Source organism: Camelus bactrianus, chromosome 29 (assembly GCF_048773025.1).
Source record: "Camelus bactrianus isolate YW-2024 breed Bactrian camel chromosome 29, ASM4877302v1, whole genome shotgun sequence".
Lineage (NCBI taxonomy): Eukaryota > Metazoa > Chordata > Mammalia > Artiodactyla > Camelidae > Camelus > Camelus bactrianus.
In genome coordinates this window covers 4,533,742-4,677,599 of record NC_133567.1, presented here as the reverse complement: position 1 = coordinate 4,677,599, position 143,858 = coordinate 4,533,742, and the positions used below count along the sequence as shown (strand labels likewise).

General features: G+C 43.5%; 4 protein-coding genes, 1 long non-coding RNA gene and 1 other non-coding gene across 13 annotated transcripts; 4 read left to right on the top strand and 2 right to left on the bottom strand.

The window, feature by feature from the left end:
• Positions 1-28,851: 28,851 nt before the first annotated feature.
• On the bottom strand, positions 28,852-34,220 carry CHCHD7 (coiled-coil-helix-coiled-coil-helix domain containing 7). The gene is made up of 4 exons (XM_074354865.1): positions 34,075-34,220; positions 31,216-31,285; positions 29,701-29,799; positions 28,852-28,990 (listed from the first exon to the last, which is right to left on the bottom strand). Exons 2-4 carry the CDS (start codon positions 31,267-31,269, stop codon positions 28,886-28,888), a joined length of 258 nt encoding a protein of 85 aa, XP_074210966.1. The 5' UTR covers positions 31,270-31,285; positions 34,075-34,220; the 3' UTR covers positions 28,852-28,885.
• Positions 34,221-34,558: 338 nt separating this feature from the next.
• On the top strand, positions 34,559-82,287 carry PLAG1 (PLAG1 zinc finger). Of its 8 annotated transcripts, XM_074355123.1 has the most exons (7): positions 34,559-34,790; positions 62,417-62,540; positions 63,537-63,734; positions 64,416-64,520; positions 71,980-72,078; positions 74,578-74,936; positions 75,451-82,287. In XM_074355123.1, the coding sequence occupies exons 6-7, from the start codon at positions 74,695-74,697 to the stop codon at positions 76,706-76,708; spliced, it is 1,500 nt and encodes a 499-aa protein (XP_074211224.1). In that variant the 5' UTR covers positions 34,559-34,790; positions 62,417-62,540; positions 63,537-63,734; positions 64,416-64,520; positions 71,980-72,078; positions 74,578-74,694; the 3' UTR covers positions 76,709-82,287. The 8 variants fall into 8 exon arrangements, with proteins under 8 accessions (XP_074211224.1, XP_074211225.1, XP_074211223.1 ...); XM_074355124.1 differs by lacking the exon at positions 62,417-62,540; XM_074355122.1 differs by lacking the exons at positions 62,417-62,540; positions 63,537-63,734.
• Positions 82,288-85,654: 3,367 nt separating this feature from the next.
• Positions 85,655-126,181, bottom strand: LOC141575579 (uncharacterized). Its single transcript, XR_012503261.1, has 2 exons — positions 126,136-126,181; positions 85,655-86,022 (listed from the first exon to the last, which is right to left on the bottom strand). It is a non-coding gene; the product is annotated as an uncharacterized LOC141575579 (long non-coding RNA).
• On the top strand, positions 111,211-112,763 carry MOS (MOS proto-oncogene, serine/threonine kinase). The gene has a single exon (XM_010970686.3). It carries the CDS (start codon positions 111,720-111,722, stop codon positions 112,761-112,763), a length of 1,044 nt encoding a protein of 347 aa, XP_010968988.1. The 5' UTR covers positions 111,211-111,719.
• A 925-nt stretch (positions 126,182-127,106) lies between the features above and the next one.
• On the top strand, positions 127,107-128,459 carry RPS20 (ribosomal protein S20). The gene is made up of 4 exons (XM_074354901.1): positions 127,107-127,266; positions 127,436-127,535; positions 127,826-127,899; positions 128,243-128,459. Exons 1-4 carry the CDS (start codon positions 127,264-127,266, stop codon positions 128,423-128,425), a joined length of 360 nt encoding a protein of 119 aa, XP_074211002.1. The 5' UTR covers positions 127,107-127,263; the 3' UTR covers positions 128,426-128,459.
• On the top strand, positions 127,694-127,758 carry LOC123613055 (small nucleolar RNA U54). The gene has a single exon (XR_006720395.1). It is a non-coding gene; the product is annotated as a small nucleolar RNA U54 (small nucleolar RNA).
• Positions 128,460-143,858: the final 15,399 nt, after the last annotated feature.

Here is a 143,858-nt window from a genome sequence, read left to right as displayed (position 1 = left end):
GTGAGGACAAGCCATCAAGACCTGCATGGTGCCCAGGGAAGAAGGAGGTAACTGACAGGTCTCGGGGCAGAAGAGCCCCAGAGATCCGGCAGGGAGCTTGCCAAAGGGCGTGGGGCCAGCCTGACAGCCGAGGCAGGAACAGGTGAGTACAATGACCCCATCACCGCCCTAACAATCCTACCAGCTGGCCCACCAGGGCTTCCTTCCAGGACAGGTACAACTACTGGGAGAAATTTCCAGGAGTGGAAGCAAAATTGCACAAGATAAGAAAAAAAGAAGGACACAGAAGGCAAAGGGGGGCGGGGGGCATGTGGTCAAGAAGAAAGAGTCCGTCCTGAATGAGAAAAGCTACCCTGAACGACACCACCTTCTAATTTAAGAAAACTAATTTCTAATTTAAAACACAACAGCAAACTGTCAAGTTCATATCTCATGCAAAGTTACTTCAAGAAAAAAAAAAAAAAAAAAGAAACGGGAGAAAAAGAACATCCTTTAAGACAAGAAAGGAGAACATGCCAAAAGGGATGCCCACAGAGCAGCTTAAAACGGCAACTTTCTATTTTAAAATGAGCCAAACACACAAAGAAAGCAGTAGAATACAAGAAGAAACAAAAAAACTCAGAACTAGAAAAACTCAGAAGGCCACACAGCTGGGGAAATAATTAGAAATAAAAGGAGAGTTTATTTCAGAAGTGAAGACTAACCTAGAAGGAACACAATAAACACAAAAGATAATATCTTTTTTAAACAAAGTTTAAAAAGGAAATGATAAAAAAATCAAAGCTAAATGGAAGATTTTACATGAATGTTTAGAGCAGCGTATTCATCATAGCCAAAAAGCAGAAACAACTCAAATGTTCATCAATTGATGAATGGTTAAAATATATATATTTATGTCCATAAAATGGAATATTATTCAACAATAAAAATGTGGCTTTCTAAAAAATATTCTCAGTAAAAGTCTGAGGCACGACTGTCCAGGGAGAATTGTTTTTCTTCCCAAGTGAAGGCAAAAAGGTACTGGCTAGCTTTGCCAAGTGGAATACTAACGAAAGCACTGCATAGATCAATTTCCGTCAAGAACTGACTTCCGGTGGGAGTGGGCGTCAGGACAGCGCGAGGGCTGGGACAGCAGAGTGTTGAGGGGTAGCAAGGCGGTTCCTTGCTCAGAGGTCCTCAGCCCGCAGGTCTCCTCACTGGCAGTGCAGCAGGGTCACAGGGGCGAGCACAAGGGACAATGCGGCCTCCAGACTTTCAATTTTTTATTATGGGCTGCATGCCTTGAAGGGTTTCTTTATTATAACAGTATTGATGAATTCGGGGAAGAGGTTTTGAGGGGCCTGCTTGAACCTTGATGGGATGTGTGCTGTGAATTTTGCCAGTATCCGTTGGCGCTTTTGCCCATAAAGAGGATGGTAGCTGATTCAATGTGGACAAATGATCGGTGTTTCCAGAATCAGTACTAGGACCGTAAGAGATGGGACAAGTAAAAGACGTCAAAGGGTCACTTAATTCACCCAGTTGGCTGCTTTGATGACTACGGTCAAATTCTGGCATGAAGCTTCTCTAAGCAGCCTCAGCACAAGGGAATGCGTTCAGAGACAGGAGCCTCTAAAGACGCACTAGGCACTCCCGTCAGCAATTATTAGTAAGGGCCCCCTTTACCGTTACTTGGGCTATTCCAGTGCTCTTGAGACCGGGGCTGCTTTGCGCAGTGGGGCTGAGCACAGACAGGCTCTCGTATCAGTTAGGACTGGAAGTGACTCTTCCCCAATCTGGGGAAAGGTTTCCCCAAGCCAGTTAGGAGGGAGAACTGGGAAGAGCCCTGTAGACCCTCAGAACCTCATCACTGAGAATCAGGAGGCTGCTGGAAAGGCCGGATAGAAGGCGGAAGGTGCCCGAAACTCTAAAATTTCTAACAATCTCTTTTCCAGTATCCTGGATATTTGCAATAATAACAGAAACTGGGAGAGTCTGGCTTTGTTTTAGACTTTATTTGCTGGAGTTGAAGATTAAAAATGGTGGCGGTCTTCCTTTTAGGTGAGTCCTCTGGAGTGTGAGAGCGCTGGTTTACCAGGTGAACTAAATTTGGAGTGGATAAAGCTTCCCGTTCGCTTTACTAGAAGGGAAAGTGTTGGCTCATCCCATCAACTAGACTTAAAAGGTACGCAGGTGGAAGCAACATCGGGGGAGACTGGTGATAGCCACAAACAAATTCATCAGATTTCTGTGTGCACACCTGAATTTTGTTCCAATCCACAGGCTTTGGGAAAGCCCTCGGGAATTGCCCAATGAAGTCAGTTAGCAATTGCCTGAGCCTGATCACAGAATGACCAGCAGCTGGTTTCCAGTTGTAATTCTGGGTTTTCCCAATTAGCGGTTCTCACCCAATGCTGGGCCTGACCTGCACTGGCAGACATACGATGTAAGGCAGAGAAGCCAGGTTGCTAAATTTGAATGACTCTACTAAATTCCTTGGCCAATCTGTGAGGGTCTTGAATGATTCCCCAGGGGAAATCTTTGCCGATGGCGCGAAGTTCAGCTTTAGCCCTGGGAGTGTAAGAAATGCGAGGTTCAGCCTCTGGAGCCTGAGAAGTCTTCATTGTGAAGGGACAGGTTCTGATTAGTGAAGAGGAAGAAGGAAGTGTAGTGAGGGAATTAGTACAGAACTGAGGGTTTAGATGGGGTGCAGGTGGCAGGAAAGGAGAAAAGAAGACGGGGACAGAGGGGGAGCCTGACCTTGAGGAGCCAAGGGAGGGAGGGAAGTGGGGGAGTCTGAGGAGGGAAGCCATTCTGTCTTTGTTTGCCCCAGTTCACCTTCAAGCCTCCTTACTTTGCAGGGAGGCAAACTCCTGGAAAGGTCTGGAAGCTGCAAAACCCCAACTGAAACAGGCATTCCATTCACTTCTGGAAATTTTACAGCTATAGTGGTCCACTTTGGTATTAAGAAAATTAGGTTTGGGGATTTCAAAAGTTCCCCACAATGGTCAGTGGTGTGCTAACTGCCTTTGTTCAGGTGGGGGCCATTTCGTTAGAAACAGACACGAGGTAGGATCACGGTTCTTAAGCATAAACTTGGCCCGAATCCCTGTGGTGGGGGATGGGGGGGACACTCAAAATGTTTAGATAAGTAAGACCCCATTTATCAGGTTTCTTTTTTTTCTTTTCTAGAGTAAAAGAATAATTTTCACACGGCCTGAACAGCCCAAACAGTTGACAGCTCAAACAGCTTAAACAAACTGAACACCTGAAACAGCCTGCAGGCCTACTCCCAGCCAGCGCTGAGGGAACCGGAGCCGCTTCCAGGGGACGAACCGAGCTCCAGGCCAGACCGGAGCACCGAATGAGGACGCGCACACAGAGCGGGCCTCAGCCCGAAACACACCCCGACCTGGAAACAGACCTTGAACAACGCCCAGCGCGCATCAGACACAGAGAGCGCGGAGGCTCCGGTTCAGGAGAACGGCCTACCTTCAAACGCCAGGTCCGGGGAGAAAAGCCGTGCGCTCCCGGGGGCTCCCCTCTGCGCCCCACACTCGCCTGCTTCCCAGGCCGGAGCCGCGGGAGGTCCTCCCAGGCCCCAAGCCGGGCCGCCCAGACGTGGGCCTGAAGCAAATAAGCCGCCAGACATTCCTCCAGCAAAGGCGGGCTGACTTGGGCTCGGCCGTGACCTGCCCCTCGAGGTCGGCCACCGCAGCTGCCACAGCGCATCCCTGCCGCGCAAGGGACGCCTTTATAGAGGGGAGCAGGAAGCGCGGACAGCAGCAGGAAGCTAGGCGGCCGCGGCTCCTCATTGGCTGCGTCCTCTCCGGGAAAGAGGAGGAGCCTGCGTGCTTCCTGGCGGGCGCAGGGAATGAGAGCGCCCCCTGCTGGTCTCCCGAAGCTATTTAACGCAGGTTTCTGTTGATTAGCTTTGCGCAACGTTATCCGTAACACGTAGATGATGGTAGTATTCACCCTATAAAGTTGCTGTGACAATTCAGTAAGTCGATGGATGTAGAACAGCTTCAAATAGCCCCTAGCATATAGGAAGCACTCAACAAATACTGGTTTACAAGGTTTTAGGCTATTACTCCATCTTTGAGTGAAAATGTTTCCCCACAAGTTATGTCTTCGATTTGAGACACTTTCCATCACTCTGATACCCAACAATTCCCCTAAGTTTTCCCTCATTCGTAGAATTTGAACTTGGTTCCCTGGTTCTTGGCTCCACCACCCCCGCTTTTGCGGAGCTGTCAATACACCCCATGACTAGTCCAATATGTCAGCATCCCCATTACTTGGGGGCCCCCCTTGTCTGCCAGTTTTCCTATAGCTTATTGTTATGGACTGTTTGTGTCCCTCCAAAATCCATATGTTGAGATCCTAACCCCGCAATGTAATGGGATTCAGAGTTAGGGCTTTGGGAGATAATTAAGATGTGAAGGTGGAGCCAGTGTGATCGGATTTTTGTCCCTATAAGAAGAGGAAGAGAGCCAGCTCCTCTCTCACCCCCCTCTCCCCTTCTCCCCCTGTCTCCTCCTCCCTCCACCTCTGCCCCCTCTCCCAACAGGGAAGTGGACCCTCACCACACACAGGGTCTGCCAGTGCCTTGATCTTGGACTTCCCAGCCTGCAGAACTATGAGAAATTAACTTCTGTAGTTGAAGCCACTCCATCTATGGTATATTTTTAATAGCAGCCCAAGCTGACTAAGACATTTTCCTGCCAGGTTGCCTCTTCCCTGACATGTTAAGTTTCAGTGTCCCATTCTGACTCATCTCCTGTTCCTCTAATTCTCTCAGTCTTACACCCTTCTCCCCTACTTCCGCGAGTTCCTTCCATTCCAACAGCATCAGCCTATATTCCTTTATAGCACCATCACCGACGCACATTGTTTTCAGTCTGTTCCTTAATAAAACTGTCTTCTTTATCACCTAAATTGACACCTGGCCTCCTGTTATAACCTTCCTTCCACCTCATTGGCCTTTCTCTTTCTTCTTCTTCACATCTGCCTTCACCACCTCTGAAGTGTGGGTGATCCCGGGGTTTCTTCTGAGTCAGAGCAGTTTCCACTCTCGGGACCTTCCATGGTTAGACAGGCAATTGAGTCTATTTCACAAAACAAAAATAATCACACCCCTCTTATTTTTTTTAGCAACCACAAATATGCCCATGGCTCCCATGTCAGCCTCTAAGGTCCAGCCCTTGTCCCTAAACTTGGATTTCTGAAAACCTGCTGGACATCTGCACAAATCCCTTCCTGCAAAAAAAAAAAAAAAAAAAAAAAAAAAGCAAACAAAAACAAAAAGACCAGGACCACCATCCCCACCCGCACCTTGTGATCTCTGTGTGGGTGGGTGGAACCACTCTCCCCCCAGACACTCTGGAATGAATTCTTTATTCCTCCTCTTGGTATTGAATTTCCCAGTGGTCGGGTCTAGTATGTATTCCAGGTGCCAGCAACAAGAGACGCGAGGAAAACAATTTAGAAATCATTCAGTATTTGAAAATGCACACACACAGCTTACTACAGGAAAAAATTAAAAACAGAACTTTGCTGAATTTTCTCATACTCATTATATGGTCCATTATAGCTTTAAAAAAAAAACTATGTACTATGAGGCAACAGATTCATTTTTAATATTTAGGGTCCCTAAAGATTCTAATCAAGTCCTGTCCTTCTCTTTTAGCCACTATTAATCACCAAGTCCTAGCAATTTGGCATCGCAAATATCTCCAGCATCCCCACCGTCCCCTCCTCGACCTCTGTCCTTAACAGCCACCACCCTCGGTCAGGCAGGCGCTCATCTTCCTTTCTGGAGTTCTACAAGAGCTTTCTCTATTACCTCCCTGCCTCCTCTCACACCATCCTTCCCTCAGGACCACTCTGGTGGCTCCTCTCAAAAGCAATTCCAAAACCATCTCAGTCCCTTGCAAAAAAAAAAAAAAAAAAAAAAACCAACAAAACAAACACAACAAAATAAAACCTGTTTAACAGTTCCACACTGATAACAGGACAAAGTCCACTCAACTTAGCCCCACTCTCAAGGTTTCCCTGAGGGATTCTGATGTTTCTCAAATGTAACTTTCTGACTGCTGTTAGGATGTTCATTTGGAAACTGTTCAATTTCCTGGGAGGGGAACCAGGGCCTACCTATTTAACACGCCTCCCACGGGTAAAATGAGAAGACTTCTGTCTACCTTTCCAGGTCGTCTGCCATCACTCTCTCAGCAACAAACACAGGGCTTCCCAACCCTGGAGGCTGATTGAAATCACCTAGGGAATTTTTCTTTAAAACACCAGTGCTGAGGCATTTCCAGATGAATTAAAGTCTAGCTGGGGATGGAGTCTAGGCTTTGGTATTTTTTAGAAAGTCCCCAAGTGAATCTAGTATGCTGCCAGGATTGAGAACTGTTGGTAGTGTTTAAGGTTGAGCTGCTCTGAAAATACCCACACTTCTATGATGTATCCACCTCCACTCCTTTGTCCAGAATACTCCTCACCTGGAACGTGTCTCTGACCTGATATCTGCTGAACTAATTCCTTTTCATCCTTTAAGATTCGGCTTAGGTATATTAATAATCCCAGGGAGCTCTCCCACGCTGCCTCCCACAGGCTGGGTTTGGTCCACTTTCTCTGGGCCTCCATAACATCAGATGTATATTTCTAACATTGTAATATGTAATATAATGTGTATGTAACATAACTGTGTTTGTGTCTCCTCCAAATAAGTTTTGAGCTAAAAGCAAAGACCATGACTCACACATCTTTGCAACCTTTGAACTCAGCAGTATCTGGTGTAGAGCAGGCACTAAATGAAGGATTGCAGATTGAATAAGTGAACGAATAAAAACATGAATGGACCGATCTTCCTGATAAAAGCATAAATGAGTCACCTGTCTAGAGTAAGAGGCTTAGGGTGAAGTTAGACTATTGGAAAGAGGAGACTACAGGGACTATGGCTGTGAATCACCAAGAGATGAATGAGAGAATTGAATTTTGCAAATATATCCAAGGGAAACTCAGGAATAAATTTCTTTACTGTAGTTAAAATATTGGCTTAACCATCAATCCATTCCATGTACAAGGCATTGTAGGTATAATGGGGCTGTGTATATGTATTTAGCTAAGACCCAAGGAGGATTTAGTTACTGTTGTAAAGACTGTCAGCCCTTTACATCTTAGTGTAAATAAAAGCTTTGACAGTAGGAAAAGGGTGCCATCTACTGAGAGAATGGAGCATAACAGAGAGGCAAACGCTTCAGAGATTAATTTTTAAATTCTTCCTAGGAACTGTCTTACAAAATTTCTTGCTCCGTCTGCTGCATATTTTATCAAGTATTCTTCCAGATTATTTTAAATGCATTCCTGCTTGGGAAAACTTTACCTCTCCTCAATAAGTAGTCCAGGCCCACTTTAAACACATCCCATTCTGTTCATATTTTCCTTAAAATGTGTAGTTTTTTTTTCCTAAATGTCTTTCATTAAAGTTTTCAATATAAAAATTTGTGGATAGGACAGCTGCAAAGTCCAAACTCTTATTTATTAACAGACAAACAAAAAGTAACACTTGTTACTAAATTCAGGGGGAAAAAGAATTTTTGACACAAGGGCCAGATACGTGCAACTCATTTAACACAAACGCAAACAATGTGCAGTTAAGTGCATCACTGGAGCCTCTGCAAGACGGCATCCTCGGCCTGGCACTGCAGTGCGCATGCCGGAGCAGGTGGGGTCACCTGGACAGGTGAGGAGAGGGCCGCCTGAAGCCCTCTCCTTAGGTCCTGTGGCTGCAGTGCAGATAATACTCCGTAAGTTGCGTAAGTTATTTTCTCAAGATCCTCCTCGTACACAGGAGATTTAGTGATTATTCAGAGATGAGGCTGCACCAAATGCAGAGTCGGTTCCGCGGCCTGCCCTTGAAAGTTCAAACATACGTAGAAATAGCCTTTCCTGAGCAGTTTCTATGTGCCAGTCCCTGAGCTTTTTACCTTAGAGACGGTGCATCACTCAATCAAGACATCCCTCTGATGCAGGTTTTATAGAGTTTAATGATGAAGAAACAGACACTTGGAATAAATAGAAGCAGCCTACCCAAGTTCTTTCGTCTAGTAAGTGGTAGAAATTCCAAAGCCAGGCTCTGAATCTCAAACCCATTGTCCCCTCCCGCCCAGGCTGTGTGGTAAGGGAAAAGCAGGCATTCCAGCCGAGACACATGGTGTGGGCAGCATCAACAGAGGAACCAGTCCTTAGATGGGGGATTCAGAGTTGAGTGAATGCCCATTAATTTGAATTATTTGCAATGTCTATAGGAAGCATTTCTCAAAAGGAACCGGCCCAGAGAATCTGCTCAACATCATTCAACTTCCGTGGAGAAAAATCCTGAAATAATTGTTATGGAGACAAATGAAGTTTGCTGTACAAATTAACAGTGCGTCACTATGAGATCTAGAGCAAAGGGCTGGCAAGCTATAGATCTCAGGTCAAACCCAGCCCACTGCCTGCTTTTGTAAATAAAGTTTTATTGGAACATAGCCATGCTCACTGCTTACACATTGCCAAAGGTCACCTTCGTGCAACAATGGTAGTACTGAGGAGCTGGGACGAGACTGAAGTATTTACTGTCTGCCCCTTTACAGAAAAGTCTGCCAAACTCTGATCCAGTGAACTGTTAAGCACATAGTAGATTCTTATAAAAAAAAAAAAAAGCAGCAGATTGATGCATTGAAATCCATGGATGTGAACACCAATAAATTTGCAACCCAAGATTTCTCAGGCTACACCACATCGTGGGTACAAAAGAATCACAACCAAGAAACCCATAGTGTAGCTCTTTTCAGCTTCCCACCCCACTTGCAAAAATTTAAGACCTCCATCCCCACCCCCACCAAAGTTCATGTACACATGGCATCCATCAACTCTCCCACCACCATTCCTAACATCGCCTCCAGCACCCCTGGCTCCCACTTCCCAAAGCGGGCTGGCCCAGGGCGCCACCAGCACCACCTCGGTGTTTAACAGCGCTAGTGCTTCTCAGAGCCTCGATCAGTTAGGAACGCGTCAGCAAAGACTAGAAATCCCCACTACACAGAGGTTTGTGGGTTTTTTTTTGTTTTTTTTTTTTTTAATGGGCATTTATTTGTTCGTTCAAAAGAACTCTAGCAGTAAGTGTGCAGGGCTGGACAGGTTAAAGCAAGCAGGATAAGGGGGAGGGAGGACACAGGCTGGAGAAGCACTGTCTCCTTCAAAACCTCTGCTGGGAGTGCAACCTCACGGCCTCCGCTTCCGTCTCATTGCCCAGAAGTAACTCACACAGCCCGCCTTCCTGCAGGGACTCTGGAAAGGTGAGCGGGCGCTCTCCAGCCTGCTGCAGGGGGAGCGGAGGCCGCTGGGAGGGGCCTCTGCGTCGGACGCAGAGCCTCTGCCTTGTTCCATTCTCCAGCCTGCCCTCGCCATTGTCTGTCTGGGTGAAGACAAGCATCTTGTCGGTGCCCCACACGGACGTGGCCCCCCTAGTCCTCGTGCTCGCGCTCAGCGTCTCAAGGAGACGTGGAGGCCGTGGCCTCGCGTGCGCGCCACAGCCTCCTCTCCTCGCAGCTCTGGGCCTGGGGCTGCCGTACCACGGAGCAGTGAGCAAGGCTGCCTCGCGGTGCCGGCCTTAACACCATCCCCCTCTCTTCTTATTCTAAAGCTTGGAAGAAACCTGTAAGTAAAACAGGCTTTTTTGTTCCTTAACATTTTTATTGATTTATAATCATTTTACAATGTTGTATCAAACTCCAGCGTAGAGCACAATTTTTCAGTTATACGTGAACATATATATATTCATTGTCACATTCCTTTCTCTGTGAGCTACCATAAGATCTTGTGTATATTTCCCTGTGCTATACAGTATACTCTTGTTTATCTATTCTACAATTTTGAAATCCCATCTATCCCTTCCCACCCCCCGCCCCTTTGGCAACCACAAGTGTGTATTCTATGTCTGTGAGTCTATTTCTGTTTTGTATTTATGCTTTGTTTGTGGTTTGTTTTTTTTTCGATTCCACATATGAGCGATCTCATATGGTATCTTTCTTTCTCTTTCTGGCTTACTTCACTTAGAATGACATTCTCCAGGAGCATCCATGTTGCTGCAAATGGCGTTATGTTGTTGGTTTTTATGGCTGAGTAGTATTCCATTGTATAAATATACCACATCTTCTTTATCCAGTCATCCGTTGATGGACATTTAGGCTGTTTCCATGTCTTGGCTATTGTAAATAGTGCTGCTATGAACACTGGGGTGCAGGTGTCATCCTGAAGCAGGGTTCCTTCTGGATATATAAACTCTTTCCAACGTCCTTCCTAGCATCCTATGATTGTTCTACTCTGGGGGGGCCTTCCTGGTATCTCCAGACATGGCTGAATCTACAGGCTGTTTATAGCTCGGGACCCCACCCTGGGGTCCTCACAGATCAAAAAGGTAGAGCCAGAGAAAATGGGTGGAAATAGAGTTTCAGGAACACCAGTGCTCAGGACGTAGGTGGGGCTCCAGAAGGGAGTATTTACGGAATGCCTACCATTTGCCACAAGCTTAAAGTCTATATTTTCATTATAAAATATGAAATACATTCCATATAATATAAAATATCAAAGTCTAGATTTTAATTTTAAATACTTTGTCTATTTAAAAACCAGACCAGAAAGAAATTCTTGGCAACATAGGGACTAGTACAGCATCATGTTCGTAGGTTTAATAAGAATTTGTACTTTTGATGGTTGGATGGACAGTTGACTGGTTGACTATTATTTTTGGTTAAAGTCTATGATAAAAAAATAACACGAAATACATAATCTCTATTAAGTATTCTAAAAAACAGTCTTGCATTAAAATCAATTAGAGTTTCTAGTCTCCAAATTAAAGAGGTTGTATTCAACTCAAATGCGTCACAAAGTGAATATTTACCCCTTTACTGAATACATTGCTTTGGTCTTGTGTGAACATTAACCAGGAGTCTATCCAACATCAGGCCACAGCAACCATTAATTTTGGTGCAGAATATCCAAATCTAGTTTGTGTGATTATCTTGTTTGACGTTCACATTTGTTAAGTCACTCCACCTTCTCCAGATGGGCTTGGCCACCCCAGAAACATGCCGCCTTCGTCATGGGCCGATCTAAGGGCTCCCTCTTAGTTAAGGGCTCCCTATATCCTCCCAATATTTTTGCAACCTGCTTGTGAATGCTTGACCTCCTTCACTCCACAGTTAGAAAAGAGACTAAGCAAGATGTCCATGGGATAGGTAATATTTTATTCAATTCACACACAGGCGTGCAGGCATGCAGAGACTAAGAGTTCAGGCTCTAGACAGATGGTGGTGAGGAGCACGGGTTCAGCCACTGCTCAGTAAGCTTTCTCATCTGTACAATGGGACAATAATTATGCATTATCTCTACCCCAGGTGGGTTTTTCCAGGTTTAATAAAACGATGTTTACAAAGCACTTAGTGAACCTGGGAGCCAGGAGGACTCAGTAAGGGTTAACTGTTCTAACTACTCTTCTTGGACTGATGGAAAAGGAGAGACAGTACAGAGGGCACCCCGTTACCTAAGGGCAGGAGAGACATAGTCCCCAGAAGGGGAAAGAACACCAGAAGAATCCAGACGTTCCTGTGGCACACAGACGACCAGCAGGCCAAGCCTGATTTTGCACATGAGCTGGAGGGCCAGCCAAGGGCCAGGGAGTGTGACTCACTGGGGAGGTAGTGCAGCAATCCGCCACCAGATGGCAGCATAGAGCCACTGCCATTTCCACCCTGGGGCTGCTTTGTGGCTTCATGATGCTGAACTATACACAGTGTTCCAAAGAAGAACTGGGTTCACAGCAGTGGAAACAGGAACCAGCCCAGCCAGACTCCCTGAGCGCTGATGTTCCTGAAACCCCATTTCCACCCACTTTGCCTCACCCCGCCTTTTCTTCTGGCTGTCCTTGGGAATGCAGACTAACCAGTAAATCTGATTTGCTGCAGGAGAGAATCGCTCTACACGCAAAGTGACAGATTGCAGGGTCCACTCTGCAGCAAGCACATGAGCTGCTCTTTCTAAACCCACAGTGGTTCGGCTACGGCTAAAACTCTTATTAAAACAAAGCACCACCTGTCATGCTTAACAGCAGCACCAGTAAGAGGCAAATCAACATTCTGACAAGAGACGTTCAAAAGCAAAGATGCCACAGAGATCCAAGCGCTTTCCTGAAGCAAAGTCAAGAATCACGCCATCAACATCTTTTAAGGTTAATTTTCAGATGCTGAATAGTGTCTAAATGGATTCATGCAAATAAAGTATATTGCATCCAAAACCCCAAAGTCTTTATGAACTTTCATTATTATCTAAGCAAACAGGTCATTTTCCTCCACAAACAGGAATAACAGTGACCTATCATAGACTGAAACACTGTGGGGCCATCATTCTGAATCCATTCATTTTTCACTGGGATCAAGTGAGTATTTTAAGGAGAATTTCACAAATATACATAATGTCGGGGGGAGGGTAGAGCTCAGTGGTAGAGTGCATGCTTAGCACGCACGAGGTCCTGGGTTCAATCCCCAGTACTTCCACTAAAATAAATACGTAAATAAATAAACCTAATTACCTCCCCCCAAAACAAAACAAAAAAACAACCAAAACCAAACAAAATAAAATATTTAAAATATATGTACATATAGATGTGTGTGTATGTGTGTATGTATACATACACACATACACATAATGTCCCCCAAATGATATAATTAACATTTGGAGCTTAGATTTTTGTCAACAGATGTGAGAAAGTATGTATCCTCATGATCCCCTAGAAACCATACATTATGCAGAAGCTGAAAACAACGTGTTACTCTTGTTTATGGCGATGTCTACCTATGCCTGAGGTTTCCCCCGACCTGCCTTCTTGCTGTGACGGAACCGGCCTGGTGGCGTGGCTAAGCTCACATTCCTTGTTTCCGTAGGTGCATCTAACTTTAATGTGGATTAAACGGGAGCCCATGTTAATTTTTTAAATATTTCCAAAACTTTTAATAATGACACTATATTGAGCTGAAGACAACAAAAACATCTACTATCTGAAATACACAGCCTTAACCTAAAGTTAGTATTGCCAGTAATCAATTTTATCAGCAATATTAACAAACCACATTCCATCTCTCCTAGCATGATGCACTGAAAAGATCAACAGTAGTTCTTCAACAGCACTCCTTCCCCAAGAAAAGCACAACCTGAATTAAATCATGAGGAAATTGCAGAGAAGCCCAAATTGAGGAACATGCAACAAATAAGTGGCTTGCGCTCTTCAAAAATGTCAGTCATGAAAGGCAAAAGGAGGAACTGATCCAGATTAAAGGAAACTAAAGAGACATGAAAACTAAATGCAACATGTGATCCTGGATTGGCTCTCAAACCAGGGGGGTGGGAAATGCCATCTAGCAAGCTACTGGGACAACTGGTGACATTTGCACGAGGTCTACAGATTAGGTGATAATGTATCAATGTAAAGTTTGCTGATTTTGATAATTCTGTATGGCTGTCCTTGTTCTTAGGAAATATACACAAAGTATTCAGGAATAAAGGACAAAGAACTCTCTAGTGATTCAGAAAGAATATATAATTTTTATGTGTAGCAGGAGAGAGAATGTGTAAACATAGCAAATGTTCAAATTGGTGGATCTGAGTTAAGAGTGTATCAAAGCCCTCTGGACTATTCTTGCTACTTTTCTATTTTGAAATTGTTTCAAAAGGCAGTTTTTTTTTTTTTAATGCTAGCCAGAAGGTCGTCCAGGTAAGAACCAGTAAAGTAGTTTTTACTTTATTCTTTGATTAATGAAACAACGTGTACCCAAGACAAAAAAAAAAAAAAAAAAAGATTATTTTAAAAGGAAAGTAAAATCACCCACAATCCACCTCCCTATCCCGCAGGTGTTCCCATGACTACAGGCCCCTCCCCATCCTTGAGCTCACCCATCTGTGGTACCCTCTCCGTGGTTACCATCATCTGCTCCAAGCCTCCATCAGCCCTTGACTGAAGATTGGACCCCTGCCTCCACCTGTCCTTTCTGCAGCTGTTCTCCCCAGAGAGGCTGAGGTGTGCCCTTTGTGCTGGGCACTTTCAATGAAGTTGTATACATTCAGGGAAAAAAAAAAGTAGAGATTTGGGCAAAATACATAGTGAAATGTCTGTCTGAATATTTTAGTATTTGAAGACATTCATACTTTGTTTAATCCCAGTAAAATCCCTTCTACTCCCTCTCATCCCAGAGTTCACGTTCTAACAAACTGAAAAGGAGACCAAATGCCCCCAACTCCACTCTTATTCTAACCCCCACCTCCACCCCGGTCTTTATCTCACACTGTGGCCCTCACCCTGGGCATTTCTGAGGCAGGCTGTGGTATCCAAATCTCTCCAATCAGATCAGATTGGGCCCTGCCCTCTGGGTGAGCCAGAGCTCCCGGGGTCTCACTGAAATCTGCAGGTCAAGGGCCAGGCGCCTGGTTCTCAGGCATAACCCTGCCACTGACCAGCTGCAGCCCTCGGCAAATTGTATAATTTCTCTCTTCAGCTTTCAATTAAGCAAAACAAAGGCAGCATTAAATAATTTCTAAAATCACTTTTAACTCTGGAAGACTGTGAGCTATGATTCTCTGGCCAGGAAAAGTGAGAAACCATCAGAAGGAAAGTCAGGAGCCGAAAGATTGTGCAACACAACAGGGTGAAAGGTGATTATGAACACCCCTCCCAGGTTTATTTCAGGGCTCAGATGCAGAGAGAACAAGGCTCTCCTCGCACGTACTGGTGGATTAGAAGCAGGTCATTAGAGACTGGTAGTGGTACAACTGGAATGATTAATGACTTAATGAAACAGTTGGTGTTGACTCTTACCAGCCATGGGTGAACGGCGCATCTCCAAATGCTGTCGTGAAATATCTCTGAAACCAAATTCTAGCCGTGCGTGAGCTTTTCTTCCTTCAAACTTCCAGTAGCTGAGGAGGTAAAGTATAGTTGGTTATTAGATCCATGGTTCTCCACGCATGGTCTACCAGCCTAGACTAGAGATCAGAGCATTTCAGAGTAAGAAGGGAAGGGCTGATGACAACAAGCCCAACTTTTTAGTTAGCACACGAGGAAAGTAAAGACCAGGCTGGCCGAGCGACCTGTCAGAGGGCCCACAGAATGGTGGCTCACTCCCAAAATGTCTGATGGGATGTCTCACTGCCATGCGTCCTTTTCCATGAAACACTTCTCACCGGTCAGTGTCCCGCTGGTTGCCGATGCTCTTAACTGAAGTCACGGCCACACTTCGCTCCTGGCATCAATTCACATGCTTCACACCTGAACATACTGCACCCCGGGATTGTCGGCTTAGGTAGGTCATGTACATGGAGAACTTCTGCAGCACTGGAGTCATTCCACCTCCCAGGGATGGGGTCCAAGATGCACACCTTCTGCCCCCCCGATGTGCGTCCCTCTGTAAAGCTGGCCTGGTGACTACAATCACAGGCAACTCTCAGAGGCAAGCATCCACGTGTTTTCTCTTTTGCAATGGCAGTAGGCGAGCAGGGCTCCACACTGCTCCAGGGACATATATCTCCATCCAGGTGTTCTCTAGAAATTTGGAAAGTTTGAAAGCCAGTACATGTTCTGAATTCAAACGAACATGTTAAAGAGAAGAGCCAGTCCGTTTTCATAACTTCATAATAGGAACATGCAGCAGCATGTCTCTTCTCCGGATGTGCCCAGAGAGCAAAGATAAGGGGGCGCCAAGAGAGAGGTGAAGTCCCTGCAGCACAGCTACCGGCAGCAATAAAGACAGCCTCGGCTACCTGCCCCGTGGTGAAACAAAGCATACGTGCATCGTGCCTTACGCCGGCTTTGCGGAGAGCCTTCGGCAGCACCTCTTGGGGTAAATCCCTAGACCCTATCAAGACGGGATGAGGGCTCTGCTTCTGCACTTCACCTTGCTCTGTGCAGGGACCACTCTCCCCAAAGCCTTGGGACCCAGAAAGAGGGAGCACCTGCTGTCACACATCCCCTTGCAATACTTCGTCATGGAAACAGACATAACCTTTGTTATCAGGTAGGAAACATCTTCAGAACAGACACGAATGTAACTCTTTGGATCTCAAGGTCTTGAGCCTCTATTCTGTCAATAAAGCCTTCCTAACCATCTGAAGCTTTCTTTCAATGTGACTCCACAGCTTTCCAGGTCTTCTGTAATCCTGAGTATTCCACAGGAATGGAAGTGAGTCTTCACCAATTCAAAAGTTTGAGAATTCTTAGCCTAGAAATTTGGATTTAGGACCAAGGTCTGAAGCCCTCACTGGGGAGAATTCACACCTACAATTTAATCTGTGAGAGCAGGCACAGGAAGGGGAGGTGGTGGGACTCTGGGATCCGGTTTCCCTTTGTTTGTAAATCAGACTGCCTGAATCTGAATCTCTACTGCTTAAATCACTGGCCGTGGGAACTCGGGCAAATCACTTCCCCTCATCAAGTCTCATTTGTAGAAACACATTCAACAAGTTTGATAATAAACAATCAACACATTTCAGATGTTATTATCATCATTATTACTGAGGATTAGTTGCTGGTAGGGCAGTGTCACCTAGCATTTAGGCTGGTGGGTCCTGAAACTACATTGCCCAAGTTACACTCCTGGCTCTGCCCCATGCCAGTCATGTGACTCCAGGCAAATTATTTAACCTCTCAAGTCGCAGGTTTTCCTTCTCTGAGGATGAAGGTTGTCGTGAAGAATGAATGACGGGGGGAGGAAAGCAACATATTCACAAAAGCCCATGGCACAGCGATTAATGACGAGGAAGCATTTAAAAACCATGAGTTATTGTTACAAAGGATGGAAATGCAGTGGCCACAAAGGCAGGAGGAGTGGTAATAACATTGCTTTATTTGGGAGACAACTTGTAATTATTAACAGTGGAATATCTCTGAAAAATGTTCTTGGCAGAATTAATGTTTCCATCTTTGACTGGAGCTCATTACAAATAGCCATCCTCTCCGCACGGCGCGAGAGCCTTTGAAAGAATGTTCTGCTGGAAGGACGGGGAGGGTGCGGCACCAGGAACGCGGGGACGGGGGAAGGCTGTTTTCCCTCCTGAACTGTTCCGTTTGATTTATTAAAATTCTGTTCTTGCGCTACCTTAATAGCTGGGATACTAATAAAAACAATTCCTGCCTGCATTTATAGTATAAAAGTTCTCACTGGTCTAATATGAGTATTTTCAGCAGTTACCTGAAATGAGTGTTCTCGAGAGGTACTAGTACGTAACAGGTGTGCGCTGGATTTAAAGTTGAAACAGAACCAGACATATTGCGTGTCAGACGCTCCTCTGCCCACTGCGCCCACAGTCTTGGGTAGACCGGTGCGGCCATCGCTGAGTATTTTTCATCTGTTTTCTCATCTACGGAAGTAGGAGCCTTCGGAGGTGCCCTGCCTGTCTTGCAAGGTTGTTACTGGAGATCAGATGGGGAAAAACTCGGATCCAGTGGTAACTGAAGTCGGGGTAAGAATTTAAGTTGTTCTTACTTCAAAATGTGAGCTCACTCCCCAACACAAACACTGGCTCTTGGATTTTGTTTGTACTAAAAGATGACTTATTTGGTTGGGGCAATTCCCCCATCACTGTGGCCTGAACCTGGCTCTCGGGAAGGAGGACAGGCCGTTTCAGAACTTGCTTGAAGGCATTCGGAACCAGGGAGGCCGTGGTCCCGCTGCAGGAGCCTTCCACAGACTCCTTTAAGGAATGTTACCAGGCCTTCTCGGAACTGTGCACAAGCCAAAATATATATTGACATGATAAACCACAATGGACTTAAGTGTTTAAAGTCAAAAATACACTTTTAAAAATAAGTACTTAACGTTGGCTGATTGGGCAATAATACACAGGCACCGAATTGACTTTGTTTAGAATAAACCCCCGAGTATACTTTTTTTCTTAACATTTCGCACCAAAGCAAGGAAAACCAAAGGGGAAGAACACGGCTCTGTGGGACATTTCCTCATTTTGACATCACGGAACAATGGCAGCTTCTTGTAGCAAAGCTGCACCGCCAAGCCAGCAAACTCGGACGGGCTCTGCAAAACTGTTTAGCTTCAAATGAAAATTAAATTTGCTTCTGTGCCCCCGGCTCTATCCCCGTCCATCTTACACGTGTCCCTCATACGTCCCCTTCCTGACACCCAGAAAATCTGCTACAAAGGAATCTCCTGAGCCTGGGGGGGAAATTGCAAAAAAGGTCGGGTGCCAATGTTTTGTGTGATGTGTCTAGGGGCACAGACTCTGACCTCTCCTCCTCTGGCTGCGGACAGCTCCTGTGACGCCCTCCCGTTGTCTCTGCTGTTTCAGTTTGGGTGGAATATTGTGAAATATTGGACTCGGGCAACCTGTGTGGCTGGGATGTTCTGAGGTGTAGAGGCAGTCTTGTCTCACTCATTCAGTCCTTTCGGGGAGATACCATTGCCTCCAGCAGATTCAAAGGCATGATTTTTATTTTATTATTTTGTGAGATGTCAGGCACCACCTTGAAGCAGCAGAGAAGAGACGCCCTGCTTAGCTAAATGGTGGTCAGAGCAGTCTTGGTCATGTCACGTCCTCTGCTAGGCAGACACTAAGGCCGTCACACCGGGAGTGGCCTTGGGAAGGTCTTGGGATTGGCCACAGGGCCCTCACTCCTCCCCTCCTCCTGAGCCAGTTCTCAGGTCCAAGGCGGGAAGTGGAGAGAGAGACCTACTCTGGCACAAACGTATAGCAGTGGCTCAGAGGTGGTCCAGTTCTCCCTCTGGCTTAGAGGGGCCCTTCACTTTAAGTCATGGACTCATTCAGTTGGCTTGCTTCTGTCAGAGATGAAGGTCCAAAAAACAATGTGTTTAGCAGAGCACGGCCCCTGGCAGCCAGGACAGTAGATGCCATGTTTCCTAACAGGAAAAAAAGTGTGCCTCCCCTTCACCTGAGACTGCATCACTCCAACCTCAAATTCGCATCCTGATCACTCTCCACTCGCCCCGACGACAGTGCCGGGCGTGACTGTGCGTCCACAGCCCAATGTCCTGGAGGAAAGCGAGACGCTGAGGCCGTCAGGTGGGTGCTTGGCGGTGTCAACGGGCAACTGGCTGAATTTCTCATTTAAGGTCTTAGAATCCCCTGTGGAAAGAGGCTTTCCTTCAGAGCTGTTTAGCACTCTATAGATCCAAAATTGAAAGTGTTTTTGAATCCCCAAACTCCGTGTACGGCCTTTATTTTACATGTGACCACAGCACTCGCTCGCTCCTTGCTGCACGTGATTTTAAAGTTCGTCGCACACACTCACTGTCCTGCTACCCCATTGTCCTTGGCTGCCGGGACCTTGGAAGCATTCATGCTACTTCTCACTGTGCACTTCCATTACCCCAATATATTTGATTTCCAGGCTGTTTAAATGTCTACTCCTGCTCACCTGCTATTGCAGAGACACTCATGTGACCTCTTTTACGTCCACATCCTAAAACCCAGATGTCAGAAACAAAGTCAGACGGACTAGCAAGTAGTTGCGTGGTGGCCCCAACTACTGCCAGGGAGGAATGAACACTGTTACCCCTGACCCTCACCATACCCAGTACATCCCCATGCCCTCCCCTCCCTCATATTGCATTAATCCTTGCCCTTCTTCTCTTGCCTTAATGGTCCTTTTGTTCAGAGCACTTATAAGTCTCTAATACACTATCTAGTTCATTTATTGGGTTTATTGCTAATTCATTCTGTCTCTGTCTCTGTCCAATCACATAAATCCTATGAGGGCACAGGTCTTTGCCTATCTTGTTCAGTAATGAATCTAAAGTTCCAAGGACAGGGCAGCACACATTAAGTGCACACTTAAGTATTTGCTGTATAAATGGAAGAATTCTGAAAGACAGGTACTTCTCCAATGCTCAGGTCACAAAACATACCCCACAGATTGCTAAATCTGTTCCTTGCTTACTTTCCTCGTCAGTATGTACAAAACTCTGGCAGTATTTTAAACTTTGTCCATGCCTTTCTTCTACTCTCTTCACCTCCTTCCACATCTGCTGTGGCCCAGAACTTTTATTTAATCTAAACACAACCATTTCTTTGGTCTGCTCTGACCCATATTCTTCAAAAAGCCCCATATAACACATCCTCTCTCAGCTGTTCACCTCTTCTAAGTAAATCCATCCCACCTGTTTGTTTTATTGTTTACAGGCATATTCAAAACTTCAGAGCCATAAACATTTCAGGAGAAAGGTCTCTATTCAAATTAACATAATTGACTATCCTTGTAAACATGCTACTGTCTTCTTGAAGATTACTGAGTGCCAAATCATACAATCTTACGCAGCTGGCCCTCTCCCTTAGATACCCAGATAGTAAAATTACTATAATTAGTTTTGCAATCACTCAGCACTAAAGAATTCTTACTCAAGACCAGGATGCTATTTTGAGAGTATGAGGAGTTCAACAACATGGAAGGAAGTAGTATTGACCTATTATTCTAGCGAAGGAAAAACAAAGCATAAGATCTCTGATTTTCAAAATTTAACCTCCTTGAATGGAGATTTCATGAGTATATTTTACTTTTCCTTCTCCTCAAAAGGTAGGGATACAGAATAAAAATAGCAGTGTTTCTTGGTGCTTCCTATGGTCCAGTTACTGTGCTGAGCTTTTTATAGACATCGTCTGACTCGATGCCCACTTTAACTGTAAAATGTTGGCATTTTATAGCTGCACAACTTGAGACTTCTGCATCTAAGTAATTTATCCAAAGCCCACAGTTTAGGCTAGCTTAGGACAGCTAGGCAGAAGTGGGTCTAAGAATTAAGCCTGTACAAAGCAGAGCCCTCACCTCCCACCACCAATGGCACACCTCCCGTCCCGCACCTTTATTTCTCTCCACCCCACACCACAATTATAAATAAATAAAGGGGTTTTTAAAGAGTTACGGTAACTGACCCAGACACGGCTCTAAACCCTCGTGTTTGTTGCACATCGGAGCTGGGAGGCTGGTGGGGGGGGTGCTGGAGCTGGGCGCCCGCCAGGGGACGGGACTCTGGAGAACCAGCCAAGCTGGGGTTGCCTTGTTCGTGTCGTCGTTTGATCTTGTTTTCCCAAGACGTAGAGAAACGCTGTCTACTGAGGTTGTGAAAGACAGCCTTCAAAAGTGGGAATTATGTCCCGAAGCTGTCAAGGCTTTGGAATGCTGCTCTACGAGATGACATGTACGTATAAAGGGAGAAGCAGGGAGACGGGCTGACAGCCCCAGCCGCCTGGTCCCGGAACCGTAAACTGAAACACCCCCCCACACATCTCCAGCCCCACCCCCGTCCACAGTCCCCCAAGTCTCTAAGGAGCGTACGTACGTGTCGGGAAGCGCTTCAGCACAACAAAATGACCAAACCCACCCTTCCTTTCATGAAAAAAATCTGCTCTGCCAATCCCCTAGGCCTGTGCCTTTCTCTCCCTCTTTCATGACAAAGAGCATGGACATTGCTCACTAATGTCACATCTATTACCTCAAGTTCAGAAGACTCAGGCACAGCTGACAGGGCACATGGGACGAAGCACCGTGAAAGGCTTCTCGGAGTCAATGAACAGGCTTGGTAAAGAATCAGCCTCACAGTCACGGACACTGATGAATTTGCAAGTTTCCTCCTAGAGTGTAAATTCTCGGTCACTTTTACATCCCCCCTACAGAAGCCTTTTATTTCTGCACAGACTCAGTAAGTACTAGATGGTGAAATGAATAGTAATCTGCACACTGGGCACAGCCAGGGGCCGCGGAGGAAATGAAAGAGGCCGAGGAGCCCGAGTCCCACACTGGGGAAGGGGGTGGGGGTGGAGGTGGAGGCCACAGGCACCCGCGCCCGATTGCAGGTACAAGCTGCCAGAGTGGCGATGGTGCCAGTCTCACAGCCGGACTGAGTGTTCAGGACGGCCGTGTTTCTGACACTCCCCATCAATGACAAGGCACTGCACAAATGCCGGGTATCCTGAAGGTCTCTGCCCCTGCAACCTAGTGCAGGACAAGAGAGGGCCACCCAGGTCTACGGCCAGCATCTGATCACGGACGGGGTGGACGAGGGCCGCAGGGAGTGCGGAGGCCCGGGCAGGGCACAGAGGGCAGGCGGTGTGTGGGGCTGGAGGACCAGCGTGAGGCAGGGCTAACACAGAGATTTCTGGGGGTGAGGAGAGGCTGGGGGAAGATTCCCTGAAGGGAACAGAGGGTAGCTTTGGAAGAGAAGAGGGAGGGGAGGGTTCTTGTTCGTGGGTAGAGGGGCCATCCAGCCAACAGTCCGTCCTCTCTCTGCGTGTCATACCCAAAACACACCCATGGATGTGCTTCCTCCGAGTGACTGGGTAGGTATTTCCTGTTCTTTTTATAATCTATCCCCGCTAAGATGAATTTTTTTTGTACTTGTTCTTGCTTTTTAGAGGGTTCACATATACATGAAGCACCTAGGATGGGGTGGAGAGTGAATGAGAAGAAAATTACATGGAAAAAGCATTCTGGGCCAAATAATATAGTAAAACTGTAAAAGTGAGGGGGTGAATAAAGCAATCAGGTTGGCCTTTGGCAATCCCGTCTAGGAGAGACAGAGCCTGGAGGGTGTTTCAGGGAGGGGCCAGCTAAGGAGACTGGAGAAGTCTCAGAGGAGACAGGAATTAGCTAGGCTTCCACTGCTTACAAACAAATCCACTGTTTTTAATCGATGCATCTCGTCGTAACAGCTACTCGCACAATACATGTGAAGCCCGCCTGCAGTTTCACTACCACCGGTGCAGTCGTCGCTGGGGCGCTGGGAGAAAGACACGTTCACAGCAGGAAAGGCGTGAGAAGAGTAAGCACTTTGCTCAGGACCGGACGGGCAGAGAGCGGCACGGCCCGAACGCAGACCCAGACCCTCCGACTCCAAATGCGATGCTGTTCACACGTCACGCTGTTTTACTTCCGGGTATTAGGCAGGTTTTTGGGGTTTAGGTTCTGGCATTAGAAGCTTTATTTTCATCGTGAGCCACCTCTTCCCTCTGAGCCCGCTGCCCTCAGCTGGCCACCCCTCCCTCAGGGTGTGGGTCCCCACCAAATCCTCCCTCCCCAGCCCAACTCCCTAAACCGGCCCCTCCCCCTCCCGCCCACTCTGAAGACAGCGCCCCTGAGATGCCGCTGCCTCTTCTTCCTCTGGGAGGACCATCAGGACTGCCGCCGGAATCTGAGTTGGTCCCAAGCCGACTTACGTGTGGTCTCTAAACACAGTGAGAAAAGGAAGAGCACAGACCAAAGGAACTTTTGTGACTGGGGACAGTTTTCTAGGCCAACAGGTTTCTAAATGTGAGTGAAGAGTTCTCCTGGGAAAAGCGGGGGTCCAGGAGCGGACTTTGCACCTGGTCATGCGACAGCTCTGCTCGGGGTCAGAGGAGGAGCCCAGGGTCGCTGAGAGAAGCCATGGGCCTGGGGACCCCACACGGTCTCGGCTGCCAAGCACCGACACCGCCAACCCCAGAGACCACTCCTGACATTGACACCTGCCAGCAGGGCCGTTTCTGCTGGGACGGGTTTGTGACTGCAAAGCAGAACCAGCTCACCTTTTCCAGTCTCCTTTTCAGAATAAAGCATTTCACACTTAAGTGACATGTCTCTTAGACTCTTCTGCAAGAACAAGAAACAAGAACAAAAGGTGAAAACGTAAAAGCACGTGTAGGTGACTTTATTTGGCTGACTTTACCGCACCTGATGAGGTACCGGCTACGTGGGGGACACAAGTGAAAGTCGCAGCAGAGATGGAATCGGGGACAAGGAGGTGAACCTGATTCCGACTGGGGACACTGGGGAGGCCTCAGAGATGACAGCTGAAGCACAGGAAGGATGTCCGCTGGGTTGAGAAGACAGCGTGAGTCCGAGTCCGGGGAACGAGGACTGCGGCAGAAGGATGCCCGGAAGGATGCTCAGATGGTGTCATGTCTGCCTCCCTCGCTGAAACCAAAGGCCCCTGAGGACACAGCCTGGGTCTTGTGTGTCCAAAGACACCCCCACCACCACCACCTTCCTCAAGTCTGCACCCTCTACAAATGTCACCAGATCTTAGAGGACCCTGTAAGCCCAGGGAAGGATTTCGGTGTCCATCTTGAGGTCATGGGTGGGTCTTTGGATTCTACTGTAAAAGCAGGGGCGTCCCTGCCTGGATCTGAATTTTCGAAATACTTGCCAGGCTGCAGTCTAAAGAAGGAATCGGAGTTGGGCAAGAATCTCCGGGAGAGACAGTTCAGACAGCTGCAGTGACCCAGGATCACTGTAATAACCTCTCTGTCTCAGCGCCTCCAGAGCTATCCTTCTAAATACAAACTGGACTTGACTCTCTCCACCTCAAAACCCTTCACAGCTTTCCTTTACGGACAGAATAAAGTTGAAGTCCCAGGGACGGCATTCAGGTCCTGCATAATGTGAAACCACTCCACCCGTCCACAGTCCCCAGCACCTCCCTCACATACTCCGGTCGTAGCAGACGACTGACTGGTCCCCAGGTGCAGCGCACGGACGCGCCTTGACCAAGGCCTCCGAGGCCGACGGCGCCTTGCTCGGCCGCGCTCCTCCACCACGGTTGGCTAGCGCTCGGCACCTTACAGGCACGTGGCTAATGTTTGTTGAGCAGAATTGAACTGTAAAGGCAGCACTTGGATTCATTTAATATTTCCTGACCACCAGGAACCATAAACAAAAAGACTGATCCATTTACTACATTCAAATGTAAAATACTGCACAGAAGTGGAAAAACAAAGTTAAAAGACGAACTGGGAAAGATATACAGACTACACGTGACAAAGAAGTAATTTCCTTTCTATCCCAAGGGTTCCCCGAATCATTCACACCAACAATCTAAAAAAAGGTTGGGCAAAGGAAATACATACACCCAGTCCATTATCCACTCATCAACTGTACAGATCAAAGAGCTTCCAGGTGCCCAGCGGGACTGAGGGCGTGAGGCGGGAGGACGCGCTCAGGGGCTTTGCTTCTGGGAGCGCACGCGGGCGGGGTCCCCTGGAAGGTGACCTGTCGGAATCTACAAAATCCAAACCATTGGAACGTTTAGCCTAGGAACTCCACTCTGAGAAATACATCACAGAGATAAAAACAGAACCAGCAAAGAGCCGCAGCTGAGACCTTGCTTCTCACAGCGAACCCGTCAGCAGGAGACCGGTTCGGTGACGGCCCGTCTGCACGAGGGAAACCCGCAGCCACTGAGGAACCGGGCGAGGCTGCACCCCTTGTGGGAGAATTATTCCAAACTGTATCCTAAGCGAAAGACGCGAAGTACCCCCACTCGTGGCCTGTGATGCTCCTTTTGTGCAAAGTGAACAAATAAACATGCAGACGTGCGTGCACAGGCAGGCAAACCCTTGATGTCGGCAGCTTCTGGGCAGATTTATTTACATGGCATATACCCTTTCGCATTGTTTGAACCTGCATTTTCTTCTGTGTTCAATTTTAAAAGCCTCCCCTCCCAAACGCATACGCAGCTGCTGATGGTTGATCGCGTACTAAAAGCTCGCCAAGCATCAGGGACACAACCTTGAATGACACTGCTCACATCCTCCGGGAGCTTTGGGACACAGTGATTCTCAAAAGGACTGCCTTTTACCACCACACGCGTGGAATCTGCGCTGAGGCTTCCAACAGTGAGACACACGTGAACACGGGGAAGCCGCCTCCTACACACTTGCTCAGTTGACAGCGGCTTTCAAAGGCTTGCCTGACTCCCAGCTTTCTCAAGGCACATCCTGACACGAGCAGTTCATCTGCTTCTCCTCTCCCGAGGGGGAGTCTTAGAAATACAGCAGCGGCAACTCGAACAGCGGTGACGAGGAAGAGCCCCGGGACTCTGCCTCTCCAAGTGGTGCAACAAGGTCTTCAACAACCTGGCAGGAGAAGGGCCTCCTGAGGTCGTCGGGGTGTGTGCAGAGACGCAAGCACGGAACCAGGAAATCAGTGAAGACAAATTTGGAACTGAAGAGCTTAGCCTGCATAGAGCCACATTATGATTACATGTGTTAAGAGTTTGCTGAACAAAAATGCCCAATTAGTCTGGCCTCTAAAGGACTTCATAGAAAATACACCTCTAGAAACCAGCTGTCAAAGGGCTATGGCATCACTACAAAACCACGGTAATCAAGGCAGTGCGGTGCTGGTGCGGGGGTGAACACGCAGATCAACGGCCAGGACGGAGGTCCAGAAACAGACCCTCTGTCAAACGCAATCAATTCACGTGCAACTAAAAGGCAGCAAGACAATTCAGCAGAAGTCAGTCTTTCCAACAAATGATGCAAGGACAGCTGGACAGCCACATGGAAGAGAATGAAGCTGGACTCCTACCTCACACCATATACAAAGAAGAACTCTAAATGGATGAAAGACTGAATTTATAAAAGCTAAAACCATAAAACTCTTAGAAGAAACACAGGTGTAAATCTTTGGACCTTTTCTTAGCTATGTCACCAAAACCTACTACAACAACAAAATAAATTGGACATCATCAAAATTAAAAGCTTTTGTGTTTCAAAGGACACCATGAAGTGAAAATACAACACACACAGAACGGGAGGTAAAATTTACAAATCATCTTATAAGGGACTCGTATCTAGTATATGTAAAGAACCCCAGCAACTCAGTAATAAAGATAAATAAGTAAAGACTCGATTTAAAAATGAGCAAAGGACCTGAATGAACACTTCTCCAAAGAAGATATACAAGTGGTCAACACACACAAGGTAAGATGCTTGACATCATTAGCCATCAGGGGAATGCAGATCAAGACTACACGAAGATACCAACTCACACCCACTAGGATGGTTGTAATCAAAGGCAGGTAGTATTAAAGAGGACGTGGAGAAATTAGAACTCTCATACGTTGTAAAATGGTGCTGCCACTTTGGAAAATAGTTTGTCAGTTCCTCAAAAGGCGAAACACAGTTACCATATGACCCAGCAATTCAACTGCTAAGGTATATATATCCAAGAAGAAATTAATGTCCACACAAAAACGTGTAAACAAAAGTTCAAGAAGCAACATGTCTTGTAACATAGCCAAAAGTGGAAACAACACAAATACCCATCAACTGATGAATGGATAAATAAAAGGTGGTCCATCCACAATGGAAGGTTACTCAGGAATAAGAAGGAATGAAGTACTGGTACATGCAACATGGACGAACCTTGAAAACATTAGGCTAAGTGGAAGAAGCTGGTCACAAAAGACCACATATTGTCTAATTCTGTTTCCAGAAATGTCCAGAACAGGCAATTCTAGAGACAGAAAGTAGATTAGTAGCTGCCGACGTGCTGGGGAACTGGGGAGGAAGGGGGTGTAGGAAAAAACAAAGAATGTGTGCTGACACGTACAGACTTTCTTTCCAGGGTGAAGTCTTATAAAATCAGCTGTGGGGATGGCTGCACAACTCTGTCAGTATAAAAACCACTGCCTTGTACACTTTAGATAGATGATTTATATGGTACACAAATTGCATCTCAATAAAATTGCTATTAAAAAAAAAAGAGCTAGGCCAGGACAAACAGCTACCTGAGGCATGCTGCTGTTGCTCTGTACATTTAGAAAGGTGACATTACAATTCCAGACCCTTAACCAAGCTTTAAAGTGCTGAAATGCTTCTTACACAGAAGGTATTAACCTCTTGTCTGGTCCTATTTTAATCCATCATTTTTGGAACAATCAATACCAATTAAAAAATTTCTGAAACAATTCACCTTTTATTTAAATAGAGTCACATTTGAAAATCAAGGTTATATAGTTTAAAAGCATCTGACCTGGGTTTTGGATTAGGACCAAGGAGACGGATAGTCTGTTGTCAGTAGAAACTTGCTCCAGGCCCAGATGAGAAAAAGGAACACAAACTAATTGTTTTCACCAACTTCCCAGTAAACATCAAATTTTACCAAATAATGTGTTTTGTAAAACGATTCTGTACATGAAACAAACCGGGTTTTATTTTAAAAGGCAGTGAGTCTGAGAGCTGCTCCACAATCCAGCCCAGCCACCAGGTGAAATACCCGTTTGTGTATCACACAGCGCAGGCCAGCAGCAGCCTCACCCCTGTGCTGCGGGCGCCGATGAACCCCGAGTCACTGTGTCCACCTCACCCTGCAAGTAGAAGTATCACTTCTAAGAGAAATCACCTTTTCTTCCCGTCACACCCTGCCTTCAGGGTGTCCAGTGTCCAGTGTTCAGAGACTTTAGTCACGGACTCCTTCAACTAAGCCTTTCCTCAGAGAAGGATGAAGAAAACAGGCTCCTCTGCCACCACCGAACAGTCCTGCTTCCTGAACCTTGTGTAAACCCCGGGGAGGGAGTGAGCCAGGTAGGGGTCCTGGTACCGCCCATCTACCCTGCGCGCCCCTCCCGGGGGGGGGGGGCTCCTCCCTGCCTCTCCCCCCACCTCGCCCTCCGGGGGACCATCTCCAGACGACCCTCCAGACGTGCCTCCAGCTTCCCTCCTCGTGGAGTCGCCCACCTCATCCCCCGTCCTGGGAGGCACTGCTTTCCTGTCACCTCCATCCAGTCCTTCCTTGCTTGAGTCTTACTCCTCCTCGCAGACCCAGCGGAGAAGCTCAACGCTCCACGCAGCCCTTCCTGACCTCCCCGACCTTCGGGAAGGCTTGTAAACTCGGCGACCCGGCAGAGCCAGCAGCAGTCCGCTCTCACCACGGCTCGGACAGCGAACACAGAGGACACAGGACTGCCCCTGCAAGAACTGAAGGTCTTTCTGGGCAAGGCCTGGAAGGTCTTAAGAGATTACAGCCATCACTTATTAAACATATTCATCTGCTTCTAAGTTAAATAAACAATTTTAATGCAAACATTCAATAGGGCATCTTTCCCATCGCTCCCAAGATTTCGGCTCTTTCTGCTGCTGTAGGCATGGGCGGCTTCACCCCACTCTGTCTTCGCTGGAGCATGATAGAATGCTGCGTGTGCACAGAAAAGAGAAGAAATCGCAGTCAGTGACGCACTAAATGCTACCCATCGGCCAGCAATCTGCTGTTGCTTCTTCAAAAACGGAATACAAGAACACCACGTTTAAGAAAAATTAAAAATGAATTCTAGGACTCCAGATAATGTCTTCAGACTATAAACCAATTAAATAGACGTGACTATTCCCGTAGGAAGGACCTGTTAACCGGGATGGGACAAATCGTTTAATTCCAAGAGCACAAAGTACAGCACACCGAGAGGAGCTACCAAGTAACCGCCAGACGAAGCCAGCAGGAAACACCACAGAGGGAGAGGAACAGACGTGGCATGCCAGTGTCCCGGAGAAAGGGACCACAGGCGGCAACGGGAGGGGTAGCCTGGGTCGTGCTGTACAGGGCAGGGCACCCATTCTGTTCACCTCCAGAAGCCTAAAATCAGAACAAGGGTATCGTTTTAGGGCTGCAGGTACTTGTACACGTCGGAAGACCCACGTCTGTCAGAGCTGCATCCTTACCCGCGGGAGTAGGGCAAGGCGGCTAACAAGCGCTCCCAAGGGTCCTTTAGGGCACGCTGAGGTTAAGTCAAAGAGCTCAAGGCTCCTCTGCCATCACTGAGAGAGCAGTGTGGGCACTGACGAGTTGCAGGCTCCAGCTTCGAGCCTCAGAGACGAGCCCTAACATCAGGGCACCTGGGCTGGGCTTACCCAGAACTTGCGGCAGCTTCTGTACTTCAGGAAGTAAGCGGAGCACCTCTCCTTGTCATAGTTATTCTCGTCCATACATCTGGTGGAAGCATCGGACTCCTTAAATATGTAAGACAGGTGTCATTTAAGAGGTGGAAAGGCATCTTAAAAAAAGGACAGACTTCTGAAGCTGCTTCCCCCCCACCAGAACAGGTAATTTCAATGAATAGAAATAGAATTATCTTTCCAACTATCCCAGCATTCATTCTGCTTGAAGCAGACATCTTCCTTTTCATAGTCTGGGTCAGTTTTCCGAACATCTGATCACAGGAATTTGAGCTGAAGCACTGACTGGCTCACCTAACCCAGTACCAGTTAACAAAGGCAAGGTGTGCTGAGCTCGACATCACCACCGCGCGGCGAGAGGCAGAACCTGGTCTCCCGACTCGCAGAGCAGCCCTCCGCCTCCTCCTCCTCCAAGTTCCCGCTTGGACTTGAATGTTTGATGTTAAGCTGGTTTCAAGATCCTAAGTTAAGTCACTAATGACTGGTCTACATCAAGGTAACTTAAATTAACGACATTCATCTCACTGTATTTTTGGCTGTCACTCACTCCACTACACAAGTTTATACACTATTATGCAAGCAATTTTAATAGCTATCATTAATATCACTTCAAAACCAGAGTGAGCAACACAGGGCTGTGAGTTCCGAGGAGGGCAGCTGCCATTTGCGAGTCACATGTAAGGTCTCTGAGCTGGAAGAAGACTGGATAATTAATTTCAAAGTGAGAGACATGATTCTCAGATGCCATCTACAGGGAAGCATTAAACAAATGGGTAGATAATTTGCTTCACAGATCTAAGAAACATGGTCTATCTAAAGAGACTTAATAAAGCTGTTAAAACAGATTTCACATACAGAACGAAACTAATGTTCTATGCCAAATATTTAATGAATGTGTGTCTCGGGAAAATGCACATAGGATCGGGGAATATGCTTTTCACAGAACCTGTCTGATAACTGCATTGTTCAAGGATGACAATGCCACAAAGTACTGTGAATCATATCAAATAAATGCCAATAAAAGCGTACTATTACAACCAAATATTTCATTTATAATTCCTTTCTGAAAACCTTTAGGATTTAAATAGGCTAATTCTGTTATCAGCCCCTTACTCTCCGACAGGTTGCCTCAAGGATGTGATGAAATTATTGCTATCAAAACAGAAATTTCAGTGACAGTTTAAAAATACCTACTTTCCCACTAAAGATTTTCCTCAGTGTTACATACACATGCCTAATGTTACAGTGAAAACTAAACACTTGTATATTACACAAATCAGGGGAACTTAAAAGAGATGCTAGCTGAATCATGAACATTTTAAAACGCTCTAGCGAAATAAGGATACACTGACCAGAAACATTTTTTGTACAGAAATAACTTTATTTAAGGACTGCAGAAAACAGATGCCCATGCAATCAGAAGCCTGTTCCAACTTAACACTCATGACAATTAAGAGCAAACCACCTTACCGACAAGCAAGGGTTTACGTCGGGATCTCTCAGCTTCTGTGTGACCATGGGCATCCTGACAGTCTTCTTACTGCAGGCAGATGTTGAGGAAAGAGTTACATGGTGGGGTGACAGAAAATGTGTCCGCAAATCTCATTAGCTCCGATAGTACTTGAGCACTTAATTTTGGCATAATGATTATCCAGTGAGGAACTTCACGTACCCTCTGTATTTTCAGAATAAAGACTTTATAAGTTTCTCCTTTGCATTGTCTTGTGTCTCAGCACAAAGGCCATATTTAAATTACTTACGTCCATTTACAGAAATTTGATTACAATGTCCAGAAGAAAGACAGTTCAGCTAAAATTCAGTTTTATTTTATTCCTATTTCTAAAGGTTAAGCAATTAAATGTATTAACAAAACCAAAGAATGTGGCATGCATTCTAATGATGACTTCCTTACTACAAGTGTGGAATAATTTAGTACAACCCACCTTTAGCAAAAACATTTGCTACCTTAAGTACCTGAATGTCTACTCCAAGGCCAGCCCTAGAGTGGCCAATATGCCAGAAAACCAAGTTATTGCTTGGCTGACATTTTGAAAAGTTAAAAAGAGAAATCTGAAACTTAACTTCCAGTGGTATCCGCTATTTAATTGATACTTCCCTGGGCTGAAAGAAGTCAGGGATTGCTACTGTGGTTCACTAATCTTCCAACGAAAGCCCTACACAGATGCAGCTTTTATACCAGAAGCTTTTAGACCACGGTTCTCTAAGAGCCAACTGGTGATTCCAAGTCAAGTCCCGTACTCACACAACAGGTATATATATACCCCAGGACAACGCTCTCTACAGCGGAGTTAACTGAAATTGGTATGACTATTATCTTCAAAGATATGGTATAGAGAGAAACTAAAAGAAAAAATTTAAAAAAAAGTCAACTGTTACTATTTTAAAAATAATTTTTTGTTTCAATATGTTAGTATACTCTCAGCGAGCAGCCCACAGATATTTTAAATCCTCTGCACTAAGCGTAAGGTGCTTCCTACTGAACTCTTCCGGCTTAGCTGCCTTTTACCTAAAGATCAAAGGAGAAGCCAGCAAACAACGCAGTATGACCTACCCAACACCACTGAATAAAAAACTGTCCCTGTGACCAGACAGAGGCCAGAATTTTTGTACGAAATGGTTTCTCCTTCCTTGCTCAAGGTCAGACCATCCCCAAATATCAGTCTTGTTAAAAGAAATAAAGTACATTCAGGAAAAACAATCAAACCCCACAAGCTCCTGAAAAGTGAGGAGATTCTGAGTCAAGAGTCATCTAGTTCAGCTTCTCTATCTAGGGAAAGATGAGGCTCAAGGAGATAACCTTTGCAAAGAAGGATGGAAAAGAGTCTAACCATTCTGGTGTCCTTTACTTTTAGTACCCACTAAATAACCCTTTGATGAGTTCCCTCGAGCAATACATGAGTACGCCTAGCTAACAGAAACCTCTTGGCAAAAAGGAAATTCCACATGTTCAACTACATCTGGGAGCTTCCTCCTCTCCTGAATTACAATTCTTTTGCAGGCTTGACTTCTTCTTAAGAGAGATGACAACGCTACGTAGTTCACAGCCTTCTTTTTTTACATCTGCCCTACGCTGTGAAAACACAGAATTCTGCTTAGCTGCTCATATTCCTTGGATATAATTTCAGCAAGGATCAGATGCAGAGAAAACTCAGGTGGTCTGCCTTACATCAAAGTATTGTACTTTGCATTTTATCATCATCAGTCAGGAATTCTTTAAAAATAACACCTAGGTAACATCACGTATGCCCAATCAGGTTTGCGATAGTTTATTCACATTTCATTTCCTTTCCCCTCTGGGTTCTAAACACAAGTCAGACTAACTTCCGAAGGTCACCCTGCGTGCATCCTCATGCAGTAACTGGAAATGGAGAGGAAAAGTCAATGCACAGGAGGAGCGGGGCCGGAGGGAAGCCCGAGGGTTCCGCTGGACAGACCTTACCTACCTGCGTTCTAAAGGTACTGAACAAACGTTACCAAGCTCTACTATCAGAGGACAATCAAAAAGAAATCAAAGGTTTGAGGGAAGGGCCGCAAAAGCACAGCACATTGGAGGAACAGCTTGAAAATCTTTCCTAAAAGGCAACCTGCTTAGAAAAGTATTTCTTGGTTCCCCTTTCAGTGGTTCACGTCCCCACTCTCCAGCAGCTTTGCAGGGGAAGGGGGAAGGGAGCGCTGAACATGTCCATGCCCCCGTGCGGGTCTCGGCAGAGACAAGGGGCTGCGGCTCTCCTCAAACCCAGAGGCAACTGTCGGGAAACTACAACGCGTCCTGCGAGGCCCGAGAGCCTTTAACGCATTGCTGGGTGCAGACAAGCAGGGTCAGGAAGTCGGGGTGGCACTGTGTGTGTGTGGGGGGGGTAGCGGCGCGGAGGTCGAGCGGAGACCCTGGAGAGATGCGAGCCCCAGGCCTCGCCGCCTTCCGCGGGGCTGCCGGTGTGCCAACGGTGGACAGCGGGCACAGGTGAGCACACCTTGCTTCGACCTTCGACGGTGCTGTGAAGGGCAGAGAGCGAGGAAGCCGCAGGAAACTGGGGGCAGGGGTAGCAATTACGCCCCAAAGGTTGAGAAGGAGGGTGAAGGAAGAACTGGGGATGCCCGGGCTCGGGGCACCTTCCTCGCCCCCGGCCCGAACAGACCCGGGTCGCGGGGAGGAGGTGCCACGAGAAAGGGCCTGCGCCGAGGCGAGGCCTGGTGGAAGCGGCTTCACGCGGAAGAGGCGGACTCGGGCCCCGCGGCGGCCCGCGCGCGCCCCTCGCTCCCCGCATCCCTGCAGCCGCCGCGGAGGGAAGGGCGGGGGAAACCACTCACCTCGGGCGGCCGCTCCGCCAGCACTCAGGCCGACTCCAGCTCCAAACACGTCAATGGCTCACGCAGCTGGACCTTAAGTAGCGCGCATCCCAACGTGCTGCCCCCGCTCCCCGGCGGCCGCCCGGCCAATCGACGCACGCTGCCTCCTGACTGACAGTAGAACCGGGCCTTGCGCGGCGGGGGCGGGCGGGCCTCGCCCCGCCCACAGCCGGCGGGAGGAGGGCCGAGGAGGGAGGAGTGGGCGGGGCGGGGCACGCGGCCCCCGCCCCCGGCCCCGCCCCGCCGCGCCCCCGGAGCCGCGGCCCGCCTCTTAACACTTCGGCTTGACGGGCGGCGACACAGGCCAATCGGCGGGCGCAGCCCCGGCGGCGGCGGCGCCCAGTGGCCGGCCCCAGGGCGGAGCGCGCGGGGGGCGGGCGCAGCGGCGGGCGGGGGCAGGGGGCGGGCCGGCGAGAGGCGGGGGCGGCGGCCGAGCAGCCGGGGGAGGCGGCGGTGGGCGCGACGTCGGCGGCGGCGGCGGCGGCGGCGGCGGCGGCAGTTGCAAGTTGGGCTGCAGGGGCAGCGCATACACTACAATGGCTGCTGGAAAGAGGCGTAAGGAAACAATTTCCAGGCCCGCCGCGTCCAGCCCGAAATATGAGAAAAAAATTATTAGAAATTCCGCGGGCGGTGTAAAGGCGGCGGACGGGCCGGAGGGAGGATGTTAAAGCCCCGCGGTGAGTTCTCCCGGGGTCCGGGGCGGCGGAGAGGCGTTTAGCGGGAGAAATATCAGGGTTATTTAAATTATGGGACTAGCCGAGGGGGCAGAGGAGCAGCGGCGGCGGCAGGAGGAGGAAAAGTTTGTGCTACTCTCAGCCCCTGCTCAGGACCCCAGAGGGGAAAATAATAATAAAAAATAAAATAAAATAATTCGGCGGGGGTGTGAGGACTCCCGAAGTCGCTCCTGACAGGGCAGGGGGCGATGCGGCTGGAGACCCGAAGGTGAGGTCGGTGGGAAAAAAAAAAAACCCTTTATTCAGGGTCTGGAAAGTTTGAAAAGTTTTCCTCCTCCTCCTCCTCCTCCTCTCTGGTGCTGTGAATATTGTGACAGCGGCAGCGGCAGCAGCGAGAGCGGAAGACATTAGAGACCCGAAAAATCAGGGAAAAATTAATATAAATTCGGTTTTGAGAGTAAACTCTCCGCATTTTCCACCAAAACATCCCGGGGGAAGGTCGCTCCCCAAAGGGCCTGGCGGAAACCCGCAGTCGGCAATATTTGGGGGGCACTTTGAGTGACTTGGGGTAACTTTGCCCCTTTTTCAAAAGAGGTTTTTCTTTTTGGGGGAAATGAATTTGTTTTTGCCCTTTCCTCAGGTGGGCGAGCCGGGGTCGGGGTGCGGGGTCTGCGGGGCGGTGTGAGCCCTGGGTGTGTGGCCGCGGGGGGAGGGGGTGCTAAATGAAAGCAGGAGATCTGCACAGAGCAGGGACAGCTTGTTGTCAGTATCATAAACAACCAAAATGGAGGGAGAACTCAGGCATATAACCAAATAAAAATTTTTTAAAAATCGCAAAAAATCCCTAAAAATCCGGGATGCTCCCCCTTTTCTCGCTAAAGGTAAAAGTATGAACCGCCTTTCCCCTGAAGTCCATTTTGACTTTGCAGGGACCAAGGAGTTAATATTTATTTATTTTTTAAAACTTTCGAAGGGCAAAAGCCTTTTATAACTCAACCGACAATGAGAAAACGTGAAAATCCGATGCTAGAGAAGGAGGGGGAGGGAGGGGGGAGGTGGTAGTGCAGAAACTGCTAAACTTATTGGTAATGTGGACTGATCTGAGATAAGATAAACACTGTATTTGCTATTTTATAACTCTCTTTTAATGATCGTTGCGGGGTTGTTTTTTTTTTTTGGTGGAAAAAAAAAGTGATGCCATTTTCTTAATAGAGTTAATATGTGTGATTGGAAGAATAAACCTTTCCGGCTTTAGATTGCATTTTCGTCGCATTTATGCTTCAGGTTTTGTTAGTGGCTCCCTCCTTTCTTTCAGCCAGGCTCTGCAGAGCAGGGGTAGAGAGGTGATGTTGCACAGAGAGGCTGGTGTGCAAGAATGGAGCACCTTTTGGGGTGGGGTGGGGAGTTGCTTGGTCTCTCCCTTCCTGACACGTTTGCTTCACCTGTTCATCCTCAGTAAAGAATGTTAAGCTGAGGTTTTCTGGTTTTACGTGTAGAAAAGGATGGTGCCTCTTGCATCACATTGAAGTTAATGGGAAAGTGCTGCTGATGTTGGTTCCACGTGGGATATGGGACAGAGCAGGGCATTTTAAAGGGACAGCTTCTCTTTTCTTATGATTTTCATCACCTACACAGACTTACTGCGTGAGGACCAGAAGCAGAGGAGCTGGGAGGGTGTGGTGATGGGAGAGCCTTCTCTTTCCATTACTCAAGTGTACCCACCTTAGCAGTGATGGAGGGGAGGGAGGGATAAGCAGGCTTAGCAGAAGATGGGTATTGTGGAGATCAGTTTGTATCCGAGCTGTTCTTTTGTGTAACCAGCCCTCCCAGGAACTTTTCATGTTACATTGCTTTGCTTTGGAAGCTGATTTTGGAAGGAATTGTGGAAAAATGGAAATAGCTTAAGGTGTGTGGTGTAATGGTATAGCATTATTGAACAGTTATGAATTCTGTGCAGTGAGATCAAAGAGCTGTGTATGCCCATAATGTAATTTTACAGCCATTTTGTAAAAGCTGTAAAATACCTAATATTCAGTTTGGCTTCAGGTACATTGAGGACTTCTAGTTGAAAACTGCAGACAGAGTGGTGGAGATTCTTTTACACTGTAAGCAGTAGGCATTTCTTTAAGGAAAAAAAAAGCACATACACCAACACCATGGAAAGGTTCAAGTATACCCATTTTAAAACCCCATCCTATACATGTGCTGTAACTCTGCGCCTTGGGAATCAAAAGATTTCAAAACCTTGTGACCTGTCAGTCTGCATCTTTTAAGTTGAATTTATTTGTGTTATTTCACAGGAAATGTTTACTGGTCATAAACTGCTATTGCCTCTAATGGTTTAGATTTTCACAATATTTTTCAGAATTTAAAATGTGTAAGTTGTTTGCTGTGCTCTATTGGAGATTAAGGTTAATCTTGAATAGAATTTACTTGTGTTCCGTTTTCCACAGGTATATGAAGTTTCTGGAATAAATGCCTATTTTCCTTTGTTTTTATGATTTATAGAAGTGGATTAAAATTAGGGCTGGGTTTTTAGACTTCTTATACAAAATATTTTTCTTGCCATACTGTACAAACAAATTATTATTTTGAAGTCTAGTGTATGTTAGCCTGTGTTCACATCTGAGCTCTCATCTGCACCTTTCTGTAAATCCCTTCATGATAGTGTTACATCGGTGTAGTGTTTGAGAACATCATCTTGTGGTTTCTAATTTTTGGAAGCAATTACAGCTTTCTAAGAACTCATTAAAAAATTAATGCCGTGAACTATTGCGAAATCAGATTTGATTGGAAAGTGACTGAACCGTCCATGGAGAAGAGAAACTCCTCCCCCTCCCCAAATAATCTTCCCAGAGAGTTCAGAATGCCATTAATACTTATAAAATCTTTGAAGTTTATCTGACATTTTCATTGTATTTTGGCTCGAGACAGTTACATTGGCTATAAGTAGTCAGAATTAGGCTGTGTGTTTAAAATAAGTGAGACTTTTAGATCTTGAATTGTTGCCACTTTGACAAACCAGATGCTAATATCAATAAATTCAGTTTCTGTAAAAGTGAAGGAAAAGTGTTTCTTCCAGTTATAGTAGATGACTGATAATTCAGGTCATTTGGACACTTTCAAGTTATGATTAGTTAGTTCCTTGTCAACCTAAATAAAAGTGCTGGTATTGTGATTTTTTTTTTCCTATCTCACCAAGGGTGGCAAAAAAAACTTTCTTCATGATTGGGTTTTACACAGCTAGCTACTTGTGTGAATCAGAAAATGCACTCACTCTGAGTGTACAAGTATAAAATCTGTAATTCCTTAGAGAGTCTTCTTTAGATGGGGCACAGCACAGTTACTAATTTGACCTGATTGTATTCAGCCTTTTTAATGCCTTAGAAATGCTACCTGTTGAACATCCCTTTTCTCAAGCTACTATTAAATAATACAAACTTAGAGGAGTAATCTTAAGCTTGTTGTGTACTCAAAATCCTTATTTCAGTTAGAATTAGAGAGCCCCCATAGATTGAGATTCTTGTTTGAAATTTATATGCCTAATTTTGCTTTTGGAAATTCTATAAGGAATGTAGCTGCTGAGAGAGATGATTTATAAATGTGGGCTAATTCTGATAAAATTCTCTGTCTATATATTCATGATAGCCTAAGTATTTTAATAAGCAGACATCTTACAGCCAAATAAATTAGTGACTATATTTTTATCAATATAGCTTCAAAATTTTAAGGATACTCTTTGTGTTTTAATGTCATACAAAGGTGTTTTTCCCCCTTCATTTTTACTATAATCCTGGTTGTCACTGTATGCATTTTGGTTTGATATTCGGGAAATTTTCCTTTCTGAGGATTAAATTGTTATTTGCTGAATGAAATATAATGCTCCTGGCTTTGAGATTTGAAAAGCCCAGGAACTGAAACATGTCTCTCTAGCTATCTTTGAAGTTTTGTTTTGATAATCATTTGCCTCTTGAGCTGTGTCAGCAAAATATCGGTCCCTTCCAAGAATGTTTTAATATTTTTTATTTAGCATCTTGTTCTTTGGAAAAAATAATATATATGAAAAATTACCTGTTACACACACATGCATGTACACACACACACACCCCCCCCCAAGAAAAAACAAAAAATTTTACTGAATAACTTTACTTCCACTGCCTGGAATATTTGTTCTTTTTGATGTGTTTCCAAGTGTATAGGAAATAAATACACATTTTTCCTCTTTATATTGATAACATCTTAGGTCCTTTAGTTATTTGAGTAAGGGAAGAGTTTCAGAAGAAGGAAAGAACAACTGAATCTGTTCAACAAAATCCAAGATAGTGAATATGTTAAAGGTAAAACTATAAATTGTCCCTTGAGTCATTTTTTAAATGTTTTAAGAACCTGATAAACACCTTATCTAGAACATCAGATACTTTGAAAATATATCAGTCACTGCAAAGAAGCAAAAATAGACCTTTAATTTCTTTAATTTTAACAAGAATTAATGTAGGCAGCATATTTAACCAATTAGTAAGTGTTTAGGTAGCTTTGGAAAAGTATTTACAAATAAGTTAAATGTGAGGGCAGGGTATATCAGATTGATGAACTGTAAAGTTAGCTATGATTCTAGAATTCATGCAAGGGAATTCTTTTCCATTTTACAGTAGGACCACTTTGGAGGCAACTAATTTTTACTTTTGTATGCATTTCAGTACCTGTTTTTTTTTTTTTTTTTTAAAAAAAGCCTGAACCTGACATCTACTGTGTTACTCCTTTTCATTTACAACAGGGCAGCTTTTATGTCTCATTAGCAAATTTAATTTTTAAATTTAACTTGAGAAATGAAATGCAAATTTTTAGACCATAGTGTTTTACAAAAGTATTGGTGTGTAGTTATTAACATTTGAAGTTGTGAGGAATATACATGTCTGAAAGCCTAGTAGACATTGTTGCAGGGGCATAATTTGGTTTTTACTTTTAAATCTCTTGGCCTGCTGCCCAGTGGTTTGCATTCTACTGTGTGTCCACCTGTCCCTGCCTCCTCCCTCCAGGGTGGTATTGACAACGGTATGGTGCTAAGGAACTACCAAGGGTGCTTTGGTATCTCTCTGTTCTGATTCTGTGTATGTATTGGTGTGTGTTGTTGTTAAGATGTTAAGATTTTTGCTCTTTTTTTTTTTAATGCTTATCAGAAAACAAAATCCCATTGTTATGGAACAGAAATAATATCTCATTTTTAAAAAGTGAAGTGGTGTGATACTGCATTAAAATTGTTAGTATTTAAAAGTCCCTGGATGTCTTGTAAACAGAGTTACTGCAGGATCAGGGTATTAAAAGTAACCACAGTGTGTGTGGGGAATTTGAGATGACGACCTAAGCAATGTGTGTGCCTGAGAAGAATGAATGAATTTAGGCAATTATGTCCTTGGTTAATAGGAGAAGCAATTTGCTTGAGATGTTTCCTTGCATTTTTTTTAAGTGAAAATTTTTCCTAATCTAAAAACATAGAAAACCTAGAAATATGATTGTGTTAGAAAGCAAAAATGTTCTTTTTGGATGCCTTTTTTAAAAAAGAATTTTAAATAATTAGAATGTGTAACAAGAATATAAGTATGGACTAAAATGTCCAAAATTGGTGGGAAAGAACTAGGTAGATGAGAATATCAGATTAAATAATAATCATAGTAAATTTAAAATTTGACTTACATGAATAAAGAATAACTAACTACAAAGTAAATAATAATAAATTTATCCCCCCAAAATGAGAGTGATAATTGAAGGAATCTATAAGAGAGTGTTTTTTAATGCAAATTGCTGGCTCTATGATAACCTTTTAAAAATAGATTCCCCTCAATTTTTCCTCCATATCTTTAGACCTGTATTAAACTAAATTAAATTCTAAGAATAATTTTAGTGGTTATTTGGAATTCTTTATTTTTAAATAAGGAAAAATGATTTTTTGTTATTTTTTTAAGAGGTTAAAGATTATTTTAAATGTGTACCTAAGTGAAGTGTTCTGAAAAATCTCAGAAACTACTGAAAATTATTTTCTTCATTCTTCATCTGAAAGTTTAAAACTTTCCATTAGGTTAATGAAATAAATTGTAAAACCTTAGTCTCAGAACAATGTACTTTGTGAACTTTTTAAGGACAATTTAAATCATTTCTTACAGGCTTCATAATATTTAAAAAGCTTTTCACAAGTAAAGATAAGAACATTCACAAAGTTCTTAGTTTCTGAGATGTTTTTAGGTGTATGCTGACAATTAAAGAATTTTCTTTCCCATTTATTAGTTAGCAATTGATTTTCTGAAGGAGAATCTGGACCTATTACAGCCTTAAGTTCGGGAATGGAATTTTCCTTTACTATTAGACAGTATTTTGAGGGTAGAGCATACAGCTTTCCTTCAAGGCTCTTCGTAGAGTGTGGTGATCTGCATTGCAGAGTCTGGAGGTCTGCCTTTTTTTGAGAGTGAGAAACTCATTTTAGGCTTTCAGATATTAAATATCTGAATTATTGTCTCAAACCAGTATTAGAATTGCACATGTGTTTGTTGATTATTTATGCTATCCTCTCTTTTAGTTTCTAAATATGGGAATGTTCATACTCAGGTTAAATGCTACAACTAAAGGGCTGCCATTTGACTTTTTAAAAAATATATGTATCTTTTAAATCTATGGTTAGACATTAGAGCCTTTAATTTTGAGTTACATTTCTGGTGACTGTTAAACTGGAAATCAGTTAGAGAATGAGGAACTTAGTCACTTTGGCTAATAGGCAAAATTAGAAAAAAATTCAATCAATTTTTTCACTTGAAGATACTTTAGTAAAAAGCTGATTGAACTGTTCTTGACTAGAATTTTGAGAAATTGAACCTGGAAGCTTGAGGTGGTTCAAATGTGCAGGTTCAAAATAGCACCAGTTGAATTTTAGTCTACTAGAGTTTCTCAGTAACTTGATTTTGTTTTCTTGTATTGTCTTAATGCTGGAATTACATAGAGCCTGCATCACTTTTCATCACTTGTCATCTAAAAGAGTTATAATAATAGGTTTTATTTTATCAACTTCAGGCAATGAACTGAAAATACAGTTTTATATAAGAGTACATTACCTTTTTTAAGCTACTTTGTGCATTTCCTGAGTATAATCTCTTTAACTGTTCCATTCCAAAGGAGGGAAATTAGCTCCATGACTTTAAAACTAAATTTGTTCTAAATTTGCAGTTTATGGGAGAGTTGTCACTTTATATATTTGGATAAGATCTATTATAACCTTAAAAATAAATATTAATATGACCATCATATCTGACTATAAGCTACAGCTCAAACATGAATTTACTTTCCTTGTATTTCTAAAATTGTTTTCTAAATAAAACTGAGAAATGTTTTTCATGTGTTTTTTCTAATTTGTTATTGTCTGAAGTGATTTAATTGGGTAAAATTTCCATTTCAATTATGTTTCTCTTCTAATATTAATGGAATTTTACTTGAAAATTACTATTCAAAGGTACAGTGTTTCAGCACTAAAATAGAATTAGATGTATAATTCTAATTATATAGGTATGTTAATTATACCAAGAGTGGTGGAAGCAGCCCTAGCAGTTCTTATTTGGAATAGTTTAAAATGTTTCAAAGAAAGTGCCTGTGAGTATAAGGCACACCTCTAACAGCAGTTTATAATACTTGATGCTTTTTTTTGTTTCTGCTTCATAAAATTTGAGCATCCTCAGAGCTACCGTCATGCAAACAAATCACTGATTTAACTATGCCCTGTGTAAAGGTGCCTGTACCAGGTTTAGCTTTTAATGTAGTTTTCTTTAGCTTCCTTATAAGGAAAAGGTGTAAGACAGATATTCCTTAGTAATAATTTGGTGCACATCACATTTTAAAAGATATTATAAGTAAAATATATTGTCATAATTGTTTACTCAAAATGAAAGTAAATTATCTAGTAATAGTTTTAATTAGACACAGAATGAGGTTTTAAATACTTAACTGGATAACTTGATGTACTGCTGAAATATAGAGAATTTTCATTGAAAATTGCTTTTGTACCTGAATCTTTTTTTCTGTGTCTACAAGTTTGTAAATAAAAGTGAGCAAATATAAAAGTCTGGCAGTTTGTAGAAGTTCCTAAACATGTATCCTTTAACAGTGAATTAAAATATATTTTTCAAATACATGGGCAAAATTACTTCAAAAAGCATAATATATTCAATCATTGTAGTTATTTTTCAAATAAAAGTGGTGGTGAATGGTTTAGTATTGTTTTTATCTACATCAGTTGACTATTGTAGTCGAAATTTTTAATCATTAAGCATTTAATACTCTGAAAGATACTTCAGGGTTTTTTTAAGTGGAATAACAGGGTTTTCCTTAAAACCTTTTCTTTTTGGACATTATAGCATAATTAAGATAGTTATTTTAGAACTCTAACTGCTTTTATTTAATAAGAGAATTCCTGTTCCCAAGATCATGTTGTTCTTAGGAGAAGTTCCTATCTTGAAGGACTCTTAGTCATAGCTCAGGGTATCTTTTTAAAGTATATACGAGAAACCTTTCTTCTTTCTAGAGTTAGGCGTTTATCACTATGAACTTCCCTCTTTGGACTGCTTTTGCTGCATCCCATCAATTTTGGTGTGTTCCATTTCCATTTTTATTTGTCTCAAGTCTTTTTTTTAATTTCTTCTGATTTCTTTTTTGATCTATTGGTTGTTCAGTATCATCTTGTTTAATTTCCACATAGTTGTGAATTTTCCAGTTTTCTTTATGTAATTACCTTCTAGTTTCGTACTACTATTGTCAGAAAAGATGCTTGGTATTATTTCAGTCCTCTTAAATTTATTGGGACTTGTTTTGTGGCCTAACATATGATCTGTCTTGAAAAATTTTCCATATGCACTTGAGAAGAATGTGTATTCTGTTGCTTTTGGATGGAATGTTCTCTAAATGTCTGTTAGGTCTGTCTGGTCTGATGTGTCATATAATGCCAATATTTCCTTATTGATTTTCTGTCTGGTTGATCTGTCCCTTTATGTAAATGAGGTATTTAAATTCCCTTCTATTATTGTATTGCTGTGTATCTCTCCCTTTAGGTCTGTTAATAGTTGCTTTATATATTTAGGTGCTCCTATGTTGGGTATATAAATATTAACAGATATTATAGCTTCTTGTTAAATAAACAACCTAACTTTTAGGGATATTTTAGGAAGTAGGAAAAGAACTTGGGGAGCTAGAAAAATAAGAACAAATGAAGCCAAAAGTTAGTAGAAGGAAGGAAATATCGAAGATTAGATAAAAAATGAGAAACCAAAAAAGATAATAGAAAAGATCAATGAAGTTAAGAGCTGTTTCTTTGGAAAGATAAATGAAATTCACAACCTTTAGCCAGACTCACCAAAAAACAAAAACAAAAAACAAGAAAGAGACTCAAATAAATAAAGTTAGAAGTGAAAGCTGGCACAGCAAATAGCGCAGAGAAATACAGGTGATCAGAGGAAACCGCTGTGAACAGCTCTACACTAACAAATTGGACGACCTAGAAATGGACAAATTCCTAGAAACGTACAAACTACCAAGACTGAATTATGATGAAACAGAAAATCTGAGCAGATGGATTACTGGTAAGACAATTGAATCAGTAATCAGAAACCTCCCAAGAATCAGAAGTCCACAGTCAACCAGATGGCTTTACTGGTGAATTCTACCAAACATTCAAAGAAGAATTACAGTCATGCCTCATTTTATTGTGTTTTGCAGATATTTATTACATTTGTGTTTTTTACAAATTGAAGGTTTACAGCAACCCTGTGTCAAGCAAGTATATCAGCGCCATTTTTCCAATAGCATTTGCTTACTTCTGCGTCATATTTTGGTAATTCTCACAATATTTTAAACTTTTCATTGTTGTTATATCTGTTATGGTGATCTGTCATCAGTGTGATCTTTGATATTACTATTGCAAAAGGATTATGACTCACTGAAGGCACAGATGATGATTAGTATTGTTTAGCAATAAAATATTTTTAATTACATTGTTTTTTCAGACATAATTCTATTGTACACTTAAAAGACTGCAGTACAGTGTAAATGTAACTTCTTTATGCACTGGGAACACAACAACAAAAATTCATGTGACTGGCTTTTTGCAATATTGGCTACATTGCAGTGGTCTGGAACTGACCCTGCAACACCTCCAAGATATGCCTGCACTTACAGTCCTTGTCAAACTCTTCTGAAAAATAGAAGAAGGAGGAACCCTTTCAAAATCATTTACAAGAACAACTGTTGCCCTGATACCAAAACCGGACAAGGATGCCACAAATAAGGAAAATTATAGACCAAGATCTTTGATGAACATAAGCAAAAATTTTCGACAAAATATTAGCAAACTGAATTCAATAGTACAGTGAACAGAGCATACACCATGATCAGCTGGGATTTATTCCAGGGATGCAAGGATGGTTGAACATCTGCAACTTGGTCACTATGATACATCACGTTAACAAAATGAAGGGTGAAATTATATGATTATCTCAATAGATGCAGAGAAGGCATTTGACAAAAATCAATGTCTATTTATGGTTAAAAACAACAACAACAACAACCTTTCAACAAATCAGGTACAGAGGGAATGTACCTGAACATGATAAAGGCCATGTATGACAAGCCCAGAGTTAGCATACTCAGTGGTGAAAACCTTTTTCTCTAAGATCAGGAAAGAACACGGATGCCCACTCTCACCACTTTTATTCCATGTAGTGTTGGAAGTCCCAGCCAGAACAGTTAGGCGACAAAAAAGTTAAAGGCATCCAAATTAGAAAGGAAGAAATAAAATTTTCACTATTTGCAGATGACATGATATCTTATATAGAAAATCCTAAAGACTCCTCCCCCAAAAACTGTTAGAACTAATAAATGCATTTAGTAAGGTTTCAGGATACAAAATCAGTACACAAAAATCTGTTGCATTTCTGTACACTGATAGTGAACTGTCAGAAAGAAAAATTAAGAAAACAATCCCACTTACAGTTGCATAAAAAAAACCCTAGGAATAAATTTAACTAAGGAGGTGAAAAAACCGTATACTGAAAACAGTAAGACATTGGTGAAGGAAATTGAAGAAAGCACAAATAGAAACATATTCCATGCTGTGAATTAGAGAAATTAATATTGTTAAAATGTCCATATTACCCAAAGCAATCTACAGATTCATTGCAATCCCTATCAAATTCCAGTGGCTCACAGATACAGAAAACAAACTTATGGTTACTGGGGGAGAAGGGGGTGGGAAGGGATAAATTGGGAGTTTGAGATTTGCAGATACTAACTACTATAGGTAAGATAAGATAAACAACAAGTTTATAGTACAGGGAACTATATTTAGTATCTTATAGTAACCTATAATGAAAAGGAATATATGTAGGTATATGTATGACTGAACTATTATGCTGTACACCAGAAATTGACACAACATTATAAACTGACTATGCTTCAATTAAAAAAAATTTCAGTGACATTTCTCAGAGAAATAGAAAAAACAATCTTAAAATGTATATGAAACAATAAAAGACCCATAATACCAAAGCAATCTTGAGAAAGAAGAACCAAGCCTCACGCTTCCTGATTTCAAACTATACAAAGTTATAGCAATAAAACTATAAGGTACTGGCATGAAAACAGACACATAGATCAATGGGACAGAATAGAGAGCCCAGAAATAAACCCACCCATATATGGTCAATTAATATATGACAAAGGAGCTATGAATATGCAGTGGGGAAAGGACAGTCTCTTCCAAAAATTGTGTTGGGAAAATTGGACAGCCACATACAAAAGAATGAAACCAGACCACTGTCTTACACTATACATTAAAATTAACTCAACATGGATTAAAGACTTGAACATAAGACCAGAAATCATAAAACTCTAGGAGAAAACACGGCAGTAAGCTCCTTGACACAGATGTCGGCAATGATTTTTTGAATCTGACACCAAAAGCAAAAACAATAAAAGCAAAAATCAACAAGTGGCATTACATCAAACTAAAAAGCTTCTGCACAGCAAGAAAACCATCAACAGAATTAAGAACCAGCCTACTGAATGGAAGAAAATATTCACAAACTGCATATCTGATAAGGGGATAATGTTCAGAATATGTAAAGGACTCATAGAACTCAATCACAAAAAAAAATTGATTAAAAATGGGCAGAAGATCTGAATAGACATTTTTCCAAGGAAGACATACAGACGGCCGACAGGTTCATGAAAGATGCTCTACATCACTAATCATCACAGAAATGCAAATCAAAACCACAGTGGAATGTTACCTCACAGCTGTTAAAATGGCTGTTATCAAAAAGACTAGAAATAACAAGCGTTGGTGAGGATATGGAAAAAAGGGAACCGCTGTGCACTGTTGGTGGTGTAAACTGGTGCAGTCACTATGGAAAACTGGATGGAAGTTCCTGAAAAAATTAAAAATAGAAATACCATATGACCCAGCAATTCTACTTCTGGGTATTTATCCAAAGAAAATGAAAACAGTAACTCAAAATAGGTATGTACCCCCTGTTCACTGCAGTATTATTTACAATAGCCAAGATACCGAAACAACTTAAGTGTCCATCAGTGGATGAATGGATAAAGAAGATGTGGCAGATATATAGTGGAATATTATTCAACCATAAAAAAGAATTAAATCTCACCATTTGTGACAACATGGACCTCAAGGGTATTATCTAAGTGAAATAAGTCAAACAGAGAAAGACATATAACATATGATCTCTCTTATATGTGAAATCTATTAATGAATGAATGAATGAGTTTCTAAAAACCCCAAGCTTATAGATACATAGATTGGTAGTTGCCAGAGGCAAAGAGTGAGGGGTGGGAGAAATGGATAAACTGGTTTTGGCTTAGGTTTAGTTTAACTAAATGGGAAATAGGAACAAAACAAAAATATATACTAGAGATACAGTTGTCCTACTTAAACATTGGGTCTGATGTAGTGCTTAGATTTCATCATGCCCAGTTCACCTTTTATCAACCAGTGCAGGAAGAGGAAGAGAAAGCAATTTGTTTTGAGAGAAGTGCAACTGATCACATTCAGAGGCTGACTCATAAGGGCTTTTCTAAAATGCATGATACCTCTGCCAGAATTAAAAGGAATTTCTTAATTAAAACCATAATGCCCGTGTGTCTAAGAAGTGTTTTCTCAATCAGATTTCAGGCACACTTGTCTGCCTGCACTGGCCACTCCAGCGTTCTGCTGTTTGCATGTGTTTTGTTCTCAGTGCTGCCACCCTGTGTATGGCTGTGCCTCTGTACTGTACGCACTGACTTTCTCTGCTTTTTTATCAAGTGATAACGTCCAAAACTACTTCTGGAAAGTAAGCATACGTATTACAGTAAATTTGAGAGATACTTTAGTGTACTCTGCTACGTGTTTAATGCTGTGCTGAATCTAGGTTTTTTAAAGGTTTCATAGTTCAGAAGTATGGCATTCAACTGCCAAAGATGAGATTTGGGAATTTTTTTTAAAGACAAATACCTTTATCTGTTTCATCGGTCACTTCACTAAAATAAGTTGGAACTGGACTAGTAACTTAAATACAGCTTGACATTAATCAAATGCAAAAGCAGAGGTTTTGATCCTTTAAAGATGAGAAATAGTTTAAGATTCCATTTTAGCCAAGTTTTAGTTAAAAGTTCTTCCTAGTAAAAGCAAAACCAAAATGAGCACAAAAGAGACTGTTTCTGTTTAAAAAGAAAAAGAAACTAAACTTGATTGGTTAAATTATCTCTGGAATCATTAGCCAACATGACTTTTAAATTATATCACCCAAAGTATTTTGAGTATTAATACTAGGCATCAACCATGAGACACATTGGCTGGATAGCAGTGTTTGTTTTCACCTGTATTATCTCATTTAATGTTTACAGCAATCTTTAACATAGGAAGTGCAAGCATAATACATGTGCAGGGGGCAATAATGAGCCCAGAAACTGGAATTCTGTTCCTTTTTATGAGTAAATCTATAGACTGGACAGGCCATAGAAGCTAATTATTATGCATTAATTCGCTAGTATAAACCTAAATTACATCCATGTTGAAGTTAAAATATTTACTTTAAACATCTATTTGTTGTAAAAATAAAATTTTCAGTCCTAAGGTTGGCACTGAGTTAGAAAGTGCTGTATATCTACTTATTTTTAAAAGCTATCCATAATGTATTGGGGGAAATTTTAAAAATTTATTAAGTTAAAGGAGTTTTTTTTAAAGATATAAACCTAAACTTTGTTTTTTTAATGATCTTAAATAGGTGTACTTTTACTGATTTTTGCTTTAAAACACATTTATAGCAAAGCCATCTGATTTCAGAATAATGAGCATCTCTTTTTGAATTTTTGAATAGTTTCTGTTCAATAAGTAATGTAATTCTATATCATGATAATTAAAAATATTTTTTGGTTGGATTAATTTTGGATGTTAAGTTTCCCAAATAGAAATATCACTGATGATCTTACCTTTAGGGGAAGTGAAAGAATTTACTGCAGCGTGTGGTATCATCTCAATTACTGCAAAATTCCAGCTGCAGCTCAGAATCCCCGTTTTGTTATCATGTACTCAGGAGTCTGTGTCAGGGCTGCTCCAGCCCCCAGCCGCCCATCCTCGTGTCTCCCCTGCTCAGTGCTCCCAGGCCTCCTTCCCTGGCAGAGACAAGTGTCACAGGAGCCCTTTGCCTTCTCCTCCCTTCTTGTGCCGTCCGGCCATCCGTCGCTGTTAGACCCCCTGGAAGAGTGGTCCCCGCTCTGTTGCCTTCACCTCCTTTCCCCGTTGGGCCGTCTCGCCCACCACTTCTGTGAGGCTGTTTGAAGGACACACCCGTTAGGAGCCCCCAGGGACCAAATCCAGTGGCATCTTCTCCTTTTTGCCCCCCTCGGCGTTTCTGCAGATGTGCCGCTTTCGTGCGCCCCCCTCTCCTCCTGTTCCTCCGGCAGCTTGGGTGCTGCCCCCATCCCCCTGACATTTCGGTGGCCCCCTCTCCTCCCTCAGGGTCTGCTGCTCAGCATGGGCATCCGCCCTCTCCCAGCAGCGTGGGGAGCACAGCCTGGGCCTCCCCCTTCCTGGGACGTCCAGGCGGGCATCACCACGTCTGCCGCCTGGACGCCTTTCCTCCGCCTCCTGTTCAGTCAGCACTGCCCAGAGGGCCCGCCGCAGGCCAGGTGGTGTGCCAGGCTTGGGCCAGGTGGGAGGAAGGAGACAGTACACAGCTTTGTCACCCGCGGCAGGTGGCCGGGAGGACGAGGACATGAGGAGCAGCATACGGATGAAGGGGCCTGCGGAGGGGGCCCTGACAGACAGGGATGGGAAAGGCCTTCTGGTCAAGGGAATTCTGTGTGGGGCCCTCGTGCTGGGAAGGAGCAACCTGGGGGCGAGGAGACTCTTCCAGACGGAGACCCTGTCGGAGGAGGAGCCCAGCCAGGCACGGGAGCCAGGTGAGCGTGGCAGGAACTCCTGAGCAGGCATGGTCGCCCTTCGCAGGCTGGCTGTTCCCTCCAGCCTCATCTTCCTCCAGGTTGGCCTCCTCATGTGGCTCAAGGACCTGGGTGCAGTGAAGTCATCCCTCCCCAGGCAGGCACCCCTGCCAGTGCAGCTCCTTGGGATTCAAGACACCCCTCTCCCCCAGCCTGCCGGGCTGTCCTGCTGGTTGTCACCTCTTCCCTGGGGCACTATCCTGGCTGGTGTGCATCCAGTCCTGAGCACCCCTCTCTCTCTTGAACCAGGCACAGGAGAAATGTCTGGAAGGGGTGCCTGTCCTCAGGGGCAGACTGGAGGGCAGCCTGTGGTGGAAGGAAGCTGGAGGAGGCCTGGGACAGCAGTCAGGGGCCGTGTGACACGGAGCATCCGAGAGGGTGTCCCGGGAGAGCGTCGGGGAAGAGTGGTGCGGCCCCAGCCCCGCAGTGTCGGCGGGAAGAGGCCTGAGTCTGGCCCCAGGGAGTCGCAGCCAGCCTCCGTGGATGGGAAGTACGAGACCACAAGCTCAGGGGGCAGGGAGGTGGCTTGTCCCGTCCCTGTGCCACCCCCTAGCCCGTGCCTGGGCCCTTCTGACACGTGCAGACCCCCGTCCACCACCCGCAGGCCGACCCCACCCCAGCAAGCCTCGCAGGGGCCCTCATGCTGGGAAGGAGCGTGAGACTGGTGCGGACACACCAGGCCAGGGGGACCCAGCATCCCGGGGAGACACTGTGTTCCCCTGTGTGTATGTGTACATTCACGTACTTCCAGAGAGAGAGGGCGCAGGGGAGAGAGGGAGGGCGGAGAGCACACCCAGCTCACACCCAGGGAGGGGAGAGACGCAGAGACTGCTCTGGGGACAGTCCCACGGCCATGAGATCCATGCTTCCGCAGGATGGGCTGGGGGTGGGTGGGTGGGCGGCAAACCCTGGGTGAGGGGCAGTGACACCCAGCTAGGAGGTGGAAGGTGCGGGGGACAGACTCCAGCATGAGAAGGTGGGGACACACACTCAGAAGCGGGGCAGTGGACATTCCAGGCTGGTGGGTCACTCACCGGGAGGGACAGGAGGGACACACACACGTACAAGATGGGGGAGTTACACTAACACCGGGATGTGAAGGGAGACGAGGCACACTGGGCTGAGGAGGGAGAGACACTCGCGGACCCAGAAGGCGCTGGACACCCGCACAGGTACCAGGAGTGTGGGAGACGCGCCGTGTACGCACTGCAGGGAGAGGCGGACTCCCCGAGGGGACGAGGACACACACACAACAGGAGGGGAGAGAGGTGGTCAGAAAGGAGACGGGGGCCCCCCATGCCTCCAGAGTCATGGAGACACACAGCTTGCCCACACTTCCGGTGTCTGTGCTTCAGGTTGGGGAGCGACGTGTTCCCCGGGGGCGTCTGTGGGTGGAAGTTACACTTGACCGCTGATGGTACTGTAGCCTCCAGTCCGCCCTTGGGTCACACAGCTCCCTGCAGAAGGCCAGACCTTATTCCTTCTGCCCTAATTAAAGGACTAAGCGTCACTGACATTCACAGACAGGTGGTGGTTCTCCGAGGCTCACAGATGTGTTCATCGCAGCCGCCTCCCGAGTCCCAAGAGCAGGAAGCCGGCTGCGCTGTGGGTGTTGCCTGGAGCACGACCTGGACCCGCGAGCCCGGGCCCCTGCCTGCTCCCAGCTTCTAACTCTGGGGGCACAACGCCTGGACTTGCAGTGGGGGCGTCTCGGGCTCCCTCTCGTGGAACTAGGTCTTCTAGGTCCTCGTTTTGGGGACCCACAGCATCAGGTGGCAGTGGGAAGCGCCTGCGCTGTGCCTCCGGCCGGTGCACTCACGCCCAGCGGCATGCTCGCTTGCGTTCACAGAGGAAGCAGAGGAGGCTCCACGAAGCTAAGTAACTGAGTGCTATTCGAGGTGACGCATGAAGATTACCTGCTTCATAGAAGTGCGCGAGTGGCTTTCCTTTCCTAGCAGCCCGTCCGCTCTGTTCTGTGCAAGTCCAGCTCACGGTGGCAGCAGTGACAACAGTTCTCTCCTGGAACTTGAACCTCTAAGAGTCTCACAGTCTGTTAATAGACTAATACCAGCTTATTAAGTAATCAATGTTTTTCTTTTATGTTCTACTTTAATATTTAATAGAATACGACTATCTGATATTTTACATACTAATAATTAATACTAATCTATTAATAACTAACAGTCCAATAGAGACTCTAGTTCGAATCTGTAATAGACATTAGGTAACTTGGCCCCAAGTTCACTGAGAAAATTGAGTATCAGATGTGCCTGTTGACCTCCAGTTCCCTGACCACCAACTGCCTCTGCCCCCCAGCTCCTCCTTGTCTCGCTGCTCTCCTGCCCAGGGCTCACCGACTCTGCTCCTGTCCCCTTGAATATGGGCATGTGTTCACGCCACTGGCTCTTTTGTCTCCAGCCAGTGGAGATGTTCAAGATCTCCAGGTGGAAACGTTTTGAAGCTTGACTCCACCTCCATCCATCCATCCGGCCATCCTTTCTCCTGCAGAACTGCATGTCTTCAACTCCTGTCCCAGACCTCGCCGATTCGGGCCTCCACGCGTGTGAGCATGTGTGTGCACACGCACCACACACCTCCCCCCCCACACCCCCTTGCCAAGCCCAGCGGGGGCTGCCCCCAGTGCCGAGTCTGTCTGCTCAGTGACTCCAGGCCCCTCCCCAGTACTGAGCCCGCTGCCTCCAGGCCACCATGTTCAGCCACCTCCCCGCTGGCACAGTGCCTCCATCCTGCTACCCTGACTCGGTCTCCACCCTTATGACAGTTAAAAGTGGTGGTCATTGTCCACTGAGTGATTGTTAGAAAGCCTGATTGTTGAAAACCCTCTCCCAGAGTATTTATTTCTAGAAAATAATTTATGTAATTGAAAGGCCGTGACTAACGAAGCGATTTTACATCCGCTCAGAGCAGTACTTCCTTGGCTTCAGCAGAGTGTGCCTGCAGCTGGACTGAGCGGCCGGGGACCTGTGGCGGTGACGGTCAGGGCTTCAGACACGCTCAGGCACACTCCTTCCTTCACAGGACTTGCAGGGGTCGTAAGCGGCATGTGAACAATTTCTGACTTTGCCGTCATCAGCCAAGTTTTATTGAGCACCCACACAGCGTGTAGTTCATCACTTACTCTGGAGGTTAAGTGTGGTGCTGCATTTAGAGATTTTCTTTGAAAAACTTCTTATTATAGAATATTTCAAAAATACACACAAGTGGCAAGAACAGTTGAATGCCTTGTTACCCCCCATAACCAGTTTCAACGGTTGTCACCTCCGTGACCAGTCTCGGTCCATCAGTACCCCACCCACCCCCATCCCTTCTCCTGCCGGCTGTTTTAATAGAAAACTATTTCATATCTTTTGTATGTTTTTGGTATGTGTTTCCAAAACGTATAGACTCTTTTGAGAGGTACAACTGTCACACCCCAAAAGAACAATAATGCCTTAATATCATCAAATGTTTACTGTTCACATCTCCACTGTCACCTCTTAACTTTTTAAAATGATTTTCATGATTCAAATCCAACAAGGCCTGTGTCTACTCTGAGTCAGCCTATCTCTTAAATCCATCCAGACCTTCCATTTTTCTCCCCTTAAAACTTACTTGTTGAAGAAGCTGGTCTTTGGTTTGGTTTGGTTTGCTTTGCTTTTGGCTGCGTCCTGTAGAGTTTCCCGTAAGTCTGCGTTTTCGCTCATCGCATCCCTGTTGGATGGTCTGACGTGCTTCCGTGGCCCCTCATTTTATGTAGGAATCAGGTTCTGCTTTTTGCCTCCAAACATGTTAAAGTTGCCTAGAAAGACAAGTTGGGAAGATTGAATGTGAAGGAAGTGAATTCTGAATGAAGTCCTATAAGCAATAAGAATGACATTGAGATATGTGTGTGTGTGTGTGTGTGTGTGTGTGTGTGTGTGTGTGTCTAAATATAAAATAAATCAAAATGGTCATCAAAAATGACGTTTGGTACTAACAGGGATTTCCTCCTGGTATTTTTTTTCTTTAAACCTGCGTAATGCTTTTGTAAACTGAATTGGGATCCTCTTGATTTCGTGTCCTGCTTTTTGTGTGAAGGTTATTTCCCGTGTACTTTTACGTTCTTTGTACACACTTCTGGGAAGCCGGGCTGCTCTGAGCGAGCACCGCGTTTACTGAGCCTTCCCCGTGGTTGGCCAGGCAGCATGTTTCCAGTCTTCACATAACACAGTGGTGGGTGGCCTTGTGTGTAAATCTTTGTGTGCATCTCGGGTTATTTTCTTCAGATAAATTCTTGTGAGAAGTAAGTGGAGAAGATGATAAAAAGCCTTCTTTTACTTGGCAGTTGCTCGGCCAGGGTGACTTCTGGAAGTCGCCGATGGTTCGTGGGCGCATTTCCTCTACCCTCCCCAGCGTGGCCAGGACCCCATCTCTGCTTTTTGACTTCTCTTGTTATGTATTTCTCTTTCCTGTGTTTTTCCCGCGCAGCCATCGCCTCCTGCTTGTCTTTGACACTGGAGGCTGCCTGTCGCCCCTGTGCCCAGAGTCTCAGTCAGCCACCTGTTACCGTTTGCCTGAGAGACCAGCACTGAATGAGCGAGGGCAGGGCACTCACCTCCGCGATAAAGTGTCTGATGTGCGTGGATTCGTAGCATCAGCTTTGGCTGTTCCCACCCTGTGTTCTCCTATCTGTTTCTCCCCCTTTGTTTTAGGTCGTGGACGTTGCAGTGTGAGAGAAGGATCACTGTTTTATTAATACTGCAAGTTCACGTTAAGGTGAAGGCGGAGAAACTCACCAGCCAAATTGTAAATTAGTTGGAAACTGCAAAACGGATAAATTAAGGGAGTGATTATTCACACAGCCTGTTAACTCAGCACATCAGTCCAGGTTCACAGGCCTTCCTCACGGTTGCCGGTCTTTTGTGCTGTCACGAAGGGACTGGTCAGTTCCAGACTGACATACACCCCGTGGGGCTCTTTCATGGTGAAGGATTTGATGAGCGCAGAGAGATCCTTAAACCCTGAAACAGAAGCAGATAGGGAAAGTGAGGGACGAAGTATAATCTTCAGAAACAACTCTTAAAACCCGGATGGGAATGTATTAGAAAGCCATTCTTCTGCTGGCATGCCGTCACCTCTGCACGGCTGGTGCCCGCTCGCCCTTGCACCTGTCCCCAGCGTCGCCTCCTCTGTGGCTCAGCATCAGTGGCTGCCCGTCGGTCCTCCGCCTGTGGCAGTGTGCTCCCTGGTTCGGCTCTGCCGGCGCCCCGTCCTCCTGGGTTTGTTCCCCTGCTCCAGGGGCCAGCCCTACTCGTCCCTTCTTGTTTGCCTCTCAGCCTTTCCTTCTCCACCTGGTCCTCCCCGTCCGCAGGGTACCCCGCCCAGCCTCTGCTGTTGGGGAGGGAGACAACACGTGGTGATGGAACGCTCTCCCTTCTGTACTTCGCCCTCCAGCAGCTGCTCCTTCCCCGTGGGGACGTGTCCCGGAGCCGCAGAGCCTCGGGTGGTGCTGACTCTTCACCCGCTGGTTCCAGCCCGGTTTCTCCACCCGGGATTACTGAAAGCCTCTGTGTCACTAAATCCAAAGCGAGGAGGGTTTGCCACTAATCTTGACCACAGCCCCCTGGAACGTCTCCTCCTGGCCGCGGGTGTTCCGCCTTCGCTGTCCTGCGCGTGGAAGGAAGAGATCCTCCTGTTGCATCTCCCCATGCTCCCTCCCCAGACCGTGCCTCCTGTGTCCCCCTCGGGCCGCCTGCCCGCTGTCCGCCCCTGCCCCTCAGATCTTCGGAGGTTCTCCCTGGTCTGTCAAATTAGCTGCCGTTTAGGGGCTTCCGGTTGTTGGCTGTTTCTTAACATTTATAGTGAAGCCCTTACCGAGTGCTGATCCCTGTGCTGCGTGCTTGACACGGGGCGCCATTTGTCCCTCCTAACAGCCCTGAGGGGTTGAAGCATCTCTCTTCAGCTGAGGGAACCCAAGCTGGAAAAGGCAGGCCACTCACCCAAGGCCTCACAGCCGGTGCCCTGGACCCGTAACCGCCAGACAGCACTGCTTCTGCACACCCGCTGCCCCCCCGCCTGCTCGGCCTCCCTTTCACAGCCTCCTCGTCAGCACCGGCCCTGCCTTCCTGCAGCCTCCTTGCCCGCTCCTCTGCCTGAGTCCAGGAAGCAGTGACGACCCCCACCCCCGCCATTGCCCCGCTCTCCCCAGGCTGGCCTGGCCACACTGCCCCGCCTCTGGGCTGCGTTCCCCTACTCCCCAGCCACGCCCAACAGGTCCACACCTTACTGTCTCCACTGCCAGTTGGGTTGGCTCTCCCTTCCCCAAATGCTCGTCTGCAAAGTTTGGAAGAACCTTCTCTTCCCGAGATTCCCACTGTTCTTCCTCTCTCCTTGTTTGACGGTATTTTCCACCTCCTGTTTTGTGTCATCAGTGATTATTCATCTTTGGGGGACCCCCCAGCTGCTGAGTGTACCGGCTTATCAGTGGTGGACCTCGTGCCTGATTCATCTTTGTATCTTCCGTGGAGCCTTGATAGTTAAATAATAGAGATGCATTTACCCAACAGCTTATTCACATGTCCCATCCCAGGGGCCTCTGTGCAGGTAGGGGACTGTCTCGGGTGTTGAGGAGGACGAACTTTCCAGGCATGACCACCAGATGGCACAGTGATGCAGCGTCCTGGTATCTGCTGAGGGTGGGCCAAGCCAAGAAAGAGGACAAGGTGTTCTTGATGGCTGGACACCGAGGGAAATCAAGGAGAGTTTTCCAGTGAAAGGTGTTCGGCCAGTTCCTAACCATTCACAGAGGTAACCAGGGAGGCCGGGCGGGCGTTTTTGTCCACAGATCCATTTGGCTGAGAGGAGGGAGAGCGTCCGTCCTTCCCTGCTTCTCTTCCTCCTTGTGTTCCTTCAGCGGGTATCTGAGCACCTCCTTTGCGCATCCACTGTCCTAGGTGTTAGGGGTATGGAACCGGACAACAAAGGGCAAGATCTTGGCTCTCACGGTGCTTCCTCTGCAGCCTTTGCTGGGACTCAGCTGAAGAGACAGGAGACAGACCCAGAGTGTCTTTGCTGTTTTTGTTACCCCTGAAGTCACTTCCCTCCACCCACCCCCAGTGCGGACTGACCCCTAGTTTTATTGTCGAAATAGGTTTCAGGGTAAAAAGCCAAAGGACCACCAGTCAGTGTATTGCAGTGACTAATTTGCCGTAACCGTGATGTTCTGTCTGTGACCTCACTTCCCAGTTATCCCACTTAATCAAGAATTGACTGTGTTCTCCTCAAGGTTAAAGATGCCGAGGTTCAGAAAGGCCGCGAAGCATGATAATGTTGCCCAGGCAGAGGTGTGGAGAAACGCACGCACGGGTCTCTGTCTCATCATTATGTTACGACCAAGATCCATGCCAGGAAGGTTTTTAAAAACGAAAGAAAACAAGCAAGTCCAGTACTGTAGCAGGAGCCTGTAGATAAATTCGGCAAACACCGCGTTGTTGCTGGAGGTCACTGTTTGACAGGGCGGACCTACCTAACAGAAACTCACTTAGTTACAGTCACATCTCCCCTGCAGGGGGGTGCGCAGGAGTGTGAGAATAACGCAAGTACAATCACTTGGAAACCTCAGAAGTCCCACGTGGCTTGTGGGATGTCCCTGTCGATGAGAACAGCCCCCTTCCTGGGGTAAGGCTCGGCTGAGGCGTGTTGGGCCGCCGTCTCCTCCCCGCTCCTCCCTCCACGCCTCATCCCCCCAGCAGCCTGGCTCTGCAAGACAGCATCTGGTTCCACGAAGCCCTGCCAACCCTGGTTCAGCTTCAGGAGGATGAGGGCAGGGCGTTAGTTTGAGATGCTGTGTGGCAGGGACACTCCCACGTGGTAGCGCTGAGTGTGGAGCTCTGCTTTACTGTGGACTTCGATAAAGTACGTTTTTTCCTAACATGTAGCTGTTTCCTCTGATTTTGAGTAATCTTAGTACTTTCACAGGCACATTGTAACCTGTGACCACACTTAAGCCACAAGCCGGGATCAGTCTGTCCCCAGCTTGTCAGCAGTCACGCGGTACCCACATTACCATTCATCTCAACACGCAAAGTGGCCGCTGGCTCCGCAGGGATGGGTTTTATCGTAGCTGTGATTTGGGGTCACCTGTGACCGTGACCACCACGAAGTGTCGGCTGCCGCTCACCTCTGTCGCAGAGAAGGTAGGATACTCCCTGCCCCGTGAACTGCTTTTATGTGAATCTCACTAGATGCGAGGAAATCGTCTTCTTCACGTGGAACACTGCCTTTGCCTGTCCTTCAGCGGCTCTGTTGACTGTGATTCCACTCAGGAGCCTGCGCCACAAAAGCGAAAAAAAAAAGCAAAAAAAAAAAAAAAAAAGAAGACTTATTTTTAAGTGCACGTCTGCCCATCTAGGGGCAGCGCGTATTTGGGTGACCCACTGACTAGAACAGTTCCGCACTGTGAGCTCTCGGAACCAGGTCGGGGCCTGGCACACATCCCCAGGCGAACTCTTGGTCTGCAGGGTGCATGTCCCCATCCTGCACAGGGAGGTGCAGGGACCATACTGCCCTGCGACGCATGGGGGCAAGGGTCGGGCAGGGCTCAGGCCCGGCTCTGGTTCCCAGCCGGCCAGCACCTCGCCCCGCGCCGCTGCTCCCCCCGCCATAGGCTCTGAGTCGCTGTAAGGATTGTGATTTGAGGCCCTCTGTCCGACTCAGCATTTTAAAGGAGCTGCGTGAAGATGATCGTCAGCCGGCTCCGGTTACAATTTTGGGACGAGCTTCTCTCTGTAACACATCTCCTTATCAAAGCAGGGTGGGGAGCAACCCCGGGGGTCGTGCCCTGCAGTGGAGAAGGGGCCGCCCAGGTCCTGGCTGAGGCCTCACGCTGATGGGTGTAAACCCTTTTTTGTTAATTTTCTGTCAGCAAATACTGCACAGACATAAGTGAATTTGTAATTGAGGAAGGTCAAGTTTCTTTAAAAAAAAAAAGAAAAGCCACCCTGAAAAAAAAAAGATTGGAAAACCACCACTAGGTTCTGTTTCAGAAAGTAGCAGAAGCACACAGAGGCTGGCTGTTTGCTGAATTATCTGACAACAGATGGGAGTCGGGGGAGCAAAGTGTACAGGCCCCTCCGCTGAGGATCATTTGCAAATTATCAGAATAATTCAAACTGTTCAGCCCTTGGTAGCGTGGGTCATACAGGACCCCCACCCACCTCCAGTCTGGTACCTCCATGCTGTTTCTCACTTTTGGCTCCAGAAACAAATTGCCTGAGGTTGCCAGACCCACCGTACAGTTTCTGACTCCGTATCTGGAGTACCTGCCTGTGCTCGGCCAATACTTACCCCTTCTTTTGTCATCTTGGCTCAGCCGTTATTTGGGGGTTTGGGGGGGGGGGTTGTGTGTTTGTTTTTTTTAACTAATCCAAGGCAGGCCTTCCAGTTAGCACGACACTTCTTTCTTTTTAAGGCCGCTGCTAGCTAAGGAGCATGCTGGAGAGATGTATACAGAGGCTGGATCGAAGCTCTTCAGTGAGCACGTCCTCTGGTATTTGATAGATGGAACTTGTCCCAGAACTGTTTGCTGTTGGTGGGTCTCAGCTCCAGCTCGGGTGTATTCCTGGAGCCTTTCAATCGTGCAGTCTGATGTGCCAGTGCGTGAGGCGGCAGGTGACCTGTGCCGGATTCCTCCAAGGGCAACAGCTGAGAATGTGGCTCTAAAAACTGCCTCGACCCTGTCCTGTCTAGTAAGGAGGGACTGTGACTCTTACATTTAAGCCAGTCTTCCTCTCATCTTTTTTTTCTCCCCTCCGAAAGGGAAGGAAAGACTTTAGTCATTCTGAGTCACAGCCCTTACAAAGGATTTAGTACACCAGTTTATCAGTTCCCAGAAAGTGGGTTTGGGGGCAAACTTCAGCAAATACATGCAAAGATTCGCTTCTCATCTTCTCATCCTCATTCGTTTTAAGTTTTTCCCAGTATGAAAACGTGGCTGTTCTTACAGCTGTGTTGAAGTATACCTGATAATTAAATAAAGTGCATGCATTTCAAGTGCTCAGTTTGCCAGGTTGTGACCGACGTCTCGCTCTCGGAAACCATCACCACAACCACAGTGGACATAATCCCCATTCCCAAAAGTTTGCTCGTGTCCTTCTGTGAGTGATGACCACCAAGCTGTTTCCTGTCACTGTAGGTTAGTTTGCATTTCCTACAGTGGTGAATAAATGGACTCATGTAATATGTCCTCTTTTTTCTGCCTGACTTCCTTCATTCAGCATGATTCTTTTGAGGCTCATTCATGTTACTGTGTGTATCAGTCGGACATCCCCTTTCACTGCTGGTTAGTACTGGTTAGTAGTCCGCTATGTGAACCTACTACAGCTTGTTTATCCATTCACACACTGGTTGGGTCATATCTGGTTTTTTACTATTGCAAATAAAGCTGCTATGAATATACACGTACCAGTCTTTGTATGTTTTCACGTTTCTTGGGTAAATACATAGGTGTGAAATGGTCAGGTGCTGGGCACATAGTTAACTTTTTAAGAAACTGCCAAACTCTTTTTTTTTTCAATTGAAGTGCAGTCAGTTAATTACAGTGTGTCAGTTTCCAGTGCACAGCACAATGTCCCAGTGTTGCATACACATACATACATTTGTTTTCATATTCCAGACTTTTAAAAAGTGATTGTACCGTTTTGACCTTCTTGCCAGTAGTATAAGCTCCATTTGTCTCACATCCTCACCAGCACCTGATGGTCAGATAGTCAGTTTTGGGTTGGTTTTTTTTTTTAACTTTAATCACTCTAGTGGGTGGACAGTGGTATCTGATTATGGTATTATTTGCATTTTCCTAATGATCAGGGATGGTGAGCATCTTTTAATGTGCTTACTTGTCATCAATGTATCTTTACTGGTGGAGTGTTGATTCAGATATTCTACCCTTTAATTGGGTTGTCTTACTATTGCTGCGTTCTGGAGGTTCTTATGGCAGATACATGCTTGGCAGAGGTTCTTCTTGCCTTCTTGTGGCTTGTCTTCCCATTCTCAGCATTGTCTTTGGAAGAGCAGTTTTAAAGTTGGATGAAAGCTAATTTATCAAGTTATCTTATGGGTCGCGCTTTTAGTGTTGTAGCCAAGGAATTTTTGACTGAATGTCACAAGATTTTTATCTGTGTTTCCTTCTAGAATTTTTATGGTTTGGGTTTTACATTGGTGTCCATGATCCGTTTAGGGTTAAGTTTGTATATAGTGTGAGGTATGGATCCAAGTTCTTTTTTTTTTTTCTTTTTTTCCCAGAACCATTAATTTGAAAAAACTTTTTTTTTTGGTAAAAAGATTTTTTTTCTAATTATAAAAGTAAGACATTTGTAAAATACAGGAAAGTATAAAGTCGGTATCTTGCTAATTTTTTTTAACTTACCAAGGTATGTTTAAGGATACTGTGGGGAATTGGGGAGGAGAAGTTCTGAGTGTGAACTTTACAAAACTGGAATCATAGTATATTTTGTGTCCTTTTAAAATTTTTCACGTGACATCAGTGTTTAATCATGTGATGTAATGTTCTTTAAATGCATGATTTTTAATGCCTGCATGGCTATTCTATCAGATAGACATATACTTTACCCCTCTTATTAGACGTTATCAACTTTTTTCTCAAAATTTGCTTTGTGCTTATCCTTAAATCTTTGTTCCTTGTTTTTTTTCCTACATTTTTAGAAATGAATTATCAAGTCACCACACACATACAAATAAAAGGCTTTGATTACCCATTTCCGCAGAGCGTTCCAGAAAAATTTCAACACTTTACAGTCCCAACAGCAGTGACTGAGAAATTCAGTTCTTTAATTAATTTTTTTATTTTCTGAAGTATAGTTGATCTGCAGTTTTATATTGGTTCACGTGTACAACACAGTGGTTCGGTATTTTTATAGATTATAATTGTTTCAAGTTATTATAAAATATTGGTTATATTCCCTGTGCTGTATGTTACATCTTTGTATCTTATTGAAGAAATTTAATTTTTTATGGCAAGTGTTGTTTGTCTTTGCAAAACTCTCAAGAGTGCCCCGGACACCCCTCTCTTGTCCTCGGGGGTGTCTCTAACCTTGGCCGTTGTCTCCCAGCTTCTCCCGCATCCTTAGCAGACATACCGCCCTCTGCTTGGCACCATCGGCACTGACGAAGTTAAGCAGACTCCTTGCCCCCTTTCACCAAAAACTTGCCAGGACGAGTATACCTCCCTCCCAGGTTGGTAATTGTCTAAGACAGAAACCTGCCCCTCTTCTCAGACATGGTCCCTCCTTGTCTCCCAGAGTGCTCTGTTTCTCCCCTGCTGTTTACCCTCAGCACCTCCGCTTTCTCCCCCACCAGGCGCCCCGACTCCCCCTTTCTCTTCTCTCTGGGCACAAGGTTCTTGGAAAGGAAGCCTTCCCTTGCTGGAAGCCATCTCCTCCTCACTCCTGCAGCAGTCACGTCGGTGTTTCTGCCTTCTGCTGGCTTGCCCCCGCCCCGCCCCGCCCCGCCCCGCCCCACTCTCTTTCTTGCTGAAGTTTGGTGTCTTCTTCATTCCTAAGTAGTGAATCCTGTGCGCGAATTGCAGGGTGGTTCTGGGACTCTGAGCAGCCTGTCTTTTGCCCCCTTTTCCTTCCTTCTCGCAGCTCAGCCTGTTCAGCTCGGCCTGTGCCACTCCCCCTCCAGGTGGCCTGGCTTCGTCCTGCACTGGCGTCCACTGGGCTCGGTCATGAGTCGCGCAGGGGCTCGGTTTGACTCTGTCTGGGTGAGGAGCTCCTCAGCCGGCTTCGTGCCCGTCCCCGCCCCTCCCTGCTCACAGGCCAGGCCCACGTTCTTGGGGAAGCGGTTGCGCTGGCTTGCAGGTCTCGCTGCTCCTCCAGCCCTGTCTCCAGCATCCCTCTGGACGGGCGCCCCCTTCTCCCCGGTCCACCTCTCCGCTGCCCGGCGCTCCGTGCTGCGGCCCTCCCTGTGCGTCGAGCTCGGCACCTGTCTGTCCTAGGGGTTCTCGTGGCCCGCGCGCCGGCTCCCCACATCCCTCTCCCCGTTCTTTATTGTACATTCTTCAAGGCGAAAGTCCAGTATTCTTGTCCTTTGCTGACCCTCTGTGTTACTTGTTTACGCCACAGAATATTGTTTCTACCACTGATTCGTCACTCTGATACCTCCTCGTGGCAGCTTTTACTTTATAATCAGTCACACTGCTCACCCTGACATAAGGCGTCTTTTCTGCAGCTGCAGCTCATGGGCGCCTAGACAACGGGGTCCCCATCTGCACCCCCAGCGACTCGGTTGGCGCCACGTGACAGGTGCTGGTAGTGTCTCTCACGTTGGCATCACTGTGGATCTGAATAGAGTGGCGGGCACGTGTGCCTGCGTGCAGGCGCTCCACAAGGGACCCCGGCTCCCCCTCTCTTGGTGGGGCCCCTGGAGGTAGGTGGCCGTCACCCGCACAACATAACCACGCCGACCACCCGCCACTCCCTAGGTTCTTCCCAGTCCCTTTTGGTTTTCCTCTGTGTGTTGTTGAAGATGGACTTGCCACCTGCAAATTCACTGTAAAACCTGCAGGTTCACTGTGAAATAGCCTCCTGCTGAAGACCAGCTCAGCAGCTGGGCCTCTCCTGGTTCTGCCTCCACTTTGGGGCATGCGGTTTGCATCATCTCAGCCTGTGAACACACGGCCTGAGGGAGACACTTCTGTTGTTCAGAACAAGACACACGTCGCAAAAGGTTTTTCCGAAACCTGTGTTAGAAAGAAAATCATGGGTGTGTTTAGAAAATAAATGAAGAAAATTAGCAGCAACTTTGAGAAATGGCAGTAAACTTGGGATGATATTTCACCTAATAAAAATACGGACAGTCTAGATGATTTCATTGTGATTCAGGGGAAGATGCATAAAGCGAGGCGTGCTGATTTGATTACTTTACATTCTTCAGTGTACTGTAAATATTTTCTTTGTTTGTTCCTAACAGAATTTGAGATGGATTTTCCAATAAAGTATAAAGAATATGAATAAGTGATAATGAATTTAAAAAAATTTGGTTCATATGCCATTAACCAAATTGAGTCTGACTTTTGGAATTCCAAACTAACTCTTCTTTTCTTTTTAGGTCGCCTCTTGGTGCTGCCTTGGCCGTATTTGGCACCCAGAATGCTTCATTCTGTGATGGTCTATTAATAAGGTTACCTTGCTAGAGTTTGGAGCAGGGCCTCAGGTAGGTGGCTTTTATCATTATATGGCATGGCTTTCAAAGTGATCGCTTATTCCTGTTTCTAAATAATATAAAATACGATGTTAAAAGCTTTGAAAAGCCTGCCACATAATAAGCATGCCACTTACTATTTTAAGTCTATCAAAATGTATTGTGTCCAGCAGGACTTCATTAGTAGTTTTGGTCTAATGGAAGGATTGGAATCCTGGCCACAAGCAATTTCTCCTCACTTTGTGCACAAAACGCGTAACAGCTGTAAAAGCTATTTGTCCCTGCTCCCCAAACAGCCCGCACGCGAGCTCTTAGGCTCTTCCCACAGTAATGGGCTCCCTCGTGTCACCACTGTATCTCTCTCTGCCTACTGGGCAGGATCTGGCTCACCTCGGGCAGTGGAGAGGGAGGCCAGCTCTGCGGGCTGGGACGGGGCAGGTGCCAGAATAAGGAAGTCAGTGGGACAGCCGCAGTTTGCACGTAGATTCCCCAACCTGTGGGCGCGGTGCAGGGGCACAGAACTGAGGTGTAGCGATCCCGGGAAACCCAGGCACCCGTGGATTTGGTACCAGGTAAGTCTGTCAACAAGACCTCAAATACAGGATTGAGGTTTAGGGGCTAGGACCCTCGGCCCTAGGATGGGAAGACTGGTGAAAACAAAGATGTGCAGGCGGGGCCACGCTCTGGGGAGGGAGGATGTGTCGGGGAGACTGAGAGCCAGGCGGGGTCTCACAGGAAACGTGAGCAGGGCCACGGTCAGATAAAAGGCCCGCAGACTGCTCTGGCTGAAATTCTGTGACCACAGCAGTCTGTGAAGAGTAAGCGTGAAAGTCGGTGCAGATGAGCTTTTCATCATTTCTATGCTATAAAGGTTTTTTAAATATGTAAAAATATGTTAATGAGTTTTTAGCCTTACGGGTTACAGATTTTTTTCTGTTTCGCTGTAGTTTTTAACACTTGTCTTTGATGAAGCTTTTCGTTTTAACAGTTAGGAAAAAAAATTTTCATTACTTTCACTTAGCCAACTCCATTTATGCCAGTTTTCTCCTTTTTCACTTGTCTCATGTCTGTAATCAGTCAAAAATCATCTCTGAGCCTTTCAGCATCACCCCCCCCCATTTTAGTATCATGTGAGGAACATCTTCTTTAAAGGTTTTGGTTTTTACTTTGTTCCTTTTTCTTTCCCATAAAACTTCGTTTCCAAACAATAAATCATGATGAATACTGGTTACATGTGCTTAAGGAGCTTTGGGTAGAACATTTGACAGCAGAAATGTTCTGAAAATCCAGGCCAACTGAGTACCGCCCAGGTGTGTCTCCCTGGCTTTTGACACGCACTGACAGAGACAGCACGGATCCCAGGTGACCGTGGTCCCCCTAGGTGTCCACCCCTCCGCCAGAACTAACTTCCTTCTATAGGGTGTGTCTTTTGAGCTTGCTGTTAATCTCATGTGAGATTTCAGCACCCCCCTCCAAGCATGTTTAACTACTTGTCCTGATTCCCCTGAAATTCCTTGAAGGGACTGTAGTTATGTTCAGCAAATATACATCCAGTGTCTGCTACATCCAGGGCACTGCCCAGCTGCCGGGGATGTGAGGGTCACAGATGTCTCCCTCTAGACGGGTTTACAGTCTCGGGGGAGAGACAGGTAATTTCAAGAAGAGTTTTTTACCATCCAAATTAGGGGTCAAAAGCTCAGAGAGGTAAAGTTCTGAAAAACTTTAGTCTGAAAAACTTCTCACTCAAGGAAAATCAGTCAAGGAATGTAATTGTCAAATCTCTTCTAACTGTGACAGCTGGGGGAGGGCACGGGGCCTCGGGGGAGTGGCCACCCCGACTAGACAGTTTTGTCTAGGGCCGATCCTCCTTGCCTTCAACTCTGTAGGAGTAAGTCAGAGTGGTTTTGTCCTGGACAGCCCCACCTGGGGAACCTTCCGGGTCGTGGGTCCGGGGGTCCGGGGGTCCTGATGTTGCTGGGTGCCCCGAAGGTTTCACGCACACACGCTTAGCCGTGTTCATGCTTCGCGGTGCCGCACGCACAAGCCAATGTTTAAAGTGCGCTTTACTTTGAGATGGCCTAAAACTAATTCTCTGCATGAGCTTTGGTAACTAAGTGAAACTGTCTTCCCTCATCACTTTCGTTGTCACGTGTACTATTTCTGCCTCCCATCTGAATTTACAGACAGTCTGTCTGAGTGCTCTGTGTGGGGTTCAGACTTGCAACCTGGATTACGCTGTATCTGCAACTTTAATAGCATTAGGCGGTTAACCATAAATGAATGGAGACACACCCTCCAAAATGGTCGGGGTCCTTCAGGGTGAATATTTTTATAGTTGGTGTCAAGCATTTTTCAGGGAGCCCCAGGAATTTGAGGGGCCAGGGGTAACAAAAACATAAACAAATCATGACAGTTTGGGACAAATTGGGACAGTTTTCAGATTGAGCTGAGCTGTGAGCCACCTACTTTATAATCCTAGCCTGAGCACCAGTATTTGGAAAATGCTTTATACAAAAAAAAAAAAAAAAAAAAAGAAAAAAGAAGAAGAAGAAAGAAAGGAAGAAAGAAAGAAAGAAACAAACAAAACACAGGAAAACCTCTAAAAATAAGTTTTGATTAAGCAATCTCACATTGTATCCAGATATAATTGCCGTTCTCTGCTCTCTCTCTCTCTCAGGCATCACTGCTTCTCTTTTGCACAATTCTGCTCTCATTTCCTGTTTGCAAATACTGGTTGCCCATGTGAAGAAAACGAAAATACCCCAATATACCACCCATCTGTAGTTTTTAGGGTTTTTTTTTTTTTTTGATACGAATATACAACCATAGCAGGAAAAATCTCCCACATAGCAGTTAAAATGAAATGCTAACTTCTAAGTTACAGATCTTTATAAAAAAGAGCTTTTAAAAGACAGGAAAAACTTTTTAACCTAACACAACATTTTTGCTCCATAAAAGAATTAACTAAGGAAAATATTTCTGAATTGAAAGATAAAATTTGTTTGAATATTCCATCTTCATCAGATTGTCTATTCATTCTCTGTGGAGACTCTAGAAAACCAAATAAACAGTCATGCCCAGATTCAAGGTGGCCCCAAAAGGAACATCCTAATTGTGCAGATAAGAGAACTGATGTTGGAATTTGTTGGTTCCTCTTTGGAATTCGATGACTTTTTCCTCTTGGTTCTTAAAAACAAACAGGTCTGCTACGTTCTTTCCCTTCTCTGTTGGCTTTTATTATCTATTAAATACAAGCCTTTCTAAATATCTGTAAGGCTAAGTTGACAGTAAACCTCAAAAGGGTTGTCCTAGGACTGCATTTTAACGAATTGCTCAAAAGTTGAAAATACCAAATACAGCCATTCAAAAAGGCATCCTTATAGTTAATTGCTATTAGTTAAGTATGACGTCTACTGTAGGAAAATGAGTTCTGTGATTCCCAGTATCAAGATATAAAATGAGTTATCTGGGTACCTACTTACAGGTCAGGCGCAGCCCTGCTCTTGGCCATGTCTCCTGATTCTGGGTGGGCACCATACTCCCCCTGCCTCCTTGCTCTCTTGCGGCATCAGCGGCCCTCCAACCCTCTGACCATCCAGTCTTCCCTCCTGCTCCATGCCAGGCACGGATGCGGGTTCCAGGCATGTTTTCACTTTAGCAATTTTTGTTAGGAATAAGGACCAAACGGGTATTATCCACTGGTACTAGTTGATCCCTTCACAGTAAGACCAATCAGAGAATGCTTGTTTTCTGAAACAAAACAAGTATGTTAGACAGCTTTGATTACAGTTACTCTTGTTTTAATCTGAGACTTTACAGACAGCTGGTAAATTTCAAACATCCCTTTCTAGTGGCTTATTTAGTCTGTTGGAGCCAGTTGTATCCACACCATATTGCTTTTTACTTGAACATAGATCTGTCTGCTCTGTCCTGTGTCTGCTGTGGCGGTCGGGCGAGTCTACACTTCACTTCCCTGCTGGAAAGCACTTGTCCTGTTTTAATTATTTTCATTCACCCAGCAAAAATTTTGCTTCCTTTATGGGAAACAACAGTGAATAAACCTAGCCCATCTCCTGCCCCAATGCTGCCTACAGTCTATTTTTAATTCTGTCTTAGATTTTTTACAAGGTATTTTTTCTCTTGTATTATTCCTAATAAGTGATTTTGCAGACCTACAAAAATTGAATGCTGTAAAAATTTCCACATTATCATACAGGGTCAAAAAAGTGTTCTAAGTGTATTGCTGCCTTTACTTCAAAATTGACTTCAATTATGTTATTTTGTTAATAATTTCCTTCACATTATTCAAAGCTCTGTTGTGTTTTATGCACATAAATTAAAGTATTAACTACTGGTAAGTTCCCTTTTGCAACCTACCTGTTTATATGAAAAACATGTTTGAAACAAATGTTGACATTTTCTGAATTGTTTTCTAATGGTGTTTTATGATCAGCATAAAGGAGGAAAAAAAAGCTTTGATTCTGATGGCTTTTGCCCTTAATTAGCAAAATATATGTTTGACTCTTAAATATGAAAGAATTATCGATGCAGGTAAGTGTTGTAAAAATTCACAGCTCTTAGAGAAATGACTGTCACAACTGTGGAATTTAAAGCATAGAAAGCTTCAACACAAGCCTGTGCTTTTGCCGGCATCCTCGTAGGAATTCGTTTTAGCAGACCCTCTGATGTATGATTCATTTTTGCTTGTTATTTTTCTGTGTGAGTCACTGTTTTAGAATGTAAAATGCAGGGAGATAATAAACCCGTGTGTGTGCATGCACACATAATATTCCCTTTAATTATTGTTTTTGTGTATGCAAAGTTGCCCTAGGAAAAAAAAGGTCTGTTCTGGTACTAGCAGAAGCCGGGCAGGTATTCTGAGGTGTTATTTCATCTGAGGGCAGTTTGAAATGGGTATATGTGCGTTTTCTACCTTGCTTCGCAATTCTTTAGATCAAGACAAAAAAGAGGTTCAGTCATTTGAAAAACACAGTAACCAATCTTTGATACGTAAAAAAGAAAAACCAGAGTACAAATGTTGCAGACTCTTCAGGAGAGTAGTCACAAGGCTTTTAAAAAGTTGTTCTTACTACTGTAAAAGAGAATATACACAGGTAATTTTAGTTAGGATAACATGAATGGAAACTGTCTCTGTGTTATGTTTATTATACCAAGCCACATAATAATGCACGCCAAACAGCTTCTGGTCTCCTTTGTTTGGGGAAGTAATTAGCAGTCCTTTGAAATTATTTGGCCACTCATAAGAACTCAAAATAAGTAGGCTGAATTTAGGGTGAAATTAACTGTGACTTTGGAATTATGTTTTGTGATAAAATGAATGAAAATGATGTCTATTTTTTATTTTATTTCAGACTGAAATATGTAACCGGGGTAACTTGTAGACTTGTAATATTTCAAATCGAGATATATGTAATTTTAAACTGTGCTGGAATACTTTGAATCTATAAAGGATTTATATCATAAATGCCATTGAACAGGAAGCATAGATTAAAATGTTATGGATGTATTTGAGATGCAATAAAATTTATATTGGTCAGGAAAAAAATATAAATTTATTGTTTACTAGTCAACTTTGGTTTTAGATTTCTTTCTACTCAAATCACTATCCACTCAGATACAGTAGTTATTATTTTAACTGCTATTTAAATTATTTAAAATTTACTTTGCATACTGTCTGTATTTAAAGTAAGTTTTTAAAATCTTAAATGTGTTTCTGTGTGGGGATCTTGTTGGCAGCTCTGATAGAGAAACAGGCACTCTCCCCATTCTTGTCTTCTAAGTGTAATGACAGGATTCGTCCTTTCGCAAGTTGGTTTGCCAACCTGCTGGTCTCCTAGAATGCAGTGGAATAAGAGTGGAATAGGAGTTTGGGGCACTCGCCCCTCCTTGACCATGTACGCACTGTCGAGATGCTCAGCTTCTCAGGGCCTCTCACCTGAAGGTGGATGTGGTGATAAATGCATCCGCTCTCAGGTTCACTGAATTTCCGGGCGGGAACAGAAATGAAAGCACTCTCCCCTTGTAAGGTATTTATATTATCAAAATGACATAACACCCAAAATAGGCCTTCCTAGTCTTAATTACCCTACCCAAAACTCAGTATGTGCCCTGAGCAAGTAAGTATTTACAAAATTAATTTTTTTATTTTGCAGTTTTGATGTGCAGAATTCAGTTCTTCCATTTTTGCATGTCCTGTGCTTTACAAAAGATTGGAGCTTTTGCTTTAACTTTTTAAACATCCTTTATTAGTCTAAATTTTTATTTTTCTTGTCTTTTAAACTATGAGAATACTGCTGCTTTCAAGTATAGCCTTTGTATTTTTGTAATGATGCTTGAATGCCCTCTATTAAATATTTTATTTATACATTGTCAAATTCTTAAAGTATATGAAAATTTGATGTCAGGGGAAATTAATTAGATTTGTGCTTAGAATTCTAAGTAAAATTATTTTCATTTAACCTGTCATTGATAGGTCTTCTTCTATTTTAACTGTTTGATTTATATTATCCCTCCCAAGTTCTTGTAATCATGATTTCTGAACGTTCATCTTTAAAGTATTAAGGGTTTACTAGTCTCTCTGTGCCCTGTACCCTCCATAATAGATAATTCTGTTCTGCTTTTTTGACCATTATTCTTTTCACACTTACTTGTACAGCCAACAATTATTAGCAGATTTTTTTCTATACGTGTTCTTAGTCTACTGAAGATCATGCTTCTATTAGGCATTTTAAAAGATATTTTAAGTTTTTTTCAACAACGACCTCTTAAAACCAAGCGATGCTTTCTTCCTGACACCCCTTCTCTTGTAGCAAACCTGTATTTAACCTCCCTTCCATGCTTTTGAAATCTAAGGAGCACGGAGTTATTGCTACATCTCAGCAGCGCTTGCAGCATTCTGAGAAATAAACTGGCAGGCATCACAGGTAACACAAGCATAGCTAGGGAAGGCCAGGTTGCACAAGCGTGTGCAGCAGCGTGGGCCTGGGAGGTGCCCTCCTTCGGAGTCAGCCGTTCCGTGGCGAGGTTCCCGGCGTACGCTCTCCGCGAGAGAACTGAGCTTGTCTCTTCCCGAATGTCCTTTAGCTTAAGGAAAATTTGATCCGTTTGGTTTACGGATAGTAACCCTAATATTCCACTTTTCTCAGTAGGCAAGTTAGACTTAACAAATTAAATTGCATTTGGGAAAGAAGTGGGGAGTCATTCAGCATCACCAAATGTCATTTATCTAGGTAATCCTGTTTTACTTTTTGTCTCTGCATTTATTTGGTCATGTAAATGTGCTGAGAACTAATAAAAATTTGCAGTTGGTGAAAGTTAATGCATGACTCTCCAGCAGAGTACGGAATGAAAGCATGTGTCATGAAACTGCCATTCTTTCAGCCTTTATTTTCCATCGCTTACGGACTGGTTCCATCTGGAGTGTAGTCCATTCTTATTTTTTGTTTCATAGATTGGCCAAAATGGGAAGGACTGGATTCCGCTCTCTTCCACGAAGAGTCAATGGGACTGGCTAAGATCAAGGTCTGAGGCTTTTTCCATCCATCATCAGGTATGCATTGAGCAAAAATCACTATGGTTCTATGCATGTATCTTTGAGGTATTTGATTGATGTGCATATTATGAATTTGGATTTTTATTTGATGTTGAGCTCACAACCTTATATTTATCCTGTAGTTTTAAATGATGCACCTATAACTAATTTGAGCTGTGTAATATATCGAGATGAAAAGATATTGTTAGCCATGAAAAAATTTCAGCTGGTCTTAGAAAAGTGTAATATTTGAAATCTGCAATTCTCCATTGCTCAGTCTGTACATCCAAAGAGAACAGAATTCATTTGTTACTCCTTGTTGAGTATTACCAAATTTAATGTGATCAGTGTTTGTTTATTGTTTCATGGTGCACTTTTTGTACTTTTTTTCCCAATAACTTAGAAGTTATTTTCCTCAACTGGAATTCTCTGCCCATTTATGGTTGGAACTCATAACACAATAATGACAAAATATGACCAGTCTTTGAAATATTTCAGATATTAGCTATAGACAGGGATTTAGATATTTTGCATTCTGTGTTGATTTTACAGTTGAAAAACTTCTCAGCTTGTTTCCCACAATGTTCTAAATAGGTGCACAAAAGCATCATGTCAGGAAATCAGATAGTCAGAATTACTCTTTTTTTCCCTGCTTTGGCAGAATGCTTTATACCATTCTTCAGTGTCATTACTGGTTACAGCAGAATAGCTATTTAGATATTTCTGAAAGAGGCAGAGAAGCTGTCTCTTGAATGAAAATATAGCAGGAAAAGAACAAATCCTTGAGATTCAGAAAATCTAAAACCAGAGGGAACATACTGTGTGAGCATTAGTAACGTCAATTGCATTAACTGTGTTCATGTCATTTTTAAACTGCAAAGGAGACTTAGAACATTTGAACAGCATGAAGGAAGGCCTTGCCTGTATCTACCTACTGAGGAAGAAAGGGTGTGTAAGCTAGACACGCATTAGCTGCCCCATGTGCTTCACGTTTAATCAAATGAGTGGGCAACTGCTGTGTGTTGCCTGTTCAGTGACGGCCTCTACATTCAAATACAGTAGGGTCTACTCTAACGTACACTTAATTTGACAAAAACGTGGGTTAAATTTGGAACCCCTGCAAAAGTATAACTGGAACCTGTGAAAGTCAGTGTCATACATCTAGCTCGTGAGGGCCAGTGTCCGATGCCAAAACACACGTGATATTAAAAAAAAAAGGTCTTCATTGTTTTCCGAATATATAATAGAATGAAAAATCTGATTAGTAATTAGTAATGGCCATTTAGCCACGTTCCAGATCTTTTTTGAAAGAAATTGCCAGTATTATCATCTCTGTGTCTCCTAAAAATCCATTGCTGAACTAGCATTCACGAACCTTGACGAATCATATAACTCTTTTGTATCAATTGGATCTTTGGGGAGTTGGTTTCTTACTCTGAGAAATACAGTTGATAATATTTACTATCTCTTGTCCACGAATTTTCAGAGGTTTCAATAAATTTTAAAAGTTTTTAAGTAGACATACTCTTTATGGTACAGGATGTACATTTCATTCTTTCTCCCAGCACCAGTAATGAACTGAAACTTTGACACACCTTTTACAACCTGCCACACCTCTGTACTGATGCCTCCTTGCACAGTATGGGGCTCTGAGCCAAAAGGTGCACTGGTGTGCTCACCGCTCACACGGGTCACAGGTGTGTCAGACAGAGACTGGTCCCCCAGCCCCGGCTCATCCACTCACCCCGGTGAACAGATGATTTTGTGTGACGTGAAAAACAATGGGGAAGATTGCTTCAGCCAAATTGTGTTCCCCGCCACCAAGAGACAAGGAGCCATGATCCTCACTTAACATTGCACCAAAAGGTTTTACCATTTCAAGAATGCATATTTGTTACGAAGACAAGTCCTTTCTGCTGTTGACTCAGAAGTCTCCCTGCGTGTGATGACACTGGTATAAAGAATCCGTTTTCACTTTGGGTGGCGCGTCCAACTCTTTCAGGCCTCTGGTGCTCTTTCCATGGACCGAATGGCTCACACAAGGTGCCTGAACGAGTTCTTGGTTGCTTATCTGTATTTTCCTCTAAGGCAGAGCGTGACTAAAGCCAGCTGGCACAGATTAAAGTGATTTTTAGACATTAAAATATTTTCAGAAACATTGTTATGTTCTTAGTGAGGTTTATGCTCTCCAGTCCGTTGTAAAAAGTGACTCTCAGTGATGCCACGTTGGGGGCCGTGTCTCGATGCTCCCTGAGAGTTCCTGCAATCACTACTGCTTTTCCGAAGGACGTTTGTCAGGTGGGATTTCAGGGGCGGAGTCTGTGAACTGTCCATTCTGAGCAATGCATTAATATGTGTTTTGACAAATATAAAGAAGTCTACAGATATTACATCAGACCAGCTGAATCCATTTTATGGTTTCTTTTTTTTTTTTAATTCAAAAGCATCACATAGCAAATAAAACTTTTAAAAATTAAATCTAGTTACAAACTAGTTGTTTCTTATTTTTTTTTCCAGTCCCTTTTTGCTTTCTTTTACGACCACATGAAACTTGAGAAGCCACCTAAAGCTAAATCATTTAGTGGAGTTGGGCAGTTCCCAAGTGTCCAACAAGAAGGCCTGCTTTAGGCTGCGATGGCCACTGTCATCCCTGGTGATTTGTCAGAAGTAAGAGATACCCAGAAAGTCCCTTCAGGGAAACGTAAGCGTGGTGAAACCAAACCAAGAAAAAACTTTCCTTGCCAACTGTGTGACAAGGCCTTTAACAGTGTTGAGAAATTAAAGGTTCACTCCTACTCTCACACAGGAGAGAGGCCCTACAAGTGCATACAACAAGACTGCACGAAAGCCTTTGTTTCTAAGTACAAATTACAAAGGTATTACACTCTATTTGTCTTTCAGATTCTATTTTCTATCATGTCGGCCCTTCGAAGCCATTGTCAACGTATATATTTGTATACACCTCTTTCCGCTGAATTGCAGAGAGAATTGTTAAGTAGATTAGACGTTGGCTAGTTTTCAGTGTTCTAAGTCACAGGCTTTTTATGTGTTAGTGTTTTGCGATTTTTTTTTTATGCAATGCTTAATGAGAGTAGAATTTCCGTCTGTACAAAGAATTTTCAAGAAAAGGGTATGGACGTTTACGTGAGTATATTCAGCCTTGCTCGTTTGCGTTTGCAATAGCTAAAACCCAGCGAAAACGAAAGCGGCACGTTAGACGCTGCGGTTGCGCGGCGCTTGGGTGCGGTAGGCGTCCTCGTGGCATGTCCGTATGACAGCGCGGCCGTGGGGCGGGGAGTGCTGTGTCCTTAGCTAGCAGTTAGCTTCCGCGAGAACAGTGAGCGCGCGCCCTCCTTGTCACGATGCTTACAGAGTATGTCTGTGTTCAAGGCACATGGCTACCCACTCTCCTGAGAAAACCCACAAGTGTAACTATTGTGAGAAAATGTTTCACCGGAAGGACCACCTGAAGAACCACCTGCACACGCACGACCCCAACAAAGAGACGTTCAAGTGCGAGGAGTGCGGCAAGAACTACAACACCAAGCTCGGGTTCAAGCGCCACCTGGCCTTGCACGCGGCCACCAGCGGCGACCTCACCTGCAAGGTGTGCCTGCAGACGTTCGAGAGCACGGGCGTGCTGCTGGAGCACCTCAAGTCGCACGCGGGCAAGTCGTCGGGCGGGGTGAAGGAGAAGAAGCACCAGTGCGAGCACTGTGACCGCCGCTTCTACACGCGCAAGGACGTGCGCAGACACATGGTGGTGCACACGGGAAGGAAGGACTTCCTCTGCCAGTACTGCGCCCAGAGGTTCGGGCGCAAGGACCACCTGACGCGGCACATGAAGAAGAGTCACAACCAAGAGCTCCTGAAGGTCAAGACGGAGCCCGTGGACTTCCTGGATCCCTTCACCTGCAATGTCTCCGTGCCTATCAAGGACGAGCTCCTCCCGGTGATGTCCTTACCTTCCAGCGAACTGCTGTCCAAGCCATTCACAAACACACTGCAGCTAAACCTCTACAACACCCCGTTCCAGTCCATGCCCAGCTCGGGGTCCGCCCACCAGATGATCACAACTCTGCCCCTGGGCATGACGTGCCCCATCGACATGGACGCTGTGCACCCCTCCCACCACCTTTCGTTCAAGTACCCGTTCAGTTCTACCTCATACGCAATTTCTCTTCCCGAGAAGGAGCAGCCGCTAAAGGGGGAGATTGAGAGCTACCTGATGGAGCTCCAGGCTGGGGCGCCCTCCTCTTCCCAGGACTCCCAGGCGTCGTCCTCCAAACTCGGGCTGGAGCCGCAGATCGGGTCCCTGGATGACGCCGCGGGGGACCTCTCCCTGTCAAAAAGCTCCATTTCCATCAGCGACCCCCTCAACACACCGGCATTGGATTTTTCTCAGTTGTTTAATTTCATACCATTAAATGGGCCTCCCTATAACCCTCTGTCGGTGGGGAGCCTTGGGATGAGCTATTCCCAGGAAGAAGCACATTCTTCTGTGTCTCAGCTCCCGCCCCAGACCCAGGACCCCCAGGATCCTGCAAACAGCATAGGTCTCGGCTCGCTGCACTCCCTGTCAGCAGCGTTCACCAGCAGTTTAAGCACGAGCACCACCCTGCCACGTTTCCATCAGGCTTTCCAGTAGGACTCCGAGACGCGGATCTGTTACAGAAACGTATGTGTAGCCCTGCCTTAGGTGACCGTGTTTATTTTAGTGCCTACTTTAAGACAGTACGAAAGTTTCTGCTTCTGTATAGCACCAGTCTTCATTAAGCCAGCATCACGTAGACACTAGCTTTCCAAATGAGCTTGGGAACCGTTTGTGTTCAGCTTTGTTTACCTGGGTATTTTGTCCTGATTCACTGCCAATTGTTACATTTGAAGATGGTTTCTCACATAGGAAAGCCATTATGAGTAGTAAAAGTCTTACAAATCCCTTGTTCAAATTACTTTTAGATCTTAAATTTTTCTTTCTTTTTTTTTTTTTTGTCCACTAACAGTGGCTCTAGCTTTTGACATTTGGCTCATTAAAAAATTTTGCAATAGAATGTAAATTTTCTAAAATGTATGTGAATAACCTGAGAGTTTTTAAAATTTCTACTAGCCTCTAAATGGATTAATAATCAACTGCTTCAAATAAATTAGGAATCCAGTTTGGGGATGTAACCTATGTTTCTTAGCTACACTATAATTTCAGGTCAGCATATTTTGAAGACTTGCTGTTGTCTGGCTCACGTTATTTGCCGTCTTTATTATGCATGTATGAGAGAAACGAAACCTAAACACAAAGCACCAGTATTTATAGCAAAAAAGAGACTCCTAGCAAGGTGACACGGCTTTCCGTGTTACTTCGTAGTTGGCCTTAAGTCAGTACACGGGAGATTCGCCACGTCTCATACTTCCTAGCTTGCTCTCTTCCCGTTTGATAATACTAATAGTGTGTGGCGTCAGAGTCTTCAGTCTCCAGATGGAGCTCTTTAACCTGTTCCACCTTTCGTGGCGAGGGCAGGTCAAGCACAGCCAGCAGTTTCCCTTGGGTTGTCAGTCCACAGTCGGTCCGGAGCCCAGAGCCCGCCGCTGGGGACACAGACATTAGGTGTGTCTGTCCCCGAGGGCCCGGGAGGTGGCGCTGAGAGACCCCAGGCAGGGAGATGGGTAGTTGGATGCGAGGCCCGCGGCTCCGCCTGGGAACTTGTCTGGGGATCACGTCCCCTGTCGCCAGGGTTGAAACGAGACCCTTCAGGAGTCAAGTGAAAGCGTATCACTTACATCACTTCTTGCCGAATTCGATACAGTTTTCTTTCCCTAAGAGCCAAAAGCAGAAAGCAAAACAACAGCCCTGGCCCCGTGGGATCTTTCTCATTCAGTGTGAATTCATCTTTCTTTGCTATTTCGGACAGAGACTTTAAAGTTAAATGCACTCGAAAACTATTTGAGGAATGACCACAAAGTTTTGAGCGACTAAAAATATATACAGTAAAACCCCACTTTTACACGTCTCTGGGAAACGGGAGGGCCGTTGCAGAGAAGCGGAATTCAGAGAGTGAGAAAAGTACAGCAAAGCAAGCACTAGCTTAGTTAATGTGAAAATAACAGGCAGAAACCTTGTGTTCAGTGAGTGTGGTGGCTACGCCGGCTTTCCTCATGTTACACAACCAGCGCATCTTCTCAAGGGTCAAATAACTGCTTTTTTCTAATAATCGGTTGGGACATCAACCTAAGAAACATATCTGTTAAAGCACTTGTTAACAGCTTATTCGGGGACCCTGTCTGTTGGGGCGGGTATGAGGGGGGAAGGTTTATTGAAGAGTATATATCTCTTAAAAAAAGAGAGAAATATTTCTGAGCACTCATCAGCCCTACACGGAAGCTCTTCTGTAGGGCCAGTTCTCACTGCAGATTTCGATGTTTACCAAGAATTTCTAAAAATGAGTGCAGATTACTGAATATAATACGTTATTTAAAATATTGGGGAGTAGTATAATTTGTGGAAAAATGTAAATTGTAATAATGTAAATGGGGTTTCACTATATATATTATATATATATACACACACATACTGCACTTCATAGAATCAAAGTTGCTCTCTTAAGGAGCTTTGGCTTCTGATATTTTATCATGCTCCTATTTTTTTTTTTTTCTAAATCCTAGGAGCAGTAGTTTTTATACGTATGTATTTAAAATTTATTATTAAAAGTTACATTTTATTAAAAAAAGTGTGTTCCAAAGGCATTAAAATTATATATGTTAATAAGGAAATACATTTAAAAATTTTTCAAACTGCTCCTAAGCTTTTGATTAGGAGAATATTTGCTCTGAAAGTAGGCTTTTAGCTCTGCTTTATTACTGCTTCCTTTAGTTTCTATGAAACAGATTGCTTACTTAAATCATTAGTTGAATGATTAGTGTTCAATATTGCTTTAATCACCATTTAAAAAAAAAAGGAAAAAAATTTGGTGACAGAGCACAAATAAATAGAAAACCTATTTTTAAATAGAAATCACAAACACAAGTGTGGAAGCACTACTTTATTTTGTCTACAATTTGTTAAAAGAGAAGTCAAACTCGTAAACTGAGATGTTGGCCTCAGTAGGTTGTACTTCACTGCTAATAAAAAAAAAAATTTAAAGGGAGTCCCAGGATTTATTAAATAGAGCATTTTGGAAATGGGGAATGGCGCCACATAGGTATATGTATTTTTAACCTACTTCTCGCCCGTCACGGAGTTGACACTGGGGCGCATCTCCCAGGGCACCAGTGCTGAAATTGTGGACTTAGTTTTCATATATACACCCCTTTGCCTGTTGCTGCCCCCACAGACTTGAAATAACACTTCCAAGTAAGAGGGAATTCAGTTAATTTGTTTTTAAAATTGACTGTAGTAGTCACTAAACTCTTTTTGAGAGAATCTCTATTAAACATGAGGCAGACTCACTTACTTTAATTGCACAACGGTCTCACAAGGCTGTAACACCGAACTGGCTCTTTTTTTTTTTTTTTCCTAGAAAAAAAAATTGACATTTACTTTTATGTCAACTGGATGTGATTAAAAATAATTATTGCCAATGCTGTTTTCATGCTCCAGTGGCCAGAATCATCATCCTTGACATTTCTAGTAGTGCCTTTGCTTGGTTAAAATTAAAAAAAAAAAAAAGGGATTATCATTAAGTAAAAATATTTCAGTTTAGAATTTTGACCTCAGACAAGATATTGAACCTCATTCAGTTGGCCCTTCCACGTGTTTGTGCAAATCAGATGACCAGACCTGGAAGCAAGGAGTGTGGAAGGTTCTTGGCACCGTAAGCAATATTACCCGTTGATGTGTGCAAATATCATCTTTATGGTTATCGGTCACTGTTACAGTTTGCATCCTAGAATCCTATCACCAAAACTTCATTTGTCCCGCTGATCAGGCACCACCCTTTGTGCAACTTTCTCATTTCATTTAGTGTTTCTTCCAAGCGATGTATTTTTGCCTGTTTGTGGCTTGTGCATTACTATTCGTAGTCACTTGTGGAATATAGTGATCTATTGTGTTAATTTGGACAGTAGTGGTTTTTAAAAACCATATACTGACTGAAACATGAGCCAGAGCGGATTGCTTTATTAAGCTAATAATGAATGTTAAAAGAGTACGTATTTTCAGGATCATTCATCTAGTAAGCAATACACATATATAGGCCAATATTTTTTTAACACATAGAGCTTGGTCGACCTCTATACTACACATACTGCAAGACATAGCACTTTCAAAATGAATCTAACCTTTACAGAAACTTTCTTATAGGTTATGCCTTTTATTTTAAGACTTATTATAAATTTGTTTCAAGTGCCATTAGATGATATATATGTAGGCCTTTGCTATATAATGCTTTGTGTTCAAAAATGGTAGATGGTATTTTAAACAGGTACATTTTTACAGTGTTTTCTTATCAATTTGCTATATTGCACAGAATCAGTGTGTGTCTTTTTCATAAGGTTTTACAACGGTTTATTTTTTTACAAGGTTTACGTGTCTCAAAACACACTGTCTTCCCAGTATGTAAATTAAGAAATACCAGTTCGCCCAAGTTGCTTCTAGCCTACTGAGATCCGCGTGACATTGGAGGAGCCCTTGTCAGTAGTGAGTTTTCCTACAGCGGCGGCAGGCTGTCCTCTCTGAGGAGCGAGCGCCTGCCCTGACCTCGTCTTAGTTCTGCCGCTGCGCCAGCGGCCCTGCTACAACACGAGATGGTCTGTCGTGAGTCCCTAGATCCGCGTAAGTTGTGTTGTGCAGTTCTGTGCTGAAAAGCCACGCAGAGCTCCTTTGGGATCATAGCAATCAAAGTGATCCTCCCCGCAGCGGTCAGGGCGCGCTGAGCTCACCCCTAGGCCCTCCTACGACGTTACTGACCCGCTGAGGATGGAAGGCAGTGTCTTTTGATGAGTTCCCTAGCTTAGAAATGACAGAACTGTTGCTAATGTATAAAACACTCCATTGTATAAGCTCCAGTGGTACAGACGAACCAGAATGAATGTGTATCTTCTCAGAAACACTCCTTCAATATTGTGTCGGATCATGCTGCTAATGTGACTTGGGATACAACTCTTCATGGTGCTACAAACTTCTCTGTCTCATTCAGTCGTATTTTTTTATCCATAGGAAAAAAAAAGGACTACATTAGGTGTCAAGGTGTACAATATATTTTTATACTGTGACTTCATTTGTCCTTAACAGACTTTTACACCACCCACCACGATGTATTCACGTGCACTTGCAAAAGGAAATCTTGGACGTGTGCAAATGTTACCAGAACAAACCCAGCTTTTGTGCACGAGGTGACTGTAACTCAGACTAGAACGTGGGCTTTCTGCTGTGGTGTGGAGTGGAGAGCGTGCTCTACGTGACTAGCAGCCCTTTGAATTTAACAAAAACTGGGAGTCCATTCGGAAACGCATTGCATCCTGCCCCCACATAAGCTGGACTGCTGGAATCGTATTTTGAGCTGATGAAAACGTGTTTGGACTAGTACTCTAAAAAAAAAAATGTTCTAATGATAAAGTTTTTGAGTCAAAATAGAAAAGAAAAACTCTGCATTCCAGGCTGAATTTTGTATATTTTTATTGCATTTAAAAATCGCTATTCTGTGATATTGGGAAATCAAGTGGCTTATCATGTATATCATGTACTTAAAATGTATTCACAAACTACTGTTGTATTTGTATAAAATATAGACAAAGATCGTATTTTTTTGTGTGTGTATAAGCTCTGTAAAATAGCAATCACAGTATGAAGCTGCAGTGAGACTACATTTTAAAAAGCATCCACATCCAAAGAAGCAGGCTATTTATTGTCCAGTTACCCAGATAGAAAATATTAACGTGCTGCTAATTAAACAGTAGTACTGCAGCTTCCGGTGGCCTACAGTGTTATGTTTGCTGTAAGAAAAAGAGATGTGAACTCCACAAAGTATATGAATAAAATTATAGAACGGCTTTAGATCATGTAGCTCTTCCTGAAATTTTAATAGATGATAAATTTCTATTTGGTATAACTTTTTTTTTTCTTTTGAATTTTAAAGATTTTCTCATTTGATAAAGATAAGATTCTAATAGCTCGCTCTAGGACAATACTTTGTTGTTGAAATGAAATGTAAAGTTCTAGGGTTTCTTTTGTTTTGTTTTAAAACTTTTGTACCTTTAAAGGAAGGACAGAAACTGTAAATAAAAAAAGTCAAAACATCATGCATCAAAACTTTAATCCAGGTGAGAATTCCAGAAAGAATTCCAAGAAGGCTATTAGAATGTGTAAATTGATCATGTGTCTTGTTCACGTGAGATAAGATTGGCATCAAGCATTCCTTTAGCACTTACGGTCTGTCAGTCCTGGAAATTATCCGTTGAGAAGTTCCCTGTGGGTGCTACTTGTTAAGAATTTTGCTGAAAACCCACCCTTGGCAATTCATCGGGACCAAAATGATGAGCACGTGTGTATCATTTCATCTAAAATTCAGCAGTTCATAACTCAGCTTCCAAAGAGAGTTAATTCTGAAAATTCAGTTAACAATCAGTCTAGGAACCCACTGAAGATACATATATATTTGTATCTCATAGCACCTCCTTCAGAGGGGTAAAGAAGATGCCTGGTGACCCCAGATGGGGTGGTTTTTCTTTTCACATGCTTAATTCCAGCAAATCTAAAAGAATTTCTTTGTTAACTCTTAGCATTAAGGCTAAGTACATTTTTATTTAAGTTCACACATATGAAATATTTCAAGGACTGTTTCTAGAAGGAAACTGCTCTTGCTTTTATCATTAGAATACTCTGAAAAAAGTACGTTTGGGATTAATTCACTTAAGGTATAATCTCTATGGACACATAATTAGAAATGCAGTTTGCCTGTTGCACCGTAGACCCATGGGGCTCAAAGACTTTTTCCTTCGTGTTATTGTTAACTGAAACATTGGTACTGATGGTTTCCCATTAAGGGGCGAAAAAAGTTCAGTCTGGCTGTAGATAGCTTGAGTTTTGCTGCCTCTTTTCCTTAATTGAGCATTTTTTAAGCAAAAGGCTTAGACACTCCTTCATGCTGAGTCCTAGGGCTGTTCCAGAGAAGTCAGCTTGATAAGCAGAAGGTTGTCTCCAGATCAAGCGTCAGAGTGAAGAAGGCAGCATCGTTGCAGCTGTGGGGAGGTGTAAATGCTGTGTTGCATTATACCCAGTTAGCCTTTTTCCCAGATCAAAAGTGGTCAAATATTGGCAGTTTCAGCCTAAATCTAAAACAAAATGACATTCTATTCAACAGAGGTCAGTAATAAATCTTTCTACTCTGAAGCTGTTTGACTCTTGGCTAGTGTGATGGTTAATTGTCTGTGTCAACTTGGCTAGACCACAATACCCAGACTAGATGCCTAGTCTAGTCAAACACAGGTCAGGATGTTGCTGTGGAGGTATTTTTTTTTTTTTAGATGTGATTCATGTTTATAATCAGTTGACTTTAAATGAAACAGACTGCCCTCCCTAATGTGGGTGGGCCTCGCCTAATCAGTTGGAGGCTTAACTCCCAAGCAAAAGCCTTCAGACTAGAGCTGCAACATCAACTCTCCCCTGGGTCTGCAGCCTGCTGGCCTGCCCTGCAGACTGTGGACTTGTCAACCTGCACAATCATGGGAGCCAATTTCTTAAAATAAAACTCTGTCTCTATTATATATATATACCCTATTGCTTCAGTTTCTACGAAGAATGCTAACACAGCTAGTTCCAACTGCCATTCTTTAGAGGTGCTGGTGTTACCTTGAAGAAAGTGGAGACATCTTTCTCTTGGATGCATTGTTTTCAGCAGAGACATAAATCCCCAGGTCCTGACTGCTTTAGAAAAGAAGCAAAACGCACAGCGCTCAATGGAGATGGTACCTATAACGGTGTTTTCAGACTCCTTTTCTACACTCTTACGTTGGCTGCCATTAGTGCAGATGAAAATGGTTTTCTCCTAATGAACACATTTTCTTTAAAAAAAAAAAAAGTAAACAGGCTCATCTTGCTTTACTGAATAGAGGCATACTTGACATGTAAACCAATGTTTATGATAAATGCAGAAGTGGAAACTTTTGTGAACGGAATCTTTTTTGAAAACATTGTCCATTTACGGTGATAACTCAGTCAAGGTCTTGAGCTTCTGGGGGAGATGGGAGTCAGAAATGTACTGGCTCCTCACATCAGCTGGGAAGTTTCCTGTTTAGAATTTTTGCAAAGGTTTAACTTTTGGTTTATTCTGTCTGTAGTTAGAGGACTTTAAACTTTTTCTTGGGGTCCCCTTTCAAAGTGTCATTTGTGTAATTGGTAGTCTTACTGGAATGATGTTGGTAAACTGCTCTGTTTCTAAAGATACATAATTGATCTGTTATTAGTATCCACGCACACACCTGATGACATTTCTAAGAAGGCTCCCGTAACCAGATTTTCATGCCCTAGGAATGTTCATTGCGTAAGTAGGTTAGCAGCCTAAGCCATGCCCTATTTAAGATTTTAAGCTGTGTCAGCTTTTCCCACTCCAGAGTGAGTGGCGATCAATGGCAAACAAATGTACAGCCTTAGCCGCGTCCTGAAGACCATTTTGTTCCGAGGCTCCAGGCAGGTGAGAAGAACTCAGCCCCAGTTTTCCAAGTCGCATTACCTTCTGCAGGAGTAAAACGCACTGAGTTGCATTTTCTGTCATAAATTCTGTCACAGAATGTTTCCACAGTTACTCCCAAATTGTACATTTACTAACAGAGCTTCAAGTTAGTACTCGTCAGCGATTAAAGGACCCTGAAAATCCTCTTCTGTTCTCCAGTGTCTGCCGCTTCCTCCGCTCCCTCCTTGTCATTTTCACATGGAGTCACTCACTGTTCCCTGTGCTTATCCGTCCCCGTGTCCTGCTCTGTGCCCCTGGAATGCCGGCTGTCTCTGCTCCTGCCCGCAAACTCCATGTGCCAAAACCTCTAGCCCTTTCTTGATGACGGCTCTTCCACTCACAACGCCTTCCCTCGTCTCACCCATTGAAAAGTATCTTATTTTCCCTGTGGACATTTCTTAGATCATCTCAGGGATGTGTATGTTTTTTAAATTCTTCTAAGCCCTTGAAAGGGGCAAAGACCTGTCCGCATAGCTCCCTGCACGCGGCAGATAATCAACACCTAATCGTTGCCTGAAGGCTGATGATGGCTCTTACCTTTCTCAACCATCTTAATAATTCGGACACATCGTTTAAAAGAAATACTCTTTCAAAGTACTCTTTTTGACCCTGGGAAAAAAATACGCGTATGATAATTTTAACGTGAGTTATCTTTGTTCCATAGGAAAGTATATGTGTTACAGAAAGCTTACATGACCGTCCTTAAAACGCACATTTTGCTCTGTCCTCCTGCATCAAAGTGAGCAGACTCTACAACAGAGCTCTGCGTCTCCCGAAGTAAACCGCTTGAAGTGCTTTCACGGCAGTGGACCACCAGAGACCCTTTGAGAATTCTAATTCTCGTGACTTTGTACTTCAGAAGCTCTGACCATAGAGCCTTGTGCTCTGTTTCGACTCTCTGGAAGCTGAGTGACTATGCAGACACAGGCATCAGTAGCTGGGATTGTTCAGATTTTATTTCATCAAGCACCGTGGTAAGTTCTCGTAATAGGAATCATTCTGAAATCTCCTTAGGTCTTAATTCAAATTTTAATTTGCCTTTTTTTCCTTAGCAATTAGGCCAGTGAGTAAAAAGTCACTGAAGGGGAACCTTTTTGTTTGCTTATTCTACACAGATAGTGAAAATCCATTAAAAAAAAAAAATCAAAACCAAATTTTAAAACAGGCCTTTGAAGTTATCCCCCCAGTTTTACAGGTGAGTCCAGGTGATGAAGGCTGTGTCCAGGGCCCAGGTCTCCCGACACGATCCCAGGTTCCTTCTGCTCTCAGGAGTCTGAAGTTTTCCCACCGGAGAACTTTCCCAGCCCTACTGGAAGGAGGAGGCATCATTTAATGTTCAAGGCTACTAGCAGCAACTTCTTAAAAGTCTCACGCTTTACCTTAAAATTTGAAATTCCAGGAAGAAAACGAAAACCATGTTGTCTTTGCCCCCATTGTCCGTCCTGTTACCAGCCTCATCTTAGAGATGAAGAAACTAAGGCCCAGGGAGATTGGGACTTGACAGGAAGTGAAAGGATTTAAACCAGGTTATTTGATGCCAGGGCCTGGGCCCTTCCTCACTGTAGTTTCAGGAGAGCCAATATCCAGGCGTCCATGGGAGAGAAGAAAGTAGGGGCTGAGGGTCCGGGAGACAGTGCCGGACAGGATGACCAAAAGGTCTGTTCCACCTGGACCAGGAGCATATAACCGGTATTTTCACACCAAACATCCTAGCAGCGAGACACGGAACTGTATCCTAGACACACTTGGAGAATTTGGTTAAGCCACAATCTCGGTAAAGAAAACGTGGGGAGTATGAGGATAAATGAAAAAAAAATCATAATTCTTTGGAACCTACGATTTGAAAGAGAATCGGAGCTGACATGAGACTGACCTGAAATCCTGAATGACTGAAGTCAGTGGAGTCAACGTGAGTTCTGACATGTCAGGATTTAGAAAGTAAATTGTATCTTTTTATCTTAAAAAAAATACAAATAACCCAGCGAAGCACAAATGAAATCAACGTGGACGTCTCAGGAAAGTGGACGATAAACAAGGAAGTGGCGAATGTTAATGCTCATAACTTGATTAAATCTGCAGTATTGATCATTTGCTAGTGAGTACGTATTACATTACATTCATCCCTTTCCAAAATACATAATGTATTTACTTTTATTCCCTCGAGCATCCTTTTTAAATCCTCCTCTGCCAGTTCTGGCCATGTCTGCTTCCCAGGGTCAGCCTTTATCAGTCACATCTTCTCTTGTCTACAGTCCACATGTTTCTGTTTCTTTGTATTTCCAATAACTCAGTGATTTTGATATGTTTCTCTAAAGAGTATTGGTATGTTTGTTTGAGCCTTGTCCCCCTCTGGGGGGGCAGCAGCTGGTACAGAGGTGCTTGTAGCCTCGAAGGACTGCTTGGAGTCTGCCCAACACCTGGCGATTTCAGGGGTTCAAAATTTGGGCAAAGTTCAGATACAGAACTTGGCTCCTGTTCGGGGTCTCCCTCTTGTCTGTGATTCTCGCCCCCTTCACTTTCCAGCCATTTTCCCTCCAAACTCTGTTTGGCTTTTCAAGTCAACGAGACTGCAGAGTTTTATCTGAGTTTTAGTTGCCCTTGGGAGTGTAATAAACTTGGAAAGTGAATTTTATTTGCCTTGCTTTATAATACCTGTATCTGAAGAAGCTATGAACTCTGTGAAACTTTAGGAAAGGTTCCTCAATGTCTGTGGACGTGTTCCCTTGGTTTACTTTTTCTGGCCTCTCTCTACAGTATGAAGGGTCATCCTTTTTTTTTTTCTGTGTAATCTGTCTAGATAGCAAAGATGCTGTGTGATTACTAGATCATATGATAAGCCTGTGATTACCTCTGTAACAAACTTTCACACTGTCTTCCAAAATGGCTGTACGTATTTGTCATTTCCATGAATAATGAACAAGAGGTCCTGTTGCCCCACATGCTCCCCGTGTTTTGATGTTATGGGATTTGGGGGTTTTACCTGCTATCTCGTTGTCTTAACTTGCATTTCCCAGTAACAATGATGTTGGTAACCATTTTTATACATTTTTTAAAATTTTGTTTCTTAATGAAGCATAGTTGATAAGATAACCTTTTAACATGCTTATTTCCCAACTGTGTATCATCTTTAGTAAAAGACTTGTTCAGATCCTTTGCCCACTCATTAACTGGACATTTTATTTTCTATTAGATTGATTGTTTTCTTCTTCTCCCAGGCTGTGGCTTGTCTTGTAGTTGTTTTAACCGTGTCTTTCAAAGAGCAAAAGTTTTTAATTTTTGTAAAGTCCAAAACCAGTATTTTTTTATTTCATGGATTGTACTTTTTTGGGTTAAAGTTAAAAACACCATCAAACTAAAGGGCATACAGATTTTCTCCTAGATTTCTTCCTTCCTTCCTTCCTTCCTTCCTTCCTTCCTTCCTTCCTTCCTTCCTTCCTTCCTTCTCTTCCTTCCTTCCTTCCTTCCTTCCTTTCTAATGGAGCTACTGGAGATTGAACCCAGGACCTCACACGTACTCAGCTTGGGCTCTAACACTGCGCTCTGCCCACCTCCTCTCCTAGCTTCCCTCCAGAAGTCGTATACTGCTGTGCTGTGTTAAATGCAGGCCTGTGGTTTTTGTAGAAGGTGTGAGGCATGTGTTGAGGCTCTTTTTTTCTTTTGTTTATATGTAGACATCCAGTTGTTTCAGGGCCTCTTGCTTTATTTCTGGCCACTCTCTTCTGTTCTGTTGATCTACGTACCTATCTTTCTAGTGTCACGCTGTCGTAATTACTGTAGTAGTCTTGAAATCAGGGAATGTGAGTCTTCCAAGTACATCTTTTTTTTCCAGACTTGCCTTGGCTATTCCTTTTGCTTTTGCGTACATTGTATAGATTGCATACATTTTAGAATCAGCTTGTTGATATATGTTAAAAAGTGTGCTTGGATTTTGATTAAGATTCTATTGAATATAAAAATCAAATTGGGAAAAAATGACATGTTTCAAATATTGAGTCTTCTCATCCATGAGTCCAGGGTATAGATCTAATCACCTAGATCTTTGGTCTCGTTCACTGGTGCTGAGTAGTTTTCTGCACACATGTTTTGTCAGACATATTTTGTCAATACTTTTTTTGGTGTCATTATAAATGCAATTTTTAAAAATTTCGAATTTCAGTTGTTCATTGGTGGTGTGTAAGGATACAATTGACTTTTGTATATTAACCTTGTCTCCTGTGACCTTGCTAAACTCACTTGTTAGTTTCAGGAGATTGTGTGTATGTGTGTGTGTGTGTGTGTGTAGATTTGGGGAATTTCCTACATAGAAAATCGTATATTCTGTGAATAAAAACAACCTCATTTCTTGCTTTCTAGTCTGTGTGCCTTTTACTTCCTTTTCTTGCCATACTGCACACGCTAGGACGTCCAGTAGGATATTGCATAAAAGTGGTAATTGAGAACATCTTTGCCTTGTTCTAGATCTTAGGGAGACAGTACTCAGTCTCCCACTGGTAAGTATGATGTTAGTTGTAGGTTTTTAATAAATAGTTTTCATTAGGTTAAGGAAGTTCCCTTCTATTCCCAGTTTGTATGATTTTTTTTTAAATCATGACTAGATGCTGAACTTTGTTGAATGCTTGTTCTGCATTCACTGACATGATCCTATGTTTTTTTCTTATTTAATCTACTAATATAGTGACTTACAGTGGTTGATTTTGAATGTTGAACCAGCCTTGCGTTCCTGGGATGAGTCCTACGTGATTGTGAGGGATCATCCTTTTTTATATATCGTTGGATTTTATCTGCTAATATTTTGTTATGCATTTTATGTCTCTGCTCATGAGAGATACTGGCCTGAGTTTTCTTTTCCTGTGGATATGTGAGAAAAAGTATGTATGTATATCTATATACTTATATTGAAATAGATGGATAGATAGATAGGATGGATGGATAGATAGATAGATAGATGATAGATAGGTAGATAGGTAGATAGATAGATAATCTCCATCAGTTTACAGTTATTCTTCCAAAAATGTCAACCTAAGTACTCAGACTTCAGGCTAGCCTTCCCCCTTTTCATATACTAACTCCTTTCTCTAACAAAGAGAAACCTGACTCTCATTATCCACAATATAGTCACTTACTCAGTTATGGAATACACATAAAGAAGTTTCATAATTGCTAACCGACACTTACTAACTAGAGCACAGTACTTGTTTATAGGTCTTTGGTATTTAGCCTGAGGACAGTATTATCAAATATTGTGTCCAAAGTTACCCCTCATCCTCTTTCAGTGTTATCCATTTAAAATATATTTAAGTTCATTTGTTTCTGTGTTCTGTGATTTTTTCACTAGACATCCTTGTTAATGTTTTCTTTAAGTATGTGAAAGATTGACATGGTTCTAAAATTCAGAACACATAAAAAAAACCAAAGAAATGCTCATCTCATTACTTCTATTCCAATACCTTCATGCTTTCTACACAGTTTTCACCCGTAGCCTTAATAAACAACCTCAGTTTCTGGTCTGTTCTTCCTAAGTTACTTTACTTTCTTTCTGTTTTTCTCTGCAAGTAAGCACGCACATATACTTTCTCATTTCCTCCTTTTTACACAAAAGGTTCATTATAGATGTATGCTGTTCTTCATTTTGCTTTTCCAGTGAACAATATATTCTAGATCTCAGCCATGTCAGTTCGTAGCAACTGTCCTCATTCCCTGTTTTGCTACGTAGAGTTACTGTGTGTAGATGAGTGCAGCTTATTTAACGGCTGTTCTGGGCACTTAGATTGTTTCCCATATTTTGCAGTTACAAATAGTGCTGTAATGAATAACTTTGTGCATACACATTTTCATATTGTCAGAGGTACACCTTCAAGGTAAATTCTAGGAGTTAGACTGATGGGTCAAAAGGTAAGTGCACGTGCAGGTTTGCTGACTTCGCAAACTCCTCTCTAAAGCGGTGTACCAACGTGTGTTCCCACTGATGCTGTTTCTGAGAAGATACTTTTACCCTTTTCACCAACATCTGAAGTTGTTTTCATGGAAAGGTTGGTATGAATAAACTATTTCCTCATTTCAAAACCCCAGAAATACTGTGTGTGTCACTCTTAAATATGAAATGACAGTCAGTGACTGTCAGACATTTCAGACAACCTCCAACATGAGAAAGACAGAGACCAAAATGGCAAAAAAGGAAAAAAAAGACTCAGATGAAACAAAGGCAATGGTGAACAGAAAACACTTTTAATCCTCTAATTAATATTCTCAGGAGTGTAAAAAATGACGTTTTGTCCACAAAGCCAAAAAAAAAAGACATTAAAAAAATGTGTATGTATGTATGTGTGATATACAGATAGATATGTGTGTGTGTGTATACACACACACACACATATATCAATCACACACACACACATGCCTGTGTTGCCTAGCTCTGCCTCCTGAGAGGGCTCAGATGCAGCGGTATCTAGCAGCAGTGAGCACAGTAATGCCCAGATTTTGGTCTCTAAGTACCATTCTCCACCAAAAAGTTCAGAGCTCCTTGGGAAAATGGCTGCTTCTAGGACCTGGGGTAAGGAAAGTACCAGACAACTCTGGGACGTCTTGTAGCAGAAAGTAAGTGTGCAAAGAATGTGTGAAAAACAACACAGGAGCTGACCTGAATGGGTACTTACTGGCCTATTTTGGGAAATTTGGGGCATTAATAAATAGTGACAGTAATAGATTATAATCTATGGAATAAGACAAGAATATATGAGTTTATGGTGATAAAAAATAAAATGAATAAATATAGATGAGAAGTAGGGTTACAAGTAATAACTGCAGAGAAGGAATAATGAAACTAGAAAACAATGAATTGACAACGATTGTGGTAACAGTTACTTCAGACGAGAAATGGTCGATGTGTGCAAAGCACTGGGTGATGCAAGGCAAGACATTTATACTGGATTAAAGTATCTTCCCACAAAATATTCATTAATTACAAAAAGAGGAACCTTGCGTTAGAGAAACCCAGGGGACACGTTTAGACGACTGATCAAAGCTAAGCTCATCAGCAGTTGGACAGAGCAGGGGACCTCCTGCTACGCTGCTGAGAAGAACCCAACAGCATTTACTTCACTGGTCTTCCTGCCGAAACCTCGTAATTTTAATTCAGTCACAAGGAAACATCAAACAACCTAAACTGAAGACTATTCTGTAAAATACCCTTTAAAACATCGCTTGGTCATGATGGACAATTGTTTTATATGTAGCTGAATTCTTTATCTATTTCATTGTTTAAATTTGGTGGGGGGTAGGGGGAGGTAATTAGGTTTGTTTATTTTTAGAGGAGGCGCTGGGGATTGAACCCAGGACCTCGAGTGTGCTAAGCACGTGCTCTACCACTGAGCTATGCTCTCCCCTCCGAGCTGAATTCTTTTTGTTCAGGATTTTTGCATTGACACTCATGAAAATTATTGGTCTCATAGTTTGCTTTTCTTGTAATGTCTTTGGTTTTCATATCAAAGTAAAACTGGCTTCATAAAATGGATTGGAGAGTGCTCCCTTCTCTTCTGCTTTTTGGAATAGACTTTGTAGAATTGGTGCTAATTTTTCTTTTTCTTTTCTTTTTTTTTTTTTGGTGCTAATTTTTCTTTAATCCTTTGGGAGAATTCTCCAGTGAAAACATTTGAGCCTCAAGATTTCTTTGGGGAGAGTTTTTTTATTTAAAATTCAATTTCCTTAATACTTATAGAGTAATTCAAATTATGTGTTTTGTATTGAGTAAATTATGGTAGTTTATGTTTTTTGAGGAATTGGTCTATTTTGCCTAATTTGTCAGATTTACACACATAGAGTTGTTTGTAGTATCTCTTGTTTTTTTATGTTTGCAGAGTCTGGAGTAATATTCCCTGTTTCAATCTTCACATTGGTAACTTGAGTCTTCTCTTTTATATGACAATCTTGCTAGAGGTTCATCAATTTTGTTGATCTTTTCAAAAAGCTAGATTTTGTTCCACTGATGTTGTTTACGTGATGTTCTTCACTGTTTTTCTTCTTACGATTGCACTGTTTTCTGATTCTATTATTCCTGCCTCCAGTTTCTTTGGGGTTTATTTTGCCCTTCTTTTTCTACATTCGTGAGGTGAGAATGTAGATCTGAGACTTCTCTTCTTTCCCAGTGTGACCATTTGGTGTTAAACATTTCCTCCTCAGCAACGCTTTAGCTGTGTCCCACACGTTGTGATCTGCTACGTGCACATCAGTTCAGTGTTGTTGTTGCTGTTGTTTTAATTTCCTTTGAGATTCCCCTTTGACACGCAGATTATTTTGAAGTGTGTAATTTAGTTGCCAAGTGTCTGGAGATCTTCCTGTTCTACCTTCCTCCTTTACTTCCACTGCGATCGGGGAATACACTCTGGTTTCAGTTCTTTTACATTTGTTGAGGGTTTTTTTTATGGATGTGGTCTTGATACATTTCATGGACACTTGAAGAGAACGTGTTAGGTGAAATATTCTATCAATGTCAATTTGATATGGTAAATAGTGGGTACAAAGAAACATGTTGGACTACACTCATGGGTATGCAATCAGTAAAACCCAGATGGGGAAAGGCTGCAGATAAACTGGCCCACATGCTTCAACAGATAAACTGTAAGGAAAAGAAAGAGATGGAGAGGCAGTCTATAGATTAAAGTGCTTAAAATATACAGTAGGGTAAAAACAATGCATGAAATTAACCATAGTGTCTAGGGATGGACATATGGGTGACAAAAAGCATTTAAAAACACATACACAAGGAAGTGATTACTATAAAGTCAGGGTAGTGGCTACTTCTGGAGAGAGGGCTGTGATGGGAAACGTGGAGGGGTTACTAGGGTGGCTGGCAGAGTTTTATTTATTAGCTTGCGGTTTTATTTCTTTCCTTGGGTGGCGGTCACAAGCAGTGGTGTGCTGGTATTTAACAACTGACTCTCCACGGGGAAAAGAAAGCCCTGACTTGTAGCAGTTCCTGATTTCCATCATGTAAATATACCACCATGGCCAATTTCAAGCTACCAACATGATGTCATTGTATGTGGAGCTGGGAAGAGATTACACAAACAGCTCTTAGGAGACTGTGTGGGCCAGCTCCAACACAACACTGGAAGGGTGTGTTCCTTAAAGTAATTCACTAAGCTGTACATTTATTATTTTTGAATATTTTAAAGTTTAAAAAGATTAAAAAATAAACAGCACTGGGTAAATAAATAGCTGATTCTAGGACTACAGAAGGAAATACATAAAATGAGCTTAGAGCATCTTTTTTAGCATCAGAAAGTAAAGAAGTGCTCAAAAAAACTGCAGAATGATGGGGGTATGTCAAAGGGACACAGTAGCCAGTTGAAGGAGTTTCCAATGGCCAAAGCTGGAACAATTTTAGCAACAAGATAAAGTAGTATTGGATGATAACCCAAAGTATAAAATAAGTACCCATGACTGCATACTACTATAAATAAATGAGTGAATAAATAAATAAATGGGGGACAACAGACATATCTCTTGTGCAGAAGAATCCAAATAATTTATGTATACACACAACTACATAATTCCCTGCCCCTTAAGGAAGGGCTTCTTTCTAATCCAGACAAATCCCCAGTGGGGCGGGGGGCACGGTGCATTTTGTTAAATACTTAACCATTACTCCTCACAACAGGCAAGGTCAATAAAAACAAGGAAAGTCTGAGGAACTGCTGTAGGCGGGAGGAGCCTTAGTGAGGACTAAATGCAACGTTTCCTGGATGGGGTCCTGGAACAGAAAAAGGAGATCGGGTAAAAACATCTGAACCAAGTATGAACTATTGTTAGTCATGTGTCAGTACTGGTTGTTAAATGTGCTGTGCTAACGTAAGCTGTTAGTAGTAGGGGAAACGGGGTGTGGGTTCTATAGGAATTCTCTGTTCTGTCTTACAATTTTTCTGTAAATCTCAAACAGTTCTAAAATAAAGTCTATTTTAAACTCTCTACTCACGCTACATCTCTTCCTTGTGAAACCCGCACAGTCAGGCTCATGCATCTCCCCTAAAATGTGTGACCCCACACCTCAAATGGGCTCCTCGGTGTTGCCTGGCCATCCTGCTGTCTTGTCCTAGTCAGCTTACTGTGCGTTCTCCATGGCACATCTCCTCACGTCTCCTACACATTCCTCCCAGCCCAGCCTGGCTGGCGGTCTTGCTTCTTAACTTACCAAGAAAGCAAAAGCAAACAGAAGAGAATTTCCACGTCTTTTGACCCCAAACCTAACCATCTACCTGCATCTGCACCCTACTTTCCTCCCTGTTAAAATAAATGAGCCACCCACACCTGTCTAAGACCAGCTACTTCATCTCTGCACTGGATCCCTGTCCCCCACCAAACCATTACTTTTTCCCCGTTCATAAGACATTACAGGCAGCATACGGCCACACTGTGATACCTTGATCCCATCCTCCCCTCTAGCTTTCCCCCATTTTTCTGTTCCTCTTGCCAGCAAAATGCCCTAAAAGTGTTGTTTATATTCACTATCGCCATTGCTTTAAAATATAATGTAATGTATTTTTGAATTGAAGTCTAATTGATTTACAGTGATAGTTTCAGGTGTACAGCAAAGTGATTCAGTTATACATATACATGCATGTATTTTTTCTTTTCAGATTCTTTTCCATTATATGTTATTACAAGAAATTGAATATAGTCCCCTGTGCTCTACAGCAGGTCCTTGTTTATTATTTTGTGTATAGTAATGTGTGTCTGTTAATCCCTAACCCCTAATTTATCCCTCCCCACCCTTTCCCCTTCAGTAACCATAGTTTGTTTTCTATGTTTGTGAGTCTGTTTTTGGTTTGTAAATAGAATTTGTATCATATTTTTTAGATTCCACATATAAGTGATGTCATATGATATTTATCTTTCTCTGACTTACTCCACTCAGTGTGCTCAATATGGTAATCTCTACATCCATCCATGTTGCTGCAAATGGCATTATTTCATTCCTTTTTATGGCTGAGTAATATTCTATTATATTTTTATATATATATAAAACAATCTTCTTTATCCAGTCATCTGTTGATGGGCATTAAAATATGCATTAATAGAACATCTGATATGGTAGGGCCAACAGATCAGGGAATGGTTGCTGTTGAAAGGATAGTTTATTACTCACAGTTCTCCCATCATTGGGGGACCACACAAGGAAGCACCAGGGTGGGTAAGGAGGCAGAAGGAGAGGGGAGAGTTGTGTGCATGGATCCCTGTGGTCTCTGAGAGTCCCTCTCAAGGGATCAGACCTAGATTTACCTTTTTTCACTCAGCTGATATTTACATTTATGATACAAAAGCAAAGGAGGGTGAAACTGCTGGCGCCTTAACCTGACTCAGGGCAGCGGCACCAAACTCTGCTAAGTTGGCATGGTTTTCCTCATCACCTCACACTCACACTAAAAAAAGAGACAGTTTTCTGTCACTTATGAATGCCTCCAATACTTTTATCAACCCTTGGAATGCATATCATTTTAATATCTGCGAGATTAAACAGGATGCATGCTTAAGGCACTTCTGCGGGACCCCAATGTGTGCCTGTTGTCCTGAGGAAAAGCACTTGTGCAGTTGTTCAAGTTACAAGCTGAACAAGCCTCCTGTTTCAGGGAACACCATTTTACTGGAAAGAACAATCTATAGTTATTCAGAACTGGGCATTTGGCAGACATTTTCTCAGAAACTGAATAAAGCAAGCCTGTCACGTCTAGCAAAACAATTGACAGCCTTTGTTGCTGCTGATAAAATTTGCTTTCAGGAGAAACTTAAAATTCTAGAAAACTTTTATCCACCACCTTGATTTGGTGGCTTCCCCATACTTTCTGATGAGATTAGTGGTGATATTAACAAATGTGATTTTTTTTTTTTTGGTATTGTGTAATGAAATATGTCAACATTTAGAAGGTTTGCATAACTCAGTGAACTAATATTTTTTTTCAAATGACCAATGTTACAAACTCATGCTTTGGTAAAGGATCCATTCAATGTTCAAAAGGATTGTAATGGAATAGAGTACAAAAAGTACATTGTTACGGTTTCAAATTCCACATGGCAACTCACATTTAAGAAACTGCCTCTTGCCAAGTTGGGGTACAGTATCAAAGCAGACTATCCACAGTTATTTGCAAACACGAATAAAAATGCAACTGTGCATCTCTCTGTAAGACTGGTTTTCTTCATGTATTTCATCCAAAACAACATGTCACAACAGGCTGAAATGCAGAAGCAGGTGTGACTATCTGGTTATCTTCTATTAAGCCCGACCTTTAGTTACATGTATTTGCAAAAATGTTAAACAGTGCCACTCTTCTCACTAATTTTTTTTTTTTTGCTTTGCAAAATAGTTGTTTTTTTTAATTAAACAAATAAAAACTCCACTCCTGGAGTAGAGGGGGAAAAACAAAGCTATGTCTCTGGTTTTGCTTGGTTTTGTTTGTTTTTTGGTTTGTTTATTTGTTTGTTTGCAGGGTGGTGTTTTTTTGCAGTTAACCACAGCAAAGCCGGCAATGCCGTCGTAGCAAATGAGAGGGATGTAAGGATAACTGCCCAGCTACCTCTCAGAAAGTGCTTACTTTCCTAGTAAAATGGATAGGCATAGCTGGTTCTTCCCACACCCGCCAACATCCTGCCCCAGAAGTAGATGAATGCCTGAAGCTGGCACACTAACAGGACATTAAGTCCTCGGACAGCTCTGACCCGTCCCCTTGTATATTCCACGTGATGTGAAATAAACCAATGTTAGGTACTTATTCTGTCACCTGCAGCAGGAAGCATCCCATGCTGATGCGTTACCTCACACATCTGGGAACAGGTAGGACAGGAATTCTAAGGTGCGAGTTGCACAATTCTAATTGGGTGAATGCAATTCTCTTTCGTGTTGCAGGGCCCCTCAAAGCTGATACCCACATAGGTAATAATAAGGGCTTATAGAGTCACGGAGGCTAAATTCCAGATTTACACTCAACAAGACAGTGCCCTGAGTATCCTCATGGTCCTCTCCCCATCTTACCCCCCCCCCGCCCCAGGGTCCAAGAGCAGGGGTGGCCCTCGGGGGTGTGCACTGATCTGTTTCCAGTGTAGCCTTCATGTGAATCCCAGTGAAGTTCTGGGTGGTTTTAAAATTGAGGAATAATCCCTTCTAAACCTCTTATAATGGCTATTAAATCATAAATTTCCTGTAATAGAGCTAAGGGCCAGTTGGTGATGGTGGCATTTTCTCAGGGTCAATCAGTGGAGCAGCACTAGCACCTCACGCATCATACAGATGTCTGACAGACTCCGCGTTCGTCTAGGCATCACCGGATACCTGCTGCCCCAACCCTCAGGGATCCAACTCCTCAATCTTCGTGCTTCTTCTGCCAAGCCAACAACTCCAGATAATGAATAGCCCCAGTTACTTTTCCATTAACTTCTAAAATTTGGCAGATGCCCCAGAAATACCTTGGGATGTTCATTCAAAACTTAAAACCATATATATATATGTGTGTATATAATATTACTTGGCCATAAAAAAGAACAGAATTCTGCCATTTGCAGCAACATGGATGGACCTAGAGAATATTATGCTTAGTGATATGACAGACACAAATACTGTATGGTATCACTTCTATATGGAATCTAAGAAATAAAACAAACAAATTATATACGCAAAACAGAAACAGACACACAGCCATAGGAAACAAACAAGTGATTACCAAAGGGGAGAGGAGGGAGGGGCAAATTAGGGGTAGAAGATTAAGACATGCAAACTACTGTGTATTAAACAGATAAGCAACAAGGATATATTGCATAGCACAGGGAATTATAGCCATTATCTCATCATAACTTTTTTTAAACCTTTTTTTTCCCAATACAATTTAATTGTAGGTTTATACAATTCAATTTTTAACAACTTTTAAAAGATAATGAGTGTATTTTACATCCAACTTGCAAAACCCCTGCATACCTGAAACAAACATAATATTATAGATAAACTATACTTCAATTTTTTTTTAATTTTATCGAAGTGTAGTTGATTTACAGTGTTAGTTTCTGGTGCACAGCACAGCGATTCAGTTATACATCTGCATATGTAGGTATTTTCATTTCAGGTTCTTTTCCATTATATGTTATCACAAGAGATTTAATATGGTTCCCTGGGCTATACAGTAAGCCCTTGTTGTTTATCTATTTTTTTATATAGTAATATGTGTCTGTTAGTCAGTTTTTAAAAATGCCATGATATTGAGACATCCTGGAAGGAGGACAGCTACCTGTGAGTCTCCTGGACTTTGCCTGAATGACAAATAAACTTTCGTTCCTTAAAAAAAAAAAAAAAAAAATTCAAACCACAGAGGACGCATAAGGGCAACTCTGGCTTTGCCCTCCTCAGCCCTATGTGTGAGTTGGTACCTAGTCATCAAGTCCAATACTGAGAACAGTTAGGTACAATGGATCCACCTGTTTTAGGTCCTGTTCTGAGCATGAGGGTCCACACACTTCACCTTCATTTCCTGATTCTTCCTCATCACCGCAGAGCAGGGCGAGGGGGATGGATAAAGTCTCTAAGTTTTATATGTTATAGTTATGTTTATAGTTAATCAATCGCTCTTTAATGAGATTTCATGAGCCCTAGGCTTAATAATCTTTCTTAGACCTCCCAGAAAGTCTACAGAAATTCAGTTCAAATGCTGTTGAGCAATGTGGAGAAAACATGCGCTCTGTCTATCGGTGAGCGGACAGTCCTCCTGGCTCAGGAATCTCACTTACAGTCGCCTACTCCTCAGACCCAGAGGCTTTCTAAAGTCAGAGTTCATGGCTTTGGGCCTCTGCTCAGCATCTTATGTCCCACAGGCATTTGCTTTCAGAATTGGAAAAGGGTGGATGGCCAGACATTTGGCCCTGCCTGCTGGCCACATTACCGAGCTGCCACTATTAAAAGTTGAGAATTGTTCCATCCGGTGCCAGCACTGTTCAAACGCCTCTTCAGCTGGATGAGCAGTTGTGGCATTATCTCCTCACTGATCCGTATGATCCCTTTGGGAAATTCCAGCCTAAGCACATAATCCAGCAGTTAAGTAACTGAGACCCAGAACTTCCAATCTCTAGCATGAGATGCTGAGATGCTTCTTATAAAATGAACACGGGGCTCTTGAGAACATTCTCTATAATCACTAGGTTCCACATTTCCTCTGCCTCCCCAGCCACCTCCCTCGAGTAACCGACAGCCACCATGAATGGACACCTGCCCAGCAACCCACCTAAGCTCCACAAGAAACCTTGGTTCTCGGACACCTGCCCATTCCTCCCTTGTTCCTAACGGCTCCATCCTTCTAAGGTGTAAGGCCGAGGGACCTCTCCACTGCTCCAACTAAACACGGAAAGGTGGAGCCCTACTCAGCAGAGCCCTGAGAACTCTGTGAGTCAGCTCTCGTTGGGGACAAGGGTGTCATGGAAGAATCTCCCCGACTCTAACTGCTGAAGACCTGGAGATCTGCTCTAACATTACTAGGGGGGAATTCACTCCAAACCACTAACGCATAAACTGTGTGTTTCGTATCTAGAGACAGGCACAGCACAGAGATGGGTAAACGCCAGTTCTCTCCCTAGGGACAATTTCAACCTGAGTACCCTAATCGGGAATTCCCATCGCAGAGTTAGAGAACCAGCACATCGAGACTACGACGGAAACACAAATCCAAAGGTTTGTTGACAGATACAAGAAAATAAATCATTAGTGAAACTGATGTCTTCAAGATACGCGCCCAGTAACGGGCTCTGTGGAGCCCGAGACACTCTGGATGAGTGAACAGGCTTCAGATAACCCAGCACTCAAGTGCTGTTGGCAGAGCTCAGAATCCCTCCGCTTCCAAGGACTCAGTGGGATGGCCAGACAACCAGGGTGGGAGAACACGCGTCTCCCACAGGGTGAACCTGTCCCGCGTGGTGTCTAGGGGACACTGCGGCGCTGCCTGCGGCCCTCCCGGACGCGGGGTGCACGGCAGGGCCCCACCACCGTCAGCCTCCCTTCAGAGCTGCCCCGCCTCGCCCACCTCGCACCCCCTCCCGCAGGGGCCCCCTTGCTCAGTAACTGGCCGGCCCCCTTGCCTCGCCTGGGGACGCTTCTGAAGGGCCAGCCCAGCTCTGGAGCAACCTCCGCCTCACGGCCCAGCTTCTCTCTGACCCACCCAGCCTCCGCCGGCCCCGACGGCTTCCCGGGACCCGGCCCGCCCCCGGTGGGGGAGCGGCGGCCCGGGCTGCGAGGCGGGGCTGCTGGCCGGGGGCAGAGAGGCAGGCGCGCTCCTGGAACAGGCGGCAGAGCCGCTGTCAAAAGCGCTGCCCGCGATGAGCCGGGAGGGCGCGGCGCTGTGCATCCTGCCGGGCGCCCTGGCAGGACGCAAGGCCCGCGGTCGCATCAGGTGACAGCGGCTAACTGTAGTGGGCTCTCTGGCAAAGGTGACGAGTCTGGGAGTGCCTAGTCAGCACCTGAATACTGCGTGAGCAGAGCGCTTCCTCTGCAGAATAAAAAAGACGCTCCTCTTCTAGAGTCAGAAGGCATCAACACATTTCCTGCAAACTTCTCCCCCGGCCCCACTCTCTGGCTTCCCCTTTTGATTTTCTTAATGGTATCTTTTGAACTGATTCATGATTTCAAGGGCCTATCTTTGTCTAGCCTGACTGTGAAGATTTTATCCTACATTTTCTTCAAAAAATTTTATAGTTTCAGTGTTTTTATACTGAGGTCTCTGTGTCATTTTCACTTAATTTTTGCGAATGGTTTAAAATAAGAATCAAAGGTAAAATGTCCCAATAAGGATCTTCAGTTGTTCCAACACCATTAAAAAAAAAAAACTATTTTTTTTCACCTTTGAGTTACCTTGACTACTTTGTCAAACATAGGTGACTACCCATACGTAGATCTATCTGTAGGTTTGCTACTTTATAGTAAGTCTTGAAATTAGACAGTGTTAATTGTCTTCTCTTCCAAGGTTATGTCGCTTTTCTGGATCTTTTGCATTTCCATAGATACTTCTGAAAATCTGATGACCCCTTTCTAAGAATAACTGCTGGGAATCTGATTAGTATTGCATTGAATCAATATAAAAAATTAACAGTGACTGACATCTTAGAATTTAGTCTTCCAATCAATGAACACTGTAAATCTCTCCATTTATTTCAGTCTTCTTCAGTTTAGGGACTTTCCAGATAATTTTTTTAAAACTGATTTTTCATTTAACTTCATGGTGATGTGAGAATATACTTGATATGCTATTACTCCTTTTAAATGTACTGAGACTTTTTCTTAATAGCTTGTTTGGTGAATGATCCATCCATACTTGAAAATCCTGTGTATTTTGGCAGTATTTGGGCTCATATCTCACCAACCTTTAGGAAATTCTATCTCAATCACTACTGGGACTCCCCCACATCCACCGTTTCCCCCAGGGTGATGTATTTACTGGATCAGATAACTGATGTGTCTGAGAAGTTCCTGCTTCGTGCAGCACTAGTACTAAGGGTTCAAACATTGTTAATAGGTCTCCAGCTCTCTTTTCCCAAACCTTTGCTCGGCTTTATTCTGCACTCACTTCTCTCTCAGGTCAGCACTCTCATAAAGGTATTATTTCTTCCTTGCTCTAGAAAATTCCTGAAACTGAGAAATTACTTCTCCCACACGATTTCATGGTCTGGTTGAATCAGTACACCCAGGTGCCCGCTTACCACAAGCGAAACCAAAGAACCACGTTCTGTCTCTTCCCCGCGCTGCACCCCAGGAGGGAAGGAGAGGAACAACATGGACCTGTGGGCTGCTCCTCCCTGAGACTAAAGACATGGCTGTGGGACCGTCCGTCCAGGGCTGGCATCCCAGCCACACTTTTCTGCCCTGACTGTGACAGTGGTTCACGCTTCCTGGTTCTGTAGAAGTGCCGTGCCCACTACCGGGCACGGTTCCGCGGGCTCCCACTGGTTCTGTAATCCTGCCAGCTCTTTCCAATAAACTTCTTTTTGCTTAAGTTTGCTTAAGTTGGTCTCCATTGCTTTGGGGAACCTAAGAACCCTAACTAAGACAGTGGTTAACTGTGGGCGATAGTAAACCGAAGGAGACAATGCTGTGACAATGCTGTGCCTAACTTTGTTTCTGTATCAAAAGATTATCCTAAATCCCATAATTTTTGTAAGCTTTTACGAATTCAGCTAATGCAAGCTTCTCTCTCCCTGTAACACCACTGAAAGCGATAATAATTTGATGTATACACTCCCCAGTTTGTGTCCTAAGGTAATACAATGGAGTTTAAACTTAGGGCCTAAACTCGTTTCAGACAGTTTAATTACCTATTATATTGACAATATATTGATGGAGGAGGTACAAACATGGAAAACAGTTAATTCCACAGGAAACAAGCCAAACAGTAGAAAAGTGTAAGTTAAAAGCACTGGAAACATAGAATTGAACAAGGGACAACACAGCCTAAAACCTGAAGCCACTCAAGGTGAAGGTTTATAATAACTTCCCGTCTTCTAGGATGCTGCCCCTATCCTGCCTTTTCTGACTCTAGCTGTTGCTCAAAATTGGAGCCATGATTCTGCTTCACCTGGATCAACACTCTTGCTAATTTGCCAACGCAGCCCTTGTTCCTTTTGGTGGAAAAATGACACAAGTTACAGAATATCTGCTATCTTTTTCGGGGTCATCTGGGACAAATTATGGTGCAGCCACCCCCTTCCTTTGGTTGGGCTGAATGTGGGGACCAATATGAAGGCAAGTTATTAATAACATCTGGTCATAAAATTGGACATTGTCTGCAGGCGAGAGCTGGGTCATATGGGATTACACTCAGTTGTGGAAGAGAACACGCTGTTCATTCTTGGTAATTTGTAAATTAGTGGTCTTTGAAATACGTCAGTGTTAATTGGTATATATATATATAAACTCCAAATCAGCCTCCAGTTGGTAGGTCCACTGACATAGTTTAAAATTTTATACAGTAGTGATCTGATACATACAAAAGCCTAAAATCAAACGTTTCTGTGAATAAGTGAACTGGAACACGTGGGGTTAGGGGAACCAACCCCATGCAGTCAAAAACCCACGTCTAACTTTACAGCATATCAGCAGTTCCACAGCCTGGAATTCAACCAACTATCAATCCTGTAGTATTGTAGTATGTATTTACTGGGTAAAAAGTTCATGTATAAGTGGACTGACATATTCATAACCATGTTATTCAAGGGCCAAAGATATTTGGGATGTGTTCTCTGATATCCTGAGTTGAGACTCTGGGGACTCCTTAGATAAAAGATTCTACGCACCCCTCCCAGAAACACCCACAGCTCCCATAAGACACACACCACACCATTTGGTAGGAGACCTTTGCACACACACATAAATAATTCTCAGAGATGTTCTGAGCTGCCCATGTGAGTGGGTTGCTAAAATCACTAGGTTCCTCATAGTTCTTTCACATAAAGGTGATTAAGAGAGCAAGCAAAACTTAAAGATTCAAACCAGACCAGGGAGTTAAGCCACTGAAATGTGTACGTGTCTCTAGTTCTTCTTTCTGTTTATGGATTAGTAGTAAATGACAGAATCTTAAAGTCTGAGGCCATGGCCATGGTCTTTATTTCCACAAGAACTGGGTATGGTCAGCAGTATTTGTTGCAACAGGGAACCTGAGCTCAGCCAAGAAGCTGCCAAATTGGCATTTGTAAGCTTCTTGTCTCTCCCTGTCCACTGGCCCTTTGCTGTCCTGGGTCGCATGTTGGACCCAGCACTCAGCTCTGTTGAGTTCAGCAGCCCCTAGTCTCAGGTGGGAATCATAAACTGAACCTTTCCATCTAGCCTCTGTTTCACACACACACAAACACACACACTCCTCTTATATGTCTCCTGTAACAGCCAATAAAAGGATTTAATATCCTGTTTTCCTCTGTACTCTAGATTGACAAAACAGGGGTCCCACCAGGTCTAAGTGTCAGAAAGGACTTTCCAGCTTCCCTCAGTCACTACCGGACCATTACAAAGCGTGGGCTGTAAAATCTGCAATCGCCTACTACAGAGGACTCCAAACTTTAATTTCCGCTTTATGGATCCCGCGACTATGATATGCTGAAACATCTAAGGGAAAACCAGGGAGACACCATGACAACCGGACTGATTCCTGGTTTGCACACAGAGAGGAGATGAGACTCTGACACAAGTCACCAAGAAAGTGACCCAAAACCTCAATAAACATGTGGAGTGCAATGTTGAGGGGAAGCCTTCCAGAAGGTTTTTTTTCCATTTCCTGCCCAAATATGACCCACTGAGACTGTACCCCAGACTCCCCATCTCAATAAGCTCTAAAAACCTTCTCCTAAGTGTGTTCCTCCTCCTCCAGAATCACCTAAAAATCACCTGTGTGGAGTTCCAGCAAGTAACCCACTGTTCCGTTTCCGAAGCTGCAGACGAGCAACGCCAGAGCTTCACGACAGAGCGCGTCTGAATCTCACATCAGACTGAGCTTTACAGCTGTAGCACTGAAACCCTCCCGCTGCTAAGGAAGCAGGCCCTAGAAATACTTAGAACACTTCTTGTCTGTTAAAGACAGAACACTGAAGGACTTCGGAACAGATGAAAATGCAGCAAATCTCTCCTGAGATAAGTCCAGACTGCGGAAGGTCAGGTGAGAGAGAAACTGTATTTTCAAATTTAAAAAGTCTTCATCTGATAAGAGGCATTTAGTAGGTATAGTACACATTTTACAGAGATATAAATAGACAAAGCAGTCATAGATGTATTTTTAAAGTCTTGGTCTAATTGAAAAAGGCAATTTTTAATCATGAGAAAGAGTTGCATGTATACATACAAAGTCTACCATCTAACTATTCATGCATCCAGACACATACACATCAGACTGTAAGCAATTCTGTTCTCACCAATTCAAAAATGGTCTTACTTCCAAGAAGCACTTGGGGTGTTGTAATTGTCAAGAAAGTTCTGCATGGAAACTTCTAAGGGTTCTGTTCCTTCTATTATATATACAACTTTGTGTTTACTCCTTTGGTTTAATGTGTGTAAATATATATGTATTTGTCTAAAGCTAAAATGATAAGAATGGGGTTTAAGAAAATACATCTGATTTTCAAAGCAAAGTCTTAAGCTCAAAAATAAATATAACATCCAAAATCTTCTTAAAAATTGGAATTCTACACTGTAATAAAAATTAGGATAATAATAACTATTATGTACAAAGTGATATCAGAATTTCAAGCCCAGGTTGAGGCTCTTGGACAAAATCATTAAACTGTATAATACTGGTAATACTTGCATAGCCATGAAAACATGCCTCTGGGATCACTGGATGCAGAAAGCATTATTGGCCAATGGCCCCAGAGCAGCACTCAGAAAGCCATGGCCTCCCAGGGCTGCTCCCAGCCAGTGACTGTGTGTGCAGGGACACTAAGCCAGCCCATTCCTTGGAGACATGGATTCCTCTAATGACATCATTGACTTGGGGAATCGTCATCAGCCATATCGAACCTCCTTAGAACCACTCTACAAGCAAAGATTCTCCCACCTCAACTTGCCTTCTCCCACAGCCCCTCACCAGGGTCAGACCTGCATCACGATCAGACAGCTCTCTAGCTGCTCCCAGACCACTCCTCATCTTCCCTCAGAGATGCTTCTCTAGGAAACCTCTTGCAAGTCTAATCCTATCTTGCTATCTGGTCCTCAGAAGACCTGGACCAACACAGCATCATTTCTTTAAAATATAGAATTCTAGATACTATGTGCCTCCTTAACATCTTCCTGGGGGAAAATTAAAGATTTTGCCACTGGACTGAGATAAAACCAACTTACAGAATCATTTGGATTTAGACGTTCTAAACTTTGGTATAATGTGATAATATTAAATTGGTGGAAGAATGTTATATATTATAAAGTGAGGCTGTAAAAAGAGAATAATAAATTTTAAGAACTTTTAATAAATTAAATATTAATGAAATACATGAAACTATGTAGGCTTTAATATTATCAGAAATTGAATAGAAGACAATTGAATTGCCCAACCAGAACTCATGCAAATAAATATTATGCACAAAATACTGCATTTGGTCACTACATACAGACCAGCTGGTGGCTAAATGAAACTTTCATACAGAACTCGGGAAATTCATTTGCTTTATTTCCCCTTTACCCCCCAACTTATAAGGCTGCCTCTAAGAACTGTTTTCTACTGTCCTTCAGGGTTTGAACATCACACAGGAAAAAATCTCTTGGCCAAAAGCCACCCACCTTTTAAGAAAACTACCAACTAGTTATGCTGATAACCTCCCCAAATTGAAAACAAATTAAACTAATCATACATGATATGTGTGATCACAAAACCTCACAGAATGAGTTATTACAAATGACTCTATAAGACAATAATTTGACTGTACATCCTAGTGGCATTCAGTATCAGGATAAAAATAACTGCCAAAAAAAAATCTTAACCTTTAACAGTTTTGTCGGTTAACATGAGAAATTATATTAATTTTGCTTGGAATCAAGATTTTAAGTGAAAGAGAAGGGAAAGTGTAAAATCAGAAAGTCTTCATTAAGAACTATAATGTTAGAACTGAACTAGAAATATCTGTGTGAACCTGTGCTTTTAAAAGAGAAAAAAAGTGTATGTTTTGGGATTCTGTCAGCTAAAACGAGCTAGGAATGAGGGCTTAAGAGAAGGGACCTAATGTGCAAACTTCACTATTATCATTTCTAACACTGTCTTTCCAGGATACCCTAGACAAATGGCTGATTCTATGTCTGGTGCAGGGTAGGTTATGAGCAGGGGGCAGCTGTACCCAACAAGAACCCAGACAAGAATCAATTCAGATTAATGGGACTATGTCAATAGGACATATCTTATAGTAACCTATAACGAAAAAGAATATGAAAGTAATAAATGTATGTATATGTATGCCTGACACATTATGCTGCACACCAGAAATTGACACATTGTCAACTGACTATACTTCAATTTACAAAAAAAGTTTAAAAAAATCTAGTGTTTTAACTCCCAGGAATGTGTCAGTTTGAGCAATAAAAGACAAATTCCGGACTGGTTTCATTCCCATAAAACAAATCCCTAATAGTAAAAAATAGTTGCTCATGCTGCTATTAACTGAAGTTCCAGCCAAGATCAAATTTGATGGGATGTTTGTCATCTGAACAGGTAATAATAAAAAGAAAACCCTCAAAATGTAGGAAAAGTAATATATAGGTTAAAACATAGATATTATTCATTAATAAAATAGTTTTCCTCTGAATTTTGTGATGTCTGTTGTCAACTTTTTAAAATTTGTAATTTTTTGTGACTTCTCATCGAAAATATATTCGCTTCCATATGTAATTTTAAAATCCTTTGCTTAAAGAGGGTCCCTCAATTTGTATTAAGCTTTAGGCCCCACAAACATTGTCTCTGCCCCCGACCATATTACATATAAAAACTAAAGTAGCTCTATATATCCTGAACTGACAGAGAAACAAGTCCATGATGTATTGCTAGGTCTAAAATTCAAATTTCAGAATAACGTCAATAATGTAATCCCATTTAAGTAACAAAGTAAATAAATTAAAATGTTTTTCGAATTTGACTCTAAAATCCTCATATTTTAGTAAAGCACGTGTACTCATGTTTTACTTTTTCAGTTCTCAAAAAGGCAAAAGTGAATATTTTCGACCTTCATCCACGCCTGTAAGTCGTAACACAACACTTCAGACTCCAACACGCCAATTCCTCCACATTTTCACATCCTGAAATGAGCTTGTAACCTGAGATCCCCGGGAAACGGTCCCCCGGGGTGATGCTGGCGGGGAATGCAGGGGAGGGCTCGGTGCGCACGCGCAGACCGGGCGGTAGCCGCTCCCACGTGGTCGTCATCGGCCGGGTTTAGGGCGTTGTTAGTACGACACCGAGTTTAATGGCCTCTTAAACGTGTCTTCCAGAAGGTTACGTGCTGCTGCAGCATGGAAATGAAAGGGAAATGAAGCCCTGTGGACGCAGGAGCGCCAGGAAGCAGCGGCTTGGCGCACAGCTGAGCCGGGAGTGGCGGCCCCGGTCCCCGCGGGATGGTGCAGACTTCGGGCCCGGCCGGCCTCGGGGCGAGGGCGGCGGGCGGCGGGCGGCGTCCCTGGTCCTCGGCCTGAGCGGAAGCCGCCCGACCCAGCGACTTGGGAGGCGGCCCGGGACCCGCGCGCCCGGCCCGGCCCGGAGGCACCCTTCCCGCTGCCAGTGTCCTCAGCCTCCGGGCTTGAGACTGAATTCAGTGCGCTATTCATTCTGGTACCTGTTGTCACATCTTGTGATAAGTATGCCGTCGTTGCCTGATACCAAAGGATCTCTTCCCAGCCACGCTGCCAATCAAAGAGCAGACAGTGTCCGGCCTTTATTTACTCTTGAGAACCTGAGAGCCTTACACCTGCCAGTAGGTGCACAGTCTCTCGACTTTACTGTGTTTCACCTGCAGTTCTAGGGGAGATAATGCCTCCCCTGTAATCAACGCGTTTTATTCTTTGCCTCATTTATTTGGGGATGGCAGAGTTGTTGCCACTGGATCCGATCAGTGTGAATCCTCTGCATTTTTATATCCTCTGCAGCATGCCCTTATGCCTTTAACCTCAAATAAAATTCACGTGCAGGAAAAAGTACTCAAACTTTAAACTGGTTTAACATGATAAAATAATGTTACTTCAGCGCTGGTAGGGTACATTTTAAACCAATACTGTCTAACAAATCTTATTGGTGTAAACCCATATACATTTTTATGAGTTTCATAAATAATAATTCACCTTTAGGTATTACTTATCAGGCCTGAATCTAAGTATTTAGAACTCTTAATCTTGACAACAATTCTGAGGGAGGCATATTTTCCTCATTTTGCAGATGAAACTGAGGGACAGTAAGAAACCCAGGCCATTTGGCCCCAGAGACTTTTAAAATGGGTATGTAATAAAATGCTCTTGGGCACATTGGCAGACGATGGATCTAATGAACTTGGGGTTTGTGAGTAGCCAGAGTACCACATTTTCATTAATACCTAATATTTTATGTAAATAATAAAGTCAAACTTTGAAAAATGAATTGTTTATGCTATTATCTTAAAAATAAAGATTCTATTATAATAAGTCACACCATTTTGCATTATGTGTGATACTGAGAAGGTTAAGGCATTCTATTGCTCTTACTTGGCTAATATTCACAGCATTCCTAATACTATATAACACTTTCAGAGCCCTCAATGACAATCCCAGCTATGTGCTATCTATTGAAAAGATTTTGCAATAATAGACTTATCACAGAATATAATTTTATTACTTTCTTATTTTACTCTATTCACTGTCTTCCTTTTATATTTCAGGTTTGGTACAACTGCACTTCTAATAATATATAGGTTACTAGGTATTATAGTGAACTAATGTATACCCTCTATATATTTTATATACATGTATATATATAGTTTACTATCTACTATAGTAAACTAATAGTTTACATTTTTTAGATTTTTGTTGTTATTTTTCTGGACAGGGCCCCCCAAATTTTGTTCCAAAATTTTTAAAAGTTTACTTTAATGATTATTATCTTAATTTCTTAAATGAAAAGATTGCAGCTCAAACAGGTTAAGTATTATACACCACACCACATACTAAGGCAGACGGGTGATGGAGAATATAAATCTTATCCTAGGGCTCGAAAGACATCCAATGACTAATGTAAATGGATTGTGTTTATTAGAACTTCACAAGCATTGACCTATCATCAGAAAAGCGTGGTTACACATTACCTACATGCTCTGAGTGCAGTAAGTCAGGATAGAACTTCACTATTTGATTTTTCAAAATGTAGATCCTAACATTTTCCTGCATTTTTTAATGAACAGGGTAATACTGTCAGTCTTATTTCCAAAGGTAGGGAATAAAAGTTAGTTTTTTTGATTATAAAAATTAGAATGGAAGAGCTTACGGTCAGACAGCAAGACCCTGGATTTAATTTTGACATCTGGTTTTTCACATTATATGGAGGCACTAGTGATTCTGGGCCATTTTTATTTCTTCAGATTTTTTCCTTCCCTAGGATTCTCTCATATTTGTTATTATTTGAAGGTCTGGTTGTGGCTCTGAATCATTTTTGTTCTTTTTCCTCCCCTAACTCTGCTTCAAAACTTCTGTAACTCATTTGCTGCAAAGTCTAGAATCTCTTCTGCAAGTAAGCTGACTGTGTGGACCAGAAAGATTGTTAGGACTTCGATATGTTGCTAAGAAGTCTTGCTGATTTGCTCTACAAGCTGAATGCAGTGTCAGAGAACTTTCCTTTCCCCTGATGAACTTCGGAGATTTGTGTTTTGACTTGTATCAGTGATTCTGTTTGGATCGATTATTGTAAGGTTACCATTTTTGTATCCATATATGAACGTTGCACCTAATTTTCCCTGTAATCGGTTAAACAAATGTCAGCTGTTCATATTTCAACTCTTTCTGCCAATAACTGCTGGAAGTGATTTAGTGCAGCTGGAGAATAAACTGACAATCATTTTAGCCTGCAGAGTGTGAAATAATTTCATCGCACTGTTGCGATCTCTTTAGTCTGTGGACTGATAACGCTCAAAGGATGAGACTTGCGGGAAAATGCCTGTTTTATTATAATTAAAGGAATAGTGTAAACGAGGGGTGAGCCCTGGGGCAGCTCAGGGCTGTTTATCTGCTGAACTCTTCTCCCAGGCTTGTTTTTTGTAAGAATTCACTTAATGTTGAAAGGCGATGCTTTCATCTGCATGGGATTGTTGTGCTTCGTGCAGATTGCTTCCCCATCTGATAAAAACCCTCGCAGAGTAACCAGGCAGATGTGGCTCGTTTGGGGAAGATGAAGGCAGAGGAGAAAAGCGCGGGGGTGGAGCAGAGCGGAGGTCAACCCGTTATGCCTGCAGGCTCGCGGGGTCTCCTCTTCCCTTCCCGCTCACCTGGGCCGCAGCGGGGCCCACTCGGCAGGGGCGATGCCCTCGCCTCTCCCGCGGCGCCCTTACCTGCAGGCCGACTTCTCCCCGTCGTCGCTGGACTCCCGGCCCTGCAGCAGCCCGTGCGAGCTCCCGGGGACGGCAGGGAAGCTCTTCCCGGGGGGCACCCCGCCCCGGGCCCCGCGCCTTCCGCGCCGTCTGGCCTGGTGCTCCATCGACTGGGAACAGGTGTGCCTGCAGCAGAGGCTGGGAGCCGGAGGCTTTGGCTCCGTGTACAAGGCCACCTACCACGGCGTGCCCGTGGCCATAAAGCAGGTGAGCAAGTGCACCAAGAACCGGCTGGCCTCCCAGCGCAGCTTCTGGGCTGAGCTCAACATCGCGCGGCTCCGCCACGCCAACATCGTGCGCGTGGTGGCGGCCAGCACGCGCGCGCCCGCGGGCTTCGACAGTCTGGGCACCATCATCATGGAGTTCGGGGGCGACGTCACTTTGCACCAGGTCATATACGGCGCCGGCGGCTGCGCCGAGGAGGACGAGCCTCACCGCGGTGCCGGAGAGCAGCTGACTTTGGCCAAGTGTCTGAAGTACTCCCTAGACGTTGTCAATGGCCTGCTTTTCCTCCACTCCCAAAGCATCGTGCACCTGGACCTGAAGCCGGCGAACATTCTGATCAGTGAGCAAGACGTCTGCAAAATTGGGGACTTCGGCTGCTCAGAGAGGCTGGAAGACCTGCGGTGCCTCCCGACTCCCCAGCACCTGGGCGGCACGTACACCCACCGGGCCCCAGAGCTCCTGAAAGGAGAGCCCATAACGCCCAAAGCGGACATCTATGCCTTCGCCATCACTCTCTGGCAGATGGCCACCGGGGAGGTGCCTTACTCGGGGGAGCGGCAGCACGTGCTCTATGCGGTGGTGGCCTACAACCTTCGTCCGTCCCTCTCAGCCGCGGTCTTCACCGACTCCACGCCTGGGAAGAAGCTGGAGGGCATGCTCCGGTGCTCCTGGGGGGCCAGCGCCGTGCGGCGGCCAAGTGCCAAACTTCTCCTGGGGGACCTTCGCTCCTTAAGGGCTGAACTGGGCTGACTCAAAACCTGTATCCAGATTAAGTCTTTGTCTTTGTTTCTGCTCATTTTTTAATGAAGTGAAGATGTAGGGGAAAACATATACGGAGGATGGATTTTTAGAAAATAAAGTTACTAAATACTCCTATCTCAAAGGCTTTCCCTAAGACAAATAGCAGAGCGAACTTCTCTAGCAGGCATGGTAGTATTTAGGAACTAACCTGGACCCTTCACAGGGGCCTATGTTTTACTTTCATAGTTACTGTGCTTACTTTAACAGCACTGCACTTACTCAGATTTGTTACTGATAAAACCCGTTTGTCCAAAACAGAACTGAATTGTAAAATGCCAAAATTTTCTATAAATTCAAATAATACGCTCCATACCCACCACCTAAATTCAAAACTATTAACAGTTTACTTGCTAGCCTTACACCTAAAAGAATAGAAGGTACATACCTCAACATAATAAAAGCCATATATGCCAAACACACAGCCAACAGTGTACCTTGGTGAAAAACTGAAAGCTAAGATTAAGAACTTGCCCAGGGTCACACAGCTAAGTGATTGGGTGAGAAGCCATGTCCTTAACCGTTCCACTCCCCTGCCTAGGATGGTGGTGATGTCAGGGAACAACCTACTCTTAGCTTCATTGTTTCAAACGTTTAAATGATGTATTTTATCTAACTCATAGAAATCAACCAAGAAAATTACAGTTGGAGTCATTACTTGGTACAAATATTAAACAGTGTAGTTGGAAACGATTTTTAAGGGAAAACAGAAAAGGTATCTGAAAAATATAATGTGGTGCCCAATGCTGGTAAAAGGAGAAAGTTATAGAGTGTATTTATTTATTTCTTTCACATAAACCTGATTGTAAAATAATTCTCATGTGCATATTCACAAATTCAGCACGTCTGTGTTTCATCACCCAGTACATCCTCAGCACCATGCCAGGCACCGTGGAGGAAGCAAAAGCATAGACCCAAGATTTGATATCACATTCTAGTTGAAGAGGTCATGCAAAACTAAATTTGATTTAAGATGTTGTGGAAACCAATTTCGTTGCTGGCATGTTAAATAAATTTGCAAAATTTAAAATTGCCTGACTGTCTTGGAAAATGTTGGAACTTCCAGTGAAGGATGAAAGGCAAAAATACGCATTTACCTCTCTTCTCCTTCCTAATATCCTCATATGTGACAGTAGGTAAAAATTTTTTTAAAGCATTTATTCACAAGGACAATGTGAATGAGGGAGAAAATTATAGGAACAAAAATTTGGAAGCTGGCAAGTTCAGCATGCCCTAGAAAGCTTAATCCTGAGCCAGCATTAGGAGAAACTGAGATGCCACCTGAGTTGTAACCACAGAATGCCAAAAAGTCTTGGCACTGGCTGTTTAAGTTCACATAGTCTGGCAACCAAGTTAATACCCTCTAGGCAGGGAAATATGAATAGTTGAAGAAAACAGACCTCAAGATACTGACGATGGAGGTGCCCCAGGAAAACAGCCTGAATAGCCCACAGTGAGACTTTCATTCTTAAGGTTCATCCACATATGCAGAGTTACCAATCAGCTTTTTAGTGCCCCACTGTTAAATAGGAGCAGACAGCTCAGTTTCTTTCTTTTTTTTTTTTTTTTTTGAAGTGTTTAATATGAAAGAGGAAGATAAAAAAAACTTAACTATCCTCAGAGACATAGAGAAGGAGCTATTGGCTACTTGTAAAACCAAGATTCTATTTTTTTTAAACCTAGAAAACAGTACAGAGTGCTTGGAAGTTAAAACTATAATAATATAAATTAAAAATACATTAGAAAATTTGATACATAAATAATTTCTCAGAAAGTAGAAGAAAAGTAAAGTACATTGAAGATAGCAAGCCAATGCAATTGGAAGATCAATCTGGGAAATCTAATATCCAAATAACAGAAGTTCCAGGAAGAGAAAACAGGAGAAAAGTACCAACAATTTAGGAAACAAAACTTTCCATATTGAAAAGATGTAGTTTTGATTTCCCAGACAATAAATGAAAACAAACTACAAGAAGACATATCAGTATAAAATTTTAGAACAGTAGGGGCAATGGAAAGTCCTAAAAGCTTCCAGAATTTTTTTTAAAAAGCCAGATCACATACCAAAGATAAGGATCCTAAAAGTTAATAGAGGCTACTACTTAACCAAATTCTGAGGGAAAATCATTTCCAACTTAGAATTCTATACCCAGCCAAACTATCCATTGAATGGACAAGCTGATTGAAGACCTCACCAGACATACAAAATCTCACAAATTTACTCCTATGCACCCTTTCTCAGGAAACTACTTCAGGGTTTATTCTGTCAAAGCAAGAGTATTAACCATAAAAGAAGAAAACGTTTAGGATCCAGGAAATAATACAATACAGAGAAAGGGACTCTCCAGGGCTGATGGTGCATGAAGATCACAAGCTGTCAACTGTGCACTAGTGCAGATTAGAGCAGATCTGAAGACTCAAGAGAAGATACAACAAATGGATACCTGCCTTTGAATGGACCGAAAAACTACTTCCACAATTTGAGAAGAGTTTGGATTTAACTTAATGATAAATACAGAGAAAACAAAGCAAATGAAACAAAAAGTTAATCTTTAGGAGCCATGAAAAGTTGGGCAGTTCAAGAAAAGAAATAATGGTTACAACAGAACAAATGGTTCAGTTCAAAATAGCCTTGTACAGCTATAATAATGCAATGTTGTATGTTGATCTAACCAAAGCTACAACATGAAAATGATGGAAAAATGAATGGAGAGGAATTGTGACTATAGGTACTAGGGATAGGAGTGAGAAAAAACTAAATCCTCATTTTCCAAGGAGAGAAGTCACTAAATAATACTTAAAACTAAAAAAAAGAAACAAAAAAATCCCCAAAACAAACCTAGAAATATCCACATAAGCACACTATTTAGAGGTGCAGACTTAGACACAAAAACTGACAACAAAAAAACATTAAAAGCGGTTGCAGGACTCTGGTTGGTGTGGCATCCTAGAGGTATTTGGGAAGGGCAATAATTCTAGTGCCACTACTTGACTCTCTGACATTCACGTATAACTAATAAAAATCAAAGCCATATTTAAAAAAAATAAAAAGAAGAAATTGAGTGTGGGTGTGTGTCTCAGGAGAAGGTGGGTGATGGGAACATACTTTAATGTGTTTTTTTCTATGAAAAAAATTTTAAGAAACAAACAATACCAAAGTAATTGAACTAAATATTCCTTTTGATTGCTCTGATACATGTGAATCAACTCCCTACGTGAAATCCATACTTCCCTTATAATGGAGCCATAAAACAGTACGGGCTCCCTCAAAAGCCTAAGAGGAAAAACAAGCCACCCATTCAGCTACGGGAAGTGGAAGCAGCCCAGGAGGACTGAACTAAAGCAAGACCGCTTCCTGAACACTGCTGAATAGGGCATCGAATTACAAAGAGGGAAAACCTAAAAGTCTATGGAATAATAGAGTGCAGCCAGAAGAAATTTAAAGGGAAAGGAGAAAAAAAGCTTGACAGAATGATGGCAACCGATGCCAGAAGCAAGTCCCCTTACAGAGGAGTCAAGTTACAGAATTTCCCTGACTTCAGAACGGGAAGGCGATTTTCCCCCTCTCAGGAACGGCGAATCATATTAGAACATGTTGCACAGTCAGTCTGACCAAAGGTTTGTCAAACACTGAGTAATCTTTAAGCCCTTAAGAAATTTCAGTTCTGCCTCAATCTGAAGAATAAACCGGCTTTGTAAAGACAGGAAAATAACTTGTTTTCCCCCTTATTTCTCAAATGAGTACCCTGACAAGGGTCACGCCAGTCTACTATGAGTAGACTGTAGTAACTGTCTTGAATTGTCTACTGGAGTGTATCTTTCCACAATTATTTCAGAATTTCCTGCAATTGTAACTTGAGCTAGAATAACCTATCACCAGGACCATTTTGTTCCTGTGACAGGGTCGATTAAATTCAGGCTTGAGTATGTAATCAGTGGCTGGTTTAGGATCCTCCCTTTGGGCTTTCTCGCTGTCCATATTTTGGCCATGTGGGTACTCATTAGCCCCTGCCCTAGGGTCCTAGGAGAGAAAATGATGGCGAGACATTCAACAGTTTATTTTTCTATTTTCTAACAGGTCTGCTGTCCAGTATTGGCTGTAATTAGATTTGAGGACATTTAGATTTCATGTATCTACACTGTCCCCACTCCTCTTATTTTACAGATTCCTCCTTAGGCAATGAATATCCGATTTTAAAGAGTCCCCCCCCCCCCCATCCTAATTCTTTAATGAGGGTCCCAGGGTCAGACCTGTAATTGCAACTCACAACATCAGGCATCAGTGAGAGTAGGAGGAGCCCCAGCCTGGTATTTTATTCGTACAAAGGCTCACAGAACTCACGCAAGAGATCACTAGGAAGTCGGGGCAAAAGGTTGGCCCCCAATCGCAATCCCTCCGCTGCTCCCTGTCCAAAACACAAAAAGGCAACCAGGAAATGATGGCTCCTCCTTAACCGAATGGAAAATAATTTTACCCTAAAGAGGTAAGTTAGCCTAGGCTGTCCTGGAGACTGAAGGAGACTTCTGAGGCGCCTGCCAGGAAACACCAGTGGAGAGGGTGGAGGGTTGCAGAAGAGCTGAAACGGGAACACTTGGAGCGAAAGCGGCGCCAGGGGGCGCTGCTGGCTAAGGCTGGGGCAGTCTCCCCGCGGGCAGCTGTGGCAGGTGTCCGCCGGGGACAGGACCAGGAGGACAGGCAGCAGAGGCCAGGAGGGGGAGCCCTCTCTTGAGGAAACAAGAGGCTGCGCGTGGTGATTCTTCTGTCTGGGCGAGGCAAGGAAACCCCAGACCGACTGTCATGCTTCCTGTTTTCAAGGAGCTCTTAGCCTGCAACCAACAGTTTTACTAAAACTATGTATATATTTTTAAATAAATACTTTACATACCACATACAAAAATCATTTCCAGATGGATAAGAGAGCATCTGTAAAACTGGAAGAAAATAGAATTGAATGGTTAATACACACTTGAAGGAGGAGGGGATTTCTAAGCTTTTACAAACAGCAGTGAAAAAAAACGTATAAAGATTGCCGGATCTAATGATACAAAAATTATGGCCTCTGGATATTAAAATATGAATAAATAAAATATGGACGATGGGCTGAGAAAAATATTTGGCTAAAATGCGACTGAAATACGATTAATATTTTTTCCTATAAAGAATACATACAAGTAAAAATGAAAAATTATCACGCCATAAATGGAAAAAAGTCTTGAAAAGTCAATTCACAATGAAGAAAATGCATTTAGGAGACAAATATGAAAAAGAAGAAAGTGTTATCTCACAAGTACTTGAAGAATTGCACATTTAAAATAGAGTGTCTTAAAAATAAATACATGCACAAAATCTTTAATGCTAATGAAGTTGTGGTGAAACAGGAACTTCCATATTTTGCTGGTGACAGATTAGAATACAACTTTTCGGAAAGCAATTACAGTTTGGCAACGTGTATCAAGAACCTCAAAAACATTTATATTCACGGACTCAATAATTACGTTTGTAGAAATCCATCTTACAAAATACCACAAAATAAGCATTTTAATTAACAGAATGTTCACTAAGGGCCATTTATTCTGGAGAAAAATTCAAAACAAAGTAAATGTCCCAAATAATTAAATAATTTACAATACAACAGTTGTTTCAAAATGTTATGATGGTGGTAATAACACAGAAATACATATACTACATTTTTAAGCATATGGGGCAGAGTACAAAACTTTATATCAGTTTGATTATTACCTTTTTAAAGTCAACAAATTTTTCTTAAAATATAGAGAGGGAAAGATGGAAAATAAAGTTTTATTTGGGGCTGGTTGTCTGGGGGACTGTGGATGTCTCTTTTCTTCAGTTTTTAAAACTTTTCTTGTTTTCCAATTTCTTAATAATATAAACATTTACTTAAAAATGAATAGCCACACAAATCACTTGTATTTCTATACATTAACAGTGAATAATCTGAAAAGTAAATTAAGAAAATAGTTCCATTTATAAAACCTCAAAGAGAATAAAATACTTAGAATAAATCTAATCAAGAGTGTGGAAGACCTGTATGCTGAAAATTACAAAACATTGCTGAAAGAAATTAAAGAAGACACAAGTAAATGGAAAGACGTCTCATGTTCATGGATTGGAAGACTTTAATATTGTTAAGGATGTCCAAAACACCCAAAGCACTCTACAAATTCAACACTGTCCCTATTAAAATCCAAATGGCAATTTTATTGAAATATAAAAACTCATCCTAAAATTCACATAGAATTTCACGGTCTCCTGAATAGCCAAAACAATTTTGTAAAAGAACAAAGTTGAAAGCTTCAAACTCCCTGTTTCAAAACATATTATAAAGCCACAGTAAGGAAAACAGTGTGGTACTACTATAAATACGGAGAAATAGATAATTGGAATAGAAAAAAAAAACAGAAATAAATCCTCACTTACATAATCAAATGATTTTTGACAAGGGTGCCAAAACCACTCAATGGGGAAAGGACAGTCTCTTCAACAAATGGTTCTGGGAAAACTGAGTATCCTCACGCAAAAGAATGAAGTTGGACCCTTATCTTATACTAAAAACAAAAATTAACTCAAAATGGATTAAAGATCTAAGCAAAAGACCTACAACTATAAAATTCCTACAAGAAAACATAGGAGAAAACCTTCATGATATTGGACTTGGCAATAATTTCTTGGATATGACACCAAAGGCACAGACAACAGAAGCAGAAATGAACAAAGGGGAGGGGCTACATCAAACTTAAAAACATCTGCCGTTAAAGGAAACAAAGCGAAAAGGCAACCTAGGGAGTGGGAGAAAATACCTGCAAATCACATACCTGATAATGGGTTAATATCTAGAATATATAACATACTCTTACAACTCAACAACTACAATCAAAGGACTTGAATTTTAAAAATGGGCAAAGAACTGAATAGACATTTTCCCCAGAGAAGCTACACAAAGCATATGAAAAGATGCTCAACATCACTCATCATCACAGAAATGCAAATCAAAACCAAAATGAGATATCACTTCACACCCATTAGGATGACTATTATCAAAAAACCCACACAATATCATGTGTTGAGAATGTGGAGAAACTGAAACCCTTGTGTGCTATTGGTGGGACTGTAAAATTGCATGCAGTATGGAGATTCCTCAAAGATTTAAAAAAGGAACCACCATGTGACCCAGCAATCCTACTTCTAGTATATATTCAAAAGAATTGAAAGGAGGATCTTGAAGACATATTTGTCACAATAGCCAAGAAGTGGAAACAGCCCAAATGTCTGAAGACAGATGAATGAATGATATGTACAATGGAATATTATTCAGCCTTAAAAAGGAAGGACATGCTGCAATACGCTACTACATGAATAAAGCTTGAGGACATTATGTCAAGTGAAATACGCCAGTCACAAAAAGTCATAAAAATAAAAATGTTGTATGAAGTATCTAACACTGTAAAATTCACAGAAACAGTAAGAATGGAGATTAATGGGGACTGGGGAAGGAGCAAAAGAGGAGTTATTGTTTAGTTGGTGTAAAGTTTCATATTTAAAGATGGAAACGTTGTTTTACAACAATGTGAATATATGCAACACTACCGAGTCGTACAATTAACAATGGTTATTGTGGTAAATTTTGTTATTTTTTATTGCAATAAAAAATTAAGAAGTAAAAAAAAGTGAAATAAATGGCATATTGAGTATGTGCCCACAGGCTCCCAATTAAAGTAAACGTTTTTCAAAGAGCGGTCTCCACTTGAAACAATCCTATGTTGAGACATCTCACGTCCAGGTTCTCCACCACTTCCATTTTTATGAAATCAATGATCAGTTCACTTCCTTAATTGTTGTTTTTTTTAAGAACAACTTCATTAAGATATAATTCACCTATGATACAATTGACCTATTTAAAATGTACAAGTAAATGGTTTTAGTACATTCACAGAGTTGTGCAGCTATCACCACAAATAATGTTAGAATATTTTCATCATCCCTTCAAAATCTCTGTCCCCTTCGGCAGTCGCTGCATTTTCCCTCCCCTCCCCAGCCCTCAGGTAACCACTCACCTGTTTTCTGCCTCTATGACTTGCTTCGTCTTCATGTTTCACATTGAACAGAATCATACACTATGCGGTCTGTTGTGGCTGGCTTCTTTCACTTAGCCTCACGTTTTCAAGATTCATTTCTTTGTTAACGTGTGTCAGTTTCAGTACTTAATTCCATTTTATCTATTTTATTACTAAGTAACATTGCGTTGTAGACACACCACATTGCATTTACATGTTCACAGTTAACGGACATTCGGGTTATGTTGGCTGTTACGAATAACCCTGCTATAAACGTTCAGATACAAGTTCTGTGTGGATATATATTTTCATTTCTCTAGGGTATACACCTAGAAATGGAATTGCCAGGTCATATGGTAACTATTTTTAACCTTTTAAGGAACTGACGCACTTTTCTCCAAAGCAGCTGAACCATTTTACATTCCACCAACAGAGCATGAGGGTTCCCAGTTTCTCCACGTCATCACCAATCCTCAGTATTAACTGTCGTTTTCATTGTAGCCATCCTAGTGGGTGTGTAGTGGTATCTCATGGTTTTGATTTTCATTTCCTTGATGACTAAGTATGTTGAAAATCTTTTTATATGCTCACTGACTATTTAAATACCATCCTTTAAGAAATTTCTATTCAGATTTTTGCTCATATTTTAATTGGGTTGTCTTTTATTATAGAATTGTAAGAGTTCTTTATGTATTCTGTATACATGCCCCTTATGAGGTATATGATTTGAGAATATTTTCTCCCATTCTGTGGGTTGTTTTTCTGGTAGTGGCCTTTGCTGCACAACAGTGTTTAATTTTGATGAAGTCCAAATTCAAAGTCACAAAGATTTATGTTTTCTTCTAAGAGTTTTAAAGTTTTAGCTCTTACATTAGGTCTTAGATCCATTTTTAATTCATTTTTGTATGTGCAGTGAGGTAGGGGTGCAACCTTATTGTGTGGATGGAGCCAGGAAATGTGCATTTGTGAAATTTTAAAGTAAAATAATTTAGTAAACATATGCAGTTTACTGTATGTTGCTGTATCTCAAGAAAACTGTTAAAAATGAAAACAAAAATAGTGTACATAAATAGGCTCTATTCAATCCCTATTTTAAGTCTCATCATCTGTAGGATAAAGATAACCATGTTTTTAATATAAAGGTACAGAGCACACAGCCCACAGCTATCCACTACTCAGAGTTCAACAAGCAACTGCTGACCAATTATTTTCCACGCAAGACGTCTACAGGAGAGGTCAAGAAATTCTAAGGGTTTTTTTTGTTGTTTTGTTTTGTTTTGTTTTGTTTTACATAAAGCAACAAGGTACATCTGGAAGAAATAATTTAAATACACCTAGTGTCTTATACCAGAATAAGTCTCAGAAGGGCCAACAAAATAAACTGAAACCATGGAACCTCAGAAGCACCATAACAAAACCACAGAGATTTTTTTAAACAGAAGTTGTAAGAGACAAGTATGACCCAAAACCCAAAGCAATAAAAGAAAAGATAACTAAGTTGACAACAAAAATGACATATTTCCACAGTAAGAACCATGATGAGCAAAATTAAAAGACGACTGACAAACTGAAACAAAATCCCTGCAGCTCAGATCACAGCCTGAGCGCACCTGCATCACAGAGCGTTCCCACCAGGTCACCGAGTGAAAGGCCGGCGGTAACCCAACAGAAAAACGGGTACGGGGTCCGGACAGAAAATTCACAGAAAAGGAAATACAAGTGGCTCGAAAACAGGTGAAGTTAAAAAAGAAACAGATGAATTATTATTATCACTCATAGTAATAGAAACACACTTCTAGATGAATGCTAAAATGGGCGGGCGAGCAGTGAAGCTGATCAGCGTTCCTAATTCTTGCTCCTTGTCCACTCAACATTCTGTGTGATCACGCGGGCCTCCCAGCTCTTTTGAGGAAAGGCCCGTGTGCGACTGAGCCGCACAGTGAACAGCCTCTTTTTTCATAGAACATCATTTTTACTGGGGAAAAAAAAAAAAACTCGAAAGACAAACTGTGATTATTCAGACGCGAGTAACTGGCAGACACTTCCTCGGGAATGAATGAAGTGAGCTTATCCCTTCAAGGAAAAGGATTTGTACCCATCACCAGTGACAAAATCCGGTCAACCAGCAAAAATGAGAACTTGGGAAAACTTCCATCTGCCACTGTGAACCTTCACAGCGTCCCAATAGGTAACGCCTTCTCTGACAAGATGATGTTAAGAAATGTGATTTTTATATGTTATTTAACGAAATACGTCAATGTTTTAGAAGGTCCGCGTAAGTCAGTGAAGCGATATTTTCCAAATGACCAATGCATGACGTTACAAAATTAGGCATGAATAAAGGTATGAGCACCATTCAAGGTGTGGGACTCAATGTTTTTTAACGTAAGAAGATATAAAGACGCCCATGATATGCTTTCAGATTCCCACCGTAACTAATCTGTGAGGAACTGCTACTTACCCAGCTTGGGTGTATCAAACAATATCCCCAAACGCCTGAAAAGGATACTGAAATCCTCTTTTACCAACTACGTATCTGTGCTCACACAGATTTTCCACCCATACTTCAAACAGAACAACATATTGTGACAAACTGAACGCAGAAGCAGATACGAAAACTGAGCTTTCTTCCTCAATTAAGCCAGACATTAAAGAGATTTGCAAAAATATAAAAACAATGCCACTTTTCTCACTCATTTTTTTTTGTTGTGGAAAATAGAGTTATGTTGGCCTTGGGTATGGATGGGACGTCAAACTAAAAATCAAAAGAGCTAAAACATGGGGACGGTCCCTTAAAATGGACACATATTCATAACTCAGTGAAACTTCTGACCTCAACTAAAGTGAAATATATGAAGTCCTTCTATGTCATGTTATTTCACAGAGTAGGATTTTAACCTCTCAGTACACTAACGCTAATGATGACACAGATGAGAGCTAGTGGATGCTGAGAAACACAATCGCAGGGGGCTGAGCGTGCAGACTCTGCAGTTAGACTGCGTGGGTACAATTCCTGGCTCTTCCCGTGACCCTGGGCAGGTCACCTAACCTCAGCTTCCTCGTATGTAAAGTAGAGAAAATATGAATCCAGGGTAGGTGTGAGGGTCAAACGAACTGCTATTAAGACACCATTTCCAGCAGTGCGGGCTGCTCTCCTAGGCTCTGCACCCCCTTCCATGTGAGCCCAGTAAAGCACAGGAATTGGCGCCACATTTCACCCCCGACCCCTACCACATGGGTAAGCACTCTCGAGAGAAAGTTTTTATTCTCTCTCTTTCTGGTTTTTGGTCTTAAATATCAGACGGAAAAGTCTGAACATAAATTGTATTTGCATCAAAAATTCTACACACAAAATCATGTCTAAACAGACTCACCCATGCTCCTTTGACAACCTGCCTGCATTGTTTTCTTCACGAGTGTGCCCCTGGGCACCCTGAATGAAGCGGTTTTAAACTGCCGTTAATTTCCCTTCGGAACTAGTTTGACGACGCTGTCATTGCAGCGAAAGACCAGCAGATGGCTGTCCGCAGAAAGACACCGATACCTGCAGTGAAAGTCTTTACAAGACAATTTTTAAAGAACTACAAAAATTCATTAAGAAAGGCTATGGATACGGATACTGAAAACACTGAATTTGTACTGGTCTTAAAAGTATCTTTAAATTTTACAATGAAATGGATATTGAATTCCTTTTTTCACACTAAAATCTTCATCGCGCTGCTGGAAGAAGTATCTTATCCAGGCATAACTCTCCCAGAGGGCAATTTACTTAACACCAAAGTATTTAAAACATGCTTCTCCTTTGATGAAGTGTATCTAGGCGTCGATCTCAGGCAGTAAGGCTGAGCTGAAAGATTTATCTACAGCAGTGATTCTCAACTGGGGGTGACCTTGCCTCACAGGGGACATTTGACAATGTCTAGGGACATGTTTGACTGTCACCCCCGGAGGGGAGGGGTTGGTACAGGCATCGGGTGGGTGGAGGCCAGAGATACTGTGAGACACCCTACAAGGTGGGGGACTGCCTCCTTGACAAAGGAGCATCTGGCCCCAAATGTCAACTGTGCTGAGACTGAGAAACCCCGGTCTAGAAGCAAGTCCCTCAAGGTGCTGTTCATGAGAGTGAAGAAGGGAAAAACACCCTTTTTCCTAAGTCTAAAAAATAGAGGACTAGTTCAATAAATTATGAATGACCCTTCCATAAATACCATCTTTAGAAGGAATGTTGCAGAAGTATATTTATTGTGACAAAATATTCTGTGGATAAACAACAGAGTATGAACCCACGTTCTAAAAGGATGCATACATACCCGAGTGCGTAAACAGGTGATTTATCTCTGAATACGGCATTCTATATTTGACTCTTGCGCTGTTAAATTTTACTGAAATGAATATCTTACATCTAATTTTAGAGTATTACGTTTTAATTGATATTTGGGGACTACTGTCATTGATAACTTTCAGGAGAAAAATAAAACAAAATGTTTAAAAGTAAACCGTCTACACTTTAGTGATGGTTTTCATTGCGTTTGTTAAGTATCTCAACCAGCTGTTTCCTTAGCTCCAGTCACATCAACAATTTTTCCCATAAATGCTGGGCCATATTTTGCCTTTTTCTACACTGAAATTCTTTTTCTATGGTCAAAGGAGCCTAGGAATAGATGTACCAGATTTGTTACTGAAAAAAAAAATTAACAAAAGTACTTGTCAAGCACTCCACGACTGAATGCCTGGTTGTCTTTGAGCATCAGGAAAGTCTGAGTGCTGCTACAAGCTTTCTCTGAAGATGCACACTCAGTACTAGTGCAGTGGTGGTTGTCACCGTCCTCGGAGCTCAGGCAATTGTATTTTTGTCTGTTTGTAGCTGGTGACCACGCCCATACGTTAAAGCCCCAAGTTATGAAGTCTCATTTAGGTTACAACCAGTAAAACAAGAATGCAGGTTTTCAGATGTTCTGCTGCAAATTCTACTCATAAGGTATTTACAGCCAATGGACGACATTTTTAAATAACTGAACTGGAAAATATCCGAATTTTAATATTTAAGTTAATTATTAAATGGAAGCAAAACCTAGTAGACATCTTTTGTGAGCCAAAGAAAGCCAGGTATTAGTCATGCACAGTTATCACCAAAGAAGTAAGTCAATGCTATTATTTGATATAAGTTTCAAGTATAATATCCTTTCAAGGAACAGAAAAGAAAGGCTCCAGAAGGGCCCCTCGTTGGAGCGGTCAGAGCTCTGTCACTCACAGTTCTGTGGGTCTGGGCCAATACCTCGTCTGCACTCAGGGTCACCTGTAAAATGATACGAGGTTATTTATTGTTGCTTCTGCCCTGTATCAAAACCCAACTCACCTGTCTCGTTCTATGTAACCACTCCGTCATCTTTAAGTGTACGTGACCCCACCATCTGTCCTGGCTACCCGGGGCACTTGCCCACTCCTGGTTTTCTGCGCGTCCTTTGTCCCTTATCTGATTGTGCATAGACGCTTAGTATCAGGGAGGTCCTCACAGGCCTCATCCAATGTTACTTTATCCAGACTGGGAGGAGATGACACGTTTCAGAAGCGGGTGGACAGCCCAGGCCTCGGATGCACAGCACGGCCCAGGGTAACCGGGCGGTCTGGCTTTGCGCCCTCCCTTTCCGGAGGGAAAACCCATGTTCAGGTGCTTTCCAGAAACAGACTGCAGATGCTTCTGCTGGTCTGGGACGCCAGAAGATGAACTATCACGAAAGGATGTTTCAGGCTATGAAAAATAACTGTTAATGTAAAAATCGCACGCCCGGGTTATCAATTTTTCCTAATATATCTACGTGAGTTGAACTCAGAAAAGTTAGCCGCTTGCTCAGAGCACGGGCGATTCGGTTTGTACGGGAAGCCAGCTTTGCAGAGTAGAAGCACCAGAGTCGCTCCGACCTGGCGGAGGCCGGCGGTCGGCGCGCCAGGCAGGGGAGTTTCTGGGGTTTGGGGTCGGGGCACCTTCTCCCCATCATTCCCGCCAGGTGCCCCGAGGACCGCGGCGACGACGGGGCGGGCCGGTCCCCACCTCACGCGGCTCTGACTCCGCCGGGCCGACAGGGGGCGCGCGCAGCCGCGCCCGGCCCCACACCTCCGAGGGCGCCCCACTCCGGCTCGCGCAGCCGCCTCTAGAGCCCGCCGGGCGATTCCTCTTCCGGGGCAGCGCGGAGGCGCGTGCGGGACCCGGATGCAGACGCCGGCGCAGCTATATAAGCGCCGCGCAGGCCTCACGCCTTCCTCTTTGAAGAAGACGCGGTCGCTGCAGCCAGCGGAGCCCCGGCGCGCCCGCTCCTGCTCCTGACTCACCGCTGTTCGCTCTCGCCGAGGGACAAGTCGGTCAGGAAGCCGCGCCGCAGCCATGGTGAGGCGGGGGCGGCGGGGCGCGGGCGGCGGGCTCGGTCCCGGGCCGCTGTCGGGCCGGCGTGGGGAGCCCGGACTCGCCCACCCGGGAGGGGGGGCCTGGGCGGCTCGCCTCCAGGAGTGACGGACGCTCTGCAGGTCCGCTGATTTCCTCCCCTGTGTGGCAACAGGCGTTTAAAGACACTGGCAAGACTCCCGTGGAGCCGGAGGTGGCCATTCACCGCATTAGGATCACCCTGACCAGCCGCAACGTGAAGTCCCTGGAGAAGGGTCAGTACGGTCGCCGCGGGGTGACAGCCTGGGCGGGAAGAGCGCCGCCTTGCTGCTGTGCGAGGTTGACTGGGACACGGGCGGTGACAGGTTGCTCCGCCCAAGCCGACCGGGGCCAAGTGTCCACGCTCGGCTTTTACTGTGTCTCAGCCCGCGGGTGGCGATGAGGAGAGACTGTCGTGCTGAACTCGGTGATGGTCGTATACGCTATTCTGAGCCCGCCGCCGTCGGGGTTCTCTTAGCCGGCTGTGGTTTTGAGTGAACTGAAAGACGCTTTCGTTTCCCCGTAGTCTGTGCTGACCTGATCAGAGGCGCCAAGGAGAAGAACCTCAAAGTGAAGGGGCCGGTCCGGATGCCCACCAAGGTGAAAAGGGGGGCGGCAGGAAGGGGGCCTGATTGTGGGTTTACACCTGATGTTCTGCTTTTCGGGGTGAGGGGTTTGGCTGCCAAAAAAGCTGTATACTGATGTCAGCAGCACACACTCGTTACAATGCTGGTAGAATTCGGTTTTCTCGAGGTGACCGTTGCGGTTTCCTGGCGGTGTACCTCACAGAGTGACCGTGGACCTGCCGTTGTCGGTTGGTAGCCTCAGAACTCATGTCAAGGGGAACGCAGCTCTGGAAAGTCTTCAAACGGAGTAACATTCCTTCAGATGTCCCAGGGATGTGCGTAAAACCATAATCTTTTGGTTTCCTCTTTCGTTGCAGACTCTGAGAATAACTACAAGGAAGACTCCTTGTGGTGAAGGTTCTAAGACTTGGGACCGTTTTCAGATGAGGATCCACAAGCGGCTCATTGACTTGCACAGCCCTTCTGAGATCGTTAAGCAGATCACTTCCATCAGCATTGAGCCCGGAGTCGAGGTTGAGGTTACCATTGCAGATGCTTAAATCAGCCTTTTTAATAAATTGATACTGTTGTTAATTTTTGTTGACTTTTTATTCTTGGTACTAGAGTTGGGTTAAGAAATACATTTGTTAGAGGCCACTAAACTGGTTCACAACTGACATCGTTTGAGAACTGAACTGTGTTACCTCACCAGTGATGAACATACACAGTCCTAGCTGCGTGTGGGATCTTTTCCAAAGAGCGTGGGTCTGGGTTTTACTGCAGAAAGTGGTTTAATTGATGTGGGTGCTACAGTCTTCTAACGGGTTTCTGGGGTGGTTCTAAGGTTGAAAGCGTAGTATGTGGTAGAGGGCAAGTGACTCAAGGAAAAGGCCTAACGTTCCAGCCCTGGGCCTGCCAGTTTGTCTTTACTCCTCTTAAACTTGGTTCATTTCGAAATGTTTTGGAAACATTACCAACGTTACTAAGTTTCACCAACACTGATGCTTTGATTATATTTTAGACTAAAAAGAAACAGTTCTTGTGATACGTTAACGTTTAAGTTCTATCTGTAGCCATGTAGGGACTCTGGAATTACTTCTAATGTATTTGTAGGTCACTCAATATGAAGCTAGATTAACATGTAGTTTACACATAGTTTAATGTATTTATGTTAACTTGTGGTCTGAAAAGCATGTTGTAGATCAAATTCATTTGCCAAACCCCAACTGGGAACATTTAACCACCAGGCTCCGCTTGTGCCTTGTATTTTGATTGTTCCTACTGTGTAGATCTAGAAACACTTCATTTGCTCAGTACTCTAGAGCTTGGTAAGAGCTGAGATTTAAATGGGTTCGTGGGTGAGAATCCGTCTTGCCGTCCGTTAACGTATTGTGTGTATTAAAATGTATAGTTGGGGTGTCCTAAGTTCGTATATTTCCAGAAGTATATTTCTCACATGCATGTAAGTATTTTACAAATTAAAGTTCAAAACATAATGTTCTCACATTTGTTGCCCTTAATGGGCTCACAGTCATGAAATTCCTGCTTTTCCCGTGGGTTGGGGCCTAGTCCGCTGGACTGTGCAGACTCTTGTCCATTAGCTTCAGTTGCCATCTAAGTTTGAGTTGTTTGGCTTTTTCTGTCCAGTTGTGTGACAGACTATCTCAGCTCAAAGCGAAGCCCCTCAAACTTCCTCCTCCTGGGCTTTCATTCAATCCAAGGTCCCACATGGTGCTACACTGACAAACACGAATTCTCGTCCTTCAACCCCTTCTGTCAGCAGCACCCAAGTCCTTCTGATGATTCTGCCTCTTTGGTCTCCAAAACCCCGGATTTTGAACAGGGATTTCAGTGGAGCTTATCCTGGAAAGAACCATGCTAAGGTTAACCGTTTGTGACAGTATTAAATCAACTTTTTCACTAGTTAGCTTGGGAAAACAGTAAAAATGAAAGATTTCACTGTAACAGTTCTATAAACATTGGGCCATAGAAATTTCAATAAGAATTGTACAACATGAGTAGTTCAGTTCCTGAGGCCAGCAGGGATCCGGTCTTTGGTAAAGACGGTGGAGAAATCAGCCCAGTAGTAAACTGCAAGTCTGTCCTCTCGTCCAGTTTTCAGCATTCTCTGCACTGGAGAGTGCAATGAGAGCTGTTAATGGTACAGTTAAGGTCATTTTAAAACCTAAGTACCTGGTGATGTATGGTCCAGGTAGAAGTACCTACAAGCTTGTTTTAATGCTCTATTGCAACAAAGAGAAGTCTTTGAAATACACTGTCAGTATCCTGAGAACTGGTTGAAAAGGATGCTGATTTTGTGAAAGCTAAGCCGCCTAAGACAAGAGTAGATGACTGAAAAATGTGCCTCCGTCAATCAGAAGGGATTGACGACATCTGTATGGCTTTTACACGGTTCTGTGTTTTAGCCGATGCCTGCGCAAGTGATGGATGCGCCAGCAAGTGTAGTATTTTAGTCACAGTTGGAATTGTATTTACGCTCGAGGCAATACCTAAAGCCTGTAATACAGCTAAAATACAGCACTTCAAACTTTGAGAACTGCTATTACCTTTAATTCCTTAGCATTCAAAAATACCTACTTGGAAATAAAATACCTGCAGGGCATTTGAATATTATTAGCAATGAACTGAAGATAATTTACACTGGTAACGATGCCAGCGATTCTGAGAGTCCCGGGCCAGCTTGTATGGATTAGGGAGGTAACAGAAAGTGGAGGCCTCTCCAGTCCCTATTCCCTTCAGAGTCACAGAGTACTTCTGTTTTAGGTCATAGCTAAACATAAGGCAACAGAAACCACTATGGCTCTGCACTGTTCGATCAGATTTTTCACCCGACATCCCTAAGTGTCTGTGTGCAGGGTCTGGGATGTAAAGCACACAGACAGGAGGGCGGAGAAGCAGGGATTCTCGGCCACGCCGTCAGGTCTTAGCTACCTGGGTGCGAGGGCTTGATGAGATATTTCGCTGAGCCTCAGTTCTTAAGTGCAAAATGAGGATACTTGTAGTATCTGCCGCAAGGGCATTTGGAGTTTTCCTTTGTCTCTCAGGGAGATGTTTTCAGCAAAACCAAGACTGGCTTGCTGAGGGCATAGATTTCTCCCAGGGGACCTTGGTTCCCACAGGGGATGGTACACTGCTGACCAACAGAATTAGGTCAGATTACTTATAAGGACATTTGGAGAAGTATATTTGAATCCCCTGGAGTGTGGCTTTTCTAACTGCGTCCTCCACAAGAAAATTGACTGAGCAGGTCTAGCTGTACTGGAGAACCTGGCAAAGCCGAAGTTTTAGCTTTTGAAAGTAAGAGGAACTAGATTAATTTTTACTCCCTTCATTCTAGGAACAGTATATTTCACTTTCATGGCAAATTAAATTAGAACGAGAGAGCTCCATCCTGTACATTTTTTGTCTAAACTACTTTTTCTTCCCTTTACACAGAACCCACCCCCAAAGGGATTATTCATACTGTATTCAGAACTTTTCTTGTAAATGTTAAGTGATTTTTAATCTATCTTCTCTTTATCTAGCTATGTAGAATCTGTATCTCTTTTTAAAAAAATGCTGATGAGGTAACACTAAACATATTGTTCTTAATTATATTTCGTGGAGCTGTTTCTGTATCTGCACGTACATCGTTCCTTTCAGTGAGTATTGCATTGTATGAACGCACCTTAATTTGTTAACTAGACTCTTTTTAATAGACTCGATGGACATTTCCCATTTTTTACTATTAAAAGTGCCACTTCAGAAACTATGCTTTTCATATTTTCTTTGTTCACTTGTACAACTATGTAAGATACATTCCTGGAAGCTGAATTTCTGAATTTTGGTTGAATTGTAGATATTTATATGTAGTGGCTGATATAAAAAAAATCAGAAAGTCATTTATTCAAGAACATTTACTGTGGGTGTGTGTATGAATGTTTTTCTAGGGTAGATACAAGAAATTTTAAGAGACTACGAAACTGATGTCCTCAGATGCCTGTGCTCATTCATGTTCCTAACAGTAGTGGACAGACAGTGACATCCATCTGATGGACAAAAAGCCTCTCGCTGTTTGAGCTCTGCCCTCCTTCTGGGATGCCTGGAGAGTAGACGGCCCTCTGGAGGTCCTGTGTGTGTCTTACCTTTCTTTCATATGCTCTTATAGCCTTTTTTAAAAAAAAATTATTTGGGATATTTCTTTGACTTTCTCGCCTAACATTTTTATTGATTTATTCATTTTATTAATTTTTTTTAGCTCCCTTATCCTGGAAAATTTCAAACATGCACAGAAATAGAGGAAATGTTATCATCAACCCACTCAACTTTAAAAGTAAATTGTCGACTGATGCCAGTCTTACGTATAACCCCACCCTCTCCCCCAGCCAACCCTCAGATTATTTTGAAGTTAATCTCAAACATATTTTTATATATATTTTTGAGTGTCTAAATCAAAAAGGTTAGGACTCATTGACTTTTTGACGGTTCGATAGTGTCAAATATAGCTAAGAGTTTGTCAATTTTGTTGATCTTTTTAACAATCCAGTTCTTAGTTTTGTTAATTCCTCTGTTGTTTTTCTATTCTCTATTTTGTTTATCTCTGCTCTAATATTTATTATTTCCTTCCTCCTGCTAACTTTGAGTTTAGTTTGTTCTTTTTTTTAGTTCTTTGAGATGTAAAAATAGATTTTTCAAGAGTGTGATGTTTAATTTCCACATATTTGTGAATAGTCCAGTTTCTGTTTTGCTGTTGATTTCTAGTTTCTTTCCACTGCAGTAGTTTTGTATGTACCTTCCTTTCCTCAAACATAGAAATTTTGGGCCATTATTTCTTCAAATAAGCTCTCTGCCCCTTTCTCTCTCTCCTCCTGGAACCCCCATAATTATTACATTGATCAGCTTGATGGTGACCCAAAGTCCCCTGGGCTATTTTTATTTTTCTTCTTTCTCCTTTTTGCTCCTCTGACTCAATAATTTCAAATAACCTGTCTTCAAGTTTGCTGATCTTTCTTCTGCTTAATCAAGACTGCCACTAACTCCCTTCAGTGAATCTGTCACACCGGTTATTGTAGGCTTCAGTTCCAGGATTTCTGTTTGCCTCTTTTTTATAGTTTCTCTCCCTTTGTGGATATTCCCCTTTTGTTCATGTGCTGTTTTCCTGATTTTCGTAATAGTTGCTTCTGTGCGCTCTCTGAGCACCTTTAAGATGGTTATTTTCACTTCTTTGGTGACTCATAAATCTCTGTTTCTTTAGGGTTTGTTTCTGGAGGTTTATTTTGATGAGCTGATGGGGCCATGGCTCTTTTTCCTCTGTGTGCTCGTGATCTTTTACTGGGACTGGCATTTGGAAAAACAGCCACCTGTCCCAGTCTGTATGGACTGGTCTCATACAGGGGAAGTCAGCTCAGCTAGAGATTGTGGGGGGGAGGTTCTCAAATCTGTTCTGGGGCTGCGTCTTCCCTGGGCTAGTGTGTGTGGCCTCTTAGGTAAAGAGGCCCGTTTTCTTTGCTGGAGCCTCTAATTTCTTCCTCCATCTAGTGTCTGTCTCTGGTACTGCAGCCGCCCTGTGTAACTCAAGCAAACGGGCCTTTGTTCTCAATGGCCCCCAACCTGGCATCCAGATTATGCTGCGTTCCCATCAGTCACCCTGACTCAGAGTCAGAAACCAGTCCCATAGGCAGCCCCTCAGAAAGCCAGAACTTCGGCCTCATGTCCCACTCTCTTCTCTCCCTCCCAAGAGAGAAGCTGGGAGTTCCCTTCTGGTCACTCTGTCTTACAATGGGGAATGGGACAGACTAGGGCAAGCAAAATGCAAGGAGCTTTCTGACCCACTAAGATGTGACTCTTCTTGGCTTTGCTCTTACCCGGTGCTGCCACCTCTTGACTGGTTTCTGGAAATCTCACAAAGGCACGCACATGGACACTGAGGTCTGTATGTTGCTGTTCAGTTGGTGTCTCTGTTGGAATGAGGGTCTGGGGCTTCCTGTTCCTCTGTCTTGCTGACAGCACCCTAAGGACTCTTTGAAATATAGTCAGATATGATTGTCGCCACCAAAAATGACAATAATGTCAAAATATCCTTCAATATCCAGTAGTGTTCCAATTTCCTTCACTGATTTTTCTGCTTATTTGTTTGAATAAGAATCTGACTGGTGGATGTGTTTCTTAAATCTCTTTTAATCTAGTGGTTCCTCCTGCATCTAAGAAATCATCTAAGTTCATACAGGCCTCACTCTGCCCTGTAGTATGAGACCAGAGACAATAAACATGCAGGCTGAAGACATGCAAAATGGCCCTAAGAGCCAACGGGAAAAATCATGTTCTTCTGTGACCAAGTTTCAGAAAACATTAAACTATCTTTTTACTTATAAATGTAAAGGGAAATCCTAATATCTAGAGAAGTCATCTAAAACATTAGTAACATTGAGAATTTAAGTATTCTGTGTGTTAAAAAAAAAAAAAAGAACAAAAAGTAAAACCCCAAACTTACCAATAGTAGTTTGAACAATGCTTGCCTTCTTCTCATTATATTACGTAAAAGGATTTTTTTCCACACCCTGGTGAGCTTTCATACTTCTAACTTTGGTCATGAAGTGTTTCTAGACTCTTTTTGATGGATCTCTCCTCTGGGACCTCGTCATCCTTCTGTCACAGCCGCTTTCCTTATCCATCTCAATAGTCTGTCTTCACAAAGTTGCTTTGTCTGCGGGTCTCAGTCTCTCCATGTTGGCGCTGTCCACACGCCCGTGGTCCACTCTTGTTCCGTAACCCTGTTTCCATTTGATTCAGATTTCACTTCCAGTGTTACCACTCTTTGTTTCTTTGCTCTGCTTTTGTCTTTGTTGGCCAGTTTCCTGTTCTAACTCCTTTTTTTAAACATCATATGGGTTCATCGCTGGGAGACACAGCGGCAACACAGCCACGTGCTCTGTGGCCTTTGCTGCCTCCGTGAGAGCTGAGTAACAGACACATGGTGACCGACCTCCAGACTCTGAAGGAAATGACGTGGCTGATCACTGATCATTTACTTGGTGATTTGTGGACTGAAGCGCTGGCCGTGGAGTTTACCCCGTTACCGGTCATACACAGTTAACACACTGTGGTGACGGGTACTTGAGCCGGGTTGTTGGGGGCTGGTGGCGTCTGCCTCCCCTGTGGCAGCTGAAGCCTGTGTTCACCGGGACCCTGCGAATCAGAGACGGCCGTACTCGTCCTGGGGTCGCCTCCGGTTTCCCAGGGGCGGTTCTCTCTTTACTTTGGCTTTTCCTTTTGAAGCTACTGTTCTCACTGTATCTCTGGGAATCTCTGGTTTCTTTCATTCATAATTAAGATTTATCATTAAGCGTTTCTTTCTGTTCCTGGTCTGGATTTTCCCTCTTGCGTAGGTAGACCTGGCTCTCTGACCCGCCCTTCTTCACCACTACAAAGGTATCCATGGACGGATGTCCCTTCAGGGTGCGCCTGTAGGAGCCAGCTGCTGCACCGGGCGCCCTCTACAACACACAGCGCTTCAATGAAGAGCGACAGTTGGTCACTTGGTACTGTGTCTCCTTCCAGGGTTACTCAGTTTACGGACAGGGACAAGCTCCCTCTTGCCCTTGGTGAGGCTGGGGCTGTGGGCAGGCCGACTGGCACAGGCGTTTCAGCAACACACGCTCGTTTTCAAATTAAGCCCTGGTTTGTGGCCTTCTTCTAACTCCTGCAGTCTGCACCCAGACTGCTCCCCTCCCCAGAGCCCCAGGAGGGGCAGCGCCACCAGCACACCCCGCCGGGGGCATGTTCTGGGTCGTGTTTCCTCCAGTCTGTCTCTTCCTGAACCAGGCCTCCAACAACTGTCTGAATTCCAGAAAGCTGTCAAACCCACAGGTCTGTTCCCTTCTTCCTCGTTACTGATTTAATCCTTGGTTTCCCGCTATGGTAGTTTCATTGCGGCCTCTGGGCAGAGATGGAGCACCTGTCCTGCTCAGTCTGCAGCGCTGAGAGAGCCGTAGCTGGTTCTTCCCCGGCGGGACGTGGGGAGGCGGAGCAGCGCCGGGAGGAGCGCGGGGGCTCCCCGGCCAGGCTGTCCGGGCTCAGAACCTGGCTCCGCTCCTTCCTAGCAGACACTCTGAGCTGCTGATTCTCTCATGCCTTACTTTTCTCGTCAATCAAATAACAGTAATAGAAAATGCCTCGTGGAATTTTTTGGAAATGAAATGAGTTAATATTTTTAACGTACTTAGGACAGTGGTTGGCATAAAGTAAGCTATTTAAGTATTTGAAAATGAATGCATTTGAATTTCAAGAAATGAAATGCACCTGAAAATGTGGCCCCTTGACTTTCTTGCCTCAGTCACACCTGGTACAGAGTTCCCTGAATACAGGAGGTTTAAGAAAATTTTTTTCTGCTTAAAATTCAACTAAGTTCAGTGGTGACTGCTTTTGCAGTTAAGTAGGTAATTAATAAAAAAACAAATGTATAATTTGAAGGACTATGTGTGCCGCTGACAAGACACACAGGCGTCATAGTAGCAACTGAATGAATTCACCTCCCAGCCAACTAACAGAGGGAGAGACTCAGCCTGGAAAACAGAAGGCGGTGACGAGGATTCCAAACATCTCTTGCTTCCATATTTGTTAATCGTTGCATTCTCACAATACCTCAGCCAAACCTAGAGGAGAGTGATACCGTGACCTATGTAAAAACCCAATAAAAAGACCTTAATGAATACTTGGCAAAAGATAAAGTTCTAACAAAACTACAGGGTTTTTTTTTTTAAAGAACTGTTGACATTGTTTTCCTATAAGCATTTTTCAGGTGTTTTTAATCATATATCTGTTATTCGTTTACTTGTGATTTAGCACTTTGTAGGTTATCAAGTCTCACGTGTTTTCAAAAGTCAACACTGAGCTGGAATCTTTCCCCAAGACAAATCCCATTAAAATTTGCTTTAAAGAAAATGAGGGAATAGGAAAAAAAAAAGGGGAAAATCCACAGGAGCAAAAAGTATATTGTCTCTTAAGACAGGAAAGAGGGATGAACCAGTACGCTGGAAACAGTAAGCCTGATCTGTCACATCAGTCAGTTGTTACCACAATGTCCGAAAATGATGCTGACAAACGTGTTCCTTAAAGATTCTTCTTTTTATTTTTCCTTTGAAACAATCTCAAACTTACATAAACTCTGCAAAGAACAGTACAGAAAACATTCTTCAGCCATTCGGGTAACAGTTATCAACATGACACTCCATCATCTAAACACGTCACCATCTATTTCCCACACAAACAACCACAATACAGCCAGCAAAGCTGCACATCAATTGGTGCCATCTGGCCCTCACGTCTCATTCAGGTTTTGCCGGCTGTCCTAATTTTGCCTGCGGAGCACAGCATCCAGAGCAGGTTCAGGCGTCACACTGAGGTAAAGGCCTCTTTCGTCTCCTGGAGCCGGAACAGCTCCTCGGTCTTCCTTCGGCTTTCACGACCTGGGCACTTTGGAAGGTTATGGGCGCTGTAATTTGGGTGCCTTCCTTACCTGACTCAGGCTGCAGCACCCGCACAGGGCTGCCTCCTCCTGCAAGTCCGTCCTCCTCCTCCACTGAGACCATCCCGCTTGGGTGGGATGCCCGGTGCTGGACTGCCGTGCCCGCTGCCACCACAGGGACACCACCGCACCCTGCTCAGGTGACAACACCCTGCAGTGGGGTCACTGCAGCTCCCACTCCCTGTGTGGGTGGTCACGTCCAACGGCTGAGTTGCTCAGGGAGAGAGGGGTAAAGGGAAAACAAGAAGTGCCCTAAATAGCCTAAAGAAATACACTTCAGTATCTGGTGTGTGAATTGTAGCAGACAAGTCTTTGAGCCAGTTGATAATACAAAGTCATTCTAAGCAGAATCACAAATTTTAAACAAAATACCATTCCACTTATGTCATGAATCTCAGAGGAATATTTTGAGGGGTTGAAATGCATGGTCATATTTGACTACGATTATTAAAAACACACAGAATTCACTCAGCCTTAAACATTTTATGTGTGTACACAAAATCAATATTCAATCTTTTCTCAAACTGAAAAATGGTATCAGTAAATTGTTGTATAAAACTCTTAAAGTAGTTAGAGATTATTATGAAATTTGGACTCATACTGTAACAATGTGTTGGGATTCTCCAGAGAAACAGAACCAATAATACATATTTTTTTAATTTTTCCATATACATATATATGAAATGTATTGAACTATATGAAATGTATAAAAATATATGAAATTGATTGAAATGTATTAAATTTATTGAAATATATGAAATTTATTGAAATACGTGAAATTTATTATAAGGAATTGGCTCTTGTGAGTATGGATGCTGGCAAGTGCCAAGCAGGAGAACGAGAGAGACAATGTTGCAGTCCCAGTCTGAGTCCCAAGGCCTGAGAACCAGGAGAGTCGCTGCTGTCATTTCAGTCTGAAGATCAGCAGGCTGGAGACCAGGAAGAGCCAGGCTTTCAGTTTGAGTCAAGGCGGGAAAAAGCCAACGTCCCAGCTCAAAGGCAGCTAGGCAGGAGGAGGTCCCAGAGGGTCAGCCTTTTGTCCTGTTCAGGCCCCCAACTGACTAGATGACGCCCACGCACACAAGGGAGGGGAATCTGCTTTACTCAGTTTAGAGATTTAAATATTCATCTCATCCAAAAACAACTTCGCAGAGACACCCAGAACAACGTTTGGCCAAATGCCTGGGCGAGTTGACACATGAAATTAAGCATCGCAAATAGCAAATGGTACGTCCCCCCGGGAAGCCCCCCTGGGATTACCGTAACTGCTAGTCCACGCACCATCACTGTTCTTGTGTGTTTGGTTTTTACACCTGCGACATAAAATTTAACATCTTAGCTGTTTTTAAGTGTGTAGTTCGGTAGTGTTAAATATATTCACGTCGTAGTGAAGCAAATCTCCAGAATGTTTTCATCTGCAAAACTGAAACACTACACCCACTAAACAACAGCTTCCCTCCCCTTCCCCACTACCCCCCAGCCCCTCCACCACCGTTCTGCTTTCTGGTTCTCAGGATTTGACCGCGTCAGATGCCTCATACAAGTGAAATACAGTATTTGCCATTTTGTGACTGAATTATTTCGCTTTATATAATGTCCTCAAGGTTCATCCATGTTGTAGCATTTGCCTGGATGTTACTCAACCTTAAAACCTTAAAATACATTCCATTGTATCTGTACCACATTTTTCTTTATCTGTTCCTCTATTAGTGGACATTTAGGTTGTTTCCACCTCTCGGCTATTGTAAGTAGTGCTGCAATGAACACGGGGGTGCAAATCTCTTCAAGACTCAACTTTCAATTCTTCGGGATAAACTTCCAGAGGTGGGATTGCTGGATCACATGGTCCACCATCACTTTTTACCTGGGCTATTGCAGTAGCCTCCTTGCTGGTCTCTGCTTTCACTCTTGTCCCCACCCCCAGACTCATTTCTTTTTTCATGAGTGCTAAAGTTGTTTTTTAAATATTTACATCACATCATGTCATTTTTCTGTTTAAACTTCTCCAATAGAGACTTCGAGTTTCTGCTTGGGATGTACAGACCTAGAAAGAGAGTCACTTCCCAGCCTTACAACAATGACAAAAGTGAAACAGACCTCAAGTTCATGACTGTTCTCAAACTCATCAGGGAACTGAAGTCTTAAGGCAACCGACTAAGTAAATCTAAGGAGAGTCAGGTGCCTTCAGAGAGAGACAAGATTCAAGCACTCGCTGGCCTGGGGCAGATACAGCTGCCAAGAAGAATCAAACATTTTTCATCCTTTATAATGTCTTACAATACCCCAATTAGGGAATGTTGCATTTTGAAAAGTGACTTTACAGATAACTAAAGTTTAATCCTCGAATTTTCAGAGCTTTTCTTTTATCCATTCTCGGTGGAATTCTTGTAAAACAGGCTCTGCTTTCCCGGCTTTGTTAAAAACGTGTACCAATTCCTTCGGCTTTATAGGCTGGAGGACCACTTTATAGACTGGAAGACTGTCTGTCCTCAGGGCCGTCGACCCAGGGGGGCCCTGGAGTTCATGCGCAGGGATGTGCCGCCCTGGCAGCCGTCTTCCTGCGGGACAGCTCCGCGGGGCTCGTTCCGAGCAGCACAACACCTGCTGGAAAAGCTTCCCTTCGGAAAAAGCAAGGCCAAAGTTCAATCACCCTGGCTCTCAGACGGAAGGTGCCAGTAGGCCAAGTAGGGGTGGGGTGGAGCCCATCTGGGCCCCTGGTCAGTCCTGTGCCCGTATGCTTGCATCACCTGCCCTTCCAAGGCTTTGAGAGCACGCGTGAGGGGCCACACACCCACCAGACCCCAGACAGCGTGCGCGCCCGCCCGGGTCTTAGCTACAACGCCTCCCTAGGATTCTGCGCCGCGCCGCGCCGCGACCTGTTACCTGACGAAGAGCTCTTTGCTTAGGATCTTTGGATCTCCGGACACCTGTGGGTGGACCCCAGTGAATTCGCTTTGAAATTAGAGGCAAAATTTTGCACGTGCTTATGCCTGAGTTTTCGGGAAAGAAGATCCAACAGTTTCATCAGATTCTCAGAGGGAATGAGATGGGCTGAGTGAGCTGTTAGCCCTCTTACTCCTAAAAGAAGCGATGAAAAGAGGTGCATTAGCCCCCGGACCGGCTCAGTCTGCGCCGAGCATCGGATGTGAATAAACCCACAGCGTAAACTGCAGGGCTGCGCTCAGGCTGTGGTGCCGTCAGTACAAGGGCCGGCGCCTCGCTGACCTCGCTGATAGCTCATGGACATCGTCTTATTTTTGTGTTTGTAGGACCAGTCTAAGATTTTTTTAATGATTCCATGGGGTTCCATGGCGTGGCGGTACCGCTGTTCATCTGGCCCCCCACTGACAGACAGCAGACTTTCTCTTCTGGTTATTTTTGGTCACAGTGCCGCACTGTGTATTCCTGTGCATATGACTTTGCACGACATGTGGCTTTCTTGCTCATTTCCTTCCAGCACAGGAAATTATGATTATCTTTCGGATATTTTCCTGAATGATAAGTGAAAGCTATGTCTTTGACTTTGGGTTTTTAATTTATTCTCTTACAGACGCTCATATATGTACGGGTTATCTGTATTTGCTTTTCCATGAAATGTACGTTAACATTTGCCCCAATTAATATGATCTCTCTAGAGTGCTAAGTGTTACGAGTGAGAAGCCAGAGTGTTAGGGGGAGCAGCCCCGCTCACCGGTGGATATGTGACTCGATCCAGCTCTCGGACAAATTTTCCATGTCTCCGTTTTCTCTTTTCAATTAGTTTTTGCAGGATCTGTTAAGGACAGCTGGAAATCTGATAGAAGAGTTAACTGCCAAAAGAGCAATGATGCGTGGACGCACTAAGTGAAGATTTATTAATAGCAAAAGTGATATTTCTGGAAATAATAGGAGCATAGCCGATCAGGAGGTAAAAACGTTCTACACCGTGACCCCAGCTTGAGTTGACTATGAACCTACTTAAGGAAATGCTCATAGCGATTGCCATATTTCTGTGTTTTTTTAAGGGAAAGAATGCTTTGTTGTAACCATAGACCTCACTATGATCTACAGAAAAATAATTTTATGTCCTGTAATGAAAACTTATAAAACTTCAAAAGGGTTGTGATTTTTAAATGCAAACTTTGAAGTTTTATTCCTTGAGTAATTTCCCTGCAGGTTTTTGGAAGTTGGTCTATTTCTTTTAATATTTACTTGATTCTTTCATAGTATATTAAGCATTTGGTTCCATATGAAGAAGAGGGCTGAGCTCTGTTTTGAAGGCAATATGCTTTTCTGTACATTTCAGCATGGTTAGGGGAAAACCATGGTTTCAATTCAACAAGTATTTGTTTTATTACCTGCACAACTCAAAGCTAGATGTTTGACTTAACTCAGATTTTGGAGTTTGCCAAGAGTCCATTAGCATGTGAAGTATCAGGAATAAATTAGACTGTGATGGAGATGGGAGGTGGGGAGTTCTGTGACTACACAGAAGAGAAGCAGTTTTCCCCTGAGCCTAAATGGATGTGCAAACTCGCCTCTCTGGCTGTACAGCGTAACTAGGAGGAGAGAAGTTATACCCATCATTACCAGAGGACATTCTGTTGTTTTAATTCTGACTAAAGGTCTGAGAAGACTGGCACTGACAAGCTTGGAGAAGTGTCGGCATTTTTGTGTTCAGGTGACCACGGCAAAGACTCTAGGAACACTCACTAAAACACGTTTTCTGTTAGAAAGGAGTTCTAGTAAATAACAGATGCTAACTTGTTTTTCATTTTATAATAAACATGCACAGCACTGAAAATCCAAGGAGATGCACAGATTCTCCCTGCTGAACTCACGAAGCCCCTCCCTTACACCCTCAAAAGCGCCTGAGCTCCGACACTAGGCACACCGTCACCCGGCTGTTAGCAGGCTGCTATCTGCTTCGCTTAATTCCAAGCCCACTTCAAAGATACTCTTCATCTGGTTCTCAAATGTTTCTTCGGATGGGCCTTATGAAAATCAACTGCAGCCAGAAGGATGGGTTCCCTTCTGTCTTTATTTTTCATTTCCTAGTTGCGGCATTCCTGAGAGCCGAATTTCTTGTGGTGATCCAAAACGCTGGTGTGAGAGCGGTTTCTGCTGTGACAGGTCAAGAGCTCAGAAGTCGTTACCTGGCGGGGTAAGATGTAGCTCAGGGGAAGAGCACATGCTTAGCAAGCACAGAGGTGCTGAGTTCAACCCCTCGTACCTCCATTAAAAAAGAAAAAAAGTCGTTACTCCCAACAAAAAGCTGGACAAACTGAAAATCAAAGAATTTCCTGGTACCCATCTGAGAACTGCAGCCACAGGGCGACCCCCTCCCCCACCCAAATCTGGCGAGCTGATCACAACCAGAAGGATGCCTGGAGCAGAAGCTGCTAGAAGCCACGCTGGCAGGAATATTTAAAAATTAATTTTGAGAAGTTCCTGGGGGCTGAGTGCAGACCAGCACGAGCATGAGAAACTCCCAGTGTTGGGGGGGGGGGGCTCCAGAACGGGGGTGGGGCCTGCACTTTCACAGGCTTTTCCTTGAGGAACCCCACCAGCTTCTCACAAGGAGGAGTCCAAAAATTTCCCCAAGCGAATCCCCGTGACTCCTGAGAATGACGGGGACCCAGACCGGTGAGCCCCCAGGGGATTCATCCTCTGACAACAAAGCAGAAAGTGTGTGTGCATGTGACTCCGTTTATGTGAGATTTCAGAGAAGGCAACACCACGGTGACAGGACGGGGTCAGCGGTGGTCTGGGGCAGGGTGGGCGCAGAGGCACGAAGGAGCCGAGGGCGGTTTGGGGGTGACGGAGATGCTCCACATCGTGGCTGTGCTGGCGGTTAGATGCTGGCAGAGACACGTCAGAACTCACTGAACCATAAGTTTAGGCTCACATTTCAGTCATTAGCGATTTTTTTAAAAAACTAGGACACCTCACGTAAAGCAGGTGGGGGACCAGCTCCCGCCCTGCCTGCGTCCCCACCTCTCCTGGGGGCTCCTCCACGAGAGATCCACGGGCCACGTCCTGGGCGTGGGCCACACGGAAGGAGCCACTGAGCGGGATCAAGGACTCCGCTGTTGTCTCTCTGTCTCACTCTTTTTGAGGCTCCAGGGTGCTGTGAGAGGGACAGTAGTACATTGTCACAGTGAAATAGGTCTGGAATCATGTTCCCCTCTCTCTCCTCCTGGCACTGCCTCTTTTCCCCATTGTGCTGGGACTGGGGACATGATGGCCACCCTGGCACTGCCTGGCCCCTGTAGGGAGAGGTGCCGTCAGACCAGCCCGCGGGACCCCCTCTGCCCTCCCACCCGCCCTGCTTCCTTGAGAAGGTCTCTTCCATTCTCCAGGAGGTTCCAGAACTTACAGCACAATCTATCTTTATGTGTTTTTATTAACCCCGGGGACTCAGGATTGGCATGAAATTTATTAGAGCAAATTTAAATCATTGCACAATTTAATTGCAACTTTGAAGAGAT

Excerpts from the sequence above, each read along its gene's own strand:
- CHCHD7 (XM_074354865.1), bottom strand. The coding sequence starts at position 31,269 with ATGCCCATGGTCACACAGAAGCTGAGAGATCCCGACGTAAACCCTTGC. Across the intron at positions 29,800-31,215 it reads ACGTAAACCCTTGCTTGTCG|GAGTCCGATGCTTCCACCAG; the intron begins GTAAGGTGGTTT and ends TACATATTTAAG. Across the intron at positions 28,991-29,700 it reads GAAGCTGCCGCAAGTTCTGG|CATTCTATCATGCTCCAGCG; the intron begins GTAAGCCCAGCC and ends GTGCACACGCAG.
- PLAG1 (XM_074355126.1), top strand. The coding sequence starts at position 74,695 with ATGGCCACTGTCATCCCTGGTGATTTGTCAGAAGTAAGAGATACCCAG. Across the intron at positions 74,937-75,450 it reads TCTAAGTACAAATTACAAAG|GCACATGGCTACCCACTCTC; the intron begins GTATTACACTCT and ends TCTGTGTTCAAG.
- MOS (XM_010970686.3), top strand. The coding sequence starts at position 111,720 with ATGCCCTCGCCTCTCCCGCGGCGCCCTTACCTGCAGGCCGACTTCTCC.
- RPS20 (XM_074354901.1), top strand. Across the intron at positions 127,536-127,825 it reads CGTGAAGTCCCTGGAGAAGG|TCTGTGCTGACCTGATCAGA; the intron begins GTCAGTACGGTC and ends GTTTCCCCGTAG. Across the intron at positions 127,900-128,242 it reads CGGTCCGGATGCCCACCAAG|ACTCTGAGAATAACTACAAG; the intron begins GTGAAAAGGGGG and ends CTTTCGTTGCAG.